The following is a 102,827-nucleotide window of genomic DNA, read 5'->3' as shown; positions in this document are numbered from 1 at the left end:
GATAAAGCTTGTCTCAGGAGAGGTTTGTCTCAGGAGAGGCTTGTCTCAGGGGAGGCTTGTCTCAGGGGAGGCTTGTCTCAGGGGAGGCTTGTCCCAGGGGATAAAGCTTGTCTCAGGGAGGCTCTACCAGGAGGCCCTATCCTGGGGCTGGGGTTGTTGGTGAGGAAGGGAGCCGGCCAGCCAGAGGGGTCAGCCCAGGCAAACGTTCAGAGGTGTGTTGTGGCTGGAACAGGCCACAGGAAAGCGTGCCTGCCCAGGGCCGCAGGAGCTCCAGGGAGACCAGCCAGGGCTGCCCCACAGGCTCACCCTGGCTCTGGGGTATGACAAGGGAGGGGCCAGGAGGCTGAGCGGAGGGCCTGGAGGGCCAGGGGCGGTTCAGAGGGCAACCGGAGCCCCTGCTGGGTTCCCACACCGGACAGTGGGGCAGGTGTGGCCTCAGGGTCAGCGAGCGGCAGGAGGCTGGGGAAAGCCCGGGTATCTGGCCCGGGCAGGCGGGCTAGAGCCTCAACCAATTAACCTGCAATCGCCCGGGGAGATGCTAAGGGGATTTGCCTTTTGTCTGGCTAATTATTCTGCATCTACACTTTCCCTTTCCTAGGGAGCTCAGACCCTTTGCAGAGCTTTAATTAAAAGGAAGCCGCTTTCTCAATTACCCCAAGGGTGGGGCAACCAGTGAAAACCCCAGAGGTCGCCCTCCCGGGCCCAAGCAGAGGCTCTGGGGCATCTTCCCAGGGCCCGGCTCCAGCTCCCACAATGCTGGTGGGGATTATCCGCCTGGCTAGGAGGAGGCCTAGGCCCCAGAGGGGAGCTTCTGTCCTGAGGCCAGAGGCCCACCAGCCCTGGCTCTCCCACCTGCCCACCCCCGCCCGGAGCTCCAAGGCATCCCCAGAAAAAGGCGGGAGGCCCTGGCCGCTCAGGGGAGTGGGGCTGTGGCTGTCTGGTTGTGAGGTCTCACAGAGAGGACCCGGGGAATCTCCCAGGCCTGTGACAAGAGGGCCACTTCCTGGGCCCACCAGACCCGAGGGGCATGAGGCAGGCGTCAGGTCCAGCATGTGAGACCCCCATGCGCCCAGTCCCCAGCCCTACTGGGCACCCAGAAGGGTCAGAGAACGTTCACTGCGTCAAGAAGAAAGACAGGAGGGCACAGAGATCAAATCGCCCTGTTGACATCGTTCCTGCAGCCGCCACCGGCGTGGGGCACTTGGGACCTCATACAACCCTGAGATTACCCTGCAGGGTGGGCACAAGCCCCATGTACAGATGAAGCAACAGGCCAGTGGGAGTGAAGGAACCAGGGGCTTCCCCTTGGGTGTGCACAGGCCCCAGGCTGAGGAGGACCCTGCGCCCCGAGAGGCTCAGGCTTGCTGGAACTGAGAGCCACGGGGCCCGACGCGGCAAGGTCAGGTGCGGGGAGGAGGAAGAGCCTCCTATGGGGCAGACCTGGCAGCCGCCATGGGTCCAAAGAGCCTCATTCACACTCTCAAGTTCGATGTGTCTTTGGGGTTTAACTGCTCCGTCCACAGCTCCCACTCTGGAGCAGCGGCTTGGGGAAGCCAAGCGCCTCCTTTATATCTGGTGCTGTGCCCGCCGCCTTCCTCACCCGGGCCATTTAGACCTCACGGAGCGTGAGGTTAGAAAATCCCCACTTTACAGAAGCGGAAGCTGAGGCTTGCAGAGCTTAGGCCGCCCAGCCCCAGGCCTGGGCAGAAACAGGAGGGCCAGGCACGGACGTAGAGGCCACACTCTCCCACCGTGCCAGGCCCTCGTGTGCAGGAGTCTCTCCCACGAGAAGTGAGCCCCCCAGACCCTGCTCCGGGCCTGCATTCGGGTGGGCGCCTGGGGCTGGTGCTGGCAGAACGACAGCCAACCCTGGAGCCCCTGCTCCTGCCCTTGTTTGCACAGCACTGGGGACTTCCTGGAGGAGGGGATGCATGAACCGGTCTTGAAGGATGTGTAGGAGTTTGCCCAGCAGAGAGGACTGGAAGGTCACCTTAGGCAAGGAATAGTGAGCCAGTCGGCCCAGGGGGAGCAGGGGCACCAAGAAAGGAAGGGGCTCAAGGTCCTGTGGATTTGAGTATGGGCTACTCCAACCTGCTGGGGTGTTCAAGAAGCCAGCAGCCAGCGAGGCCCTGCAGATCAGAGCCTGGGCTAAGCCCTGTGTGGCCCCTGACATGGTCGTACATGGGTGGGGCCTGGAGTCTTGCCCCTCTGCCCTCCCTCCTTCCCTCCCTCATTCATTCACTCACTCATCCTTTGGTTCATCCTTCAGTACTTTATTCTTTCACTCGTCACCTTTGGGAGGCCTGGGGGCAGGTGCTGGGTGTGGGGCCCACGGAGGAGAGGTCTTCCTGACTATGTGGACAATCAGGAGTGGCCGCTGAAAGCCCAGAGTGAGAAGTGTGAGAGCATCCACTGATTTGACCCCCGGGTCACCAGGCCATGGCCAGGATCACCAGGGGTGGAAGCAGAGTCAGTGGCCCAGGCTTGATATTCAAGGCCCTGAACACTTAGACCCAACCCCTGCTGGCCTAGGAACACTGGGACTCCCTGCCCCCAATCTGGCCCTCAAGCTCCCTGAGCTTTCCTGACCTCAGCCTTGCCTCCAGAAGTCCTTCCCCCATCCCCACCAGTCAGATCATGAGGGTTGAATTCTGCTTAGAAAGCTGTGGGGTGGTCCGCCTTGTCTGAGCCCCGCAGCACTCCCTCCCCCCAGATGCTTCTCTCTGGGCCCTGGATCCTTGTCTGGTTTCCTGGGTGGCAGCTCCTCCCAGCAATGCCAAGCCTTTCTCACTCCACGGGGTCCAAACAGGAGGACCGGGGTCTGCAGTGTTGGGGGAAGGGCTCCCCTGTCGCCTCATGAGATTGATCACGGGGCACGGGGGGACTCTGCCCGAGCTCCCCTCTCCATGGGGCGACACCCAGCAGTGGACAGTGGCCACCAGCCCTCCCAGGAAATGGCAGGTGTGTCATGGACCATACTCCCAGGCAAGCCAGCCTGCACCCAGGAGCAAGGCTCCCTGCGCCACCTGCTCTGACCCATGACCTCAGTGACCAATTAGCATGCCTAAAAGTTCTCAAAGCATTCCTGCAACTTGTTTTTTGTGGGACGGTCTCACTGAGGAACATTCGAGCGCAGTTCCCTGGCTTTGACTTTCCACTGGGACTTTCCTCCGGGACCTCCAGCTGAGTGTGGGGTGATGGGATTGGAGCCGGGCTGCTCTGTCCCAGGCCAGCCCTGGGGGTTTGAGAAGCCCAGCTTCAGGGAGCCTCTGTTTGGGGTGGAGCCAGGGGACCCGTGCAGCCTGTATGGCCTGGGGCAAACCAGGTCCCTCTCTGAGACTTGCACACCTTCCATGAAACTAGAGTTGGACTCCCTTTGTGGTTTTCCGACATTTTTTTTAAAGATTTATTTTTATTTATTTGAGAGAGGGAGAGAGCTGGAGGGGGAGGGGTGCGAAGGGAGAGGGAGAGAGAACCTTAAGCAGATTCTGTGCTAAGCACAGAGCCTGATGCAGGGCCCGATCTCACGATCCCGAGATCACACCCTAAGCTGAAACCAAGAGTGAGATGCTTACGACTGCACCACCCAGGCGCCCCGATTTTCTGACATTTTTAACAGGGGAGCCTCTTTGTCAAATTAACGCTTCTGTGGAAACCTGACTGTCAAAACCGGCCACAGCAGAGGTGCCCTGCGGCGGTGGGTCTGAGGGCCAGAGCCCCTGCACAGAACCCGGGGCTCCCGGGGCATAGGAGAACAGCCACGGGAGGCAGGCCCCATCCCACACCCTCCTGAAATGACCTTCGGGGCAACAAAGAGCTGCTGGTAACTCAGGCCCCGACCCCTCCCTCCAGACATGTTTCCTGTGAGGTGAGGCCTGCCTGGCTATGTGCCCAAGGATAGCTGCACCCCTGAGGATGGGCTTAGGGCCTCGTGCAGCCCCCAGCGCAGGGACGTCCCTGGATCTGGTACTTAGTACACTGTTCGCTGGGCAGTCTTGGCATACAGTGGGCGCTTAAAAAATGCATTCACCGGACAAAGGCTCCACGTGAGCTCCAATCTTGTAACCTAAGTCCAGCCAGGGCCTCAGGCCCACCCCCCCCACTCCCACCCCCACCGCCCCAGCATGGAGGGGGTGGGGGAGGGGAGTCACTGGGCCTGAGCAGTCTGGTTGCTCCTGCATTTGCTCTGCTAGGCGCCTCGGGTTTTGACCTTCGGTTGTTTTCTGGTATTGATGGCCTTTTCTCATCATTGAACCAATGTCTGGTACATATCCATCCATTGGGTCAACAAGACATGGCTATGTTTCTGCTCTGCCCCAGGCCCTGTCACTGGGCCGCAATGATGAAAAGGCAGCCATATCCCATCCAAGGGTGAGCGCACTGGCAGAACCAACCAGAAGCCTGGGGACGAGCTCCGTGAGAAGTCTGGGGAACAGGTCGCTTCTAAGTTTGGAGCCTGGAAGGATCTCGGAGTCGGCGGCCGCCACGCTGAGCCCTGAGGAGCAGGAAGGCGGCCACAGCCATGCAGTGGTCTTTGAAAAGATCGTCCCAGTCAGACGATACTTCACTCAACCCCATAGGTAGGCAGGGGGACAGGAGGAATTCCAAGGGTCCTGGGCAGACCCTAACCAAGTTGGAGGTGAACCCGACAGCCCTGGGCAGGAGGGAATGGGTGGGGACAGAGCGGTCACGAGAATGATAAGAGACACGGCTTACTAAATGTTTACTGAGGCAGCACCTCGAGGGAGGACCCACGGAGCCAAGGACCGTGGTGACCCACGTGCTTTCTTGCTGGCTCTGGAGTGTGAGTGATGCCAACCCAGGCCTGCTTCGCCCCAGGGAGGCCCTCAACTGCCTGGTAGCCCGTGATGCAGCAAGAGCTTGTGTTTCTCTCCAAACCCAAATTCTGGGTGCAGCAGCTTCTGGTCTGCCCTCTGCCTTGGTGGACCTCTCCCTGCTTTGCCCACTTCTCTTCCGGGAGAGTCTGTCTTCATGGAGACTTCACGGAGTCTATCAGCCTCAGGGACATCCAGGTTCTAACCCCAGAGCCTGTAAGTGTTTCCCTCTATGGGACATGTGATTAAGGAACGGTTTTGAGATGGGGGATGACCCTGGATTGTCCTCGGGCCTCAAATGCCATCACAGGGGACCTTCTGAGAGGGAGCAGGGCGGGTCTGACGTACACGGAGGAGCAGGGCACACAGAGAGATGGGCAGATGCTGGCCTTGGAGGCTGGAATGACATGGCCATAAGCCAAACATGCTGGCCGCCACCAGGAGCTGGAGTGGTCCTCCCCTCGAGTCTCAGAGGGAGGCAGTCCTGTGGACGCCTTGACTTTGGACTCTGGTCTCAGAACCCCCAGAAAGTAAATGTCTGTTGTTCAAAGCTACCCTGGTTGCTGTCATTCATCAGGGCGGCCCTGGGCAAGGGTGCATTGGGAAGGCGCCCAGCACGCAGGGAAGCCAAGTTGCCATCCTCGTGGTGCGGCTCAAACATCCCTGTGCCTCTCCCTGAGGCCGTGAGCACTCTGGGGATGTCCTCCACATGGCTCGGGAGCTGACACGGAGCAGTCAGAACGGTGCTCCTCAATAGGGCTGTCTGCCCCCCACATTGTTAACGGAGGGGGCCAGGGGACTGCAGGGAATCCGAAGCAGGGGAAGGCTTCCGCAGAGCAGGAATTTCTAGAACGCCGCATTTCCAAGCCGGAGGCCCGTACAGAGAGGAGCAGGCGGTCCGGGCCGGAGGGACACCAGGCTGAGCCAGGCGGGAGGCGGGAAGTTGCCTGGCTAGTTCCGTGAAGGACAGCAAGGGTGGGTGGGGCCCTGGGAGGCTCCTAGAGCCGCAGGGTGGGGTCCTCGGGAGGGAGCGCAGGGTGGGGCGTGTGGGGACAGGCGAGGCTTCCTCCAAGCCAGCGTGGCTCAACCAAGCGTGTGCTTGAGGCCCCAAACCCGCCACCCGAGCCCTTTTAAGAATAAAAACAAATATTTGTGTTGCATGTTGTGTGTGTTGGGGTTTAGTTTTCCTCTGGAGGCTAAAAATAGGTGCATCTCAGCGTCCCTGCAGGGATTCCTCCCCCCGCGCCCCACCCCGCGTTGTGCAAGGGCCTGGCCAGGCGCTCTGGGGCTCGTGCCAAGTTTTGACTTAACTGCCGGTGACAGGGGTATGAAGGTATCAGAAGATGATTATGGGATGAAGGTGTCCATTACAGCTGCGCAGGAGGCAAGTCCTCGCCGGCCGGCCACACCCAGGTGGGCAGGCGGCAGGGCCAGGGGCACCCACCCATCACCCGACAGTCATCACAATCACCCACCCGCCTTTCAGAGTAAACGGACAACAATAACACAGCCTGATGGGGGTAGTGCAGGGCACCTGGTGCAGAACGGGGCATCCCGGAAGGAGTGACATCAGGGCCACCAGGAGGGAGGCCGGAGGGCCCCAAGGAGGGTGGAAGGGAGGGGTGGGTGAAAAGCCTGCAGGCCTGTGAGGGGTGGAGGGTAAGTGGGGAAATGTGATTGGCCAGTTCAAGGGGTCTGAGCAGGGTGGGGGCCCACCAGACGGCTCAGGTGCCCCAGCTGCACAAGGCAGCATTCCAGGGGTATAGCTAGAACATGAACCTGGGGGTCTGCCAGGCTGCAGGGAGGAGTCCAGGGCAAGAGGCCCCAGGGAATCCCAGAGGGACAGCCGAGGGTCAAAGAGATCTCTGGCCACGGCAGCCAGAAAGACAGCTTCCTGGCCACGAAAGCCCCGTGACAGGGACAGAGGGGACCCTGGGGTCCCTGAGGCCTAGCCTCAGTCGGGGGCCAGCCAAAGGCAAGAGGCCCCCAGGAGGAGATGGAGAGGGGAAGGGCACCAGCTGAGGGGGCCCCTCGAAGACCAGGGAGAGGCTGGGACCTGGGGCTTCCAGGCCCTGAGCCAGAATATAGTCCTCGGGACCTCCGTAAGCTGTAAAGTGTAGTAACTACATGAAGGCAGGGCGCTGGTGTCTTCCCAGAGCACTGCATATTTCTTAGCCGCCCCGATGTCTTCTCAGGTACCTGCCCTGACTGGGACCCACATGGGGTCTGTCCACAGGCCGACTTCCCCCAAGAGACAATCCGGCTTTCATGTCAGGGAAGGAGAGGGAGGGGTCTGGCAGGCCCTACAGACCCCTCCACTGATGAGCCTGCCCAGTGAAGGGGCCCCTGAGCAGGTGGGAGGTAGAGGGGCTTCCCAGCATTAATGTTTGGCTGTCAGCTTATCTGCCCTTCTGTTCCTCAGTTGGCCTGGATGGTGTTGCCACCAACTTCCCTGCCTCTCCCAGAGGGCTTGTCACTGAGATTTAATCGATCTCTCTTCCCTGGGAACCCAGAAGGGGAAGCAGGTGTTAATCACCCCGCCCATGTCAGGACACATCGACAAGGCTATCCCCACTCTCTCAGCAGGCAGGGTGCGCCCTCCCAGATTGGATGACAAGGAGAAGCTCAAAATCCTGGTGTGGCCTTGTTAGCCCAAAGAGGCCAGACCTGGGGGTGGCCTGCTCAGTGCTCACCCAGGCTGGGCCCATCCTGGCTCTGATGAGGCTCTGATGGGATCAGCCAGTCCAAAGAGAGCAACTGAGGCCCAGGGAGGCCTTTCCTCAAATGTTTTCATTGAGCTGGTGGGACCTCATAAAGCAGCCCAAGGCCTGGAAAACCCTTGGTAACCCAACAGCCCTGGCCCTCTATAGAGCCCAGCAGAAGGACCAGGATGGACAGGAGCGGCCTCAGGAGGGCCCCCGGTGCCCAGCCCTCACTCCCCACACCCTGCACAGCCCGAGGACCCTTATTTGAGACACTTTTCTGCTGGAAAACAGGGGCTCCAGACAGAGCGTCAGGGAAGGCAGCTGGTATACCGGCCCTTTGCCCAGAAAGCACGGGACTCTGTGGGCCACACAGGGAAAGGTGCCCGGAGGGTTCCTGCCAGATGCTAAAAACCATGAGGTTCAAGTGCAAGGTTCCCTTATGGCCTTCCAGAGCCTTCTGGAACCTTATCAGGTGTGGGGCAGCTCTTCAAGCTCTGCTCTCCCCACTGCCCAGCCCCCCAAGCCCATGCTCCACCATCCACAAAGTTACCCCAGGCCACGTTAGAGCCTCTCTCCTCGTCTCATGCCCGAAGCATCCCTTTTCCTTCAGTGTCCCTCCCACCTCCTTTCTTTCTTCCCCTTTTTTCTGGGCCTCGGCCTGGACACCAGCTCCTCTAAGAAGCCTTTACTCTCTACCCCAGCGTCCACCCAAGGCTGGGTTCCACACTCTTCTGCACTCCCAGACCCTACTTCCCTCCACTGCAGCCATGAGTATGGGGGGCTGAAGGGGCCTGTTTTTTCACCCTTCTGTCCCCCATCCCGGCCTGGGACTAATTAAGAGAAGAGCTCATTTCACATTCAGCTCTGGAACCCCCAGTCTGTAGCCAAGCTCTGGGCACTGAGGAGTTCAGCAATGACGGACAAATGGACAAAAGAATGTGTGAATGGTTGGATGCCATATCCTGTCCTGCTTGGTGGAAAAGCCAGGGGCTCAGGAACCAGAAGTGAGGGTTTGAGCCAGAAACCAGGGGACAGACCTTAGGCAAAGCCGCCCTCCTCACCAGCCCACATTGGGGCAGAGGGGTGGGGTACACAGGCCAAGCCAGCAGAATGGCCCCAGTTATGGCCCAGCCCCAGCAGCTCAGACAGGGGGCTTCTGGAGCTGCAGACACCTGGAGAGGCCTCCCCAGGTGTCCTGCCCAGAGGTGCCAGCCTAGACCCCCTACCGGGTCGGTCCTGGAAGGACTGGAGTCCTAAAGGCCACCCTCAGGCCTCAAGGTGGGTGGGTTGGCCACCCACGGGAGACCAGCGGCCCCAAGAAGGCCACCTGTGTCCAGCATCTGGAGGGTGTCCCAGGCCTGCCCTGTCGGCCACTGGCATCTGCCTGCAGGTGGAGTAAGAGGACCCCTGATCCTGGACCTGCACGGCCTGCCTCTGGGTTCCTTCCTTGCAAGGCCATGAGGGCTTTCTTTTCTTCCCCGTCCCAGATGGCTGCAGAATTCCTGCCGTGTCCAAACACACCGGGGAAGGGCCAGGCAGGGGAGCTGGCCAGGCAGTTCTGGCCTTGTCCCGGGCGGCCTGTAAGGGAGCCCCAAGCCCCAGTGTCTTTGCCAACCCCCCGACCACCGCCCAGGCCTCTGCTGGGCCCTGCAGTGGCTGCCAAGCCCACAGCCCTCTCGGGCCTTCCGAGACTCACAGGGCCTGGGACACCCAGGCCAGACTGCTGAGTCCCCGGGCCCTGCAAGGCCAAGGACTTGATGGGCAGGCAGGCAGCATCCCAGAGAAGGAAGGTGGGCTCAAACTCATACCCAGAGGAGGGAAGGGGCCAGGACAGCAGCAGGCGAGCTCTAGACTGACATCCAGCTGAACCTCTTGGCTCCTGGTGGCCCCGTTCCTGGCTGGCCTGGTGCCTCCCAGGAGCAGCCCTGGCCGCCCCACTCAGGGGAACTCGCACTTTCCCTGTTTGCCTGAGTGCGAGGGGCCCCAGCCTCTGCTCGCCTCTCTTCCCCAGCCCACCTGCCTCCCAGCTCGGGGAGGTGTGAAGTTCACCCAGACGTCTAACCCAGATCCTGCCTGCTGCCTTCAACCCGGTCTTTCCTGTTCTGTCCTCGGCCAAGACAGAGCACGGCCATCACCTCCTCCCCAGGACTTGCCTCAGCCATTCCCTTCCCGCTCGTCTCTGTACAGCCTTGGGCAAGATCCCAGGGCCTCAGTTTCCCCTTGTGGGAGGAGGCATATGAGCTGGGTAGAAGGAAGACCCTGGAGGACAGGAGTTCCAATCCTGATTCTGCCTCTGCCAGCTATGTGTGACCTCGGGCAGAACGCTTTTGTTCTCTGTGCCTGGGTTTTCCCATCTATAAAATGGAGCTAGCCCTGACCTGTGTAGGGAAGGGGTATTGTGAAGGTGGTGGGTCCCTGTGAACCAGACCCCGTGTCTGGCATAGTGGGAGTGTTCAGGGTTCCATAGAGCCTCTCACTTCTAAGGCCCCTAGGCCTGCTGGGTGCAGGGACAGTCATGGCAGCGACACCCCTCTCCATCAGGGTAAAACCTGGGGTGGAGGGTGAAGGAGAGAGCAGGGCCCCAGCAAGCTTGCTGGGAAGGTAGGCATTATGGGAAGGAGGGGTGTGGGCAAGGGATGTGGTAGAAAGGCCATCCCGGCGGGAGGGCACAGCAGGGGTGGAGGCTGGGCAGGGGCAGGAGGTGGTGGGGAGCTCCATGGGGAGCTCTGGGGAGGGCTGGCTTGCCGGCAGGGCAGGGGGCTCTGTATGGAGGCAGGGTGAAGATGGGCTGTAGGAGATGGACTCTGAAGGCCACACCAAGGAGCAAACCTCTACCTACCAGCGCCACGGGACCCTGGGAGCTCCCACCACAGATAGCATCTGGGTGGACAGCCTGGGCAGCCCTGGGCAGGGGGCAGGTGGGGAGTGGTCTTGGTGCTAAAGCTCAGCTCGTGAGCAAAGTGTGGGCAGGGGCACCCTCCACACAGAGAAAGAGGGAGCCGGGCCTGGCCAGGCACTGCTTGCTCCCCTATACCCATTCTAGAGAGGAAAACTGAGGCCCAGAGCTGTGCAAGCATCCGCCCAAAGCCTTTTCCTGTCTTTCAGGCTGTCTCAGCCAGCAGCTGCACCTGAGAATAGGTGGCTGCTCAGGGCAGGGGAGCCAAGTGAAGAGCCAGAGCCCCTGGAGGTCAAGGTCAGGCATGAGCCCCCACTGTTCCTGGGGCCCAACCCGGGGCCCAGCCTCCAGCGCCACAGAACAAGCAAATGAGCAAGAAATGAATGAATGCCTGGTGGCCTGCCCACATCCAACACCTGCTTGGTGACTGCCTCTTGGAGCGCAGCGGGAAGGCAAGTCTGGAGAAGGAGCACCCCTGGCAAATGCGGAGAGGCAGGAAGGCGCCTGGCACGCCCGGGCCCAGCTAAGAGCAAGGCGACCAGAGCCAAGGGGACAGGGACGTCACTCGGATGGGAACCGAGCCACTGCGGGAGCTGGAGGCTGCCTGGGGATGCTCCTGATATCTCAGGGCCTCAGAGGCGGAGCCCGGGGCTGGGGGTCAGGTGGGCCCCCAGGCAGGCTAGGCCGTGTGAGCTCAATGCCTCAGGCAGGGCCCCTCGGAGGATGTGCTGGGCGGCCCTGGGAGGCCGGGGCTGGGGTTGAACCATGGCCAAGAAGTAAGTACAGTCTGGGCACCGGGGCCGTGGCATTCTCGAAGCTCTTTCCTCATTCCTGGCCCTGTGGGAGTAGCCGGACCCCGGCGTTCTGCTGCAGCCACCACCGCGGATTTGCTTACCGTCTCGCAGGGAACCGGGGCCTCCTGCCAAACTGCCCAGCCCAGGCCCCGGCCCCACGGGCCCCACTAACCACCAAGTGCTGGCCTGGGCCACCTCCTCCTCTCAGATGGGGAAACTGAGGCCATATATTGGGTAGGGCCACCCTAGAGGCTGTCCACACCTGGGTGTCGGAAGGAAATGGGCTTCGGCTTCAAGTCCAGGGATTTTTGCATCTGTCTCCCCATCTCCACCCTCCAGGGACACGTTCTCCTCCAGAAGCCCACTGGGTGGCCCCTCCACTGGGATCTGGGTCTGGGGCCAGGCTCCGTGGGTGCCCCGGCGGGCACAGTGTGGACGGGGCCTTGTTGGATCAGCGGTTCCGCCCGATGCCAGGCTGCCGGGACAGCGGGCAGTGGCCAAACCGGCCCCGCCGCATGCCTTCCAGCCCTCGGCAGGAATGCCATTCATCCTCCTGTGCTCACACGGTTACCACAAGTGCGGAGGCCTGGCGGCACCCAGGCCTCTAGGGAGAAACAGCAGGGCCTGGTGGCCAGCCAGGGGCTGCCTAGCTCCCAGAGGCCTCGGGCTGTCTCCCCACACCCAGAGACGGCTAGGAGCACCCCAAGAAGGGCACCTGAGCTAAAACCCACCAGACACAACTGACGGACCCGTAGGGATCCCGAGACCAGTCGGGGTCCGAAGCAGAAGGGAGACACAGAGGGAGACAGATGGAACCAGGGCCTCCTGGCTGTGGGTCCCCCACCTCCAAGCCCCCCATTCTCCTAAGAACAGTCCCCACCCAGCCCCATGAGTTGGTTCTGGCACCAGACCCGTGGCCTCTTGTCCCCATACCCTGAGCCCAGGCTGTCCAGAGAGGCCTCCGGGTCTGTGTCCAGCCACCACCAGTGGCCCTTGCTGGGTGGGGTGGCCCCCAAATGTGCCTGGAGGCTTGTATGGCTCAAGGCCTCCCTTGGGACCTGGGCAAGGTGTGAGGATGGAGGTACAGGGGCACAGTGCCTGCCCAGCCTGCAGAGAGGGGTAAGGAAGTCAGAAAGCTATGGCACCTGAAGGCCGAGGGGCTTGAGACCCAGGGTCCTCCGTGGACAGCATGTACGTCCCCACCTCCGGGGGAAAAGAGCTGCAAGGGCGTCGCGTGGGTTCCACACACACTCACTTCTGATTCCAGCTTTATTGGAGCCGGGTGCTCCCCTCCAGGGAAGGCGGGACACAGCTCATCCGAAACCCACCAGCTCCCCTCAAGTGGGAGCGCCACAGGGACACATGGGGCCCTGACCGCCACCGCCCCACCCGGGCCACATTGACCCCCTCTCCCCCAAGGGAAGGGCTGCCGCTGACAGACTATGGAGGAGGGTCTCGGCAGAGGCGCTTGGACAGTGTGCATGTCAATGGCATCAGGGGCCCCGAGAGTCCATTTCAAGCAGAAGGAGGAGCCTGGCTCGGGGGATGCACGAGGCTGTCCCCTCCCTCCAGTACCCAGTGTAGGTCACAATAATTTAAAAGACATGATAGACATTTCAACGCTATAAACAATATAAGTTAACCAGCTTCCTTGGCAGAGGGTGCCAGGCCTGTGGACTCAGAGGAGTGTCCTGGGACCCGGGGAGGTGGGGGGGCCGGGGGCGGGTCATTCACCGTGGCCTGGAAGTACCCAGAACAGCAGCTGATGGAGTGTCCTGGCATCGTCGGGGGCACACGGGGTCGATGCCAGGGCCAGGGCCCAGACAGGGTCACTCACCCCAGGCTAATGTCTAGCCCACTTGGCTTGTCAGCTGCCTGAGGACACATTTCCACAGGTTTCTGCAAGAAAATACCCTAAATCTGGGGCAGGGGGTGGGTACACGGGCAGTGGAGGGCAGCGCGCCAGAAGCCAGCTTGCCTCCTTGCCGGCAAGTCACCCCCTCGATGCCTCAGACTCCCCGAGGGACAGTGGAGTGCTCACAGAGGACACCTCAGCCCCAAGTCCCAGGGTTCTGCCTCTCCCCGCAGCATGCACAGTTGAGAACTGAGCAGGGGCCCCTTCTCAAGTTTCAGGGTGAGCTGAACTTCAGGGGAGGGTGTGCACGTGGGGACCCTGGGAGGGTCTGGAGGGCAGACACCTGCCGGGACAGCAGGCGGGGCCCTGGCCAAGTGATGCCCTGGATCCGAGCTTTCCCAGCTTTGGAGTCATGGCCCAAGGAGGAGGACTGGACACGAGGCCACTAGAGAAACCCCAGCAGGTACCTTTGGGGGTGCAGGTCCCCGTGCAGCTGACAGCAGGGGAGGAGGGGCACGGCCAGATCTCTCAAATCATGGGGGCAGTCTCATGCCACCATGGGTGTCCCCAGAGCACTCAGCCCAGGGTCATAACTTTAGGGTCTCTGGCTCATTCTCGAGCCCTTCTGGGCCTCAGCGTCTGCATCTGTCAAAGAAGGAAGACACCCCTGAACCGCCCCCACCCCGCCATCCCACTGCCAGTGCAGGGCTGTCCGAGGGTTCCGTCTGGCTCCCAGCGAGGGGCGGGGGGGGGGGTGAGGAAGGGCAGGGAGGGGGCTCTGTAAACTGAGGCTGCCAGGCTGGCGGGGGCGCTGGGCGGGTGACAGCATTAGGGAGGGGACACAGCACTCCTGGAGCCTGACATGGGTGACATTTTGATTTGTGTGATATGATTTTCAAGAAGAAGGGTCCCTGTCCATGGCTCTCCTCAGAGGCCCTCTCGGGGCAGGGCCAGAGGGTGCTGTGCGCGGGGATGCTCCCCCGGGCCAGAGAGGCGGGGAGAGGAGGCAGAGGGCCACAGGGGATGCGCCAACACGGAGTACAGAGTTAGGACTGGCTATGTCTTAGTGCTAAGAAGTCTTTTCTGATACTAAACACATAAATAAACTTTGTCAACATCTGCCCAGACCACCCAGAGGCCCCGGCGGCTGATGGGGTCCTGCGTGGCGTCGGCCGGCCGGCATGGCATTTCCACGTCCGTCCGTCCGTCCATCCGTCCGTCCGTCGTGTCGCCAGGTGGGGGAGGGGGGCGCTCGGAGTCTCGTCGCTCTGCTTCCCAGGAGGGTTCGCTTCCCCAGAGAAGAGCACAGGAGCTCCCTGGGCCCCGGAGGGACACCAGGGCCGTCGGCCTGGCCCTTCCTCCCGGCCGGGTCTGGGGCGCGGCTCGGCCGCCGAAGCGCCGATCGGGCGGGCGGGCAGGAGTGTGCGTGCGTGCCTGCGGGGCGGGGCGGCGCTCACTTGCAGGTGAAGACCTCGGTGCGCTCGCTGCAGGTGTTGCACTTGACGAAGCAGCACCAGTGGAACTTGCAGTTGCACTGCCACACCTTGGTGTACTGGTGCGTGTTGTAGCCACGGCCGCAGCACATGGTGTCGCAGCCGTCCGCGCCCGGCGACGTGCGGTTGCACAGGCGGCCCTGCGTGCCCACGCTGCCCGTGGCCGCGTCCTCCTCGCAGTAGTTGGGCGACTTCTCGATGTACACCAGGTCCGTCTCCATGGGCTTCTGGTAGCTGCGCAGCTGCTTGATGCGCAGGAAGGTGGGCTGCCGCAGGCGGCTGGCCCGCACCACCTCCACCTGCACGGCTGCGTTGTACTTCTCCTTGAGCATGTGGCCCACCTCGCGGAACTTGGGCAGCGTGGTCCAGCACGTCTTGGTGGTGCACGAGCCCGACACGCCGTGGCACTTGCACTCCAGCTTCATGCGCTCCTCCAGGACCTGCGGGCGACAGGGCAGGAGCTCGGTGTGCGTGGACACCCCCCGCCACAACCGCCTGGGCACCCGCCCCCGCCTGCCCTTGCCTCCAGCCTGGTCCGGAGCCGGCACCCCGACTTCCCGCTGCAGGACCACGCCTGAGTGCCTCCCCCTGCTGAGCCTCCCTCTCCTCACCCATGGAATGGGGCTGCTGACCATAGGTCCCTACTGCAGGGGACCTTGTGAGGGTGCAATGAGAATGTCCAGGACTTGGCAGAGCAGAGTATATGTTTATCAAATGTGGTTCACTAAATTCTCACAATCCTTCAGGTCAATGCGCTGATGGGGAAACTGAGGGTCAGGAGCGTGGGGCTTGCGCCCAGCCAGGTGGGGAGGAGGTGCCTGATGGTGATCCCGGCCCAGCTACAGTAGGTGCTTATTAATTGCAGATCCCCATCTCTCCGTCTCTGTACTCCCTGCCCTCATGCCCAGGGTAGGGCCCGGCATGTAGTTGGTGCCTAATAAATGGCTGTTCAGTGAAAGTGTGGTATTTGCATGGAGCTCTGTGCACGTCTGCTGAAGGACGAGAGGGGGTGCATGAGCAGGAGGTGAGGGCACGGGTCAGCGAGGCCCAGGCGTGCCACCTGCTGGGAAGCCAGCCCCCGACAGTGTTGTTCTTTCTTCCCAGCTCCCCGAGGGCCCACGATGGGCGCAGCCGTGTGTTTTCCTTGGGCCTCCCTCCATGGTCCCGGAAGGCCAATTCCCAGAGCCAGCCCTGACCCCAGGTACTCATTTACCTGGATCGAAAGGGCCCTGCCAGCCGGCCTGATTAAAGATGGGGAATCATTAGCTGCCGCCCCATGGCTGAAGAAGGGCCATTTGTCAGCTGTCCCGGCTCCGCTGGCCTCACCTGGGCAGCCCAGCCCTGAGGGAACTTGGCCACCCCCTGCCTCCTGGGCCAGAACCCCAGCCCTGGCCCAGACTAGGAGCCCCACAGTGAATGGATGAATGAATGAGTGAATGAATGAATGAATGAGGAACATCCCACAGGGCCAGCCGCTATCCGGATCACTTTCCCTGCCCTGCCCTCATGGACCTCTGGTCCTGGGCAGGCACCTCGGGGGCTCACAGTCCAGCATGGGGAACAGAAGAGGAAGCCTACGCAAACTGTCAGGTGGGGGCTCTGGGAGCCGCCCCCTGCCATGGTAAGGGGGGTTCTTGGAGGAGGGGTGCCTGCATGGAGTGTGGATGGAGAAGGAGGAGCTGCTCATTAGGCAGAGAGGAGGATGTTCCTGGAGGGTGCAGTGCAGACAAGCCCACATGAGCGTCATGTGGGTGCTGGGTGAGCCCTGAGGCTGATGTCCTGGATCTGGGGTGGGGGGTGGATTCCCTGGTCCAGCATTCTGTGGATGATGTCCTTGGGGGGGAGACCCGGGAGGCTGGGATGGGGGAAAGGAGGGAGGCTGATGGTCCACCAGGGGAGGACTGAGCAGGGGAGGGCCCCAGTGTCAGGAGGAAGGAATATTCCAAACTGGAATTACAGGGTCGCAGGGTGTCTGGGTTGAGGGCATGGACTGGAAATCTGCTCTGGGGGTCTAGGCAAAGGGTGGGACCCCCTCCAGGGGAAAGAATATCCTGTCTGCTTCCTGCCCCTCTCCCTGCACTCCTGTCCATCCTCTCCCCTCCCTCACCCTCACCCTCACCCCATGTTCCTCTTTGCTTCAACTCTCCCCTCCCCAGAAAGACCCTTCCCCCACCAACCTGCCCTTCAAGGCCAAGAAGCTTCTCTTGCCCTGGCCGCACTGCCTACCGTGTCCACCCCTCAGGCCAAGAACGGACCAGATGGGTGCCCCACTCAGAGTCCCCAGCGTGGGGGGCAGTGCACCCCACCCCAGGCTGATGGCCCAGATGATTCCTCCTCAGATAGGCCATGATGGCCTGAGACCTGCCAGGGGTCCCCAGGCCAGGTGGCCCAGGCTGCCCCCCACCTCGCCCTGCCACCTGCCCCCACCTCCCTGTCCTCATCAAGCCCGTGCAGCCCCGCCCCCACCGCCTGCCCTGCTGTCTGCCCACCCAGGCACATTCAGACCCTGCGCGGCCAGGCCGGTGACAGTCGGCAGATGAAGCCGATTGGGCAGCTGTCTGCAGAGCAGGGAGCCGCATCCTCGCTTGGCTGGGTCCCCTGGGACCGAGCCTGTCCTGGGAAGTGATCACAGGATTCAAGAATGTGCCGTTTCCGTCTCCAGCGCCCTCGAGATAAGAGTGACAGCGATGGTGGCGCCAGCCCTGCTGCCCCAGGAGACCACCCTGGGAGGGTGTAGAGTGACCCGGCCTCGCCCAGGGGAGTGGGGCCTCGGTTTCCCTCGACCCGGGTCGTGTGGGGGTGGAATGGGGGCCTCCAGAAAAAGGCCAAGCTGGTATTCTTTCTGGAATAAGGGTGTGGCCCAGGCTCTGGGAATAGTGCTCAGTTGTGGCCAGGCTGGGGGTGGGGAGTGGTCACAGTCCTGGCACCCACGGAAGGCACGTGACCCACCATGCCTCGGGCAGGTGGGAGGGAAGTGGCACACACCCTGGGCCGTGGCATGCCTCACACATTTGTTTCTGGGCCTTCGGTGGTGTCCTGACCCTCTGTGGGTGTGTGAGGCCCTGGGGGGCGGTGAGGCCCACGTCGGCTTCACCCTCTCGTCCAGGCCGCAGTGTGATGGGCGTGGGCACCAAGTGAAGAGCCCAGGCCATGAGGGAGAGAGGGGGCCAGGTGGCCCCAACTTCCTGGGGGCCCAGTGTGGCCAGCAGCTTCTCAGCCGGGGACTTCGCGTAAGTCACCCCTCCCTGGACCCTGGGTTTTCATCCAGATAACGGAATGATGTGCCCCCTGGGGCAGGACCAGCTTGGAGCCTAGACGAGATCAGGTAAGAGCTGTGGCCACCTGATGGGGGTCCTGCCCGAGCTCCCAGTGCTCAGGGCCCTCGTCAGCAATGACTTCAGATCTCTGTCACCCACGAGAGGAGCCCGGAGCCCTCCTGGCAACAGCCCCCAGGTCTTCCCAGCTGGGCAGGCTCCTGCCTTTCGGGGTTGGTAGGTGCAGAGATCTGCTGCTCAGGCATCACCTCCTTCTGCACCTGCCGCCCCTCTACTCGGGACCACACAGCAGGGTAGCTGCTCAGGAAAGGCCACGCTGCCCACGGGAGGGCTAGGTAGGGCGGCCTTGGCCTCAATCTCGCAGAAGCCAGCAGTGAGCGGGTCTCCTGCTCAGCCTGTCTGACCCTGGCCCACCGGGGGCATGGTGGGCTGAATAATGTCTCCCCACTCGGAACCTCAGGATGCGACCTTATTTGGAAATAGTTCTTTGCTGGTGTAATTAAGGCTCGAGATGAGGTCATCCTGGATCAGGGTGCGTCCTAACCCCAAGGACACATGTCCTTGTAAGGGACAGAAGAAAAATCGGACCCAGAGCTGGAGACCATTTGCAGATGGGGGCAGACAGGATGATGAGGCTGATGAGGCCACAAGCCAAGGAGCCTCTGGAGCCGCCAAGAGGCAGGTAGGGTCCTCCCCCAGAGCCATCAGAGGGTGCGGCCCTGCTGACACCTGGATTTAGGACTTCTGGCTCCAGAACTATGAGAATAAATTTCTGTTGCTTTGAGCCCTCCAGGCTGTGGGACTTCATGTGGCACCAGTGAGCTTGCTTCCCATCCAACTCGCTGAACTCTGGCCCTGGAGGGCCAGAGGTAGCCTAGACAAACTATGATGGGGACCAGAAAGAAGATCCAGACTCAGTTCTTAGATCAGGACTCAGTTCTTATGGAAACCTCAAAGCCATAGCCCCCCACCCCACCACTACCACCATGATCAGAGCTGCTGGGAGCAGAAGGACCCCTGCCCCCCAGGGTCACAGCTGCCACTCCCAGTGGCTTTTGCCAAGGACTCAGGTTACAGGTGGGCTCCACAGCTCAGGATCAGGGGCTGTGGGAAGGACAGCAGGGGAAGGGGACAAGGTACATTACGTCCACTGTACGGATGAGCAGACTGAGGCTCAGAAGAGGACTTGCAGACAGGCAGGGACAGTGCTAGCCCCAGAATCCTGGCTGCTGACCCCTGTAGAGCCCTTTCCTGCAGCCTCCCTGCCCTGCTGGGCCCTCTCCCCAACAACCTGCCTCTCCCTTACTCCCCATCTCTGTTTCCAGCTTCACGGTTCAAAACCCGACGTGCTGACCCTTCTACACCCAAGCCCCCTGGCCCTCAAGCCACTAGCATCACTGCCTCGGGGACCTGCCGTGATGCTTGTGGCCCAGAGGCCAGAATCCAGCGTGGCTGTTGTGGCCCCTTCACCAAGGAGCCCGTCGCACACGCCAGCCTCCTCGCCTGCCCCTGAACTGGGCCAGCAGCCTCACTGCACCGCACGTGTGACCCGAGTCGCACCCCCACCCCACCCACCCCAGCCCCCCAGCCCTGCCTTGGTTGTGCTGGTCCCTCTGCCCGGAGTGCCCTTCCCCACATCTCTGCTGCTTCCTCGGACACTTCTCCGCAAGCACCAACCAGAGCTCAGGCCTCGGGAGCCACCAGGGCCTCTGCTGCCCACTGTGGGCCTCCATGTCCTCATGCGTGAAATGGAGATAGTGAGACCTTCCTCCCGGGGGTGCTGGAAGGCCCCTCCTCAGGACCTAAGCTATGGCAGAGGTTCAAGGGGCGGTGGTCCCATCGAGGGCTCAGCGCACCTCCTCCTCCAGGGAGCCCTCCTCATACGTCCAGAGACGTGAACCTTGCCTTCCTCTGCCTCCCCTGGTACAGATGGAGATCAGACTGTCCCTACAGGCTGTCTGTGAGCTCCTTTGAGGCAAAGACTGTGTCACTCCTTTTATTCATCTGTCCGTCCATCCATTTGCCAACAATTTAATAACCACTGGCTGCTTACGACTACAAGATAAAGTCGATCCCTTGGCTTGGCCTTCAAGGCCTGTCCCAGCATTTGCTTACTTCTTGAGCAGCCCGCCCCTGCTCCGAGTGCCTACTCCTTCTGCCTGGGCTCTTCTCAGCGCCGACGTGTCCTTCAAGGCTCTGCTTGGACATCACCACCCCCAGAAACTTCTGCTCCCTCCCCCGGGGTCTCCACGCTCTCGCAGCTCCTGGCTATGTCCTCTGCACCCTCATGTGGACCTGTTGGTGCCGCGGGAGCTCCCACGGCCAGGGCAGTGTCTCCCTCCTCCTTGTCTCCCCACGCCTGGCACAGAGAAGGGGCAGGGAGTGTTTGTTGAGTGAATGAGCGAGCAACGGGTGGCCTCTGCAGTGGTCCCTGGGGCAGAGGGCAGGCACATCCGTCTCATGCCTGCAGACACCCACAGGCCCTGGTGCCCTGGGCGCAGCCCCCGGGGCTGGGGAGCCAGACCTGGAGAGGCGTTCCGCTCGGCTGGCGTCCTATCTCGGGCCATCTTGCCGCCATGGCGGCTGCTCCTCCCAGCCCAGTATCTGGGGCCCTCATCTCCCTGAGATGGGGCCAGGCTCGCCCTGACTTCTGCCCCAGTGTGGTCCTGCCCGGACGTCCTCCATTATTGCCCCACCACGCTGCTCCGCCCCAGGTGTGAAGCTGGCAGCTCCTCGAGAGCCCCCCGCTTGGAGTTTCCACTCTTCCTCAGGCTGCTCCAGCCTCCTGGGAACATCCCTTCCTCCAGGCTGTCAGGGCCATCTGAGCCAAAGGCAGCCTCCTCCAGGAAGCTTTCCCAGTGTGCTGGTATGACCCGTCTGGTACCAGGGCAGGGACACAGTACTGTGGCCCAGGGGCCACCCCCACCCTCGGCCCTGTTCTCTGCCCTGCCACGCAGCCGCTGAGGACCGGAGCCCCACTCCCAGCCTCAGTCTTCAGACTTCTGAAAGGGGAAGAGTCAGGCCCGCATCTTAGAGCTGCCGGGAGGGTCAGGCGGGACATCGTGCCCAGTGCCCCCAACCACACAGCTCCGGGGTCCCGGCCCCCAAGCACCGCCCCCCCAGAGGCTCAGGGCGGGGCAGAGCCCAGGTGGGGCCGCAGCCGCTCCCCCTGCCCCGACCGCTCCCCCACTCCCACCCGGGGCCGCCGGCCCGGCGCCCGCCCTACCTTTCTGCCGGCCTCGTTGTTGTGCAGGTTCATGAGGCGCCGCGCGTTCTTCTTGATCTCACGGGCGTCCACGAAGCGCCGGGAGAAGTCGATGCCGTAGCGCACGTCGGCCGAGCAGCCGCCCCACTTCCAGCCCTCGGCCTGGTTGTAGTAGCCCTGCTTCTCGCGGTCACACCCGCAGTTGCTCAGGTTCCCCTGGCTGCAGGCGGCCGTGACGGCGTGGGCCACGCCGGCCGCGGTGATGGCATATGTGAACGCGGCCTCGCGGCTCCCTGCGGGGGGATCGGGTGCGCACGGTGAGGCCCCGCGGGTCTCAGCCCCGTCCTGCTGCTGGCCCGCTGTGCGCCCCTGGCCTGGGCGCTGGCCCTCTCTGAGCTGCTGACTCAGCAACATGGGGCCGACGGATCCCGTCTTGCGGGGCCATGGTGAGGACAGTGCCCCCAGCCCTGCCACCAGCACGTGAGACCACCGTCACCTTCTCTCCCTGTCCCCAGAGCCTGGGCTGGAGAGCTGCAGTTTCCCCAACCCTGGCAGAGAGCCGTGGCAGGCCCTGCGAGGAGGCCTGTGGGGTCTGGGCCCCGCCCCCCTCCCCTCTGCCCGCCTCGAGAACCAGCCACTTGTGCGGATCTCCGTGGCGCACTCACCCACCAGCCGAGAACCAGGCAGAACCCACGCAGCTCAGAGCGCCCCGACTCCAGGCTCTTTGTTGCCTCCTCCCTGTCTCTGACCACCCCATCATCCCATCACTAGGCCCCAGCTCCCTGGGCCTCTCCTCTCTTCCAGCACCCCTGCCTGGCTCAGAGACCCCCTGAACTGCCCAGACCTTGAGTGCCAGTCCTCCCCAGCTCCCTCACGCCCCTGCCACCAGCCCGGGGGCCCACAGTGCCGTTTGGGCACCTCTACCCTGCACCGTCATTGCTTCTCTCCTGCCGGAGCTGGGAAGGGAAGGCCCTCCGTCCGAGCCCAGCTGGCTTCCCCGTCCCTCTCTCCCCGTCCTCTGCCCAAAACAACTCTTTCCTTCCGGTGCTGCTCATGTGCTCCTGGGTTCTCCTGGTCTCTTTAATGGAATTTCCTTCCCCTTCCCAAATCCTAATGACCTTCCAAGGCCGGTTCCAATGCCGCCTCTTCCAGGTAGCCTTTCCAGACTGCCAGCCAGCAGGGGGCCCTGGCTGCCCCCTCTCCCTCAGTCACAGATCTGACTCCTCATTGCACTTGACCCCTTTCACCTGGTTAGCCCTGTCGCTGAGCCATCCTGGCTCCATAGGGGCCCGTGGCCTCCCAGATGGAGGGATCCAGCGCTAATCCATCCTTATTCTCCACGGGCTCCGGCTGGGCCCTGGGCATCCTGCCTCCCTGGCCCGGCCTCTCTTGCCCCTGAGCTCCGAGGCTCTCTGCAGGCCACGGGCAGGTCTGTGTGGCCCTCAGCGGCTGGCACTGTGGGCATGGAGATCAGTGAGGTCCCTGTGCTTGCACAGACCCCGTGCCTGTGACCACCGCTATCCCCGTTACTGGAGTTAGAGTGATCACCCCCAGATTGAGAGAGGGTTGAAGGTCAAGTCATGTCCTTTCCATGAACATCCATTAAGCACCGCCTGCATGCCCGCTGTGATCGGCCTTGAATATGTGCTCTGGGGTCCACCTCCTCACCTACCAGCCTGCTGGGGGGAGCTTCCCCTGGGGGGCTCTCCCTCTGGGGGGTTCCTGTTCCCTGGGGTTTCTCCCATCTGGGCTGAGGACCAGGGTAGGACCTGCTGGTCTTGGAGGCCCAGTGTAGAGGAGGCTTTGGTTGACCACTGCTGCAAAGGAGGGGCCACAGCTCCCTGGAAACGTCCGTCCTCTGAGAAGAGCTAAGGGAGAGTGGTGTTGGGCATTCCTTCCTCCCCAGCAAGACTGGGGTCTGCAAAGGACACAGGGCTGCCACGGCCTTCCTGTCCAGCCCCTGCCCCTCTCCTGGCCCTTGCTGCCCACACCCGCCCCCCACCCGGCCTCGGGTCGGTGCACGACCCCCCACGGCCTGCCGACCGGCAGCATAGGGTTCTGCTGCCCTGGCCCCGCTCCTGTGAGAAGCATCTCTCAGCACAGCTGCCCTTTGGGGAGCACCGAGGAGCCCCCAGCCGGGCACGTCGAGGTGGGCTGGCCGGGAGCTCCCAGGCAGACACAGGGTCAAGCACAGGGAGAATATGGGGCTCCCCCTCCCTGGCTTCAAGTTAGGTCCAGGTGATCTGAAAGGAGGGGCATCAGGTTACCAAGCCCCCCACTGTTGCTGGCCTGCTGACAAACTCACACACGTGGACGCATGAGGCACACACGGCAGGGGAGCATGCGGTAAACTATGTCGGGGGTTCCAGGAGAAGAGGTGACCACAGAGCTCTGCGAGAAGGGGCACAGGGGTCAAGGAACCTCAAAGGGTGTCCCCACCTGCCTCGTGAGGGGCGGAGTCAGGGAAGGCTTCCTGGAGGAGGTGACACCTTGGGTAAAGGGAGTCTTAACAAGAGGTTAGAGTTAACTCCCTGCAAGTGCATATGAGTGTGTGTGTGAGCGTGTACGTGTATGGCGTGTGTCTGTGGAGTGTCTGTGTGGCCTTTGCCGTGTGCAGTGGGTGTGTGAGCTCCTGGCAGTGGGCATGGCAGGACCAAAGGTGCCAAGGTGTGAAACAGTTTGCTGACCTGGAGCTAGAAGTATGAGCTCAAGCGTAAGAAGGAAAGAGGCCGTCGAGATCTGGGGGAGCCAGTCGTGGGTGGCCGGAGACATCTCCTGAAGCGCATGGTGCTTTCTGTCCTGGTGCCAGGGCCAGGGCTGTGGACTTGGTGCCCGAGCCCGTCTGGCTCTGGGAACGATGGAGTGAGCCGGCCCCGAATCATGGCTCTCACTCACCAGCTCTCCCAGTGCGCCAGACACCCTCACGCTCACGTCTGTTCTCACCGAGCACTCAGACTGTCGTGCAAGGCAGGCTCATCACTGTTCTGGCCCACAGGTGAGCCTGTCAGACTAGGGGTTAGTGGCTGGAGCAGCATCTGAGCCCAGGCGGTGGCATCAAAGCCCTCCAAAGCGAGGGAGGGTCTCTTTGCAGCTAAGCGACTTTGGGCAGAAGAGAGGAGAGAAGAGGCACCGACGGGGGCCCTTGGGGAGGAATGCCACTCTTGGAAGATCTGTGAACCTTGGGGCTCAGCGACTGGTCGGCAGGTGAACGCAGGCGGCAGCCGGCCTCACAGAGGGCATGTCCCAAGCTCAGCGCCCGGGAGGTGGGGTGGAAATCTCACAGGATTGCGCAATCGCACCCAGAGGCCTGGCCGATGGAGTTACCAGTCCCACGACCAAGCCCTGCCTGAGCTAGGACAGTGTGGGCGTTCCCTCGGAGGCCCTGGGACCTGCCACCCGACCCTCCTCTGCCCAAAATTCAAACTGGTGCCTCCCACGCCTTGCTGTCCCGAAGCCCCCAGGCAGGCAAGCAGGCCCAGAGGCCCGTGCGCTTGGAGGACATTTCTCGAAAGCCTCCCTTCCATCCTTTGTGCGAGTTCCCAGCGTCCCCTGGTTCATACCCATGCCCAGCACAGACTCCCAGTTACTCATCAGTTACTCACAGGGCGGCCACTCCCACTAATTCCTTTTTTATTTGGTTTTAATGAGCCAAACCCTCTGTCTCGCCATGAAGACAAGGGGGAGGTGATCAGGGAGCAAGTGGCATTTGGGGGAGAATCACGGAAGGCGACGTTAGGTCTTAGATCGGGGGCTTCACGGCTCCTGCTCTCTGCACACACACCTCATGTCATTCACACGACAGTCCCACGGGCTGGGAGCATCACTGTGCCAACCCACAGAGCTGGATGCTGCCTCGTGGGGTTTCACAGTGTGTGCGGGCATGGGGTGGGGTGGGGGACAGTCACTCCTGGGGCCATTTGCCAGCCCCCGGTGCACTGTCTGCGCATCCTCCTCCAGAGGAGAACAAATGGGTGTTGGGTTTAGAAAGAAGCCCCTCGAACCTCTGGGCCTTGCTCAGCAAATGCGGGCGGCTCACCAGACCTCTGAGATGACTTCAAGCCCCTGGGATCTGACCCCACCCATCCCCACCTGCCATTCCCCGCAGCCTAGCTTGGCCAGGCCCACCCGGGGGGCAGATGCGGCTGCTTCCAGCGCACACCACTAGCCTTGAGTAGAGGAGCCACCTGGTTCCCTGATACCCGCCCAGGTGGGTGCTGGCCCGCTGCTGCCCAAGTCCACGTGTCCGCAGCTCCCCGCGCTCGGACACAGCGGGGATGCCCCTGCTCCCGGGAGCCCCGACAGGGTGAGGCAACCTCCTCTGGGCTCCTGCCAGGTGCCCCTTGGGCTGTAGGGGTGGAGGGCTGGACCCAGGTCTGATTACTTTGTGTACCCCCCAACATTGTCCCCAAGCCCTGCGCATGAGCAGGTCTGGGGCTGGGCGCTTTACACGCTTTGCCTTCTTTTATCTCCATAGCAACCCCCTGAAATCAGTCCGGTTGCTCAGACCATCTCAGGGAGGGATGGGAACACTGAGCCAGCCTCCAGGTGGGAAAAGCTTTGCTCCAGGTGACAGGGACAGCGGCCATCTGAGCTCAGCAGCTGCTTCAGGTGGGTCTGGTGATGGGGAGCTGGGTAAAGGCAGCACGGGCGGTCTGCTTGCGTCCAGCAGCAGTCCAGGTGGCACACGTTAGTCCCAGGAGGCCCGGGGACCCTCCTGGGATCCAGAGCCCACCCCAGCACGGATCCGCACCCTCCGACGCCGGAGTCAGCATCCACATCCAGCAGTATCCCTGGGAAACTCTAGAGGCAGGCAGGCTGCTTGTTGGCCACCCCCACCTCCATGGCCTCATGAGCCCTGGGTGGGTCCCTGCACACACTGGCCCTGAGGCAGTCACGGCTATTTCCAGGGCCATCTGCTTCTGGTGCCTGGCAGGTCAAGGCGAGAACCATTGCAAGAACCTGCAAGGCCCAAGGTGTCAACAAAGCAGAGTGAAGAGCGGGACACTCAGGCCGGAATAGGCAGGAGAGCACTGGACCTGGAGCTGTACCTGCTGTGTGGCTCCAGGCAAGTCACTCACCCTCTCTGAGCCTGTGTCTCCATTTGTCAAGTGGGACTCACAGTTCTCACCTGCTCCGCTGTCCCAGGAGCAGCTCTGAGAACAAACAGGACAGACGGGCATCACCCCAAATGGTGAGCAGGCCTGAGGAGGCTGGGGTTGACCAGGTAAAGCCCAGGGCTTCCAGAACAAGCCCAGACATCACTCTGCTTCCTTCCAGGGGCTGGCCCTGCCCCGCTACCCCCTCCCCCAATATTCTGGATAAACCCAAAATATCTGGAGCAGCAGAACCTTCAGAAACCACTGCCACATGGGTAAAAACTGAGGCACCAGGCCCCCTCGGGGGCTACCCAGCTCTATTCCTTCTTTCCGATAGGTTGTTCACAGTCAAGCCCTCGCTGGCCCTGCTGGATGCCAGGCTCAGAGAGAGCAGATGCAAGCCCCTGCCCGCTCCATGCCCTCACGGTGCCAGCCAGACCTCGATGCCCTGGGTGAGGGGACCTGCCCGGGATAGTGGGATCTAGTCCATCCTGTCATCCCCTCACCCTGACCCAAAGGAGGGCACCCGGCGCCAGGCAGATCTTTATGAGCAGCTGCCGGAGGGGACAAATGCCTCCTGAGCAAAGCGGGACAGAACTGAGCACCCCCTACCCTCCTGGGAAGGAGCTGGGGGCCGAGCCCACCCTCCCCACGCCCCAGATGCTCCCCCCACTGTCCACTCAAAGTACCTGCCACTTTGGGATGTGGCGTACTATTTTTAGAAGGCCATAATTGAGCTCATAATGACCCGATTGACTGCAGGTCTGCAGAGGCAGGGTGGGAAAGGCACTTGGTTCGCTCTTAGAAGGCGGGCCAAGAATCTGGGACCTCAGAGCTAAGGACCATCCAGTGCCATCCCTCTGTCCCCAACCAGGAGCCTGAGGCCCAGACAGAGTCCGCATGCTGCCCCATGTCACACAGCAGCTCAGGGAGTGGGAGAGTCCAGACCCGAAGTTCTAAAGTGACTCGGCGTTTCAAAGGTCTGGGGCCACACACACTCCAGAGGGGAGGTCAGAGTCTGACACCTGGAGTTCAAGTCTAGACCCTAAAATTGGCCAGTTGGGTGACTTTGGACCAGTCAAGGGGCCCTTCATGTCTCCGTCTCCCCACCTGCTATTTGAAGATAATAGCTCTGATATGGCTGAGTGGCTGTACCAGAGGGCCTGGGGGGCAGGCCTGACCCCCATGAGTGACACGCCACACATGGGGTCTCTGTGGGTGTACCTCTGTGTGCATGCACACGTGTGTGGCCCTGGGCATATACCCGGGCTTACGCATGAATGCAGCTCCCATGAGTGTGAGTGAGCACATGCCCCTGCACACGTCCCGGGCTGGTGGCCAACGCCGTTCAGTTCCCCTTGCCTCACCGCCAACCTGTACTGGCCCCTTAAATATGGCATTTCCTTCTTTTTTTTAAAAGGTTTTAATTATTTGAGAGAAAGAGGGAGAGAGAGAGAGAGAGAACAAGTGGGGGTGGGGCAGAAGGAGAAGCAGGCTTCCCGCTGAGCAGGGAGCCCGACGCGGGGCTCGATCCCAGGACCCCGGGCTCATGAGCTGAGCCGAAGGCAGACGCTTAACCACTGAGCCACCCAGGTGCCCCAATATGGCATTTTCTACAAGTCAATAATAAAAAGGCAAACAATCCAATGAAAAATGGGCAAAGGATCCGAAAAGACATTTCTCCAAAGACGGTATAAAAACAGCCAGTAAGCACAGGAAAGATGCTCAACATCCTGAGCCATCAAGGAAATGTAAATCGAAACCGCTGTGGGATGCCACTCCAGCCCCACTGGGATGGCTAAAGCAAGACAGACAGACAATAATAAGTGTCGATGCGGACGCCGGACTCCAGAACCCTCACGTGCTATTGGGCGGGGGGGATGGAAAATGCCACAGCCATCATAGAGTTACTGCAGGACTCAGAAATCCCCTGCAGGGTGCAGCCCCAGGAGAAATGAACACGTGCGTCCACGCAGAAATTTCTATGTAAATACGGCAGCGGCGTTTGCAACAGCCCGTGTCCATCGGCAACAAATGGATAAACAAGAGGCGGGCTGGCCACAGAACAGAATAGTCCCCCGCCACAGAAGGGACTCAAACACAGACACACGCTACAACAGGGAGAGATCTCGAAAACATGTACGGAGTGAAAGACACCAGCCACAAAAGGCCACCTAGTGTATGATCCCACTGATGGGAAATTTCCAGAATAGGTACATCCATAGGGACAGGAAGCAGATGAGTGTTGTCAAGATGAGCTGGGGGCTTGGAGGATGATAGCTGAGGGGCACAGGGTTTCTTTTCGCGGTGATGACAACGTTCTAAAATTGAAGGCGGTGATGAGTGGACATCTCTGTGAAGAGACTAGAAACTACAGAATTGGATGCTTACACAGATGAATTGTGGGGTATGCGGATTCTACCTCAATAAGCTGTCTTACAAACATACAGCACTTGATGGTTTTTAGGGGTTGCGCACAACTTGTCCTCTATTTAAACACTCATGGTTAGGATGCTGGGCTCAGAGGCGGCAGGTGACTGGCCCAAGGTCACACAGCAGGCCAGCCACAGGGCTGGGATCTGACCCGGGACCCCAGGGTCATGCTCAGACTGCTCCCCACCCGCCGGACAGGGAAAGCACACTGTCCTGCCTCCCATCCGGCTGACCGTGCCTGCGACCTGGGCTGGCTGGCGTCCGCCCCTGCCATCCTCTGTTACCATCCGGTGTCCCCAACCCCAAGCACAGCCTGCCCTCTGGCCAAACCCCAGAGCCCCAGGGGTGAGGCCCCCAGCTCAGGGCCAAGCACACAGCCAGGAGGGGATTCCCCGAGAGCATGGGCAGAGGGCCACAGTCACCACAGAGGGTCAGCAGGACAGGTGACTGGGGGGTGACCAGGGAGGGCCCCTCTTGGGGACATCCTGAATGATGAGAGACAAGAGCCATGCACAGGTTCAGGGAACAGTGTGCAGGCAGAGGATACTGCAAGGCTAAGGCCCCAAGAAGAGAACAAGATGGGCGTGAGCAGTCCGACCCCACGGAGAGGGTGAAACATGAAATGGGCCACACCGTGTCGACTTGGGGAGCTCAGGGGGAGGGGGCTGGCTTTAAGAAGAGGGGGAGCCCCTGGAGGGTGCCACTGTGACCGACATTGAAAGGGCCCCTCCAGCTGACTGTGGGCGGCACGGTGGGAGCAGGGCACAAGGGTCTGGGTAAGAAACACTGGTGGCCGGCCAGGTGGAGGCGGTGAGGACGGCCGGCTTGGGACACAGTCTGAGGGTGGAAGCAACGGACCAGCAGGTGGACTGGGTGAGGGTTTCAGGAAAGACGAATCCAGAAGTCTCCCAGAGTGGGGCCTGGGCAGCTGGGCACCGAAACTGTGGGGCAGAGGACCAGGTTTGGGGGAAATCAAGGAGCTGCCTTGGCCATAGGCAGATTGGGGCACACAGGACACAGCGGAAGCAGGGGCTGGACACTCAAGCCCTGCCTGGGGGGGCTCCGGCCCTGCTGCTCACCATCACGGGTGCCAACCCAGGTGGAACCAGGAGCCACCCAGCCCTTCACTCCCCTCAGCCTCAGTTTCCCCATGTAATACAGGAGTGAGGCCAGTGCAGCGGGTTCTAACCTCTTTAGCAGGGAGCTTTTGGATCTCCCTGAGAAGCAGGTCAGGACAGGGAAGCCGGGGCTGAGGTGGGGTAGGGACATGGGTGGTAGGGATGGAGTGGGGTCCCCGAGTCTTCCAGGCCTGAGGCCTGGCCAGTGGGACACTGCCAGCTGGTGAGTGTATCTGAGCCCCTGCGCCCACCCAAGCCTGGAAGTGGCTGTGAGAATACTGTCCCCACCTCCAGTTTATGGATGGAGACGTTGAGGCGAGGGAGGCCAGGAGACACCCCAGGCCAAGCCGGCATCTCCTGGTGTCACCCAGGCAAGCAGGTGCGGTGCCATGTCCAGGTGTTAGGGAGCGCAGGAGCTGGTGGGAGAAGCCCAGGGCCCAGGGTGGGGCCAGCGAGCCTTCCTGGCCCCTTGGCCCCAGACGGGGCTCGGTCACCGGCCCTGGGCATGCAACTCCCTGCCTGAGCTTAAACCAGCACACGCAGGGCTCAGGCTCAGGGGCTCCGGAGGCAGGGACAATGGGGGTCCGGCGACCCCAGAGACACTTCCAAGCCCAGCGAGGTCCCAAATCCCTATGCGTGCAGTTGAAGATGGCCTGGGGTTCCCGCAGCGGCCGGGAGGGCCGGGGCTCTGCCCGGGGACGGGTGGGCGGGCTGCCTCGGACCCTCACGCCTGTCCCTGCACCTGTTAAAGGGAGGCAGTGAAGCATCCGCCCGCAGGCGCCCATGCCGGGCGAGTGGGTTAGTGCAGTGGGGGGCTCACAGCAGCTGGGACGCGGGAGGGGCTCCACGCCCGTGGGCTGCTTTCACTCTGTGTCTCAGGACGGGCCGAGACCCTGGGCCTGGGGCAGACGTGTGGGTGTGCGTGTGTGCACGTGTGTGCGTGCCTCTGTGTCTGTGCTCTGTCCCTCTGTCTGTCTGTCTCTGTCCCCATCTGTCCCTCGGTCTCTTCCCGGCCCCACCCAGGCCCCCTCCCCAGCTCACCTGTGGCTGAGTCAGTTTCTGCACACGAAGCTCTTCCTGCCCTTGTCATAAACAGAGCATTGGAAAAAGCCACACAAGGTCCGAACATGCTGGGCTCCCCGAGCGCCCGAGGCCTTTGTTCTGACCCAGGGAGGCCCTCACATGCCACGCAGCAGCCGTCAAGGTGGGCCGCGCTCCAGCTGGGCATGGGGCTCACCGGGCGGAGAGGGAGCAGAGCCTGGCTTAGGACCACATCGTGAGGGGCCCCATGAGCCGGAGCCTCGGGATCTGTGTCCCAAGCTGGGATGGCCGTCCAGGAGCCTCCACCCCTCCCCAGAGCTTTGGGGAGCCTGGGAAGGCCTCTCGTGCAGGCCTGGCTTCCGGCAGCCCCTCTTGTTAGGGAGGTCAGCCTCGGAGAGCCTGCCCTCGTGCACAGTCCCTCGTCCCGTCGTGTGGGAAATTAGCAACTGCTGATGTGTGAGGACGCGGTGGCGTCAGAACCCCCTCCTCCCCGAGGCTATCCTCTGGCCCCCTGGCGACTGGAGTCCTGCTGAGACACAGGGCTGGCCTACCAGGTTCAAATCTCTAGGCCCTAGCGCTATGTGACCTTGGGTGAGTCATGAGCCTCCCGTGAGCCTCCATGTCACCATCTATGATGTATGGACAGTAGAACATGGGATGAGCCGTATGGAAGGGTTCACCCACAGCTGGCCTTGGAGGCGGCTGCAGCTGTAACAGAAATGATCCTCTCAGCACCGAAGCAGGAGGATCGGGCTTGGAGACCGGCCGCGGCCCGGCCAGGCCTTAACTTTCGGAGGCCAAGGGTGAAGGCCCGCCCACCCCGTGATCTGTGTCCTGCCTCCGTAGACCAGAGCCCAGAGCCCTGGACCCCTTGTCCACTAGACTCTTGGGCAGAACCCCAGTGTGGGCGCTGAGGAAGTGGAGGGCCTTCCTGCCCCCCATCCTGAGGAGAGACCCCAAGTTCTGGCTGAGTCCCGGCCCCAGCCTCAGCCCCCCGGTATGGGTGGGTGGACAGACCAGGAGAGCACGAGCCTGTGACCAAGTTACACAGCGGGCCCCGAGCAGCTGGCTCCCGCGGGGCATCCTGGGTGCAAGGTTCCAAGCACAGGGCCAGGTGGCCTTCACTCCGCCTCCCGGCGCCCTTTCCCAGGACTGACATACAGCAGGCGCTCAGTGCATGCAGGCTGAACCCCAGGGGCCGCCCGCGCAGTCACGCTCACACTCCTGCCCTGCCCCAGGAAGCAGCCGGCCAGTGACCCTCCGCCCTCCGTCTGCTGCACCCCGGGCTGCAGGAGACAGTCGGGTCTGGGTTCGAGTGTGCACGCCGGCCTTGCCCAGGCTGCGTCTGGGCAAGCGTGTGCCCCGAAGAGCAGGGCCACCCAGCAGAAGTCTCACGTGAGCCACACATGCCATCTAAGGAACATGAGGATAAGCCGGTGGACTTCATTTTGGTAACATCATTTATTTAGCCGATATACCCAAACATTACCACATCAACATGGGCTCGTTGTAAAGATCAGTAGACGTATTTTACTTGCTCTTTTCCTTTGGAAGTCTTCAAAATCTGTTGTGTACCTGACACTTAGGGCATTTGTCCGTTTGCACCAGCCAGCCGTGGCCCTGGAGCCCTCGTCCCTCCCGGGAACCAATGTCACACCTCCCCTGGGCCCGGCCAGCAAAACCCCAGGCAAGGTGCCCGGGCACAGTCGGCCCCTTCCTCCGAGGATTCGCCAGTGGCTAATTTGGAAGCTTCAAGACTCTCATGCCTCAGACAGCAGAGGTAAGTCACTCTGCCCCCTCGGATTGTCCAGGAACCGACGGCCTTTGCTGAGCCCCTGCTGCAGAGTTAGCCGCCAGCCCCAGGCGGCCACGTGAGCCAGGATTAGGGGCGGCCCCTATGCCTGGTCATGTCTGGGGCTGCACATGATGGGTGGGACTCAGCGTTGCTTGGCAGCGGGGTGGGGGTGGGGGCAGGAGTGCACAGAGCTGCAGTCCCCATGCCCCCTGCCAGTGGGTCCCACAGGGCTCAGGGCTCGGGCGAGGGGTGAGGCCATGGCTGGAGGGTGCCAGTGTTTGAGGGAAATCCCTCTCCTGCTCAGAACCCCCCCTGTCTTCTATGGGGCCCTCGGGGTCCCTGCGCCCCAGCTCTGCCCCCTCTTCTGGGCTTTGATCTTCCAGCCCTCTGGTTCACCCTCTTGCAGTCCCCGGAAAATACCATCCACTTTCTGGCCTCTGGGACTTGGCCTTGCTGTTCCCTCTGCCTGGAACCCCCTTCCCTGCGCTCACCCCAGGCTGGTCTGGGTCACCCGAATTCTCTCTTGGGTCTCATCTCATAGGTCACCCTGTCAGGAAGCCCCTGACAACAGTCCCAACCCAATTACTGTGCCTGTAAGAAATGCTCTGTCTTGCTTCGGGTCACTGGGGGCCCAAGTTTCTAACAAGCATCCCTGGAAGACAAGTTCACCCCCAGCTCTCATGTCGTGCCCCCCTACCCCAGGACGGAAGAGTTGAGGACACATTCACCCCCCTCCCCAAGCTCATTGCCCCCTAACAGAAGAGATGGGTCAAGAGGGGCCTGGCCATAAGCATCTCTCGCTAAATGGGGAAATAGGCCTGGGGTGGGCTCATGTTGCCAGAGGGTGGGGGCTGCCAGACATGAGGTGACACCATGTGTGGGTCTTGACTCCCTGAAGGGAGCAGAGCAACTGGCACCTGGGGGGCCTCAGGGCAAAGCCAGTGCAGCAGCAGCTTTAGAAAGATCTAGCTCATGTGGAGTGGTGAGCTCCCCGTCCCTAGAGGTGTACAAGCAACAGCACCAGGTGCTGGAAAAGGGATTGGAACCTTGCGCAGGGGTTCATTTGCCCATTGAGGGGTTTCCCTTCAGCTCTCAAGATCTAGGCACGGCCCAAGGTCACAGGCAAGGCCTGAAGGGGGCCGTCCCTCCGACCCAGGCCATCCCCCCACTTGGGGCCAATCATTAATTGGCACCGCTTGAGTGGCTGCTCCCACGAGTCCCCCGGCTGCCTGCCAGCTCATGGCCCGTCTCCCATCTCGTGCCCGGGGCAGCCGCATGCCTCTGACATGGGCTGGCTTTGCCACTCGGCCCCACTTCCTGCTCGTGACTCCCAGCCCCTGAGTTCTGGGAGGAGCAGGGGCCTGCTCAGACCACCATCATGGTGCCCACAGGACCCCGCAAGCCAGAGCCCTCCTGGCTGAAACGGGAGCTGGGCCTTCCTTCACAGGGGCCAGCCTGGAGCCAAGGAGGGCTTCGAGCAGGGCAAGAGGCCTCAGCCCAGGTGGTAGGGAGCCGGCCCCTCCCACCCCCGGGGCAGAGTGAAGGGAGCGCTGAGGCAGGTGCTGAGCTGGCCCCGGGCTGAGAGACTCAGATGAAGCTCCAGGATGTGTCTGACCTGGCTGTGGACAGGAAGAGCCAGGGAGGGGTGAGATTTCCTTCTCCAGAGAAATCAGATGTGAATAAGCAGAGCAGAGGGGAAGATCCTCCCAGGGTTACAGGCAGTGGGGGCAAAGTCCCAGAGGAGGAAAGGGTTGGCATGCTCTGGGAAGAGGAAGAAGTCAGCCAGGGTGAAGCTCTGGTTTCCAGAGGGGATGAAGAGAGGTGGGGGTGATGTATGACAGGGATTACCCAGACTCCAAGCTAAGGAGTTAACTTTATCCTGGAGCAATAGGGAGCTACTGCAGGTTTTGGAGGAAGGGAGTGACATGGCATGACCAGGGCTGGAAGGGAGGCAGGGGGACGCACTGACAGCTGCCAGGGGAGGGCCAGAGAGGTAGGCCCTGCAGGGGCTGTGGGGCAGGGTGGAGGGATGGACAGGGAAACACCAGGTTTCTGCTGAGGCAACAGGTGCTCAGGTCAGGGGGAAGGCCAAGAACAGCAGATTTAAGCAACAAGATGCTGAGCATGTTGAGCCAGAGGTTCCCAGGGAGCGACCACACCGGTCTTGGTCCCAGGGGAGAAAAGATTGGGGCAGGGCTCAGGGCTCAGGAGACCCAGCCAGAGAGACAAGAGGAAGTCCAGGTGAGCTGGGGCCCCGGCAAGGAAGAGGGGGCATCAGTCAGCCACATGAAGGTCATTAACGGCCTGGACAGGGGTGGTGGGAACAAGAAGGTGAGGGATGGGGGGGTACTGGGTGCAGACAGCTCTGCCAAAAAGTTTGCCTCTGAAATGCTCATGGAAGGGAGAGGAGGTGCCTTAGGTGGGCTCCCTAGAAGCAGAGCCTGAGACGCCTATTCCCAAGGGGAGCTCAGGGCATGCAGAGCACTGCAGAGCACCCCCACCCACAAGGGCAGAGTTCACACCCCCTGCATCGGTCTGTCCGTGGCTGTAGCCGACCCTCCCTGTAGGCCAAGCTTGCAGACCCTCCCAGGCTCCTGCTGGGCTGAGGGTTAGTCTCCAAGGAGGGACAGCTGTGAGCTGTTAGCCGTGATCCAGGGGATATGTGACGGCCAGTAAAGGTAATCTGGGTGGGCACTGGTTGTGTCCACTACGGGAGGATGGCGCGGGTCATGGGCTGGGGCCAAAGCCACTCCTCTTGGGCTTTTTATTGGCATTTATTGTGGACCACCGGTGAAGCACCCCCCAACCTGGGACCTGACCCTGAGAAGGGGCTCTGAGTGGCCGCGTCTCCCTCACTCCCTGTGTCTCGTGGTCCCGAATAAAGTCCGAGCCCCCACCCCTCTGCAAGCCATGGGACCATGTCCACTGCCCGTCTCTCCGCACAGTAAAGAAGCAAAGCGAACAGGCAGGGTGGCAGGTGCGGACCTGGATCTGAACCCAGCTCCGTCACGGCAAACCTTGTGGCCGCAGGCAACCTCACCACTCAGCTGCGCCGCGGGGGTGCCCACAGCGGCCTCAGAGCCCGGAGTCTCAGGCGTGAGGGGCCAGGGAGGCAAGTGGACCCCTGGCAGCGAGCAGGCAGCGAGCAGGCAGCGAGCAGGCCCCGGCGCCGAAGGCCTCCCACCCGTGGAGGATGGGGCAGGCGGCCCCGCCCTCCCCAGCTGGCACCTGCAGGGAGGGAGCTGCACTTGGGTGGTGGGGCCCCAGGGAGGGGGTGGTGCCACCCTCCCGCCTGTGCCAGGTGCCACCCACAGGCTGCTCACCACAAAGGGGCCCCAGGGGCTTTCCCCTGCACCACCCCCAGCCCTATGCCAGGCGTTCCAAGCCCCGCAGAGCTTGGCTCTGGCCTGGGTCCCGGCAGCTGCGGCTCCTTGGCCCGCTGGGATCGGAAGGATGTGTTGTGCCTACAGGCTGGGGTCTGAAATAACAGGGCACCCCTGCATGCCTGGCGTGGTGCCCCCAAGTTATCACGCCCCCATCTGACCCTCCTGGAAGGGCAGGTTGCATCACCTCCCCGCCCTCACCAGTTCAACAGCAGTTTATGCGTACCTACTGCGTGCAGGCCCGGGAGAAGCACTAGGGACCCAGATGAGGGCCCGCTTGCTCAGAGCTCATGTTACAACTGAAGACACTGAGGCCCTGCGTGGCCCCAAGTGCCATGCCCAGGGTCACACAGCTGGATTCCAATCGAGGTCAGGCTCTGGAAGTCCCACTTTTCCCTGTAAGCTCCCCCCCAACTGGGCCTCAGTCTCCTTCCCTGTAAAATGGGCACCACGGAGCCTCCCTCGGGGCTGTGTGAGGACATGGAGATGGAGCATGTGACCTAGGGACGGGGTATGGTGCAGCGGGACACAGCCGGCAGAGACCTGGCCACCCCTGCTTGGCATCCTTCGGTAGCTGCCACTGCCCATAGCACTGGAGGCCCACCACCCTCCCCGGCCCGACTCCACCTGCATCCCCCCGCCCCCCTGCCCTGCCCTCCAGCCCGTCAGACTCCTCGGCGCTCCCACACGTGTGCACAGCATCCCACGCGTCTCTGCTTGCACTCTCCTTCTGCCTGGAATGCCTTCCACATGAATGGCACCATTCGCCTCCAGCTCCCCCACCCCCAAACCCCATGCAGGAACTCCTGCTCTTATCCCGTTTCCAGATACAGAACGGAGGCAAGGAGAGAGGAAGAGGCGTGCCTCGTTCCGCACAGCCGTGGAGCAGGGCGCGTCTCTAACCGCTGCACGGTGCTGCCCGCCCATGGGCTCATGCCTCGCCAGAGCGCCGTCCTCCAGCCCCACGGCCCGGCGAGACACCCCTCGGCCACTCACACGGTTGGGTCTCCCTAGGGTGCTGGCCCCCCTCCAGGCCAGGCTCGGAGAAGGGCGCAGGGCAAGCTGCTCTAGCAAAGACACGGGCTGCTGCAGCCCAGGGAGCGTGCGCAGCCCCACGCGGCCTTCCGTGGGGACGGGGGAGTGGCCTGGCCCCTGGAGCCCCGACCGAGGCTGGGTCCCTGCAAGCCCGGAGGCGCCCTTACCTACTCGGAGCTCTTGCCCGAAGACGGTCTTCTCGCCGAGGGCGGAACAGTTCCAGCGTCCGAAGCGGAACTGGTACTGGCACTCATTGATGCCCATCTGCGCCCCCTCCCCGATCACGATGATGGCATCGGGCCGGCTCTGGCAGATGGCGCGCTGCCGTGGGGCCAAGCCAGGAATCTTGTTGCAGATGATGTTGGCTCCCAGGGCCACGACGGACGACAGTGCTCTGCGGAGAGGGGAGAGGACATGGGCAGTGAGTGGCGGCGCAGGGCCCCTCGCCCTCTGCCTGCCGTCCTGCCTCGCTCGGTCTCTCGGTCAGCCAGTGGGCTCTGGGCGGCCACCATGTACCAAGTTCTTCCTAGAGACTCCCTACGGAATCCATTTCCCATGGACCAAAACGCGTGACCCCAGCCTGAAAAGGCACTCACGCCCAGGCCTTCTCAGCCTCGGCATGGCCAGAGCCATGGGTCACAGGTCCCGGGAGTCAACGGTCCCACGGGATGCAAGCCCCAGCTCCCCGTGCCTCTGAATCAGACACACAGACCCTTCGGGCCAGAGAACCTCACGCCTGGGATTCGACAACCGTCAGCTCCGAACTGTCCGCAGCTACCCCCAAGAGCGCCCCCCAACTCCTGACCACTGGGCTTCCCCATCACTTGTAGCTCCTGGGCCGGGAAGGCTGCTGAGCTGGCTGGCCCTGCTGGGAGCCAAGCCCACAGGGTCCTGACTCCACGTGCAGCCCTTCTGTAATCTTGGGAAGGCGCTCTGCCTCTCTGAGCCTCAGTATTCACATCCATGAAATGGGAGTATGAAACATCTGACCCCCCCCCCCCATCACCACTTCCACCACATAGGCTCAGACCAGACAACCACAGGAAGAAAGGTTGCACCCATGGGGCAACTGCGGTTGTCATTCACTCGTTTCTGGACGACTGGGTAGACTGGGGGAGGAACCAGGAGCTGATGTGAATTGAGCACCTACTGTGTGCTGGGCTGGGCAGGGTCCTCTTTGCAACACTGTATCCTCAGAGTGGTCCCCTGGGGGCGCCGTGTAATTAATTTGGCGCCCTCCCAAGACCAGAGGGCACTTGCCAGGCTCACTCTGCTCACTTGAGGTGTCACCGGCGTGTTTATTTTCTGAGGGGACCTACCGTACAGGTAACCATTTTGAAGGGTACAGGTCTGCAGCACTTAGTCATGTTCCAAGATATTTTCACCACCCCCAAAATGAAACCCCATGCCCCAGCAGGCACTCCCTATTCTCTCCCCTCCCCCAGGCCCTGCAACCAGGAATCTGTGATTCTAGACTTTCCATAGAGATGCAGTCACATAATATGTGCCCTTCCAGCTGCTCTCACTTCGCATCATGTTTCCCAGGTTCGGCCACATTGTGACAGGTGTCCGTGCTTCCGTCCCTTCTGTGGCTGAGTAATATTCCATCGCGTGCAGGGACCACCTTCCGTGTATCCACTCACCACTTAGCGGACATTGGGCTGCCCCCACCTCTGGGCACTTGTGAACAAATCTGTTACAAACACGGACGTATAAGGTTTTGTTTGAGTCCCTGTTTTCAGTTTTGGGGGGCATATTCCTAGGAGTGGAATTGCTGGGTCATGTGGCCGTTTGTTTAGCTTTTTGAGGAACCACCAAACTATTTTCCACAGAAGGGCCACGAGTTATTTGGTTTTGAGCTCCCAGAGGAGGGGGTGGACAGCAAGTAGGGAAGGAGGTGGGGGCTTGTTTGGGCAGACCTATGGGCAACAGCCGAGTTTCAGAGTGGCATCTGGCTTCCAAACCAGAGACCAGACTGGCTTAGTGAGGGACAAAGTGTGGGAATGAGGGAGACCACCAGGGGCTCCCCAAGCTGATGTCCACGGCCCTGGCCTCCCAGTGCCCTGAGTTCTCTCCTCCTGCCCACTGGCCGCCAGCCCCTTTCTTGAGACGAACAAGTCAGTGTTTTTCCAGGGCAGCCAAGCACCCACAGCCAGCTGGGAAAGTCCCCGTGTGGCGCGAGCCCACAGCACGTGCTGCAAGCTGGGCCCCCCGGCGACACTCAATCCCCAAGGCCTGCCCGCCCCACTCACTAATCTGGCCAAGACCCCCCTGGGTCTCCCACGGCACAATGGGCAGAAATGCCCGAGGCTGGCATGGAAGAAGAGCCTCTGGGCGGGCTGGGCTGGGAGCGGGCTGGAATCTGGGGAATTCAGCCCAAAGTAATTGTAGATGCTCAGAAAACCGACCCGGGGAACTGAGATGGATGGGAACCAGCCTCCAGGCCTCGGGACAGAGCCCGCTTTGGATCCCAGATGCTAAAAGCAAGCTCCCCGCTCCCAAATTCTTCCAGCAGTCTCCAGGCTGCAGAGCCCCCCACTGCTTGGGGTAAGAACCCTGTTGGGGGTAGGAGCTTGGACAAATGGGTTCTGAATGGGGGGACCCCAGGGGACTGAGGATGGACCCCAGGGGCCGAAACAGATCATTGCAGCCCTGGTCTCCTGCCTCCAGGCAGACTCCCAGCCCCCGCCAGCACCCAGGTCTGACCATGTCACTCCCCTGCTCAAAGCCCATCCATAGCTCCCCAGGCTCCTTGGTGTAGAATCAGAGGCTTCCCGGGATCTGGCCTCCGACCACCCTGCCACCTTTGCCTGTGCTGGTCCCTCTGCCCGGGATGCCGCTCGTTCTCCCTTTTTCTGTCCAGCAAACTCTACCTGACTTGTGCCCAAGTGCAAGTCCCCTGAGCTCAAACCCGTTGGCCCCCAGGCACGGAGGAAGCACACGGTGGGCACCTGTCTCTCGAGTACCACCCTCACCACTGGGCTCTCACCATGGCCCTTTCCACAGCCTTCCCAGCAGACCACAAGCACCTGAGGGCAGGGCCAGGTCCCAACTAAATCTGGGGTTCCCGGGGCTGCCCCCTGTAGCTGCCCATGACCGTTCGTGGAATTGCTGAACAAATGAGTAAATACTCAAAGATAATGTCTGAAAGAGCTCCTGCCTCTTAATAACAAAAAGATAATCAATTTAAACATGGTCAAAGGACTTGAATAGGTATTTCTCCAAAGAGCCGTAAATGGCCAACGAGCAAGTGAAAAGATCCTAAATTCACTCATGAGGGAAATGCAAATCGAAACCAGCGAGGTGCCACCTCACACCCACTAAGATGCCCCTGGTCAAAACAAGAGAAAGTGCCAGGTGTTGGCAGGCTGTGGGGAAATCGGAGCCCTCATGCCTCGCCAACAGGAATGCGGGCAGCCACCACGGATGACAGTCAGGAAGTTCCTCAGAAAGTGAAACAGAATTACCATAGGTCCCAGCAATTCCACTCCTTGGTCTATGCCAGAACTGAAGACAGGTATTCAAACAAAGACTGTCCACAAGAGCCAGAAGGAGCAAAGACCCCGGATGTCCACCAGCGGCTGAATGGGCAGACAGACTGTGGTCTATCCATATGGTGGAATGCTACTTGGCCATAAGCAGGACTGAAGTATGGATCATGCTCCATGGAGGAACCTCAAAACTAGTACTCTGAGTACACAGACACACAGACCACACATTGTATGATGGCATTTGCATGAAGTGTCCGGCAAAGGACAGAAAGTGGACCCGCGGTCACCTGGGGCTGCAGGGAGGAGGCACGGGGAGCGCTGGCTTGGCAGGTGTGATGACAAAGTTATGGAGCCCAATAGAGGTGATCGGGAATGCACTTATACACCTCTGAGTGACACACTTTCAAATGGTTAAAGTGGCAAATTTTATGTGTATTTTAAACACAATTTTTAAAAAGTCTATCTAGACACAGGACTTCTGCACCCTTGGACATCGGTGGGATAGGTAGGAGGGGGCAAGAGGGGCCTTGCCCAGCTGATCCCTGCTTGTATGCTTCCCAGGACATGTGAGGCTGATGGAGCAGGGGGCATGGGAGCCCCCAGCCGGCCCCCAGCAGCCAGTGCGCGGGTCAAAGGTGAAGTAAAGGCATCGGAGAAGACAGTCACACAGTATTTTGTGCCAGGAACATAAATACTGAGAAATGGCTGCTAATTCAGAAGTCATTTTGAAATTGTCTCCCTTAGAATGTGGGGGTTTATCCACTCACAAAATTAAATACACCCATTCTGAACACGGGCCTCTGCTGGGTCTCAGTCCTCTCTCCTTACATCCCCATGTTGTAGCTGTGCAGACTGCAGCTCAGAGAGGCGAGGGGACGTGCCTGAGGCTGCACAGCCAGGCTCAGAGCCCGGTCTCTGATTCCAGAACTCAGGCGGAGGCAGCGTGGTGCCCCATAGCAGGGGCATACCAAGCACGAGAGCCTAGAGCGGGAAACAATGCCCACTTTTTAGTCTCGAAACACAGCTTTAAATCTTTCTCTTGCTTAAAATCCTCCAAGGTCATTCATGAATTCAGTTCCGGGTTGATGGACAGCTTCCACTGCTGGAGTTTGAGGTCTCAGCCACCCTGCCCCTTCCCTCCCCTACAGTCCACACGTTCGCAGGGAGTCTGCCCTCCCTGAGAAGGCATGGCCCTGCCAGCCACACCCCTAGCCTTGGCCACACTGTTTCTTCCACCTGGAGGGTTAGGCGGGGGCTGCAGTTATGGGAATCCTCTTTAGGGAATCCACCAGAGTGGAAAGGGGCAAAAATACATGGTAACTTGAAATTGGTGATCTGGAGGAGGGGCAAGGAGGGTGGAAGCATGGGGGGGAGGGGAAAGGGGACATGGTGGGAGGGGGAGGAGTGGGGAGCAGGGAGGAGTGGAGGAGGGGCGAGGAGCAGCAGGGGAGGAGGGCGAGTGCAGGCTGCGTCCTGGAATAATTGGCAGTTTGGGAGTGGGGGCATGCTGTGGGCATCTCAGCAAGCCGCCCACAGGGTGGGCCTGGCTCTCACCCCCAAGCAGCAAGATCACCCCGGGTGGCTTCTCGGCCCACAGCTGCCCACCCAGGTGCCCCCGGGAGAGCTAGCAGGGAGGTTCTGAGTGGCCCTGAGCACACAGAGGCCGGGCTGGCCCCTCCGGTTTCAGTCGCTGACTTTTTCCGTGGAAAATTCTGCTCCAGACTCATCTCCTTGCACTATTCGGGAGCCTCGGGACAAAGGTAAGATGCCAGGAGGAGCGGGCAAAGCTGAAAGTCTGGAACTGTTCCTCAGCCCCGGCCTGGGCCAGCCCCACGAAGGGAGCCTGCAGGACAAGGGGCTTCTTCCTTGTCCCCGGGGACTGCAGGCGGGCCTCTGATCTCCAACCAGAGGTGCCGAAGCCGGCAGAGGACCCGCAGGGATGCGCTTCCCTGTTGTTTCCTGGCACTGGGCACGGGGTGCCAGCAGGGCCTGCCGAGGGACAAGACAAAGAGCTTCCTACCTGCCAGAGGTCCCAAGGGGTCAGGGCTGCCTCTAGGACTAGGGGATGCCGGAGGGTGAGGGGCGAGGTGACCACTGCCAGGCGACAGATGGTGCAGAAGAGGCCAGGAGGGTGGGACGCTTGCTATGACATTAGCCGGGTACCACATCACCCACCGGGCAGCCCTGTGGGGCCGAGGGCGGGAACGTGAGTGAGACCTTTGGTCAGTTGCTTAAACTTTCTGTGTCTCGGCTTCCACATCCGCGGAGTGGGACTACTGATAACACCGGCCCATCGGGGCTGCTGGGAGGAGTACGTGATGCGGGCCGATGATGAGAGGTCACGGACGTTGGGCATTATTAACCCTCACTGGGGCCCCATCACTGACCTCCATTCACTGAGCCCCCAGGATGCAGTCCCTTGTGGGAATCAGGGACCAGCTGGGCTTATCGCGAGGACCAGCGGGGTCCACACCCACCACTGCACCCACCACGATTGGGTTCATTCCTGGACCGGCCCTTCCCTCCGACGCAGCAGGTTCAGCCCGGGGTCTAGACACCCCGGGGCAGCTGGTGCTCACATTCGCCACAGGGCCTGCACAGGCGTCTCCAGCCCAAGCTGGGACAACTGCTCAGCAGGAGGATGACAGAGCTGACATTCACACGGCGGGAGGCTACGAGCAGCTTACGTGTGACAACGGGAGTGACTCTCCCCCACTGCCGAGCGGAAGAGCCAGAAGTCAGAAGTTACCCTGAGCTCGGAGGCACGGACGGGGAGGGGGCCCGAGGGAGCCTGCTGGGTTCCAGATTGTTCTCTAGCCCAAGCTGAGAAATGGTTTACGTGAGTGCCCACACACGTAAAGACGCATCAAGCTGTCCACTCGAGATTTCTGTACTTTACGTAAGTTACATCTCAACAAGAAAGCAAAATTTTGCAATACAAAACGTCATAGGGCTGGCAAAATCAGAATGAAAACTCTCGCGTTTTCTCATAAAAGTTAAAATAAAGAAAATACACTTAAGACATGCAATACGAATGTTCACAATCATCCCCTCGTGCCTTGTCAGTGTGTGCGGACCTTGCAGCAGGTGCTGGTGGAGGGCCACTGTGAGCTGGGCCAGCCGCCCCCTGCAGGCAGCGCCGGGCTGGGCCAGAGTGCAGCCCAAATCCGGTTAAGACCTCATCTAGGTCAAGCCCCACTCTGGCCAAGGGGCAGCCCCCCTCCACCAACCTCCTTGGGGAACAATATCTGGGTCACCTCACAGTCAGGGACGCTGAGGCTCGGCGAAGAGAAAGATGGGGGAGCCAGTGTCCCCCCTATGCCTAGGACTAGAGCCATCCTATCCTCCCCCCTCCACACAGGACAGCCCTGCTTCACTCAGGAGGTCACGACCCTGCAAATCCTGTCCCAGGAGCCAAATCCCTCACGCCATTCAAAGTTAGTGCCTCAAGGCAGAGTGAACACCTACCATGTGCTGGATTCTGGGATAAGAGCTTCCCTCAGGGGGAAGGTGTTTTATTATTGTTACTATTATCGTTGTTGTTGTTGTTATTACTCTATTGCTCCCTCAGAATAGGAACCAGAGGTCCAGAAAGGCCCAGCCACTTGCTGAGTAGCTCAGGGAGGGAGGGTAGGGAACAGGGTTTGGGACCCACACTTCCTGCCCCCCAGACGGCTCTGTGCCTCCTCATCCCTGTCCCTGATGGGGATGTCCCTTATGTAACTTACATAAAGTACAGGATGTCCCAAAGATAATTAGGGGGTGCTCACTTGTTTACCTGGAGAGCCATCCTCCCCCACTGGTCCGCAGGGAGGCTGCACTGGAGGCCAACCTACACTGGGGAGCCTTCACCAAGTGGTTCCTGAAGGAGGACCCCAATTCGTGCCAGGCGCTGAGTCACGAACTCTCTCCAAACAGGCCAGCCCCCCGCCCTGTTGCTGGCCCCAGGATGGCAGGGGCCTTGTCTCATCCCCCACTGCGCACCGCACTGGGCACCGACCCTCAGTGGTCATCACGGAACGAGTGAATGAGAGAAGGGCAGAGTGAATGAGTGGAATGCACGAATGGAAGCCTTCACACCTGCTGAGGGGACCCCTTCCAGGGACAGTGACCCCAGCTGGCACAGGGAGCAAGATGCAGCTGAGACATCCTCAGTGGGGCGGGGGGCTGCAGGCTGGGCGGGCAGGTGGCTGGGGCACTCATAGCATACCCCCGCTTTCACTTAGACTGCTACAGGTTGATTAAAAATTAGCTTTTATTGCCATTTTACGTGTGATTGAGAAAACGTCAGCCTTCCATATGAAGGCCTAGCACATCAAGTCGTGGGAGGTGGGCAGAGTGGGTCCAGGGCCTGTGGGGATAAGGCCACCCCGAGGTGGCCCTCAGAGGGCTTTGATCCACTGGCATTACCAGGGGCTGGACAAGTTGTGCCTTTTTTATTTAAAGAGCCACAGAGAAATGCTGTCATCGCAAGCCCAGGACCACGTGGCAGACCAGCTTCTCAGACCCCGAGGAAGCCCCATGCCATCTGATCTGTGCACAGGGCCCTAAAACTATGGGCACTGATGTGGCCTGTGTCCTGAGGAGGCCGCAGGACCCAGGCAGCTCCACCTCAGTATCCCGTTTCTCTTTACAAATTCCCCAGCAACCGACCCCACAAACCACAGCCCAGGATAGAGATGTCCCAGTAGAGGGGGAATGCCCCCCCCAACATCAGGGCCCCCTACCCAGCCCAGCCCCAGCTCCTCTTCTGCACCTACTCTTTGGACCGAACACCAGCTGTAATGCAGCCCGCCCCCGCTCCCAGGTTTCTGGGTTGGGGCAGCCCCTGCCCCGAACCAACCACAGAATCCTGGGAATGTTCCTAAGGCTAGGACCGGGACAGCCCTCCATGGGGGAGACGCAGTATCCAAGTGCTTCCCAGAACTCAGACCTCATGACGGAGCCTGCTGGACCTCAACATCCCAGCCCCCTCCCCCACAAGCCACAGGAACCAGAGGGGGGCCACCAGGGGACATCTGCCCCTTCCTGGGTCCCCCTCCCCCTGCTCAGGTGGCGAGTACCACTTCTAGGAAGGTCAGCGGTGATGAGAAAGGGCTTCCCCACGGGCAGCCCACCCTCCTCCTCTGCCCTCTGGGCCACCGACCTCCCTGCCCCGCATAGCTGGACAGCAGCCCCAGAGCCTGAGCCGAGCCTCCCAGCCCTGAGCTGTCAGGGATGTGCGTGTCAGCCATGAGGTCAGCCCCAGGCACCCCCTTATTGCTCCTCCTCCATCACTCCGCCCTTGCACTTTCATTCTCCTTCCAGACCCACTGACCTCCCCACGGCCGAGCCCTTCCTCCTGGAGACCTTTTCACCCACCTGCCCCCCAAGGGGCCAGGACTCTGTGCTTGACCCCCTCAGGCCTTTCTAAAGCCATTTGGGGTAAGGTTTATCCACCCCCACAAGCTATGAGCTCCCCAGGGCAGGGATCCCCAACACAGCCCAGCACCTACCCCAGCCCTGAGCTGGCCTTGGACGTGAACTCCCACCCCAGCCCCAGCTCCCAGGGAGGTGGGGACAGGCTGGTCGAGCCTGGGCCAGATCCCCTGTCTCCCTCTGGGGCCCCATCCCTGGCCCTGGCCCCGGCTGCCCAGCTGCCCAGAGCTCCTACAGCCCACGCTCCTGGCCCCGGGCGCTTTATAATTCTTCCTTCTCGGGCATCCTCCGGCAAAATATTTGAAGAATGTTCTAATTATCTGCGATCAGCCAGGGAGGCGGGCCTGGGTCCACTTGTCCAGGAAGTAACCCAGCAAATACCTGGGAAGATGGCAGCTGGCCCCCACGCCTGCCCACCCCACGTCCCCCCCGCCAGCTTCTCTGTCAGGTGGGCAGGGGTCAGCCCAGAACTTCCCAGCCACAGGTGGGCCGGAAGAGGCTCTTCTCCTGCTCTGGAGCCGGTAGGAGTCACGTGGGGCCGCAGCTGGTGGCAGCCTCAGTGCTCCTGCCTGTCAAATGGGGATAAGAATGTCTTCCAGGTCTGGGGTCACTCTGCAGACCGCTCAAGTCACCAGCACAGTGCCAGAGCTTGGCACCAGCGGGGTCCCCACAGCCTTCCTCTGTGGGGTGGAACAGGATGACACAGAACAGATGGGGCAGAGCTGGACACGGCCACTGCAAAGGCCCGGGGGCATTCAGCCCACCTGTCCTCCTGGTGTTCCTTAAGTCTGCTCACCTCCCTCCCCTGCTGGGGCTCTCGGTCCTGTTCAGTGGGCAGCATGGGGCCTGGGGACATCCTCATACCTTGGGAAGGCCGCCCTTACGGTCTGTTCTGAGCCTCAGTCTTCCCATCTGAAAATAGGGACGATCAGCCCTGTTTGGGCCAGTGGCTTCTCCCCCTACTGGCCTGGGCGGGAAGAACTTGGAAGGGGTGGGGGGATGCCCTGCAGGGGAGGGACAAGCCAAAATGACCCCCCTTCCTGAGTGGCATCCCCCACCCTGCCCCACCCCCCCAACCCCTGCCCCGCAGCTCCTCAGGGTGGACCTTGCCGGCCTCACTTTATGGATGAGGAACGGGGCTCCCAGAGAACACCCAGAGGGAGCCGCATGGGTGGTGGGCAGGGGTTCCCCAGTGGAGGTGCAGAGAGAGGGTGGAGGCAGGAAGGGGCCGAGCTGGCAAATGAAGCCATCCCTCTACCCCTCCCTGCCCTGCCCAGGCCTCAGTTTCCCATCTGCCTGTGTAGTGAGGGACCAAAGCCATACCTGTGGCTGTATCCTAAAGAGAGTTCTCAGAGCTTGGGGTCCTGTGTTCAAGGTCTGCTCAGCCGCTGACTCTCACTGGCCTCAGTTTGCCCATCTGCCCAATGGGGAGAAGAGCCCCCTGCTCGCGGGTGGGGCTCCTGTAGGCTGGCTCCCTCCACCATGGGTCCTCCCTGCTGCAATCTTTCCAGCCCACTGCCCCGCTCAGCTCACTGCCCGCAGTGTTCCCAGGGAAGAGAGCGGAGCGTCCGCCTGCTCCCTCGCGCCCCCGGCGGGCGGGCAACCGCCCGCCCTCCCCACATAGCTGGCATTCCTGGCCTGGCATTCTGGGACCCCACCCTGGAGGGAAACCAAGCACTCCTGGGAGAAAGCAGGAGCGGACCCTAGTGGACAGGGGTCTTGGGCAGGGCTGAGGCTGCTAGAGGTGGGCAAGCACACCCAGGGGGGCACAGGGAGCTGCAGATGAGGGGGCATGGGGTCCAGAGGGTCCATCCAGCCCCCACATCTGTTAAGTCAGTGAAACCAGAACCTCATCCGCTCCCTGTGACCACAAAACCCCAGGCCATTGACCTCTGACCTCAGAACCTTCCAGGCCTCTGTTGGGCATCCAGGGCCCATCATGACACTCCTGGCTTCAGGCCACACTGACCAGCAAGGATAGAGGTGCCCAGACCCCTCCAGCAGCCGGGCAGGATTCCAGGCCCAGCATGGTGCCTCTTCCTCCGAAAAGCCTGCCCCTGGCCTCCCCTTCTGTCCTCCCTCCCAGCATGGTCACAGCTAAGCCAGTCTCCTGAGGAGGCTGCTGGGGGCTGAGGTTCAGCCATACCTGTCTGGCCAGGCCATGAACATACTTCCTGCGATTTCTGTGGACCTTCCCAGAATTACCCCCGGCCTTTCTCCTCACTTCCCGTGGTTCAGGGGCGGACACTGACACCTCAAGGTGCATGAAAAATGAGGCCACATAGGGCATGTGACCCCTAGACCTGGCCTCGGCCTAGGCCCTAATGCCCCAGATCTGTCACACCGGGGCACCCTGCAGGCCTGGGTGACCAGGATGTCAACCTGAAACCTCAGGACAGAGGGATGGACAGACAGGCGAGGGGAACAGGTGGGAGGAAGCTGGCAGGGCAACTGGCCCATGGCCAGGCTGGGAGTCTGGGCGCCTGATGGGTCGGCCAGCGCCTCAGCCTTCCGGGCTACTCTGGACATGGTCTGAGCAGAGGGTTTGGGGGCTGAGTCCCTGTAGGCAGAGGACACCGGGCCATCACCTAGTGCAGAGTGCAGAGCAGGGCTGAGTTCCCAATCCCGGGACCCGGCCTCAGGCCAGCATCCTGGAGGACCCCTTTCTAGGAATGGGTGAAGGCGGGGGCCTGCCTTGGCCACAGGGCACCTCAGAGCAGAGCCCAGCCCCACCCAGGCTCTCCCCAGCTCTCCAGCCCTGCCCCCTGCTCTTACCAAACCTGGGGACCGCTCTGGGCCAGAGCACCCTGGGCAAGGCTCCTTCACCACCCACCGTACTTTTTAAGCATCCCACTGCTCCCTCTGAGAATTCCTGGGCCACCAGGGCACCCCAGCCAACTGCCTCCGCTTGGATGCTTTATGGGACAGGGTGCTCACTCCCCCCCCCAGGAGCAGCCCACTCCGCCCTTCATTAGGCTTGGCTGTGATGAGCCACATGATGTGGTGAGCACTTCTGGGGGCTTGCACCCTCAGAACCCCTCCCTGGGCTCAGCAATCCCGCCTCCCACCCCATGCCGTCACTAAGTGGCCCGGAGTACTGAGCACCACCCCTGCCTTCCGCAGCCAGCCTCCACCTCTCGTCCAAGGCCACACAGACACCTGGCAGGGATTAGGTATCAGCACCAAGAGCAGGACCCAGCCCTGCGGCTTTTCTCCCCACTTCTGGGCTCTCTGCCCCAGGCCCTAAGGACCTGTTTCCTCAGCCTCCCCTCTTCCTCCCCTCCTCCTCCCCCTGCAGGAATTTCCACCTCTGAAGGAAGGCAGTGAGAGGGAGCCAGGGGTCGCTCTGGGCTCACACTCAGACTCGCCTGGAACCGCCGGCTCTCCCCACCCCTCTAGAAGGGGCTGGCAAACAACTGGTGGCCCAGGTCCCCTGGGGCAGACGCTGGGCAGCAAGGAGGATGTCCCCAGCAATGCAATCATCACACCTCACTCCCTGCCTCTTGGCTCTTGGGGCTGCCGTTAGGAGCTAATGGAAGGGGGGTGGGGGGTCCACCCTCCAACCTCCAGGAGCCACGGCCTGGAGTGAAGCCCTGCCTGATCACATGGCCAGGCAGGCAGGGTCTGCGACAGAAGACACACAGGAGCCCCGGGGCAGCTGTCAGCCCTCTGCCCAGCACGCCTCCCCAGACAATGACCAACAGCAGGCTTGACCTGGCATTCCTTGGGGTCCCCCACGCCCTGTGCTCTAAGCTACTGGGCACAGAGTGAGCCACCAGAACCAGGCTGCTGACTCCGTGCCCCCCGGGCTCCCCGATGCGTACTCCTTGGCACTTCCTTGGCACCCCCCCACACAGGCTGGCTGCTGGTGCCCTAGCCTGTGCATGGGCGTAGGCAGCGTGCTCCACCCCCGGGCAGTGCCACCAAGGGGGTGATGACTCTGCCAGGGCTGTGACGGGGGCTTGGTCCACGGGTGTGGCACTCAAGCGCACCGCGGGGCCTGCCACGGGTGGACGGCCCACAGGACGGGCCCCCAGGGAAGAAGGGGATGGCAGGTGATAGACGTGGGCTCCTTCCAAAGGGGGGCGTGTCCGCAGCACCTGGAAATTCCCGGTGCTCCCCGCCAGCAGTGAAGTCACCCTGGGAAGACCTGAGTCAAGGAGCCAGGAAGTCACCCAGCCCCCTAGCCCACCCTGTGCCCACCCATGCGCACTGGGGGCCCGCACACCTGGGGCCATCCACTGGGCAAGTGGGTCCTGACCAGGTCAACGGGCCTCGCTGGGACCCAGACACAGAGGCCGCCATCGGACCATCCAAGAGGGTGTTTACTGGGCACCAACTTAGCACCAAGTATTGCACTGGGTGCTAGACGGTGGGGGGCGGGGGGGCAGGGAGGAGTGACCTACTTGCAGCTACTACCCCAGGCCCGGCCTCCAAGGGTGCTGACGGCACCCCCTCAGCCACACTGTGCCCCCCATCCACCCTGTGGGTCCTGCCTCAGGGAAGCCCGTCCCCTGGCCTCGGCCCCACCCGCATCAGACGTGGGCGGCGGGACCAGCCTCCTCCCCTCCCCGTTTCCCCTGCTTGGTGCACTCATACCCAGGGGCCCTCCTTAGCGCGGGTGAAGCAGCTCATCCCTGCCCTCCTTGAGACCCAGGCCTGGGGCTGCACTATCACCGCTGTGACCTCACCTCCCACTGCCCCAGCCTGCTCCCCGGGCCCCCAGCCCACCCCACAGCTGCCCCTCGGCCAAGAACGCCACTCTCCCCAGCACATTCTTTAGGGCCCAGGTCGGAGGCCACCTTCTGTGAGGAGTCTCCCCTGATCTGCCCTCACTGCAGATGGGTCAGGCTCCTGCTCTGTAGGACCCCACAGGGCTTTGTATACATGACGGGGGAGGAGGGGAGCTTCCCAGTTACACCCGCGGACGCCTTATTCGCCTGGCTCGGGGGTTGCAGTCGCTGCTAAGAAGGGCAAGCTCGGAGTAGAGTAGTGTCCGGGCCTGGCAGGAAGGGGAGGCGGGGACAGAGGGGCCTGAAGCACCGAGACCCACCACCCACAGCGACAGGCCAAGGCAGAAACGCGGAGGGCTGCCCGAAGCCCGTGGTACGTGGCAAAACACCATGTGTACACATGCTGGCCCAACTTAGAAGCTCATGAGGGGCCAGTGGGGACTACATTCTCTCTCTCTGCTCAAGCCGGTCTCACGGCCCCTTGGGTTGGGGCCCAAGGCGGGGAGGGACCCTGGAGCAGAAATCTGAGGGCCTCTTGGTCCCTTCACACACCTGGAGGGAAAGGTGCCCCTCTGGTTCCAAGTCTAAACGTGGGGAGGTGGGGGCAGGGAAGAGAGAGAGACAGAGAGAGCCCTCGCTCAGAGCCTCATGACTCCTGGTCCCTAAACAATTCTAACCAGCCGGAGTAGTTGGTTTCTCTTACCCACACAGTGAATGAGAAGGCAGACAGGCCTGGGTTCGAACATGAGCTCAGCCACCTTGAGCGTGACCTAGGGAGTTACTGGGCGCTCTGCCCCTCACACTTCTCACTTCACCCGCCCCAAGTAGGGGGCCCCCCCGCTTAGCTCCCCCTTTCAGGCAGCCAGGGAGGAAACAAATTCAGAGCAGACCCCAGCTGGTGTGCACCCCTCAGCCCCGTGACAGAAGGCCTCTGCAAGACGACCTGAGTTTTCCAAAGGTGGAACGCAGAGCCGTCAGGGTTCTGTCTGGTGGGCACGCAGTTCCTTCTGGAGGAACTCCCATTCAGAGGAGCTTTTCATCTGTTTGCCACTTGGGACAGTGAGGGCTGAAATCTCAGCTCTAGACCCCTCAGCATGGTGGCCCCCCGCACCCCGGCAGCCCCAAGGCCTGCTTTGGGAGGGCAAGTTGAGACACCACCCACCCTTGTTCCAAGGCTCCTTCTCCCCGGGGCCCTGCTCATTCACAGCTCCCGCTGGGCACGCAGCAGGACTCCAGCACCCAGAGCACCTCTGGTCTGAGAGGCTGTGGAGGAGCGTCTGGACCAGGGGTGGCCTGGGGAGGGGGGGTGAGGTCTGAAAAGCGCTGGAGGCCCCCAGTCTGATCAGGATGGGACTGCCAGGGAATGCTGACTCAGGCCCTTCCGGACCACGGCTGATGCCTGGGGAGCTGCTTGCCGGTTCAGCTGGTGTCCTGTCCGTCCTGATCCGGGCACCTCTCACTTCGGGGTCTGCAGGAGGATGCCCAGTTGGCTGCATAGTTCTAGTGTGTTCCACTCACATCCTCCGACCGAGTGCTTCGTGGCGTCAGCAGTGCTCAGAATCTAACTGCTCCACCTCTGAGCCTGTGGGATGACCTTCCCGGGGCCTCTGCATCCCCTGTCACAGAGCGGGCCAACCATACCCCATGGCTGCCTTGCACAGAGGACCCGTGAGTGCTGGCTTCCTTCCAGGCAGGGCTCTTGCCCGGCATCCCTGGCCCTCAATCCTGCATCTGCTTGTATGCCTCCAGGGCTGGACGGCTCACCACCCCCTGCCAACCACGGGGCTGGCCCAGTGGCCCAGGCCTGGGGCTCCCCCCCAAGTCAGAGGCTGAGGACACCCCACGTTGAGGGCAAGACCGGGAGGGGGCCCAGGCAGGCTAGGCAGCTCTGTGATGGAGACAGGGAAGATGGAGAAGGGGAGGAGGGAGCGCACCTGTGCCCACCCCCACCCTGTTAGCCAGCCCAAGGGGAGGCCCCAGACCCTGCGCCAGGGAAGGAGGACAAACGGAGGTTTTGTCCTTGACCAGCGGGCGGCCCGCACCACACAATGACCCTTTCATCAGGCTGAGGGAGCCCTGGGTCGAGGTTTCATCTGACAAGAGAGAACTCCCAGCCTCTTGTCCCTTGCTGGGGAAGTTGGGGCGGAGGGGGGGCGGGGGGGCGCTGAGTCCTATCTGAGCCAGACCCAGGGCCATGCAAAATGGAGGCTCCAGGGCAACTAGCTGAAGCCCCTCCATCTGCCCTGGGGCGGGGGGAGAGGTCCCAAGAGTTTAGGTGACTGGCCACGGGCCGCACAAAAAGGGGCCCTGTTCTGGGTACACCCCAAAACCTGAGCTGACGGAAGGTCTGGGTCTCTACAATCAAGACCTCCACCCCATCCCATTCCCTCCCCTGCCACCACCCTCGGGGTCTCACCCAGGCTAGCCTAACAACAGAGCCTTGGCCCAGACCCCCAGCAGGAGTTCTGGGTTCCCCACAGGCCATGTGGCCCTGGCCCCTGCCCCCGCAGGCTGGCGTGAGGCTCTGTGGGACATGTTGTGTGATTTGCTGGGTCTGTGTCCACAGCGTCCCCAGAGGAGCCAAGTGTGGAAACACTGAGAAGTCAGGGCCTCAAAAATCGCTTCCCTTCACGGTGGTCTCCTCCCCACAGAGCATCTCGCACCTCCCCTGATCACCCCTGGAGGCCCCAGGGGCCCGGGCACGCCTTTCTCTGTGGGACCACCGTAGGGCGAATTTCTTCCCAAAGGCAGTGGCAGAACTGGTTCCAGAGCCGGGACGGCCATTACCCTGGGTTCTGTGTGACATCCAGAGGGCCTCTCTGCTCATCTAGGTGCCACCCCCTCTAGGAAGCCCTCTGAGATACCCCAGAGAGTTCAACACTCTCCCCGGAACAAATACAGCCACCAGTCCTCCCTCTGCGTCCCAGCTGCCCAGCCGCCCTGCTCCTAATGGCTGAGCGTGACCCCATCTCTCGAGCACCTACTGTATACCAAGAACCCGGCGGGGCACGTCTCTGCATTTGCTTGCCGAGTCCTCACGGCCACTCCAGAAGTTTGAGTCCCACTGGCCCTGGCCCCCCAGGGCACAGCCAGGTTACAGAATGCACCCAGGCAGCAAGAAGAAGAGCAGGGATGGGAACCCCAGAGCAGGGAGGACTCAAGGGAAACTCGGTCAGAAAATGAGCCTTTCCCCTGCGGGGCCTCAACGCGGCTGCAGGGCACACATGAGCCTGGAGGAAGCACATGAGCGCCCACCGCCCCTCCTGGCCCTTCCTCCCCACACACACAGGGTCAAAAGTAATCTCCAGAGCGCACCAGCCGCCCTTCGATTAGCAGTTGATGAGCCGTGCCCACGTGGCAAAGGCCCCGGGAGCGCTTTGTGGCGGGAGAAACTCCATTTCTGCTCCAGCCCAGCTAACCCCCTGGATAAGTCACTGCACGGAGCCACACGTGCCTTGGAGTCCCGGAGGCTTGTGGGCCCAACATGCGCCTGCAGAGAGGAAGCATCTCCATCTCCCCACCACCGACCACCGATGAGGAGACTGGGGCCCAGAGAAGCCCCTGGACCCGCCCAAGGCCACACAGCAGGGCAACTCCCACACCTGGGCAGACGCAGCCTGCAGGCTGGGAGCTGCTCCTCCCGAGGGGAAACCAATGCACACTAAGCTGGGCGGCCCCGTTCTGCTGCCACACAGGCTCCGAGGCCAGGGGAGGGGGCCTGATTCAGCAATGCCCGCCCCCCGGGGTCGTGCCCACAGCGTTTCTGGGACTGCGGTTGGCACCACCAATAAAGCCACAGCGGTGGAGCCGGGAAGAGGCCCAGCCTTGGCAGGGCAGTGGTGAGTGCCCCCCAGCCCCCCCACAGCCAGGTGGTCGGTGAGTAACCGCCCCGTCACCCATGACTCACTCAGCTCCCCAGAGCGGGCGGTCACCATGAGAGGCTCGTACCGGAAGACCTGGGGGGATCATTGTAGCCAACCTCCACATCTGGGAGAGGGAGGCCAAGACGGGAAGGGACCTGCCCAGGACAGGAGACAGCCTGGTCCTGGCACGAGGCCCCCAGACCGGCTGACCAGCACCGCAGCCCTCTTCTTGACCTGCGGCCCCCCACCTGCCCTCTCTGGGGCCCTCGCTGACCCCCCACTGGCCGTGGAAGCTTCTGCCCTGACAACAGTGGTGCAGAGAAGGGTAAGGCTGGCCAGAGCTGCCTCACAAGGCCAGCCAAGCTCAGCATCAGGCGGGGGCTCAGGGCCCTTCCAGGCCAGCACACCCGTCCGACCCAATCAGTGGCAGGGGCCCAGGCATGCATCTGGGATTCGCTATGCACGGACCACAGCCCAAGACAGGGAGCTGGGAGAGCAGCCCAGATGAAAAGGGCAGGATCAATTGTCCACCAGTGTCTGTGATCCCAGCAGTGGGATGCCTTCTGGAAAGTTCTCTGAGGCAGAAAGAAGCCTCCGCCCAGGGCCCCTCCTGCCCCTGGCATCCTCAGATCCCACAGGGCTGACCTGCCTAAGTATTCCCGGGGTAGTGAGGTGGGCTTACTGTTGACCCCCAACTGTTCTCAAAGCACTTTTGCACAGGCCGCCCCAGCTGCACCCGGGTATCAGTGCAGAGCCACCCACGAGGGTCTTCCCACCATTCTCACTGTCATCTGCAGCCCTGGGGCCCTGCTCCCACCGTGGCCTCCTCCAGGCCCAGCCAGCACTGTACCCACCAAACGGGGCAGGGGAAACCCCAGAGCTCCCTCTCTTGCTCCTGGGAGCAGCTAACTGAATTTCTCCCCAGGAAAGCCTGGCATCAGCACTTTCTCTCCCCGGGGCAGGGCCGGGGGGGGGGGGGGCGCGGGGGGAGCTGATGGTCAGGCTGGGCTGGTGCTGGAGCAGGGGTCGCCGAAGGCAGGGCAGGGGGCAGAGTCTGCTTTGCTGCCCCCCACCACATACCCTGGACCTCCGCACTGGCCCAGGAACGTTTGGAAAACTATCGCCTTTGGAGAATTTTTCCCAACAAAGCTGTGGCAGTGAACACGCAGGGAGCGAGCCCATGTGGGCACAGATGGTAATCACTGCAGGCCTGGATTGCGGGAGCCAACCTGAAGGAAAACTTGGGGTCTACCCATGCATACTGGCCACCACCTGCCCCAGAGCTCCTCACTGCTGCTTGGTCCCACTCTCTCCAGCTCCTGAGCCCCTTGCCCACCTCCTCCTCTCAGATTCTTACTCCAGACAACCCCCGGAGGACTCCTGGTTTCCTACCCCTGGACACCTCCCCATTAACGCCAAACCTCAGCCAGCTGCCTCCAAAAATGGTTTCTTAAGGCATAGTAGCTGCTGATTCTCTAGCTTAAGATTGAGATGCGGGGATTTTCAGGGGGAGGGGGAGGCTTCCCGACCTCTGACCTCTGAGAACTGGAGGCTGGGATTCCAAGGCCCCCTTGGTTGATCCATTTCCCAGGAGGGATGCCAGAAGCAGGACTTTCCTAGCCTGATTCCCCAAAGATCAGGCGGTCCCAATCCGGCCCCTTTCCCTGCCTGGGGCGGCCTATCCCCCCCCCCCCCCCCCCACCTTCCCCAGGCGATGCCTCTGCAGCCGGGCTGCCCGCCGGGCCTGGAGCACTCTCTGCGCCTGGACCTTGTAATTATGTCCCACAGCCCGGGAAACCGCGGGCCTCGCAGCATCTGGCTGCGGTTGCGAACTTTTGTTTCAAGATGCGCGACTATTTATAGAAGGAAAACGGGTAGGATAGTAATTTCCTAGGAGCTGGAGGAGAAATTGGCTGCGCCTCTATTAAAAGGGGGTGGGGGCACGGCATTTATTAGGATTGCGGCCGCGCGGGAGGTGGGGGTGGCGCACGGAGCGGGAAGGCAGCGCCTGCCCCCTCTGGCCGCGTTAGGCGACCCCGGACGTGGCCCGCGTGCAAAGGAGGGGGAGGAGGAGGGGAGGAGAGAAGGGGAGGGAGAACTAGCTCTGAGGTTTAATCAGTAGCATCCAGCTTAAATTCCCCCAAACGGCGGTTCCATAAATCAAACTTCTTTTTAAATCGGAGGCCAGAGCATATGCGTCCCATTAGGAATCGGGCGAAGCCGCTGCCGCGCCGACGCGCCCCCTCGGCTCCCTGGGCCCGGCCCGGCCCTGCCTGGAGCTTCCCGGAGCCCGGTGGGCGCTGCCCGTCCCGACGCACACGCGCGCCCACGCTCCGCGCGCTGCCTCGGCCAGGACCCCAGGGCGCACCTCGGCCAGCCGCACGCGCGCTGCGCGTCCCCCTCGCCCCCAGGTGAGGAGTAGGCAGTAGCTGGGTCGGGCGGCTCAGCGCGGCGGGACGGCGCGAGAAGCCGCGGCCGCCACCGAGGACAGCTTGGGCGCTGTCTGGCGGGGCGCAGAGGGCACGTGTGCGCCGGTGTGCGCGCGGGGGAGCGGGCGTGTGCGTGCGGCTCTCCCGAGGGCGGCCCCCGCGGCCCGACCCCGTGGATTTATAAAGGGAAGGGGATCCCGCTGGGCCGGGACTCCGGAGGGACCGCGCAGGGAATCCCCGCGCCGCCGCGCGCCCTCCCGCCCTCGCGCTCGGTGCGCACAGTCTGGTCCCCCCGGGCAGTAGGGCCTCTGGCGGGCCACGCTCTCTCTGACCCCAAAGCCGTAACTTCTCACTGCTGCAGCCGCCCCCCACGTCCTCCACCTCGGCGCCTTAGGCAGACGAGGAGACCCAAAGTCGCAGCCTACCGAGCGCGTCGGGCACCCGGTGCCCCGCCCAGGGACTCCGCTGCCGAGTTTCCTACCCGCCCGGCTCCTGCGCCGGAGGCCGAGGAGAGGGCTTCCTCCTCCACCACCCGCCCCGCGTGCGGCCCGCGGCACTCACAGGTAGCTGCCGCTGGACAGGATGAGAAAGATCTGCGGGCAGTACACGGAGAGGAGCGCGCCGCGCGGCGACAGCAGGAGCATGGTGGGCCGGCGCTCCTGGAAGGGCTCGGCGGGCCCGGCGGGCAGGACGCCTGGGCCAGCTGAGGCCGGGGTCTCCGCGGCCCTCCCCGAGGTGGGGCGGCGACACCAGGCGCTAGGGACCCGGGCGCGCGGGCCCCAGCGCAGTATTCGTCCGTGCCCCGCCGCCAGGGCCGAGCATCGCGCTGGGGCTGGGGCCGGGGCCGCGGCGGGCGCTGGGGCTGGAGTGTGGAGCGAGGGGACGGGCAGTGGGCAGCGGGTGCGCCTCGGCGGCTGTCTAGCCCTCCGTCCGTCGATCGGTCGGAACCGGCTCTGTCGCTCGCTCTGGCTCAAGTCTCCAAGTCTCTCGAGGCGCGCAGCTGCCATTGGACGGGCCGCCCCTACATCCGCCTCCTCTGCGGGCGGGTTTTTTAAAGGGGAGGCTGACCGGAGCGTGCGACAGGAGCCGCCCCCAGGGCTTGCCCAAACTGCCCCGGCCCCTATCCCCCCACCTCCCCGCCCAACTTCAGCGAACCGCACGGCTCCGGCCTGCTCTGGAAGGTGCACCTAGGGGGAGGCACCGCCGCGTAACCGCGCGGGGGCGTGCGGTCCTCTTGGGGGGCTGTGCTCGGTAGTGGGTTCTCGTGTTCGCATGCATGTGCCTGCATGTGCCTGTGTGTGCCCGCGGGAGCGTGGGCGCGTCTGTGAGGGCGCAGGTGTGTGCGCACAGATGCGCTGTGGGTGCTGCCCTTCGGCTGCGTGCGCCCCTGGGTCTGGTTAGGCTGGCTGTGAGTCGCACACTCTCACCCTAACCAACCAGGCCCAGCCAGGCAGGGCCCACCTGTGCACATGCGCACTGGTGTCTCTGTAGGGTCCTGCCTCAGTGCCTCTTTCGAGAGGCGGTGAGAAGGCACCCCTAATTGGTTCACAGAGGCCCCCAACTTTGGCTTCCCCGTCTCACTTCTTTTGCTCTCCTTTGAGGGGTCGGTTGGGTTAGGTGTAGGGAGGAGCAGATTCACAAGGACACACTTCCTAAACAATCCTTCTTCTTCCAGTGATTTTTTTAAAGGCCAGAAACCCACCTCCTCTTTTGAGGTTTTGAGTCCCACCTCCTATTGTCTGCCAAGCCTGGCTATATATGAATGATCTTCCAGATACAGTGTAGACCCTGTCAGCTGGGGCGAAAGCACAAGGCAGGGATGATGACAAGAGTGGTCTGTGAAGATATGGCCAGTGGTCCAGGGGTGGGGCATTTCCCATCTTCTAGACCTGGCATGCAGATTCATGCCCAGCAGCGGGAAGCAGGGGGCTGCCCCCTTCACCTTCACCCCACTGGATCCCTCTGCCTATCCCAGGGCAGGAATGGAGCAGGGCTGATCCTGGGACTTCGTAACCCCATTCCAGTGGGCAGAGGATGCCTGGATTCCAAGGGCTTGTCCTGGCCCTGGCTTGGCCTCCCTGAGGGCTGCAGCCTGGAGCCTGCTCAGTCCAAAAGTGAGGAACTGTGACTCCCCAAAGCCATCTGTTTTGAAATTGCTCAAAATCCAAGGCAAACTGACTCTTGAGGCCCTGATCCCCAAAGGGATTGTGAGGCCAGAGTTCTCCAACCCTGCTGGTCTGGGAGCTTCCCCCAGGGGCTACACGTCTGTGTGGTGGCTGCGTGTGCACGAGTGGGGGAGGTTCCCGATGCACATTCATAAACGTGCACACACAGGTGTAGGTTGGGGGAGGGCATGATCATGGAATATCCCCCCAGGGCATGCAATCTCTGACGTTGGCTTGGAACGTCTATGGCCCTAAAATCCACTACCTGGAGGAGTCCCCAGGGTGCTGATACTGAGGTCATTAACAGTGAGGAAAGCTTGGCTGTGCTCACAGGTGTTTATTGGGTCCCCCTCCCTCCAGGGTGCAGGCACCCAGGACGAATCTTCACAGTACCCGGTGAAGGACATGCTACTGTGATCCCACTTCCCGGATGAGGGAGGCAGCCTGGGAGATTAAAGCCTCCAGCCAAAGCCACCAATGAGGAGTGAGGGGGAGGAATGAACCCCAAACCTCATCTTTACTGCACTGGACTCCCAAGTCATTAACCCCTCGGGTCACATCTGGGTCCAGCTCCCCCCTCCTCCCTGCCTTGTGCGGCCAAGATGGCTTTACTATAAAGAAAGCAAGACCCCTGCTCCAAGGTGGGCAGGCAGGTAGCGGCCGAGGCTCAGCCCCCTCCCCTTAGCAGATCCCGTGGTGGCTCCCTGGTTTTCCCGGATGTGGTTCCACAGGGTGTTTGGAGATTAGGTTTTCTCCTCTCCCCCCAGGAGTGTGTGTTTTAGGGGGCACAGCGGGGTCAGGGGGGAGCTTCCCACACCAGGACTCCTGAGTGGAGGCAGAAGGCAGCGCCTGGCTCTCTTGCCCACTCCCAGAGAGGCAGGCACACAGGCCGGGTCTCACTCACTGGTCTCTCTCTACTCAGACACGGGCCACCACCCTGTTTAGGATGGCCAGAGCCGCAGTCCCATTTACAGAGGGGAGAGGGAAGCTGCCTTGTGTCCGGAGGTCGGTAGGTCCATCATGTAGGCCTCTGAGCCCTGCAACCAGCCCTGGGAGCCCAGGTTGGGCACCACCTCGAGCTCCTTTTGCTGCCTGGGGTGGGGAGGGAAAGGTCATAGAGCACTTCCCACAGGCTGGGGGGGCGGGGTGGGGGGGTGTTCTTTTGGATGACTCCTGTTGAGAAACTGGTGCTGGTGCTAGGAGGAGAGGTCAGTGGTGGAGGCCAGAGCCAGTCCTAGCTCTGCCTATTACTCTCGGAGACAAGTGATTTGGCCTCCCTTGCTCAGTTTCCTGATCCTTAAAACGCGGACCTAAATCTAGGATGGCCAGGAGCAGACAAAGCCTTAGTGCGGAGAACCAGAGAGAGCCTCATTAGGGGCTGCCCATTACTTTGGGGGGTACAGCGAGAGGAACTGCAGGGGCTGCAGATCCAAAACAGTGCCTCCCTCCCAACCCCCACCCCCTGGCGGACTCAGTGCAGGCACCCTCACCTCCGTAGACAAACACCCAGGGACACAGCCTGCACAGACCCACAATAAACAGAACCACCAGCAGCGGTAGGCATGCCAGCCCGGGCCTGCAGAACTGAGGCTAGGACAGGGTCTTCCAGCCCTGCCTCTGGAGCCCCCGGCCTCAGTTTCCCCATCTCTAAAATGGCGGAGGGGGCGACAGAAGCACCGGCGATAGACGAGATGATTATCAGGTGGTGCTTCTACCTCTCAGCCTGGGAAACCGGGACTCCGTCTCCCGCCGGACTGTTCACCGGCTCTGCTCTGGCCAGGGCCCCGCCTGCCTCCTGGCCCCGGCGGCGCACAGTAGGGGCGCAAGGCGCGGCAGGGCCCGCGGCCGTGGGCGCCCCCGAGCGACGTGCACCGCACCCCCTCACGGTCACATCGGCCCCCCACCCCCACTTTGAGCAAGGCCGAGACAGATTCTGTCTAAAGGAGATCGCAGCTCAACAGGTAAGGACTCGGCTGGGTTCAGGAATGTGGAAATACGACTCGGAGCAGCTACCGCAGCGAGCAGCGAGCGCGGCCCGCCGGGCGCCCGCCCGCCCGCCCGCCGGGCCGCGCGAGGGGGAGCGCAGCGAGAGGGGGCCGGGCCGAGGGCCCAGGGCGGGCGGGGGCGCGGGCCCCGGACCGAGCCCGAGGCGGCCGGGCCCGCCGCGCGGCCCATCCCGAGCCAGCCGGACGAGTTGTCAAGGCAATTTCAACACGTCCGGGTGATGGATAGGGTCGAAGGGCCCAGGCAGGTGCCCCGGCCTGCAGGCTCGCGGCCGGGGTGCTCGCTCCCCGCCCGCTCAGGCCTTCCCGGCCGCCCGACGCCCCCGGCTCCTGGCCCCGGCGCGCCCTCCAGACGGCGAGCGCTCGGCCCGGGCTCGGCGCCCAGCGCAGCCCGGGGGAGGGAAGGCGCGTCCCACCCCCAGGGCCTGGAGCCCAAACAGGTGAAAGTACGCGCCGGGCACGCTCGCCGCTACCCGCGAGCCTGGCCGCCGCCGTCTGCGCGCCCTGCTCTCCTTCCACCAGCCCTGTCCTCGGCGCACTTCGGGAGTACCTGCTGTTCGTGGGGCTTGGGGGCGTCTCTGCTGGGCCGGGGCGAGGGTCCGACACACAGGCCAGCCCCGGATCCCCAAGGGCCGCCTGTGCCCCCTCAGGCCCCACGTTTCTGCTGCGACCCTCTGGGACCGGTTCCTCCCGGCTGCCCCTACCCGGGGCTGCGGCCCCTGCCCACGGGGATACTCACCCGAGCTTCACGTAGAGGACGCCAAAGCAGAGAAACACGTAGAAAATCCACTTGCGAAAGTTTCTGTGCATGATCCAGGGAGGGGGGCTGCGCCATAGACAGCGGCGGCCGGAGGGGACGCGCGGGCCGGGCAGGGAACTGGCAAGGGCAGGGGGCTTCGGCGGACCGCTCTCAGCCAGCGCTGCGGCTCGGGCGGCCGGCGACGCGCGGGCACTCTGCGCGCGCTGCCACCATGGTGAGCCCGGGGCGCCGCCGCCGCCGCGTGCGCCTGGGTAGTGACCTGGGCCGGGAACCGCGACCTCGGAGCTGGGCTGAGAGATCGCTGGGCACGACGAGCGCCGGCGGGGGCCGGGCCGGAGCACTGCGGGCGGGCGGGCGCTGCCTCCACTGGGCGCAGCCGCCTGGGGCCGTGCGCGCCTCGCCGAGCGCCGCGGCGGCCAATGTGTCCGCACTTGTCCGCCTCCCCAGGTGACTCGCGGCCCCGGCAAGCGAGCTGCGAGAGAACGAGCGCGCCCCAGGTAGGAGGATCCGCCTCCCGCCCGCCCTCCTCGCTCGCCGCGCGCTCTCTCTCCCTCGCTCCCGGGCTCTCCCCTCCCTTTTCTCCTCCCTCCCCCGTGACACACAAACACATCCACCCCCCCCACACACACACCCCTGCCCAGGCCCGCTTCCTTCCGATCGGCCTCCTGGGACTGGTCAGGGGGAGGGGGATTGGGTGCGGGGAGTTGGGGGGGGCGGCCCGCAGGGGAGGGTGCGTCTCTGAAGAGACACCTGCGGTTGGGCTGGCCGCTCCTCTACGCCTGCAAGGGTGGGGGTGGGGTGCGGGAGAACGTCCCGTACAGGTGGTGGTGGACCCTCGGCTTCCAGTCTCTAGTGGGGGTGGGGGTGGCAGGGCAGAGACCACCCACCCCCATAGCCATTCTTGGCTCGCTTCCCCTCCCCCCAGCAATTATACGCTTGGGGTCCTCCTGGGCCACACCCTTAACCCAAGTATCTGCTGCCTCCCTTGCAGACGTGGATCAGAGCCCTCCCCCAGCACCCAGGGTCACCCCCACCTGTGAGCACTGCTGCCAGAGAGACTACCTCAGAGGGGACAGGGAAGGGACAGACAGGCCTCGCCTGATGCAGGTGGATGGCTCGCATGCCATCCTGCAGAAGCCATTGGACTAAGCACCATGATGGGGACGGATAGGAGGATGTTGAGGGCCCCCCTTGGCTTTGGGAGAAGCTCCCCCCCCCCAGGGGTTCCCTGCTTCGCCTCTTCCACTGCCTCTGCTCAGTCTCCTTGGCAGTTCCCCGGCTCAGTGTTCACGTTCAGAGCCCGGAGCGCGAGGTCTCCCCGGCCGCGGTGCCTCGCACGCCCGGAGCGGTTCAGTTTGGCACAGCCCCTGGAAGCTCTGTCTGTCCTGAGGGGCAGGCCGGTGACCCGCCGCCTTACAGCCATCCTGGCCACGCTTCTCTGCTGTTCCGCGGGTTCACAGCCCTGGACGCCCTCAAGCCTGCCACTCTTGGGCGAGGGGATGGAACTGGGAGGTGCTTAATTGCCGAGGACCGGCCAGACCCGAGACTCGCTGGGGTGCGGTAGGGCGAGGGCAGTTGTTTCCAGCCACCCTGGGTCCCACCTAGCCAAGCCGGGGCAGGAGGACTCTAGCTCAGAACCCACCTACCCGCACCCCTGCAGTCCTGCTCAACTAAGTGCCCCATTCCCTCTTAATCATTTTCAATTCCCTAAACCTTTGCCAGGACCTCGGCGCAGGCCATTCCTCGGCCCCTGGATCCGAGGCCCGGTGGTGCCGTTCTACCGGGCCAGGTGGATGGGGAGGGTTCCCAGATGAAAAGGGCGTTGGAGAGTAACCACAGGCAGGGAAATTGAGGCACAGAGAGACGTGAAGGGACCGTAGCAGCCTCATTCACAGTGTTGCCCGAGCCCCAGCGCCCCGGACGTCCCGTTCAGTGAGAATGGGAAACAGCGCTGGAACCGGAGGGTAGGCGCGGAGCCCCACGCAGCCGGCCTGCGGCCGGAGCCGGGCCCGCTGGGGGTGGGGAGCCGCGGGAGGAGCTGGGCGCACGGGCGGATGCTGCCACCCGGCGGCGACACCGCGGACGCTCGGACGCGGGACGCGGGCACTGCGGGGCCGGGGCGTCGCGGGCCTCCGGTCCACGCGGGCTGCCGGGCTGCGAGGTGAGGGGTGTCCCCGACCCTATTATCACAGAGTCCGGGACCACCCCGCATCCCCACAACCGCCAACCCCAGTCTCAGTGTCCGTTCACGGGGCGAATCCTCAGGAGCTGTGGGGCGGTGGTGGGGCTTCCCCGCTCAGGTCGGGGCGACCACGCCAGAGCTCCCGGCTGCGCGGACCCCCAGCCGCCCACCCCAGTCCGATCCCGAACCTGAGGTTGGGTTGGCTCCAGAAGCAGCCGGGCAGGGTGGGGCGGGCAGAAGGGAGGGTTACGGCGGACGAGCGGGCAGGACGCCTGGGTTTGTTCTTGGTCTCAACCTGTCTCTGTGCCTCAGTTTCCCCGGGAGCACGGGAGGTAGAGCAGCGCCTCTCTGGATGGAGAGGGACAGTAGCGCAGCGTCGTGCTGCCCCCTGCTGGCCGCGGCGGGAGGCGGCGCCGGGGACAAAGGTAGGCGGAGCAGGGCTGGGTTCAAGACCTGTAAGTCGCTCCCTCCACAGTGTGTGCTTTCTCCTCGGTGTCTCCAGGGGAGTCTCTGAATGGCTTCAAGGTTGGGGGAAGTCTGGGGTGGTAAGAGCTCTCTGATTCCCCTTCCTGTGTGTGTGTGTGTGTGTGTGTGTGTAGACGGGTGCACACACTAACACACATACCAAACTCGTTCCTGCCCCAGGGCTTTTGCACTGACTGTACCTTCTAGTGCAGTGCTCTTCCCCGGTTCTGTGTGACCCCAGCGTAAATACCGCACATCGCAGGGGCCCACACATTCCTCCTCCCAAACATATTCACTGGTATTGTCTATCCTAACAATCTACTGTTCCCTTTGTGACACAGAGCACAATATGCCGTCACTTGCTCCCTGTCTACCACCAGCCTATAAACTCTATGGAGACCATCTTCACATCTGCTTTGGTCCTCGCTCAGTTAAGCGCTCGATAAGCAATTGTCAAATGAACAAATGATTTTCCAGGAGGCAGCCAGCGTCCATGACCCATAATGTTACAAGCCACAGAGAGCAGGGACCTGACATCGACTCCTTTAAACATTGTGATCGAGCTCAAGCACCATCTCCAGGACCACACCCCCTTCTTGCTGCCTTTCTCCTGCCTTGCTCTTGCGTCTTGTTACTGGTTCACTGACAAGTGTTTTCTGAACCCCCACAACTCAGGTTACACTGAGTGTGTGTTGGGCACAGTCTAGATAAGGAGCAGGTGCCCGACTTCAGGACCTCACGCATCCTTGTGCAAAGGTGCTATCAGACTCATTGCACAAAATGAGGAACTGAGGTAGAGAAGGAAGTGCTTGGCCAAGGTCACACCAGTAGGTGAAGCTGGGACTCGAACCCAGGCCCATCAGGCCCAGAGCTTGGGCTCCTTCCACTGCACATCTCAACCGGCAGGGAGACTCGGCCTGTGCCTCATGGAGTGGAAGATATGGGGCAAAGCACCCGCATCCTGATGCTGGGAGTCCCCATTTCGATGGGGGAGCACAGTGTGGCACGAGGCCAGAGGACAGCAGGCCCTGAGGAAGGTACCAGCAATACTGGGCAAACCCCTGGGGTAGTGAGGTGCATGAGAAGGGCCTGGAAAGCAGTGGATTTGTGGTAACAGAATTCCTAATGGCTCCCCAAAATGTCCCACCCTAATCCCCAGGACCGTGAATGTGACAAGATAGCATGCCCATTCCCGTACATGGCAAAGGTGTGACAAGGTCACTAATCAGTTGACTTTGAGTTTGTCAAAAGGGATCATCCCGGTGTACCTGACCTAATCCCACCCGCCCTTGATAAGCAGAGAATATTCTTATGGCCTCGTGGCAGGGAATTCCGATGGCTTCTAGGAGCTCAGAGCAGCCCCCAGCTGACAGCTGTGAGGGACCAGGGACCTCAGTCCCACGGTCGCAGGACCTGAATTCTGCCCCTAAGTCCCCAGAGCCACCAGCCGAGCCCCTGCCTTGCCCACATGTGGGTTTGCACATTGTGAGACCCGAAGCAGAGAACCAGCCACACCTTGCCCGACTTCTAAGCACAGAACTTTGGTGTAACAAACGCATGTCCTTTTAAGCTACTACATTTGTGGCAATCGGCCACACAGCAATATGAAACCAATACAGTGTGATATGGACATGCAGAGAGAGGGAAGCAGAAATCCAAGTGATCGAACAATATGAACAAGGGCTGCTGGGTGCTGGGAGGTCGTGGAGCAGAGTAAAAGATGAAACCAGGAGGAGACAGGGGCTCAGACACAGAGAGGCCAGAATGCCAGGCTGAGGAGCATGGACTCAATTTCATAGGCACTGGGGAGCTATTGAAGACTCATGAAGGAGAGAGGCCCACCTGAAGTGGGCCCTGAATGCAGTGTCCCAAGCTTGCCTGACCAGCCAACCCCTAGGATGAATCCAGACCTACGTCTGCAGGATGTCCTGGGGAAGGGGCCTGGGGATCTTCATGATGAGTAAACGCTCAGGTGGCTCCGAAGATCAGCACATTTGGGAAATACTCCTATTGGACAACTGTACAAACAGTTGAAAGTTCTGAGTCTGTATCCCAGATCATCTCTGTGCACGAGGTTTTCCAAAGCCCCTGTCAGGGGGTGGGAGGGGGTTGTGGGGAGGAGCCCCCCCTTTGTGGGAGGGGCAGAGCACGCTCTGGTGAGTGAGAACCAGAGCCCACCTGGGAGAAGAGGATGTCAGAGACAGATGAGCTCCAGCAGAAGCCCAAGAGAGCCTTCCGGGGAGTCCTCCTGACTGCCCCCTGTGTGCTGCCAAGGGCTCCCCTGGAGAAGGGCAGACAGAGCTTCCCCCTTTCCCAGGGGGAGAATGAGGACCCCACTGCCCACCCAGAGCTTGACGAGATTGCATGGGGTGCCCAGAAGCCCAGAAAACTAGAAGGAGTGAGCACCTGGATCCAGCATCTGTTCACCAAGAATAAAATGTGCAGGCTCTCCTGTGACTTCTGATCTCTGCAGGGGTTTTGAATCCGGGATGTGAGGCATTTGCTGGCAGGCTCAGGGCCACCTTGGAACAAACTTGCTGTTTGGCTCAAAGTGGGTAGGGGTCAGGTTGGCCCCTGCAGAGGGAAGCATCACCAGTTGCTACCTTGGTGACTGGGGGTCCTCCACCTGTCTCAACAATCAGGTCGGTGTCATCACCTGCACTTACAGGTGCTGGGCAAACTGAGGAGCAGAGAGAACCCTGCCAACCCCAGCTGAACTGTGATTTGAGAGAGAGATCAGCCTTTACTATATCGATCGATCCCCCGTGATCATGTAAGAAAACCAGGGAAAGAGTTTATATTGTAACAATACAATTGAGAGAGACCAGGCGCCACCTACTGGAGGACAGTCACTTGGCCTGGGTGAGCTGGAGACAAAAGGACGCGGGACCCTCAGGATTTGGGCCCAGAAAGGCGGAAGGGGGGCAAGGACTAGGGGCCAGCATTGGGAGGACACTTGGGGACAGCGGGGGCCAGTCTTTGAAGAGTTGCTTGGACATGATCCATCCCATGGAGGCTCAGCCAGTGCCTGAGGATGGCCATCAACAAGAGAACGCTGCACACTTGCCTGGGTGGAGGAGCTATGGTTCCGATGAATGACCCGACCATCCCAGGACAGAGGGGGTCCCCAGGATGAGAGACTTCCAGTTATAAAACCAGACAGTCCCAGGAAAACCGGGCCACGTTGGTCACCCTAGCTAGAGCACCTCTTTTTCTCATTGCTATGGATCTAGAACCTTCCATCAGTTCTCAGTAGCTGCAGCATATAATCCATGAACTTTCCATCGGGAAGACATCTGTCTGCCTGGGACCCAGGATTTCTACTCCCTACCAGATGTCCCTGTGCAAACACCTTCCCCTCCCTCTTTTCAAAGACCCAGGACACTCAGAAGTCCCTCTGTCCTCATAACTGAAGCATCCAAGGCAAGGACAGCTTCAGGCACAGCTGCATCCAGGGCTCAAATGAAATTACTAGTGATTTCTGTTTTTCCTGCCGTTGGTTCTGCTCACCTAGAAGTTAGCCTCAGCATCAGGCAGGCCTTCTCCACCTCACCCAGCGGCCCCTCCCAGCTCAGTCCTCTGTCTTTGCGGCTCCACAACAGCAGAGGAAAGAGCTTCCTTTCCCACCTTCCAGCAGCACATCAAGATGGACTGTCGCTGCCTGTGAGTGGTCTGGCCTGGGTCCCTGAGCCAGGCACTGTGGCCAGAGTAGGAAGCACGGGCCTGGGTCCCATGGGGTTTTGGAGTCCAGGTTAGGGTCATTCTCATCCAGATGGCACAGACTCAGAAAGGGGAAGTGGTGGCCCCTCGAGGAAAATGAAGGGAAGCGAGTGAGTGCTGGGCAGGAAGAGAGCCAGAGTCCACCACACATTACAAATGTTGTATTTAACACACACGTATAGGACAGGCTCCATTCATTCGTTCAACCTCAGTGCGGCCCTGAGGAGGGAACTGAGGCACAAAGGGGATGGGGTGGGGCTCAGGGCCTGGAGGGCGGCACAGCCCCAGAAACTTGCCACTGCACATTCCGTCAGTAGGCCAAAGAAAGGCCACAGGAGCCTTTCCAAAGATGCCAACAGGGCACTGAGAAAAACTCAAGGCCCTTTCCTGATGTGAGAAAAACAAGCAGGCCACAAACAGAAATTTAGAAACTGGGGCCAGAGACTCATTCCCATGACGGGAAGTACCTGATTGATTAGCTCTCCCTCAGCCCTGCCCCAAGGCTGGCCTTTTGAGCCCTGGACTTTCTGGGCTTTTGTTGTGAGCCCCTAATGCCATTCAGCCTCGAATCTGGGGCAGGGGTCTGTGGTCCACCGTTCGGCCCTACCTCTGGGCCTTTTCCCTGCTGTTGCATGCTGTTCCCCATCTGGAATTCCTTTCCCTCTGCTTTCCACTACATTTTACAGCCCAACTCTGACCACTGACCTCTCGAGCTGTTAGGCTGGGTCAGGCCATGAAGGACACTGAAAGCCAGGCCAACACCTTGGACTCTGTCCTAGGCAAAAGCCAAACACTATGCACCTGGCTGCCTGAGTAAGCTGGGGGTTTTCAACAGCAGCACCATGGACATTTGGGCCTGGATCATTCTCTGTGGTGGGGGCTATGCTGTGCCCTGTAGCCCCCACCTGCCAGACCCATGTAGCACCCCTCCCCCTGTTGGGTCTCCAGTCATTGCCAATGTCCCTTGGGAGAGGTGGGGGCAGAACGGGCTGATACAAGGCTTGGACTTTTCTGTGTGGAGGATGCAGGTTCCACACCCATTGCCTGCCCCCCACCCCATGCTACTTACTGTGTTTCTCTGGGCCCCCTAAGCCTTCGATTTCACAGCTTTGGGTCTGGAGGGTGTGGCCCCAGCTCCTTAGCTTAGTGCAGGAGACCTTCTCTCCAGGGTCAGGTCCTACACCGACCTGCCCAATCATCCCGCTGGTACCATGTGATCCACTCAGACCCTAACAGCAGTGCTTAAACAAGGTACATGTGTATTTTTCTTTCCCATAAAAGAAGTTGAGATGTAGGAAAAGTAGGACTAGTATAAAGGCCATACATATCATCCGGGACCCAGGCTCCTGCCAGCTCCTTGCTCTGCCTTCTTGAGCATGTGTCTTCACCTTCAAGTGCAAGACGGCTGCTAGAGTTCTGCCATCATATCTACTTTCCAGGCTGCAAGATGGAAGAAGGACCAAAGAAGGACATGCCTTGCCCCATTCCTGGACATGCCCACTTACTTCTCACTGGCCAGAACTTGGTCACATGGCTAGTCCTAGCTGCAAGGCAGGCTGGGAAATGTAGTCTTTTAGCTGAGCAGTACTATACCCAACTAAAATTGGAGCTGTTATGAAGGCAGATGGGGAGATGGATATTGGGGCACACAATCACCAACCTCTCCTCACCCTGTGACCTACTCAGATGTCCCCAGCCTGGATTCACCCAGCCTGTGGGCAACTCATTATTCCGACCTCCTCCCTGGGAGTTCAGCTCAGCCTAGCCTGCAGCCACGTCCAGGAATTTTGTGCTAAAGAATAAGGGAACAGGTGGACACCCCCCCACCCCCACTCCCAGCCATTCCTGTTCTCAAGAAGTGTTGAGTAGGACCCCTGCTGGGCTGATCCAGTCAAAGCCATTGACGCAGGCAGGGCTGGGGAGGTGCAGGAGAGAGGGTCGCCGTCTAATGCAAACACTTCTGTTTTTTGCTCCTCGTTCCTGTGCTGCTACATCTAGCTTCATGCACTCTTCATGCCTCCAAAACCAGGTGTATTCTTTAGAAACCAGGACTGAGTCATTAGCTTCCCCAGCCACTCGGAGAGTGACTGGCCAATCATTTGGGTGAGTGGGAAACTGAACCAGGGGCTCATCCTTAAAAAGCTGGATTAGCTGCTGAAATATAATTGCAACTGTAGCCATAATCCTATTTGCCAGGTTGATCGCCCCAAATTAATGGGGTGTTTGTTCTTTGTCTCAGGCACCAAGAGCCATGGCACCAGGGCTGACCACTGACTGTGGTGACACCTGGGGATCTGCATCCACGCCCCACATGACTCATAGTCAAAGTACCAGGTCAGAGCCCTTGCTTTAAGGGTGGGAAGAAAGCAGAAGCTCAGGGAGGGAGAAAGCTGCCAGGGTCACCGGGTGGCCGAGCAAGGACTCACACCCAAGTGTGCTGACCCCAGCATCCAAGGGGGTCCCCCTGGGGTTCTTGCACCTTAATCCCTCCTTTAGCTGCAGCGAGCTGATCCAGCATCCTACCCACAGGCTGGGGTCTCCGGCCTGGCCGCATGGACTTCCTCGCCTGCACGCATCCCCCACTGCAGGGCCCCAGCGAGGTGGGGGCATTGACCCCGCCCCTCAGCATGCCTCCCTCCATGGGGGCTCCTCATCTTGGCCTGAGACACACAGACCACCAGAAGGCAGCTTCTAGGGTGTGAGGGCAGGATCCAGTCCTGGCCCAGGAAATGCCTTTGTAGCTCAAGTTCTGGGTCTCAGTTTGGTCAGCTGTGAAATGGGAGGTTGTCACCAAAGCTGAGGCCTTGGCCAACCCTAATGCCCTGTGACACCCCCCCCCCCCAAATCTGGACGGCATTCCCATACTGGTGAATGAATGAATGAATGAAAAGGGTGATGGACCTGCCCTGGCCCATCAAAACTTGTTTCCCTCCTTGGCACCTGGAGGGCTCTCCCTCTGCTCCCCACTCACTTCCATCCAGGTTTAACTGAGGGAAGCACCCCATTCAGAGCTGCTGCCCGAGGCACCTGGGGGTTCCCAGTCTCAAGAGTGGGTTTGAACCCAGCCGCTCTGCATGCTCCCTGTGGAGCTCAGCTGCACCACTCCTCCCCAAGGTGCCACATCCAAAGGGGCGCTGACACCCACATCGCTGGGGGGCTCCTCGGGGCTATCGTAGCTGGGTCCTGGGCTTGCAACGAGAGAGCAGGAAGTAGGGGCTAGAGGATAGGATCTGGAGATGGGGTCTTGGGGCCTGGCACACATTAGATGCCCCAGTGAACAGGAGGCTTCTTGACTGCAGATGACAATACTTGCAAGCACTGGGGCATTTGCAGGTGCTTATAATGCGGAAGCTGTTCTGCGGGGGGTGGGGGCTCCTCTGCAGAGGAACTGTGCCCAAGGGAGGGGGCCAGTGGCACATGAGGTTGGCAGCCCTGTCCGCATGCTCTTCCTCTTCCACGTGGGCAGCTGGGCCCCCTGTGGAGGGACGGGGGTGGTTCCCAGCCAGGGCTGGGCACAGAGCCCTACCTCTGAGAAAGTGGGTCCAGGCAGCGTGCCCCGTTTCCTGACCCACCTCCGACCATGCGGACACCCCACTGCATTTCACTCTGTCACTCCTTCGTGCTGATGGTGCCCCTGCCCTCCCTGCCTGGTGAGCAATGGCTCAACACAGGCCCCAGAGGTGCCTGGCCGCAGGAGGCCAAGTTCAGTCTCCCTCCTCCTTCCCTTTGTAAAGGCTGGGACTTTTAGGGCATTCTCCCCAGAGACTGGAGACAGCAGGGGGAGGATTTCGGTGGTGGGAACCAGCTCGGTGCAGATAAACGTGCCTCGAAGTCACACGTCTCACTGGATTCCCGGCTGGTTAAAGTATCTGAATGTGGCCTCCCTTGGAGCTCAGCGGGGAGGACACTGATCCTGCCCGAGGCCTTACAAGCCAGTGTGGATGGAATGAGAGCTCGCAGGGGGGCTCTGGGTGGGCCGGGAATGGAATGGTGTCGGATCTCCTGTCCTTCACAGGAGGATAGCAGCGGGAGCAAATTCATATGTATATAGTGCAAATACATTCCTGGGATTGTTTGGTTGACAGGGTCCACGGGGCAGATGCATCTTTCTCTGGCCTGGGAAACACTCTTATGAGCCCAGAAATAGAGGTGCAGACTTTCTGAGGCCCTAAGACATTCATTATTCCCCCTGGGACCTGGGACCTGGGACCCAGGACGGGCAAGTGTGGAGGACCCCTAGGATGAGGGACAAGCCTCCTGTCCCAGCAGGAAGACCGTGAGCTACTTTCCAGCCTCTCTGGGCATAGCATTGTCAATCATTTGGAACCAAGGCTCATTCACTAGCCCCGGTGACAGCAGGAGGAGGGAAGATCACCATCTGTTTCTGACGGTGGCCCAGAGCCCAGGGTCCCAGGGAGAGCCACAGAAACTGACAAGAGCCTAGGGCTATGGGAACCCCAAGGAGGCCTGCACCAGACAGGAGTGTTCAGGGAGGGCTTCCTGGAGGAGGGTGGCTGTTGCTGAGCCCTGAAGGATGAGCCAGGCGGACTGTCCAAGGAACGATCTTCTGGGCCGAGGGACCAGCATGAGCAAAGACATGGAGGGGAACAAGAATAAGGCCCATCAGCTGAGCATGGAGGCCACATGGGTCTTGCTTCCCCTCCAGTGTTACGTGAGCGGCTTCCTTTCAGAAGCTCCAAGGCTTTGATCTATAAAAGGGGATACAATGCCTGCCTGTGCCCATAGCGTCCCTGTAGGCACCTCCCTGTGGTTCCCAGGAGCGCTGTCTCTGCACCGCACCCTCATCAAACCCACTTGCACTGAGGCTCCAGCCCCAGCCCCCACCACCCCTCCGGCTCGGTGAGAGTGACCTCTCACAGTCTGTTTTGGGCACATTGCCTAGAGCACCCTCTCCCAGCCCTTCTTCACCAGGGGACTCCTGAAACCCTTCTTCAGCCCACTGAGGTGGCTGACACCACCTCCAGGCAGCTCTCCTGGTTGCCCCAGGTAAGCCCGAGATGCTCCCTCCCCTTGGCCTGTACAGCCCCTTTGCCCTCCATCTCAGTCTGGATCCCGATGTGCTGTATCTGTCCCTGTCCCTCCAAGAGAAGCCTCTGAGCAGATCTGGGACTAATGACTGCTTGCACTCTGCTTTATCCCCAGCAACCTGAGTCCACAGTGGTGCCTGGGGTGTGTGGGGGAGGGACAGGAGCATGACCATATGGCCAGGGCTACTGGGGGCTGCCCCGTGATGACCTCGCAGAGAGCTTCTTTGGCAAGTGATGGTGGGGGTGGCGGAGGGGGTGGTGGTGGTGGAGGAGAGGGTGGGATTTTAGAATATGAAAGAAGGAAAACCTCTTCTCCACCCACTGGGTCCAGTTTTGAACCTGGATTTGCCCCCACATGTTACAGGCCCTGGATAAGAGCTACCCACTTCTGCCTCAGTTTCCCTGGAAGTGACGGGAGGAGATGTGTCAGGTGACCTAGTCACCTGTTAAAAAGTTCTGCAACCAATTCTGATGTGAGGGTCCTTCCCCCCACCAAGCAATCCTTGGACACCAGCCGGACGTCCTACGGTTGGACTGGGCGTGGCACGGTCCACCAGGGGACAGCGTCGGGCCCCACGGGTGGAGGGCCCAGTCCCACACATCTGCCCCCCACCTTCAGACGCCAGTCACAAGTCCCCATCGTCCCCTGTGCTTCTGACCGACGGTTCCAAGTCCGAGGTTCCCGTGACCCCCTCCTCGGGTTCCGTGAATCTGCCGGCGCGGCTCCCAGGGCTCCGAGAAACGCCCCGCTCGCCAGACGGCAGGCTTGCAGGCCACGGTGCCCTCAGCCGCAGCTGCAGGGAAGGAGGCAGAGGGCGGGCTGCGGGGAGGGGGCGCCCCTCTCCCGCTCCTGCTCACCAGCCTGGAGGCTCTCCTGGCAGGTCTCCGGGGTCTTGACTTCCTTACTGGGGCCTGAGTGACGACATCACCGGCCGCTGGTGACCCATCGGGCCTGCCCCCCTGCGGCTCTGCTCTAGAGGTCCGGGGAGGGGGCGGGGAGGGCGGAGACCGACCACTCCCACCCCCTAACCCCCGGGGGGTCTCCTGGGAACCAGCCCCCGCCCCCGGTGTGGGCCAGAAGCCGCCTCGTTAACATGACAAAAGACACTCTGTGGTTCTGAGCGCTCAGGAAATTCCCAGGGGGCTCTGGGCCAGAAATGGCCTGAAGACCAGCTGAGTATTTCTTAATAGGAATCGCAGCATCACCCCCCCCAGCTCCACCCGTCTGTCCTGGGCCCGGGCCTTTTCGCTCTGTGTGGTCACCTCTTCCCCGTGGGCAGAGTCAGGATCAGGGCTGGGCCCCAGTGCCCCCCGACGGCTGGCCTGCCTGGGGACAGAGGCGAGTGGGAGGAAGTGGGTCCCTGTGAGATGCGGACCCAGAGGTGGTTCTGCAGTGACAAGCCCGGAGACACCCCCCTTCCTGGGCTCACAGCCCCTTCTGGGCAGTAACACCACTCACGCCTGAGAAATCAGACGTTTCTGCCTCCCCTTGCACCCTGCCCTCTGTGCTTCTTGACCCGTCCCCAGGACTCATGCCTGCAGGTCTTTGTCCCCAGGCAGCCCTTGACCTTGGGGTCCGCCCCCGTCTTGGTTTCTCCTCTGGGTCCCCGACAACTCCCAGTGTGCCCACCAGAGGGCGCTGTGCAGCCGGGAAAGGATGTGGCCGTGAGCTTGGGCAGTGAGTCAAGAAGGTGCTGGAGGGACAGATGTACGGAGGGCTGTGTGACCCCTGCAGGTCATTCACTTCTCCGTGGTGGTGCCTGCCTGGGGGCTGGGGGGAGCTGTGAGGAGCACATGGTGAGGACCCAGGTGGCTTCCGGCCGCACTCCCGTCCCACCGCGGGGGACACTGAGACCCAGTGGGCAGGAGGGGTCGGGGGACCAGTATTCGAATGTGGGGTCCCCATGGGGCCAGGGGCAGGGAATGGGGCCTGCAGAGGCCAACCGAGGTGGCTGAAGAAGGGCTGTGCACATGGCTCACATTTTGTGCATGCGTTCCTCCGTTGGTGGACGCGTCCGTGGTGTGTCTTGTGGGTCGAGCTGCGGTGAACATGGGTGCGTGGGGGCCTGCTGGAGCCCCTGCTCTCTGCTCTCCTGGGCTTGGCCCACGCGTGGGTCTGTGGGTCAGAGACTGTGTTTCACTTTTTTTTTTAAAGATTTATTTGTTTGAGAGAGGGAGCCCTGGGGGAGGGGCAGAATCTCAGGCAGACTCCCCACTGAGCGTGGAGCCCAATGCGGGGCTCGATCCCACGACCCTGGGATCACGACCTGAGCCGAAATCAAGAGTCGGGGCTTAACCAGTGGAGCCCCCAGGCATCCCTGTGTTTCGTTCTTCGAGGAACGGCCAAAACGTGTTGCCGAGGACTGTGCCCGGTACATCCCCGCAGGACGGCACCAGGGAGGGGCCCGGGTTTGCCGCATTCTCTTGTTAGTTTCCCTCGCGTCTTATCTTTATTATGATTATTTTAGCTTCCTGGTGGATGTGAAATGTCTCTTTGAGCTTCATGCCTTTTTATGGTCCAATAATACCCTATGCTCTCCCTCGTGGTCGTGAGGGAGAGGGACCCCAAAGCCAACCCAAACCCCCGGTGGCCAGGGCAGCGATAGGGGCAGCAGGGCTGGGGAAAAGTCAGCACTTCGGGGAAGTTTCCGGAAGGCACGAGGGGCGAGGTGAGTTGGCTGGCAGAGCAGGTATGAGTCTACTGAGCTCCAGGCTGGGGAGAGCTGGGCAGCGGGGGATGCGCGGATGGTCCTCCTTGATGGTGGCCGAGACGGTGGGGAGGCAGGGCTGCGAGCTAAACACAGACACACACCGCAGAGACAGACACTCATACCCCACACGCATACATATCCTGCACACATAGGCGTGCACGCACATGCGTCCACGCACGCACACGCGTCCACGCACACACGCGCTCTCTCGCTCTCTCTCTCAGGCTCTGAGGACCAGGGATCATGCCACTATCACAGCTCGCTTGCTCAGCAATATGTCAACCAAGGACTGTTTTGCAGCTTGCCAGGTTTTACGCTAAGAGATTTTGGAGACACCAAAATAAGCAAAAACTTGAACACCTTCCGCTTGGAGAAAACAACAACAACAACAACAACAGAGCCGAGTCTAGGGCAAGAAACGCAGTCAGAGTTGCTTTAACCACCCCCTCAGTGCGGGCAGAGTCTCAGACGCCAGAGAGAGCAGCGCCGGCAGATCTCGGAGGGCTTCCCTGAGGCGGCCCTGCTTGGCGGAGTCTGTGGGGTGAGGTGCAGAGCCCAGAGTGCTGCTGGCACAGGGCTCGGGAAAGCACGGCCCTGGGCACGGCTGGCTGGGGGACCTGGCTGAGTGCCACAGACGAGGGCCAGCGCCAGCACGCAGGGCCTGGGGCCCAGGAAGGAGCTGCGTCCTTGGCCGGGGAGCGGGGAGGCTGGGAAGGTCTGCCCGCTGGAGCGGGGCCGTGGGTGCTCAGCCCTCAGACCTCGGGACCGGGGGAGGGCGGCTCCTCGGTAGATGTCTGCTCCCTGCGCTCCCAGCAGGCTCTGCAGGCCAGCCTCCTGGGCCACGGACCTGCTGGCTGGGCGATCATCCTGTCTCAGGGGCCAGCCCTGGAGTCACAGGGGAAGGGGGCGGCCAGCGGCTTGGACCCTGACTGGTCACTGGAGTACCCAGCCCCCAGTTGGACTGCACCAAGAGGGAGGCTGGTCTGTGGTTAGGAGCGGAGGCCCGCCCAGGTCACAGGCTCCTTGCCCAGACTGCTCTGCCGAGAGCCTGTCAGTTCCCTTGGCCCAGGCTAAGGGGGCATTTCCACAGTGGGGAGACCAACCGGCAGACAAACACATGGGATGTGGTATGGGGGTCATGATCACCGAGCCCTGCAGGGTGCAGAGGGGACTGCCAGGTGGGGCTCGGGCAGGGTGGGAGTGATTGGGGAGAACTTACCTAGTTCCACTGGATATGGCAGGAACCAAGACAGGCAGGTCCCAGCACAGCTCGGAGCCAGTGTTGGGGGTGGTAGCAGACAACACATCAGCACATTTAACAAGAGCAACCAGATGGGGTGGGACCCTACTGGAAGGGCAGAGAGGAATGCGAGCCATGGAGGAGAATTGTAGCTGAGACCTGGAGGAGAACATGTTAGGCAGAGGGCACAGCTCATGCAAAGGCCCTGCGGTAGAAAGAAGGTCAGCACAACCCAAGGGCATGGACTGTGGGAGAGGCACAATGAGGAGAGTGAGATTTTCTAAAGCCCCCCACTGACCCCCCAGGCAGGGTCCTAAGGCCCCTCATCATTTTAAAGCTGAGAAGAATCCGTTTGATTCAAATGGAGACTCCTCCTCTGGGAATCTGGCACCCTGAGTCCCAGCGCCTGGCTGCGGGTTCACTCCAGGACACGCTGTCTTCCTGTGTGGCTGGGAAGGCAGTGGGGGGGCCTGGCCCCAGGCCACCCCTCCCCCACTGGCGCATTGTCTGTGCTGCGGCCGGAAGCAGCTCCTGCCCGAGGCAGGCAGGGTGTGGGGACAGTGAACCGGTGACCGGCTCCTTGTCCACCCAGAAGCCTCGCGCGGCGCCACTCTCTGTGATCAGCCCCCCCCACTCCCTGGCCTGGACATCGGGGCTGGGGGAGGGTGACCTGCGCAGGGCCCCCAGGTCCACCCAGAACCTGGAGTTGAGGAGGCTGGACATGGCAGGCTGGCCCCTGCCTCCTAGCACAACCACCCAGGCCGAGATCCCTTCCGTGTCCTTCGGCCCACCCAAGGACCACCCAGTCATCAACTGGGCGGGTAACCAACCCACCATTGCCCCTACTGCAGATGGCAGCCACTTCTTGGCCAAGACAGAGGGGAGAGAAACGCCAAGACCTAATTTACAAGTGAAATATCTCCAGGACCGGCCACCTCCTCCTCCCCAAAGGAAAACAGTCCAGCTTTTAGGTTCCCACTGAGCTGGTGTAGCCACAGAGCCTCACTTCCTGGCCCTGTTGGAATTCGCATCCGAGACCCCCAAGTCCAATTGGTGGGGATCGGAGGAGGGGGTGCACGGGTCACCCCTGGGACCCTGCAGGCGTCCGCTGGTCCCCCGTGGTGCACTCTGGGCTGGGGGCCGCAGGGGTTGAGACATCCCAGCCTGACCCTCCCTCCAAGCACTCTGTCCCTCGAGCAGCCTTGAGGAAAGACGGACACGTCCAGCCCAGGGCGATGGACTTCATGGTTGAATCTGCATCGAGAGCTCTTCACACTCATGATGCTGGTCAACAGGGTAAAGTGAGTCAGCTCAGAGTCCTGCTTCTTCTCCAGCAGCACCTGCCTGCTAGAGCATCGCGGCCAGGGGCGCCCAGCCTCAGACACCAGCCGTCCAGACAGGCCTCAGTGACCGCACGTTCTCCTTGGGGTGTCGAAATGGGGACCTGCTCTCGCGGCCACGCCAGCAGGCACAGGCCAGCCCTGCCCTGTCCTGAGGGGCAGCGACCCTTCTCAGGCCCAGCCCCTCCCCCCGTCGAGCCTGCCGCAGCGTCTTCTCAGGGTCGCTGGCTCACCAGCTCCCCGGAGCCGCTGTTGGGGACCAGAACTCATGTTGGCTGGGGCTCTGGCTTCTAGAAGCTTCTTTTGTAGTTTTTCTTTCAAAATGTCTCAGCCATGCTTTCCAAAGTCTATTTTAATGTCAAAAGCTGGCAAGAATCTCTGTGATCCCTCCCTGAGATACCTCCCTCCTCTCTGCTGCTGCCTGGCCGGGTGTGGGTGCAGGTGTTAGAGAGACCGGCACATCCCCCGTGCCAGGCAAGGGTGGTTATGCCCCTTTGTCAGAGGAGTCGTGGAGTCCAAGTAAATGACCGGATCAGAGTTGTGCGTTCAGTGTGAGCATCTGAGGGCCTGGCACGCACTCCCCCCATTACCTTCTGTGGCTCCCCATTGCCTCCCTGAAGGCACAGCCCACCTGAGCCTCCTCCCCAGGCACATGGGGGACCCCTCCCAGTCTTTGCCAACACAGGCCTCTCTGCCCCAGCAGCGCGAGCTCACAAGGTCAGCGTCAGAGGACCTTCTCCGCTCCCTGGCTTCGGAAGGGCCCTTGATCCACCTGGTCTCATCTTTCTTCAGCCTCCTTCCCACCTGCTCTCCCCAACACGGCCTCCTCCTGGCTGCCGTGCTCAGCTTCACGGCTCCCCTTTGAGGTGCCCTCCTGATGGTCCCTCCTGCCCCTAGGCTCTCACAGCCCCTGGGACTTCATCCATCGCCCGGCACACTGTCTCCTGGCCGGACCGTGGGCTCCTGCGGACAGAGGCCTGGGGTGCCACCTGAGGGGCTCACCCAATGAGAGGAGGCAGCTCAGCATGGGGGGACGAGGGGCACTTTTGGGGTGTCTGCTGTACTCAGGAGCCCGGGGGCCAGGCTGAAGGAGATGAGCCGAGAAACAGAACAGGAGAAGAGAGAGAAACGAAGCAGGCAGGTACTGCTTAACCTCTGCCTGGGCGTCCCCTTCCTCCTCAAAGCCTTACATGTGCACTGACCGCCGAGGGGGCATTTGTGCGGGTGGAGGGGGCCCCGACACCACACAGAGTAGGGGAGCAGGGATTTGAGCCCAAGCCCAGGGCAGGAGCATCCCAGCCCCCACTGCCACGCTTTCCCAGATCACTCAGGGGTGGGGACATCTAAAGGGCCGTGGGGCTAAGGAGCCTGAAGAAAGGAGTCAGGCCTTGCCCAGAAGAGATTTGGGGGTGCAGCAAAGATGCCACAGGACATGTAATTAAAACAGGAGGTAAAAAAGGAACGGAAAGCGAGGGTAAGAAGTTGAGTCTACGGGGAGGCAGAGACGTGCTCACAGCTTTGGTTCAGAGCTTCCCAGCAGCCCAGGCAAAAAGGGAAAGTGGCAATTCACCCAAATGACAACTCTATGGGTAGAGTTCGAAGGCATCAGGTTTTAATGCTGCAGCTTCCCTCCTGGGGAAGGTAACATGGGGACTGGGGGTTAGCGTGGAACTTCTTTCCATTCTGTATACATTCTGAGCAGCGGTTTGGGCCAGACCTGGGCTGAGCTTTGAGTGAAACTGCAAATCGGGCTGCTGGGACATACTGGTCCCCCACTTGCCAGGTCCTCACACATGCCCATCCCTGCACCTGGCTTCGGCCTCACAATGGCCTGGCCCCGTGTCTTTCTCCCCTTCAATCGTACAAGTAAGGAGATGGAAGAAGGAGGCAGGCTGACCCTTAGGATGCCGCCGGTCCATCTGTCCTTGGAGCGCAGTCTCTCAGCTTTGACTGACCCCGTGACCCCGCAACGGGCACCCTGAACCCTGGGCCGTGTCCTTGTCACCCCATCACCCCAGCCAGGTGCCTGTGGCCACGGGCCTGCACTGGAGGACGTGGCCCTCTGCCTGACTCCCTAGCACTGTCCTTCCCTGAGCTGCCGCCCCGCCCAGGGCCCTTGCAGGCCAGCATGTGCAGAGCCCATGAAGGCCGGAAGGTCTCATTCGGAGAGAGACCAGAGAGACTGCTCACAGATGCCGGGTGCCAACCTGTGTCTTGAGGTTTGTTCCAGTTGCTGTGTTTGCTGCTAACAGATTGCCCCCAAAGCTGGAGGCTTACCATGGCCATTTTATTAGGCTCACGGGCTCCCTGGGTCCAGGATTTGGCGGGGCACAGCAGGAAACACCTCCTCTCTGCTCCACCGAGTCAGGGGCCTCGCCGGAGGCGGCTCAGTGTCTGGGAGCAGGAATCACCTGCAGGTAGGTCGGCCGACCACTGGCCGCTGCAGGCTGGGACCCTTCCATGCGGGGGCTCCTGACCAGCAGGTCCCAAGAGGGAGCGCCAAAGGGAGCCAGTAGAAGCGTGGGGCTGCTCCAGCCCTTCTACCACTTTCTACTCTGGGTGGGGAGGGGAACTAGACGCCGCCCCCTGATGGGGCCTAGCAAAGTTCTAGAAGAAATGCCATAGAGCTCCCACCGGTCGCCGGCTTTAGGCAGTATTCTCTGGGCTTCTGCAACAGGAAAATGCACGGCTGCTCTGGACAGTCTCTCGAATGCTGAGAGGCACTCGGAGTTGCAGTCTTGCTTCTCGGGGCCTTTGCTGACCACTTGCCCTTTATGTCGTCAGACCCACGGCCCTCCCGCCCCAGCCGGCCCCAGAGGCTGGCCCAGACGGATACACGCAGGCTCCTGGCGCACTGATGTTGGGCTCAGCTGGTGGAAGGTGTTGGCAGAAGGCCCGAGGCTTGGGACCCTTGCCCCCCACACACACACCTCGCTGCCACCCCAGCAGACTCCGTCCCTGCAGCTTTCCTCGGCTCTGCCCAGACCTGTGTCCCTTTGTTAAATGCTCCTCAGTGACCCAAACCGAGGGTGCTATCTGCTTCCTATGCACAGGGACCCTGTCCAGATGCAGAAACCACAGGGGGAGAAGAGGCGATGTCCACTCTGAGAAGGTCCCCCCCCCGGGGTCCCACTGTCCACAAGGCTCTGGCTGAGGGCTGACCCACAGCCCTCCGCTTGGTGGCTGGCCCTGTAAGCTCCTACAGAGAAATCCTGCTTTGAGGAGGTCACTGCCCAGGGGTGGGGACAGGGCTGAGTGTTTTAACTCCAGAAAGACCAGGCCCTGGTAGGGGAGCCGGCGCCAACTCAGACAGCTGAATAAACAGCCACGGTCATGTTTGCAGGCCCTGCAGCCTGGCTGCCCCGCATGCTGGAGGCCACTCAAGGCCAAGAGTGGGGCGGCATCCCTCGGTGGAGGTGGGGGCAGCTCCCGGTCCCATAGCCGGCGCTGCCGTGGGCAGCGGGAGGGAGGGACGGACGGGTGGAGGGACAGACTGTGGAGGCTCTACGGGCCCAGAGTGGGGGTGCAGCCTGAGCCGGGCAGGGACTTGGCAGGAGGTGGACAGAGCTGGGATGTGGAGGGTAGGGCAGGAGGCACCCAGGCCCTCTGGTCCAGCGAGGCCAGGCCTGGTGGGTGGCATCACCCTCCCTGTCCTCTTTCCCCACATCCCTAGAGTCCAGGGACCCCACTTCCCAGGGCCTAGGGGGCCACATCATGAGAATGCATTCTTGAGGGGGACTGGCCATCACCTTAGAGAGATTCGTTTTGACTGCACCCCCAAATAATAACTTCTCAGCTTTGCTAATTGCATCCAGCTGTCCAGGGCCACCAGGCGTCACAGCGGATTCCCTCCCACCTTGATACCCCCGGCCTGGACCCGAGAAGGGAGACCCTGGGACACGGGGGTGATGAGGGCCAGATGCCTCCCGTCTGTACCAGGCCCCACGGGGGCAAAGCTCACCTCGGCCGGGCCCATGTGGGCGCCGTGGCCTTCTGTGGAGGGGACGAAAGGATGGCTTTCCAGGCCATTGTCCTGAGGGTCACTCACAGTGCAAGGTCAGACCTCCAAGAGCCTGCCGGCCCAGCAATGACCTCTCCTTGCGCCCCCAGCCTCCGACACCCCCACCCAAGCCTTCCATGATGCCACATTCCTCCTCGGGGCCAGTTTGGTCCCTCCCCAACCTCCCAGCCAAGCCCCACGTCCCCAGGAACGAATCCCTCTCTCCTGCCCCCCGCTGCCAGGGAAGGTTGACGGCAGCCATACAACTTCCCCTCAGACTGCGAGAACCCCAAGAGCAGGGCCACATCTTGCTCCTCCCCAAATCCCTCGTCTCCATCCACCAATGACATTCCTGCCCATCAGGCACTCCAGCATCTTCTGTGTGCTCACTGTGGTCTGTGATGTGAGCACCACCATTACCTCTCTGTGGCACAGAGAGGTTGAGTGGGCTGCTCAGCGACACACAGCCAGATAGGCAGGGGCTGCCCAAGGATGCCCGACAAGCGGCTGAAGGACCAGGGGTCAGTCCCAGCCCTGGTGTGTTTATGGCACGACCGTCTTGGGTCTGGTTACCTCTGTGTGACTTGAAGGCCTAGGTCATAGGACAGCAAGACAGCTTCACCTGGATTACCCGTGTGTGCTCCCTTCCTCCACGTCAGAGCATCCGATCAGGGTCTTGCCCCCAGGGGACCACCTCATGAAACCCTCACTTCCTGAGCTTCTGTTCGTTCAGAGGCCAGTGTCCAGAACAGTGGGGACTGAGGGCACCTAAAATGACATCAGAGGTGATGGCAAGACTGGCTGCCTGGCTGGGCCCTCGGGCACTGGCCTCCGAGGCTGAGTGCTCCAGAGACAGGCTGGGCAGGAACAAGAGATTCAGTCCCTGCCCCTACCAGGACCAGGCTAAGCCTCCCACCTGCCAGCCTTGCTGTTCCCATTCCTGTCTCCTTCCTGGTGGGAAATTCAGGGAGACGTGGAGGGGCTTGGGAGAGGCTCACCTGCCCTCCACCTGCCCTGTCCCCCTGGGGACTCAGTGCCACGGATGTGGGGCTGGTAATCAGACTCCCTAGACGCTGGCCCTAGTCCCACCCCAGCTTCATGTTGGGCCCATCCTCGGCCTGGTCAAATCCTCCCTCTATCTGGGCCTCAGGTTTCCCACCAGTGAAAGTTGACACTTGGGTTCGGTTGGAGGATGGCCCCTCTACCTCTCAAACCATATGGCTCTGCTGGATCCCTGCCTGGCGTCGGCATCCTGCCCATGGTGATGGGTACCTAGGCAGGGTTCCAGGAACCAGGGAGCGGGAGGGTGGTGAAGTGTGGTTGAAGGGCCTGAGCATGCTTCGTGGATACCAGGGAGATGAGGGTGCCAGACATTGGAGACTGGGGGCATCATGAGAGCAAACACCTGGAGGCAGGACCCACGGGCACATCCCTATAGCTACTGAGCAGTCAGCCCTCCCACCTCCACTCCGAGGATGCTGCCAGGAATGTATGTCCCCGGAAGTGCATTCCACCGTGCGACCACCATGCACCCTTGGGCAGGTGGTTAGACCCCTCTGAGCCCATTTGCCTCTCCTGTGAGAGCCCTCGGTGATCAGCATGGCCTCCGGCCGAGGGCTGGCTCGTGGTGGGGACGCATCGAGGGCAGGGCCTGGGCCTGGAGGCTAAAAGCTGGAGAAGCAGGTGGTGGCTCTGGGTACTCCTGGGGTGAGTATGGGCCCTTGGCTCCCCTCTGCCCCAGGGCTGTGGGGTCTCAGGATCGTGGCACCACCTCATCCCCGCCCCTGCACCCGGGCCCAAACACACACCTTCCTGTTCCCATGAACTAGGCCCTTCTCTTCTCCAGGTGGGTGACCACCCCACCCCCACGGAATAGGGAGCCTCAGCGCCTTCATCAAGCCCCAGGTGGCTGCTGCTTGGGGTGGGGCACTTTTCCACTTGAGGTGTGACTGCAAACGTCACCAGCCACCTGATGAACCATCTCCCTGCGAGGCCCCGCCCATCTGGCCCACTGACCCCTCTGAACCTCTGAACCCTGTCTGTACAGGGCTAGGCATGACAATATCCTGCCTATGGGGGGACGAGGAGATCCAGTGGAACAGAGCGGGTGGTGCTCTCAGCCAGGGCGCCTAGTGGGTGCCTTGTGGGCACCCCTGGGTCTGTGGGTGCCCCAGCCCTGTAGGCGTCCCGATACTATAGGGGCCCATATTTGTCGGTGCCTTCAGCCTGCGCGTGCCGGGTTGGGGGCTTGGGCCGCCATGTGCCCCTATAGCCACCAGGGGGCAGCAGAGGGGAGCAGATCCGCTCCAGGGGCCGGCGTCTGACCCTCCCCAGCCCTCGCTTTGTGCAGTGAAAGCGGCAGGGAGACGGAGGAGGCCCAGCGGGGTCACTCTGGGCCAGCAGAGGAGTCTGGGCTCGGCTCCTGGCCCAGCCACTAATCCCCGCACCACTCGGGCCTGCCTGGCCCTCCCCTGTGCACCCAGTGCCGCTCTGTGGTCCCTGGGTCCCTTCCAATGCGGAAATGCAAGGCGAGGCCCAGAGAGAGGCCTCCCCGACACAGCTGCAGCCCTGGGCCGACAGACCTGGGGGGCTCCTGGCATCCGGCTGGGCCCCCCTCTCTGACCCCGGCCCCCAGGCGCCTCCAGTCTGCAGATGGGGAAATTGAGGCCCAGCCAGGAGCAGGGGCTTGGCCCCCGTCACTCAGCAAATTTGAGGCAGACACAGGACGGTCCGGGCCTGCAGACACCAAGGCCTGCCCTGCACACCACCAGCGTCCCAGATTCCACCAGAGCAGGGGTCCTGCTGGGCCCACCCTGAGAGGTGACCTTCTGGCGCCCAGGGCCTGGGGAGGGCCCCACGAGGCCTCTGTGGACGTTTCGGTCCTTAGCATCCGTCCCTCCACCTGGGAGGGTGGGGGCTGCTAGGCCATGCTGGGCCCGTGGCCGCAGCCACCTGGCACGGGGCCTGGCAGGGGAGGGGAGTGAGTCACCCCTTGGGGCACGCCCTGCTCGGTTCCCATGGCCCCCCAGCGGCCTCGGCCAGGAGCCCCAGGAAGGGGAGCTGGAGGCTGCCTTCCACGGGGCCCAGAGAGGCCCCGAGGGGACACCGGGGGGCCAGCCTCGGCAGCCCTCCCCGCACACGCCGGCGCCGCGCTTCCTCCTGGCTCGGGCACCGGGAGGCGGGCGGCCCGGGGCTCTGTGCTCCGTGGCCGGAGAAGCTCGCGCTCCCGGAACATGCAGCCTGGCGGGTCAGCGCACGCACATCGTGGGGTTCCCGGGCCCGAGCTGTGGGGTCTCAGGATCGCGGCGCCACCTCGCCCCCGCCCCGGCAGCCGTCCTGCCCCCAGGGGTGCGCGCATCCCGGCCGCGGCGGCAGGCGGAGCGCGCCCCCGCGGGGCCCGGGCCGCTGGGCGCCCGCGGGGCGGGGCCGCCGTCGCGGGGCGGGGCCTCTCGGGGTCAGCGTGAGGCTGCGGGCCGAGGCCGGGCCGGGCGAGGCCAGGGCGTGAGCAAACGTCTGGGGCCTGCCCGCCGCCTCCCGGGGAGGCTGCCAAGCGTCCCGGCCCCGCGTCGCGCCCCCCCACCTGGCTGCCCGAGTCCCCACCCTGGCAGCACCAGGCCGGCCGCGCAAGGAGGCCGCGGGCCGCCATTTCCCAGCCGGGCTGGGGCCCGGCCAGCGCGGTTCCCGGCGGCCTCCTCCCGCGCTCCAAGCCGCATTACCTCATCAGGAAGCCATTCCGGAAAGGAGCTGCAAAGCCCCTGGGAGTGGGAGTGGAGAGGAGCTTTCCAAGGGCCTCCTGGCAGCCTCGGTGCCAGACGAGGGCAGGCGTCACGCCTCCGGGTGTCTGCCTGCCGAGCGACCGCTGGGAGGGCAGCTGGCTTTTGTCAGCTCTTCGCGGTGCCCGGGCCAGGCTGGAGCGGGCAGGCAGCGTGGCCCTGCCCTCGGCCGGCGGGCTACCAGGCGGGCCGAGGATTTAGTTCGAGAGCCGGAAACGAGCGGCTGGGCAGGAGGGGATGTCAGGTTCGAGCTCAACGCGGAAGCCCAGCCCCGGCCCCTCCGGGCCTCAGTTTCCCCCCAGTCCAGCCTCCTCCTTCCCCCTTAGTGCTTGCCGCCCCCCCCGCCGTGGCCACAGGGAGCACTGGACGTCAGTGAGCACGTGACCATGCTCCCTGCTGCCTGCTGATGTAAACCAGAGGCCCGGCTGCCTGCAGCTGGCTCTGAATGGGCTTCTCTGGGCCATGTGGTCAGGGCTGAGAGGGGTGGGGAGCTGCGGGGGGCAGCCGGGGTGCTGGGGAGAGAGGAGGGGCTTCCCACACTGCTGGGGTGGGTCCTGAGGGACAAGGGTCCGCGGCAGACAAAGGGAGCACCCAACCTGGGTCCCAGCCCTCTCGCCCAGCTTAGATTCCAGAGAAACCTCTCAGCCTCGGTTTCTCATCTGTAAAGTGGGGCAAACAGTGGCCACCCACCCGCCCCAGAGGATGGTTGAAAGGACCCTCGAAACCGTGTAAAACAGAGAACAGGAGGCAGAGGCAGGCAGGCTTCCTTGGGAGGCCTGTGGGCAAGCCCCAGCTCCCGTCTTCAAACTGTCAGGGCCCGGGGGGGTCCTCCCAAGACACAAGTCTGTTCGGTGCCCTTCCCGACTAAACAACCCTTGCCCCAGAGTATGCGAAACTCTGTCCTCCAGCCACTACTGACTGCGCCCGTACCCAAGCTCACCATAGCCTTTTGCCAACTCTGTATGTCTAGAGAACTCCTATTCATCCTGCAAAACTCCAGGTGAGATGCCCCTTCCTCTGAAATGTCTCACAGAGTTGCCCTGAGAACCAAAAGGCACACACGTGTGAATACCTGGGCACGGTGCCAAGGTGAGGGTGGCACACGCACAGCCGTCCTTGGGATTCGTTAGAAAGAGATCCAGAAAGAGCTACTGGGGCAGGAGTTAACAGGAAGGTTTTCTGGCTTGGGATTTAAGCCAAGCCTCAGCAGAGGGTAGAGTTTTCAAAGAGGAGAGGAGGACCTCGCAAGCTGGGAATAGGGAGTAGTGTGGCAGTTTTAAGTACGGCTGCAAATTCCCTGGTGCTCCTCCCATTGAAAGGTGGGGTCTGTGTCCTGGCCTCTTGCATCTGGGAAGGCTTGTGACTTCTTCAGCCGACTGAGTGGCCGCAGGGTGCTGGGTGACTTCCAAGGCTGAGTCAGAAAGGGCCGCACGGCTTCCACCCCAGAGCCCCACGCTGCTGTGTAACAGGGAAGTTCAAGTCCCCCGAGGCCTCCATGCTGTGAGGAAGCCCACGCTGCCCAGAGAGCCCACAGGGAGGCATGGTGGCTGACAGCTCCAGCCCACGAGTCACCCCAGCCCAGGCGCCGGACCTGTGGGTGGAGAAGCACCCCACTGGCCGCGGCCCTTCGAGCCCCAGCCACTCGAGGTGTCCCCGCAGTTGCACCGCACGTCACAGAGCACAGGAGAGTTGGCCCCCACTGGGCCCTTTGGGGTACCTGACCCGCAGATTCCATAAGCAGAATAAAATGGCTGTAGTTCTATGTCGATGCTCCGGAGCGCTTTCTTACACAGCACTAGCTGACTAGGCCAGGTGGCCCCCTCAAAGCCAGGCCCCGCGGCGAGACGGTCCGAGCCCGAAACTCAGCTGGTCCCAGGAAGTCTCCCCAGATGCCCCAGGCATCCGCAGCCCGGCCCGATCCATAACCCATACTGGGGAGGTTTCCTCAAATGATCGGATCTCATCTAGCCTCACCCCAGCCTCATCACAGAGCCGTTCCCGAGTCACTCCCCAAACCCAGGAGGGAGTCTCCCCCTCCTCAGAGCTCCATGGGCCTTCGTAGCTTGGATAATTGTGGGCTCAAAAGCTCTGGGGAGTTATCCAGGCTCCGTGTGGCATGTCTGTTCCCTGTGCCTCAGTTTCCCCACCCGTGGCATCAGGCACTGAACTCATAATCTCTGTGGTGTCTCTGGACTCTGCATCTACCTGACTAGGGACAGTTGTTGGCTTGTGTGTCTCCCCCTCATGTCCTCTTATCCATGGACTCTGCCTCCCAAGAAGGCAGGGACCCTGCCGGGATCTCGCCGCTCATGCTCGGCACCCGGCACCGGGCCTCAGCCCGAAACAAGGATGCCACTGCTTTTGACCAAATGAATGAATCAGTCGGTGAGTGAAAGAATGAATGGAAGAAGCCTTCCAGTGCTCATTCATTCAGGCAGTGCATTACCGCACCCACGACAGCTTCTCTTATATAAGCAGCTCCAGGAGTCCACTCTCACATGTCTCGTGTGACGGGGAGCTCACCACCTTTCGAGGTAGCCTAGTTCTTCTTGGGGCAGCTCTGATCGGAGAGTTATTTCCCTGAGCCGGCCTCTTCCTGGGCCCCAGGGGCAAGAGGCTTGAGAAGGAGGGAGGGAGCACGTCGCAGAGGAAGGAGCCCTCGGTAGCCCAGTCCTCAGAGCCTGCGTGTGAGGAGCACTGGACAGCTAGAAGCCTCTGGGCTCTCTGTGGCCCAGCTGCGGCCCTGGGCCGGCGGGACAAGGGCAGCTGGGGCAGAGCCAGCACCCCAGGAGGTCTGCAGAAACCAGGAAAGCGAGCGGGCCGAGAACAGAGCTGGGGCGGGACAGGTGGTCTGTGTTGTTTCCATGGCTTCGGGGCCTCTGCCTGCCCAGCCTGGCCTGGGAAAAACAAGCCGGGCACTGAGTGAGCCACGCCTGTGACCGCCAGGGACAAAAGCTGGGCTGTTAGGCCCTCCTGGTGGCAAACTGGGCCCGCCTGGCGCTCCAGGAGTTTAGACTAGGCCAGCAGGGCTGAGCGGCCAGGCCCCCAGACGGTCCTTTGAGCCCCTGGGGAGAGGGCAGTGGCTGGGGGCCTGGAGGGAGGAGGCGAGGGAGCCCGGGGGGGCCAGTCACACAGCTTCCTCTCTGCCAACCCTCTCAAGAGACTGAAGACAGCGGAAGCTCCTCAGGTAAAGGAGAAGCATTTCTCCCTCCATCTCTGAGTGATGGGCCAAGAGACCAGGGTGTCAGCGGCCGCATGCCCGGGGGCCGCCCCACCCGTCTAGGGGCACCCCCAAAGAGGGACCAAACACAGGCCCGCATGGGAAGTGTTTTCGCTGCCTCTGTGGACGGAGGCCGTCTCTGGCTGCAAGCCAGGCAAACCCAAAGTGGCACTATGCTGGGTCCCCGAGGCAGGCCCCCCCGCCCCCTGCCCCAAGGATGGGTGGAGTGGTTAGACAAACACCCCTCAGCTGGGGACCAAGTCCCGGCTACCCTCAGAGGGGACTTGCTGGTGACACACTCTGTACTGTGTCCCCTCCCTGCCACCTCCTCTGCTCCCTCCACATGTCTCCTGGGATCCCTTCCCAAAGAAGCCGGGCTCACATGAATCCGTGCTCCGGGGCCGGCTTCTGGGGAGACCCAGAGCAAGCCAGGGGCTCACAGAGGGTCTCTGCATGCATTTCCACCACGGGGGCTTCCGCCATCCTGGAGCCCAGAGACTGAGGAGGGGCCACGTCATCCCAGTAGCTGTGACTCTGGGGAGTGTGGGAAACCTCAGCAAGGAGGGGCACTGAAGCCAGAAGGACCCGAAAGCCATAAGCCAAGGGATGCTGGGGTGCACTTACAGGGAAGGGGCTCAGAGCAAGGGGTCCCCCCGATAGCAGCTCTCAGGCCTATAGAAGCCCCTTACTCCTTCCCCTCCATCTGAGCCTCCAGTGGGGCCTGGGCGGGGGGGGGGGGGGTCCCTGCAGCCCTCACCTGCTCAGATCTCAGCCCCCACAGCTGAGAAGGGCTGGTGTGCTCGACTCAGCCTGTGCGGCAGGATGGGCTTCCTGAAGGCCACTCCGAGGCAGGCTTTCGGGAGCAGGATGTCAGTTAGGAACAGCCTGGGGTCCGCACTGTGGCCGGGGAGCAGGAGGTGGGGGTAAGAATGCAGGCATGGACAGAGGCCTGACCGTGCAGGGGCTCCTGAACACGAAGGGCCCCTGGAGCTGGCCTGAGTTGGCCAGGTTTATACTCTTGCCTGCGTCCATCACGGGATGTGGCTGGCCCAGAGAGGCCCTAACCTTGAGCCAGGCAGGTCTCTGCAGCTCGAGGCCAACCCTGGAGGGATCCCTGAGGTGGGGAAGGGGAGGCTCAGAGCACCCGCAGTCCGGTGCTGTCTCGGGGCCTCCATCCTGTCCAGCGGCCCCGGATATCCCGCCAACCCCTCACGCTCAGCCTGCCATGGCTGAGCTCCTCACCGTCCCCAGGCTCCTCCTGCCTGTGGCTCCCAGTCCAGGAGAAGCCCCAGTTCCACGGTGCCAGCCTGGGGCTCACCACCTCTTCTCCCCCTCTCCACCCTCACCCTTACCTGTGGGCCTGACCTCCCCAAACCTAGCCTCCACTCCCGAGCCCAAGTGACCTTTCCAAACACTGTGACTGTCCCCAGTCACTTACACAGCCTATCACCCTTGACCATGCATCCTGCTCACCTCCACCTTTGTCACCTAAAACCCTGCCTTGCCCTTTCTCTGAGTCACCCCTTAGCTCACAGCTGAAGTCTTGGGAGGCCTTCCCTGGCCCTTGGCCCCAAATCAGGATTCTCGGCATCGTACTGGCTTTGCTGCTCTAAGCAGGATAACTCATGGGGGCTCAGGGACAGGGCCTGTCTGTCTCCTCCTTGTGCCCAGCACAGGTCCTAGAGCATGGCAGGCCCTCCCTGAACACAGGGAAGGAAGGAGGGAGGGAAGGAAGAAGGAAGAAGGAAGAAAGAAGGAAGGGAGGGAGGGAGGGAGCGAGGGAGGGAGGAAGGAAGGAAGGAAAGAAGGACAGAGGAGGAAGGGAGAGAGGGAGGGAGGGAGAAAGTTGTGAATGAGGGAATGACATCAGGGTGACTGTGACAAGTTCTATCACGTTGAAGATTCCCTTTAGGGCCCCATGACCCTGGAGACCATGGGACCAGCTCAGAAAATGTCTTTGAATTCTGGGAGGAGGAAAGAAGCCAGACTAAAAGGCACTCTGGAACCTTCCCAGGAAAGCGCTCTCAGGGGCAGGGCTGAGTGGCTCCATGTTGCGCGGACCCCGCAGGACCCCCTTCATGTCCCCAGTGGCAGCCGTGCTGAGTCGGGGCCTGAGTCAGCTTCTGCCTCCCGCGGGGCGATCGCCCGGGCCTGCGGAGCAGCCACCCCAGCGCGGCCAAGCCCTGCAGCCCTGGGCGCCCGCAGCGGCTGCTGACAGGGCTCTGTGTTGGAACTTGTACGTTTCTGAACGCAGATGTCCTTCCAGCCACCTTCCCACGGTGCTGCCACCGCCCATCAGATTGTCCCACAGATAAGTCCCCATCCCAGGTGCTGGGGGTGGGGGACGGAGGTGGTAAAAGGCGGTCCCTTGACCTGGGGCAAGGTGCTGCCTCGCCCACCTGCTTCTCGGAGGCATTTCCTCGCCTTCCACCACCAAACCCGCTGTGCATGAGTCCACACCCTCCCCTCCACGTCCCCACCTGCCCATCCAGGCCCTGTCCCGTCTCCTCCGCCTCCTTGGCAGCCTCCTTCCACCTCTGCCACATCTCCCACCGCTCCCTTCCCTCCAGCGCCGGGCACACGCGAGCCGCTCCCTCCGCGGGGGGGGGGGGGAGGAGGGAAGCACCGGCCAGGCCACACCCACCTCCAGATGGGGCCACCTTCCCCCCACTTTCACCGCCAACCCCGTCGCATCCACCAACACACCCCTTGGCCACCCTCCACCGAAAGGCTGCCATCAGGGTCAGTGATGCGCTCTCTCTTGCCAAAGCCAAGGTGATGCGCGTTCCCTCCCCGGGCAAGGGCTGGCCCGCCTCGCCATTGGCCTTAACCGCCCCCAGACTTTAAAGGGCCAGAACACACTGAGGTTTCCCAAGGCCACATCTTCAGCCCTGTCCCAACCCCAAGGCCCCACCGCAGTGTTTCTGCAGGGCAGGGAGGAGGAGGGGGCTGGGGCTTATGGGGAGGACTGAGTGAGCCGCAGTGATACCTGGACCGTGAGCCCCCTACTGCCTTGCTGTGTAGGCTGTCTCCACTGTGCAGAATTCACTTGCAGAGCCCTGGGTGATAATCTTCTCTCTGCCTGGTAATCAACTTTCCCCAACTTCTACTCTGAAAGAGCTGGTATTTACAAGGTTTTATAAGTCCTTTTTGTAATACACACTACTCTATACTACTACTATAATATGCTTATAATTATTAAAAAAAAAAAACTACTAGTACAGTGAGTAATGATTTTTTTTATAATTTTAGAATTTTTCCTCTCTCTCTCCTGGATGACCTGAAATTCCATTATGATGTAGCTTCATGTGGAATCTTGAGATTTTTCCTTTTTGTTCTTTCACGTCTCCTGCTTGGCAGTCACTGAGCATTTCCAGTCTGAGCACTCACATCTTCCTTCAGCTGTAGGGAATTCCTGTTTAGTATATGACTGTTAATTCCCTACCCTTCTCCCTAGTATCTACTCATGGGACTCTTCTTACATATACAAGACAACTCTGGATTTTTCCTTCTTGGTTCTCGATGAGAAGCCAAATGTCAATGACATCATAATTTTCCTTCACAGAGAAAGTCGTTTGTTTTGTTCCAAACCTTTCAAGATTTTCCCTTTTCCTCTGGCTTTCAGAAGTGGTTTCTCTCGTGTTCCTCTTGCTTCAGTTTGTGGAGCTTTTGGGATCTGTAAGCTGATGTTTTCTATTAATATTGAGAAGTTTTCACAAATTATTTCCTTAAAAATTTTTAACCCCCTACATCTCCCTCCTCTCCTTCTGAGACTCCAGTTACATGAATTTGGACCACCTGATATGGTCCCACAAGTCTTCAAAGTTCAGGGGTTTTTTTGTTTAGTTTGGTTGGTTGGTTTTGGGGGGTTTGGGAGGGTTTTGTTTGTTTTTTTTTTTTTGTAGGTTTTTTGTTTTTGTTTTTTGTTTTTTGTTTTTGTTTTTGTTTTTTTGCCAATCTTATTTCTCTTTTCTCTTTGGGTTGGATGCTTTCTGCTGATTCATCTTCAGGTTCACTGATCCTTTCTTCTGTCATATCCAGAACTGGAGCCCACCTAGCACCTTTTTAAACTTTTAGTTATTCATATTTTCAGCTCTAGAATTTCCATTAATAATTTCCATTCGCCCATGGAGAGTCCCTATCTGTTTAGTCATTAATGTCATATTTTCATTTAATTCATTGAACTTATTTTCCTCTCCACACAGTTTTCTTTAATTCTCTGAATATATTTACGGTAGCTGCTTTGAAGTATATGCCCGCTCAATCCAGAAGCTGGGCTCACTCAGAGTTCACATCTGTTGACTTCTTTTGTGAGACCCACTTTCCTGTTTCTTGGATGATCTAATAATTTGGGGTTGAAAACTGGCCATGGGAGTACATACATTATAGAAGTTCTGGAATCAGGAGCTGAGTGAGGGGAGATCAGCAGGGGCCAGGGTGTGCCAGGAATCAGTGGTGTGGGAGGGTAGGGGACACCCCCAGAGTTCATCAGAACTTTCACATTGTCATTTCCTCTGCCCATGACAGTTTGCCTCACCACGCATCCCACTAAATCCTCATTGTGCTAGAATTCCCCCTTAGGGAAGTCTCCCCAATCATCCTGAACGGGATAGGACCCCTTGTGAAACACAGTTCTGAGTACTTGCTACAACTGCAGTAATTATGAACTTATTTGTGTACTTCCTTCCTTTATATCTGTCTCCCCCACTGCACTGGAAGGTAAATGAGAGCAAGGATGAGCAGTATGTTGTTACCACGTGCCTGCCACACACAGGAGCTCCATAAATATGTGTTTAATGAATGACTGTTGCCCACTTTGCCTCCAGGATATTTTCCCAATTTGCTGTCTCCCAGCAACACAGAAGAGTGTACGTTCTCTGAACTCTCACTGGTACTTATAATCTTTTATAAGCACGTTCTTTAATCTTTTTATAAGCTTTTTCAATCTAATAACTGAAAATTTTATCTTAATTTGTAGCCTTTGAAATTAAACCTTTTCCATAGATATATAAATTTGAACTTTCCCTTCTCTTTCCTTTCAGTTTTCTTCCCATATCCTTTGCAAATATTTTGTCTCATTAATTTGCAGAGGAATTTTTTTTATATCGAGTTAGAACTACTTTGTATGGTACATATTTTTTCCCAGCAATAGCTTACTTTTCAACTCTGCTTATATTGTTTTCCCCCCATGTGGGAATTCTGTTTTTAAATATTTATTTATTTTTAAAATTTATTTATTTGAGAGACAGAGAGAGCAGGGGGAGGGACAGATGGAGAGGGAGAGAACCTCAAGCAGACTCCCTGATGAGCATGGAGCCCATCAAGGGGCCCCATGCCACGATCCTGAGATCATGACCCACTCTGAAACCAAGAGTCAGACACTTAATGGACAGAGCTACCCAGGTGCCCCAACTTTTTTTTATTAAGTATGATTCAATACAGTGTTATATTATTACTTTCAGGTGTACAGTACAATTATTCAACAGTTCTATACATTACACAGTGCTCATCATGATAAGTGTATTCTTTTTTTAAAAGATTTTTTTATTTATTTGAGAGAGAGAGAAAGGGAGAGCACACACTCACAAGCCAGGGTAGGGGCAGAGGGAGAGGGAGAGAACCTCAAGCAGACTCCTGGCTGGGCACAGAACCCAAGGAACTCAATCCCAAGACCCTGAGAGCACGACCCAAGGCAAAATCAAGAGTCTGATGCTCAACGAACTGAGCCACCCAGGCACCCCAGTAAGTGGACTCTTTACCCCCTTCATCTATTTCCCCCACCCCCCACCCACCTCCCCTCTGGAAACCACCAGTTTGTTCTTTGTATTTAAGAATATGGGCTTTTTGTTTGTTGTGTACCTCTTTTTTTGTTTGTTTGTTTTGTTTCTTAAATTCCACATATGAATGAATGGAACCTATTTTGTTCACGTATAGTTTTGTTTCTCTGATTGACTTATTTCACTTAGCATTATACCTTCCAAGTCCATCCATGTTACAAATGGCAAGATATCCTTTTTTATGGCTGAGTAATATTCCAGACTGTGTGTGTGTGTGTGTGTGTGTGTGTATGCACCCCATCTTCTTTATCCAGTCATCCATCAGGAGACACTTGGGCTGCTTCCATATTTTGGCTATTGTAAATAATGCTGCAATGAACATAGGGGTGCATATGTCTTTTTGAATTAGTGTTTTCATTTTCTTTGGGTAAATACCCACTAGTGGAATTACTGGATCATATGGTATCTCTATTTTTAATTTTTTGAGGAACCTCCATACTGTTCTTCACAGTGGCTGCACCAATTTGCATTCCACATGGAGAAATTCTTATTTTTATATAGCAAAAATCTTCATTATTTCCTTTATGACCCAATGTGGGTGTCATTGCTCAGGAAGATTTTTATCCACCTCAAAACTATGTAAATAATCATATTTTCTCCCAGTTTATTTATGGGTTTGTTTTTTTTAATTTAAGATTATTAATGTACCTCAAGTTTATTTTGGTGCAAAAAGAGAGACATGGATATAATGTCATGTCATTTGTCAGAGTGGTTGCCAATTTCACCATCTCTGGTGAAAAAAGAAAAAGAAAAAAAGTAGACATAAACAGAGAAACTTGTGCTCCACACCTTTCTCTCTTTCTAGATTTTCTCTTCTGTTTATTGATTCACCCATCCCAGGGACAGTCTTATAATTTTTTGAAAATGTTTGCTTTATATTTTACTGCTAGTAAATCCCACATGAAGTTACTTTATTCTGCTAATATTTACTAAGTTCTTATTTTGAGTCTGACACCGTTCTAGGTGCTAGAGATTCAGCAATGAGTGACACAGCCAAAAAATCTGTTTTCATGGAGCTTGCATTCTGTTCAGACACCCATTGCTCATCCCTTCACTCTCTGGTGACCAGTGTGTGACAAGTGATTTCAGTGCTGGAAGGTGGGAGATAAACTCAGACACAGAGTACCGTGTTCCCAGTATTAAGAATACGTTGGTCCAGAAACCGAGGGGAGTACACAAATCCGGGAAGGAGGACTGCCTCCTCCACCATCCCCACAACCTTAAGATTTGTTCAATTTGAGGTCCTGGTTTCTACAGGGGGACATATCCACCAGGACACAAACTAAAGATCCCACTGGTCCTGAGGCCTCAACTAACTATTGATTGTTTTGACCTCCTTGTGCTAGCGAACAGACACGCAAAAAGGTAGCATACTGGTGGGGTAATTGACCCTGTTCTTCATGGGGGCGGGCAGGAGGACTTCTCAGAACCAGAGAATTCGTTTGCAAGATGGTGACATCATGAGTAGGCAAGGACAGTGACCACAGTCCAGCAAGGGTGATGCCCCCAAGGGCTTGGGTCCCCCTCTCCAGGCAAGCCATTGAGCTGCTTATCTGGAATCTGAGCTGGAAGCTGGAGGAGGCTGGAGGTGATGGGCGACAGTCATGGCCTCAGACCAGCTGCCGTGGTGGAGACTGTCTTGCCCCACTAATAATCTTGTTTTCAAAACTTAGAGAGCTTGCGGCCAGCCACCACCACCTCAAAGGGCACTCTGAAGATTAGACTTGCTCAAAGGCATCCGCAGGTCCGAGGGATGCCAGGGGGCCGATGGGATAGGGCACCTGCCGCACAGCATTGCAGAGCCCACCGGGCCCCACCTCGTAGTCCAGGAAACGCCAGTGCCCCCGGCTTCACAGTGGCTTTGGCCAGCTTGGGCCAGCTGCAACCAGACAGCACCTTGCCTTGGGCCGTGCTGGATAACGTTTTGCTTCCCGCCCTGGTGCTTCTCTGAGAATGTGACTTGGACGCCTGGAGGAACCCGCTCTGCACTCACACGGCCCTGGAGTCCCGCCCTCCAACACCCACGGGGCTGTCCTTCACCAAGGGTGAGAGGAGCTGGTGATGAACTCTTCCCGAGTTCACTCCCTGGGTAGACATTTCTAAGATGTATTTCCCAAGTACCCAAGAAGTTTTCATAGGATCAAGTACCAGTCCCCAGTGGCAGCGATCAACCTGATAAGGCATTTTTTGTTGGTTTCCCCTAGGATCTCATTCCCAACTGAGCTGCCTGCAAGCAAGCTTTCATCTCAGGCTCTGCCCTCAAGGAAACCAGATTAGGGCCCATGCCACTGAGGAAAGACCGATGACCAAAAATAAGCTCACGATTTTGAATAAATATAATAAGTGCTCTGAACACATATTGACTCACAGTGACGGGATGGGGTTGTGACTTAGAGCTATGTTGTCCAAGACGGTAGCCGCTAGCTTCGTGTGACTATTGAAATTTAAATTTGAGTTGATTAAAATGAAATGGAATTTAAAATTCAGCTTCTCAGTAGTACCAGCCACAGTTCGAGTGCTCAATAGTCACGCATGGCTAGTGGCTACTGGGTCTTGGCAGTTCAGATATAGAACATTTCGCCTGTCACAGAAAGTTCCATTGGATAGTGTTGCAATGCATTATTTGCTCAATACCTGCTACTTTGTCCTAGATTATTCGTGTGAAAACGACAGAGTCAATATGCCTTTGGTTTTACTCTCTGTTTTCAGCAACTAGCAGAAGCAGATACTAATAAAGTTGAGTGAGAGAGAAAGTGCGGGACGGAGAGGAGGGAGGGAGGGAGGGAGGAAGGAAGGAAGGAAGATAGCTTAGTCGTGGGCACAGAAGGTGACTTCCGGCTGTCCGAATGGGGACCAAAGCCTTCCTTTACCTCGTTCCTTGTAGCCCTCATGCTCCTCAGCGAAGCCTCAGGCTTCAGTGTCTGAGTCTTTTGTCCCCTTGGGCATGAGCCCCCTCCCAGTGGGGCAGGCAGAACAACCCTGGCCAGCCAGCTTTGCTTAGACTCCATGCGTGGGTCTTAGACACTCGGGCCCCCTTTCTCCAGCTCCCCGCTCATTCCCACATGGAGCAGTTTGGGAGCCAGGCCCGGGTACCAGAGGAATGGGGAAGAAAGGACAACACTGACAGGGCTCCATGACGGTGTGGGACTCGGAGAGAAAGAGACAGCCGGGGAGAAGTATCAAGTAGATGCTGACATTTACTGAGCACTTCCTACGTGTCAGGCACCGCGCTAGGGCCGCTAGCTGGCCTCACAGAGGAGGAAACGGGGCTGGGAGGCGAGGCAGCCTGACTGAGGGCACAGGACCAGGGAGGCGCGAGCCAGGGTCAAGCCCCGGCGGGCCAGCTCCAGAACTGGCTTCTTGGCCTCCAGGCCCACCTGTGACAAAAACAGCACAGCGCTGTGGGACCTCGCCATCACCCCTGGCCAGCCCAGCCAGCCCAGCCAGCCGCCCACCAGGATCCCCTGTGCCCCGGTCCCAGCCCCAGGGTGGCGGCTAATTTCACACAGGAGCCCCACCCATGATGTCAGCATCGGCAAAACATCCTCATTAACTGCCCCCGCTCTCGTGACATAACCCAGCTCCTCTGCACAGGATCTGTGGGGGACCCACCGCGTCCCAGGTGCTCTCAAGGAGCCGGGATGGAAAATATGACTCGCTTCTTCCCCCAGCGTGGGATCACTTTTCCATTGCTAATTTCCAAGGAATCCGGTGAAGTAGTGGAAAGATCTAGAAGGCGGAAGCCCTGGTTCTCTCCCTGGCCTGCCGTGGTTTTAGACAAGAGCCCCCAGGGCCTCTGTCTCCCCTTCAGCTGGCCAGCCTCCAGGGGCCATGATGCCCAGGGTCCCATCCGGTTCTGACTCCAAGATGCCCAGGTGGCGGTGAGAGGCCAAGGGATTTCAAGGACAGCAGCCAGGGGACATCTGGGGCTTGGAGCGTTTGTGGGTTTTGTCTGTTTCCAGAATGTGTCTTTTGGGAGCAAAGACCAGTCAACCATGACTTACCAGTTTTATTTCAGAAATCATATTTATTTCAGAAATCATACTGTTAGGAGTACGAAGGACTCGGGGACTCACAACTGGGTCCCCCTCTGCAGCCGCCCTCTCTGGAGGTCTCGGCTTCGTCCCTTATGCAGCCGGATCTTCAGCCACCGAGGACCCGGAGGAGGCGCCTTTCGCCACCTGCCCTGGGAGGCTCCTACCATTTTGCAGCCATTCTGCTTCCTGCCAGGATCAAATCAACCTTTGCCATCACCTCCTCCAGGAAGCCTTCCCTGACTCCCCAACGCCTGCCCAGGCACCCCGCCAGGCAACCCCCAGTCCTGGGGCCTGCACCATCCAGCATGTGTCCCCTGGTGTAGAGACCTCCCATGCTGAGAGCAGCCGCCCTGGCATCTAGCCCTGTGCCTGTTACATTTGCTGCCCTGTCAGCAGAAAGAGGCGAGGACCTGGTGCCGGCTTTCGGGGCCACATCAAAGCCGTCTCCTGTGCACGTAGCTGTTCCTGAACAGCACCCCGAATCTCGGGGCCGAGAAGTGTGCTTTTGCTCTGAGGGCAAGAGTACCCGCCCTCCCCCCCGCAAATCCTCAGGAGCTCAAGCAGTTCTTTACTCACCGCACCCCTCCCCCATCTTGTTCTCCTACCCTGACATTTCTGTTAGCCCGGCCACCTCCTGTATTTTATTTTAGTTTTGCTATTTCTAGTGTTGCTGGCCACCCATGAGGCAGAGTGTATAAATGCGAAGAAGAGGGGAAATTGGCCTGAGGAAGGGATTTCCCTAAAGTGCATTCTCAGTGTCCTTTGCCTTTTAGAAGACTCCCTCTGCCTGGAGTCCTCCCTGTGTCAGGAGTCCTCCCTCTGCTAGGGGTTCTCCCTGTGTCAGGAGTCCTCCCTATGTCAGGAGTGCCCCCCCTGTGCCTAGAGTTCTCCCTTTGCCAGGAGTCCTCCCTCTGCTGTGGATGCTCCCTGTGTCCTGAATCCTCCCTATGTCAGGAGTGCTCCCTCTACCAGGATGCCCCTGTGTTCTAGGAGCAACCTCTACCCACAATTTCCCCTCTGCCTGAGACGCTCTCCCCTCTCTCCTCTTCTCTGACAAGAAGCTACTCATCCTCCTTAAGACTCAGTTCAGGCTGCTCCCTCCCAGGAGGGTTCCGGGACGCCCCCCCCCCCACTGCCTCCTCTGTGCTCCCCCTACAGTGTGCCCACCACTCACCATGCCTTGTCTCCAGCACATTCGCCATCTGCTTCCTCACCCATCCCTTCCCACCCCTCCTGCCTCCAGCTGGGCTCTGAGCTCCCCAAGGACAGGGACAGGGTCTCATACCCTTTGGGGGGTCTGCTCCAGTGTCCAACCCAAAGCAGGCCTCAGTGAGTGAGTTGGCTGCTGGAAACCAATAATGATAGCGCGTTCAGGAGTCCTGGCTATGAAGGGTGCAGCCCTGTATCCCATCCCATCTTTAAAAATTGGTCCTACTTATTCATTTACAGGTAATTGTTGAACATTTTGTATGTCGTATGTGTTATATACTGTGTCCTTACAATAAAGTAAGTGAGAGAGAAAATGTCATTAAGAAAATCCATGAGGGGGCATCTGGGTGGCTCAGTAGGTTGAGCATGGTCTGAGCTGAAACCAAGTCTTGGTTTCAGCTCAGACCATGATCTCAGGGTTGTGAGATCGAGCCCCAAGTTGGGCTCCACACTCGGTGGGGAGTCTGCTTGAGATTCTCTCCCTCCCCACCCCCCCTCTCTCAAATAAATAAATAATCTTTTTTTTTTTTTTAGATTTTATTTATTTATTTATTTATTTATTTGTCAGAGAGAAAGAGAGCACAAGCAGGGGGAGCGACAGGCAGAGGGAGAAGCAGGCTCCCCGCAGAGCAGGGAGCCCAATGCAGGACTCAATCCCAGGACCCTGGGATCATGACCTGAGCCAAAGGCAGACACTTAACCAAATAAGTCACCCAGGCGTCCCAAATAATCCTTAAAAAAAAAGAAAATCAGGGGCACCTGGGTGGCTCAGTCATTAAGCGTTTGCCTTCGGCTCAGGTCATGATCCCAGGGTCCTGGGATCGAGCCCCGTGTCGGGCTCCCTGCTCTGCGGGAAGCCTGCTTCTCCCTCTCCCACTCCCCCTGCTTGTGTTCCCTCTCTCGCTGTGTCTCTCTCTGCCAAATAAATAAATAAAATCTTTAAAAAAAAAAAAAAAAGAAAAAGAAAAAGAAAAAAAGAAAATCATGCGGGAGACAAAATACATTTACAGTCCTGTACTGTATTTATTGAAAAAAATCCACACATAAGTGGACCCATGCAGTTCAAACCTGTGTTGTTCAAGGCTTACCTGTGTATCTAAGAAAGCTGAAAGGGTTCTTAGAGATCCTCTCTACAAGCCTCTCATTTAACCTGGGGAAACTGAGGCCCAGAGGGGAAGTGTCTTGCCCAAGGTCACCTCCTCTGAACCTCTTGCTCCTGTCCTGGGCCCTCTCTGTGGCAGAAGTGAGCTTCCCAGCCCCTCTGTGGGAATGGACGTGTGCGCACGCGCATACAGGAGCCTAGCTCACACCTGGGGAGCCTCATGGACCTAGGGGACTGACCGTCATACCCACTATTTTCGTAAGATGGGCTGTCAGGTGACAGACCCCTTCTCAGATGAGGACACTGAGTCCCAGGAGGACAAGCGTGCAGTCGCAGCCATCTTCAGCTCTGGGACATCTAATTCTGGGCTGGGGCTGCATTCAAGTCAAATTAATAGAAAGTGCTAGAATTGCCCAGTTGTGCGCACGGATGTAAAGACCAGTGTAAAGCTCCCTTCCTGGCATATGTGCTTTCTGACGGACTGCTTCTTGCCTCCTTAGTCACAGGATGAAGACAATCTCCAGGCCGATGAAGACAGAGGCCCTAGGCCCCACATTCTGGCCTGGCACAACCCTTTTGGGATCAACTTGGCAACTCATGGAGAGGTCCCTCCCTGCGTTTCTCTCTGCACAGCTACTAATGGGACTGGTCGGCCCTGTTGACAAGCCGTTGTCTCTGTGATGGGGACCCGGGGGCAGCAGGGACTGTCACTCAGCCAAGGAAAATATTGTTCAGTCTTTAAAAGGGCCACTGGTGAAAGCCGTCAATGACAAAAGGAGACGCCTGTCCAGGCACCAAGGCAAGTGCTGGATTGCAGGAGTTCACCCTGCACGGGGAGGGGGATGCCCCAGGGAGAGAGGCCGGGCCAGAAACCCACCCGCGGAGCACAAGTCCTCTCCGGGTGGGGCGGTTACTGGGGCGACATTTATTCTGGCGCCGATCACTTAGAGGATTTTAAAAAGAAAGGTGGGGAAGGCAGGGGGGGGGGGGGGGGGGACAGTGACCTCAAAGAGCCTGAGGTCTGGGTCTCAGCCGCAGAGGCCCGGGCGCGCGGCGGGGGGCGCGCTGCGGGGCGCGCGGGGCGCGGGCGCGGCGCTGGGCCTCCCGGGCCGCCCCACGCGC

General features: G+C 60.4%; 1 protein-coding gene across 2 annotated transcripts; it reads right to left on the bottom strand.

The window, feature by feature from the left end:
• Positions 1-14,538: 14,538 nt before the first annotated feature.
• WNT7B (Wnt family member 7B) lies at positions 14,539-61,871 on the bottom strand. Of its 2 annotated transcripts, none has more exons than XM_034987308.1 (4): positions 61,801-61,871; positions 37,127-37,353; positions 21,080-21,351; positions 14,539-15,018 (listed from the first exon to the last, which is right to left on the bottom strand). In XM_034987308.1, exons 1-4 carry the CDS (start codon positions 61,869-61,871, stop codon positions 14,539-14,541), a joined length of 1,050 nt encoding a protein of 349 aa, XP_034843199.1. The 2 variants fall into 2 exon arrangements, with proteins under 2 accessions (XP_034843199.1, XP_034843198.1); XM_034987307.1 differs by lacking the exon at positions 61,801-61,871 and adding an exon at positions 57,455-57,537.
• Positions 61,872-102,827: the final 40,956 nt, after the last annotated feature.

Source organism: Mirounga leonina, unplaced genomic scaffold (assembly GCF_011800145.1).
Source record: "Mirounga leonina isolate KUSES-001 unplaced genomic scaffold, KU_Mleo_1.0 Mir_418, whole genome shotgun sequence".
Taxonomy (NCBI): Eukaryota; Metazoa; Chordata; class Mammalia; order Carnivora; family Phocidae; genus Mirounga; species Mirounga leonina.
The sequence above is the reverse complement of the archived record's forward strand: the minus strand, read 5'-3'. Positions and strand labels throughout refer to the sequence as shown.

What these genes read in the sequence shown, in the direction of transcription:
- WNT7B (XM_034987307.1), bottom strand. Translation starts at nt 57,537, where the DNA reads ATGCTCCTGCTGTCGCCGCGCGGCGCGCTCCTCTCCGTGTACTGCCCG. An exon ending in CGGGCAAGAGCTCCGAGTAG is followed by an intron (nt 21,352 to 37,126) that starts GTAAGGGCGCCT and finishes ATCCCCCCGCAG; the next exon opens with GGAGCCGCGAGGCCGCGTTC. An exon ending in ACAACGAGGCCGGCAGAAAG is followed by an intron (nt 15,019 to 21,079) that starts GTAGGGCGGGCG and finishes TGTCGCCCGCAG; the next exon opens with GTCCTGGAGGAGCGCATGAA.